This window comes from Balaenoptera acutorostrata, chromosome 1 (assembly GCF_949987535.1).
Source record: "Balaenoptera acutorostrata chromosome 1, mBalAcu1.1, whole genome shotgun sequence".
NCBI lineage: Eukaryota > Metazoa > Chordata > Mammalia > Artiodactyla > Balaenopteridae > Balaenoptera > Balaenoptera acutorostrata.
In genome coordinates, this window is record NC_080064.1 from 129,229,435 (window position 1) to 129,373,613 (window position 144,179).

Consider the following 144,179-nt stretch of genomic DNA (forward strand, 5'->3'; position numbering starts at 1 on the left):
TTTGCTAAGCTGTTTTAGGGAAGCAGTGAGCAGGGCTTCAGTGATAGTCTGAACGTGCATTAGGGCATTCCAACAAAGACCAAGGAGAAAGAGATCATCCCTGACTGAGGAGGAGGGATGCATTCTACTCACACTCCAACACCAGTATGAAATTCAAACAGGTTTTTTTTTTTTTTTTTAAACAAACACTTAAAATAGTCATGAACTGCTGCAGAACTCTCTTATATGTTGTTGGTAGGATTGCACGTAGGTATGATAGTTTCAGCAGGTATTCTGGAATAATGGATATATTCTTTGACCTAACTATTCCAGTTTTAGGGATTTATTCTAAGGAAGTAATCATGGATGTGGACAAAGATTTATTGAAGCATTATTCACAAGATTTACTGAAGCATTATTTTTGAAATAGCGAAAAATTGCAGGCAAACTAAGTGCTTAAGAATAGGGACTTGATTAAATACGTTACAGGAAGTTCCTATGAGGAAGTACACTGCAAACATCAAAACTGATGCTATAGAGCTGGAATCTACAAATTGCTGCCTATGGGCCAAATCTGGTAAGCTGTTTGATTTTTTTATGGCCCTTGAGCTGGGAATGGTTTTACATTTTAACTGGTTATATAAGCACTCATATAATAGCGTCAGTTTTGCCTCTTGGTCTGCAAAGCTTAAAATAGTATGTAAGCCCTTAAGAAAAAGTTTGCTGACCACTGCCATAGAAGAATATTTAATGAGATGCAAAATTTTCACTTTATACATAGTTATGTGAGCATATAGTGTTAGTCTAAGTTATCTATTGCTGTATAACAAGCTATTCCAGAATATAACAGCTTAAGGCCACAGTCATTTTATCTGTGGGTCAGGAATTTGGACAGAACAGAGCAAGGATGTCTGGGGCCTCCCAGGGATTGTCTAAATGATTGGGGGCTGGCTTGGAATGATTCTTCAGGGAACATATGTCTTAGTTCGCTGTTCATGTCTGTGATTGGACTCACTGATTCTTCTCCATATGGCCTCTCACTGCATGGTGGGCTGAGGGTAGTTGGGTTTCTTACATAGCAACTAATTCCCCCAGAACAAAAGCAGAAGCTGCCAGAGCTGCTAAGCCTGGTCATATTTTCACTCTGCTGCATTCCATTGATCAAAGATTGTCACAAGAGCAGCCCAGATTTAAGGAGTTGGGAGAATGTGCTCTATCTTTTGATGGGAGGAGTAACATACGTACACAGGGTGGGAGCAATTGTGTCAGCTGTCTTTAGAGACTATCACAGTGTGTGAAAAACAGTAAATATGCATAGATACATACCTACATTCATGGGCTTCTAGTGGTGACCATGAGAATAACTTTCAGGGCATACTAACATGTAAAAAGAACAGACTTACAATTTTAGACATCTGTAGTAGATGTCTGACATATTCATGCTTACCCGTCATCTTTTGAACAGCATTTTAAAATTTGGGTAAATGATCTAATGTATAAGACATAAATCAAATTTCCCACCTTGCAGTTAGGATGCAAGCATGTGAGTGTAACACAAAACAAAACAAAACAATATAAAACAAACAGATTTCCTAATCTTGAGGTCTAGGAAATCTTGAGCTCTGGAGTCAGACTATCTGAGTTCAATTCTCAACTCTGACACTTACAGTCTGTGACTTTAGACTGGTTATATAATCTTTATATGCCTCAGTTCCCTCATCTATAAAAAGGAATAATTATAGAGCCAATCTTCGAGGGTTGTCATGAGGCTTAAGAGAGTTAATTCTTATAAAGAGCTTAGAACAGTGCCCAGCACATAGTGAGTGATTAATAAGTGTTAGGATAGGGCCTGGGCTCTGCCAATCAGACATGAACATAAAACTTCAGTTCAGATGTGAACAACATGAGACAGCAGCCAGCTCTGTGTGAAGCTCAGAGTTGTTGGCACAGGTAGCTGGAAAAGTGTCTAGTTTTTCCCCTAGTCACAAGATCAAAGTGGCATTGATGTTAGTAGCAGTCATCAAGTTCCAGGGATTTATACTCAGCAGGTAGTTTCTCCATTGGATCAGTTCTGTGTGGTTTTGGGCATTATTCCTGGAAGCTTCAACTCTAATCTGTTTTTCCAGCTAGTTCAATGATTCTGTGAGCTAAAATTTCTTTTAATAAATTCTTTTGTCCCCCTTAAATTATGCCAAGTGGATTCTGTTGTTTGCAATCAAGAACTGTGCCTGATTTAACTTTGATATGGTTTCAGGGATGTCAGGGAAGATCTCCTGGGCTATTTTTCATGTCTGATATTCTGGTATCAGGGGATATTCCTTAAAAGGATTTTCTTATACATTGCATGTCAATACATGCCAATCCTGGAAGAGCGCTATCACACATAAAGTTTTCAGTTATTATCATTGTATAACGTGCCTTGTATGGAAATAGGGAGAGCTAACCTGAATTCCTGCCTAAGTATCATAAGCCTGGAATCAGATCTGGTTTGATTTACTCCTCCCTTGTTCTCCAGGACTTGGCAACATGACATGGCTTTGTCTTATCACATTTCCAGAGTAGCCTGATAATGACCAGAATTTCTTTTTATCTTAGAATGTTCTGCATTCTTTCCCTTGGGTGACACATACAATTTATATAATTTTTTGTATTTGTCTGCTCCATTTAGACTAAACAAGTGAGTAGAGCCAAGACATACCTTTGATGTTATGATTTGGAACGTACCCACACCCATCTGGAAAATTTTCAGTAGTCATTGACAGGTCTTGTCAAAAGATGCCAAGAACCCAGAAGAAGGAAACGCAAACATTTGCAAGCTAGAGGTAAAGCTTGAGTGGCAAACTGAGTCTACCATTGATTACATGTGTAATAGTTGTGGTGAGGGGAAGGGGCTGAAAGTGGGAGAAGATGGTAAAACATTTAAATGGGAGGGGAACTTTTTTCTTGGAGAGATGGGGAAATTGTATAAATTGGATGTAAAACCTTTGAGCTAAGCAGGAATGCATTACCAATGCTCATGATGCTGCAAGAATCATGACATCAGTATAATTTCTTAAGATTCCATGAGGCAAAATACTGCCATCTCTATAGCATTCCAGGAATACTCAGAGGGGCTCATGGTGTCGGTAATGATGACTAATAACTTATCTCAGAGAGATGAGTCTATCAGGCCCTCTTAAGATGTTTGCTGACTGCAAGATGGTATTGGCCCTGTGGATGGGGACAGAGAGGTATGGATGAGGCACTTAGGCAGCGAGCGTATCAGAGGGAGTATTGACTGGGATTTGAGTTAGGGACAATGAGGGGTGGGTTGAGGGAGGGCAAACACAACACTACAGGGAATGAGAAGAGCCACTAAAAATAATATAAGAGATTGTTGGAGATAAATCTCACATATTCATACATTTTATTAAGGACACCCCTGCTCAAATATTTCACAGAGGTCTGTGTGGCTTTTCTGTCTTCTTCCAATTGAGAGTATCTCTATGGAACTTTGCTTCAAAGTGAGAAGAATAGAGACCAAGAAATCAGAAGTTCAAAACCTGAGTTCTCAGATTAATTTTTTATTATCTATGTGTCCTCGAGCCTGTTGGTTCATTTTGTTATGTGAAGAAAGTTACATCTGCAAAATGAGAAAATAATACTCATCTTACACCTGGGACTATTCTGATTACGAACTAGATATGAAATGATATTGGAGAGTTATTATTAATTTTGTTATGTGTGAAAGGTTAAATCCCATGTTGCTTATAATTTGCTAAAATAATTCAGTAAGAAAAAAGATGTAGATATATACCAACATGTTCATATTGTGGAATCCAGGAGATGGATATTTGGGTTATTAACACTATTCTATCTACTTCTCTGTATGTTTTTAATTTTCATAAATTAAAAGTTAGAAAAAATATCCTTTTTACTTATCTCATAGGATTGTTGTGAGGATCAAATGAGAAAATGGATGGAAAGTGTTTTAGAAATGGTGAAGGGCTAAATAGATGTGGGTTGTAGTTCTTTTCATTGTTTTTAGGAATAATAAAAACTTAATCCAGCTTTGCCCATGTTTAGATGAGTGCTCTTGGTTTCTCTATTCTACTTTCCTCACCTGGGTAATAAGACCAAAGACTTCACCTATTCCAAGGACTCAGGGGAACGTTTTCTCTCTTTCTTTCCTTTCTTTTTTTTTTAACACCTTTATTGGAGTATAATTGCTTTACAATTGTGTGTTAGTTTCTGCTGTATAACAAAGTGAATCAGCTATATATACACATATATCCCCATATCCCCTCCCTCTTGCGTCACCCTCCCACCCTCCCTATCCCACCCCTCTAGGTGGTCACAAAGCACTGAACTGATCTCCCTGTGCTATGTGGCTGCTTCCCACTAGCTATCTATTGTGCATTTGGTAGTGTATATATGTCCATGCCACTCTCTGACTTCATCCCAGCTTACACTTCCCCTTCCCCATGTCCTCCAGCCCATTCTTTATGTCTGCGTCTTTATTCCTGTCCTGCCCCTAGGTTCTTCAGAACCTTTTTTTTTTTTTTTTAGATTCCATATATATGTGTTAGCATACAGTATTTGATTTCCTCTTTCTGACTTACTTCACTCTATGACAGTCTCTAGGTTCATCCACCTCACTACAAATAACTCAATTTCATTTCTTTTTATGGCTGAGTAATATTCCATTGTATATATGTGCCACATCTTTATCCATTCATCTGTCGATGGACACTTAGGTTGCTTCCTTGTCCTGGCTACTGTAAATAGAGCTGCAATGAACATTGTGGTACATGACTCTTTTTGAATTATGGTTTTCTCAGGGTGTATGCCCAGTAGTGGGATTGCTGGGTCCTATGGTACTTCTATTTTGAGTTTTTTAAGGAACCTCCATACTGTTCTCCATAGTGGCTGTATCAATTTACATTCGCACCAACAGTGCAAGAGGGTTCCCTTTTCTCCACACCTTCTCCAGCATTTATTGTTTGTAGATATTTTGATGATGGCCATTCTGACCGGTGTGAGGTGATACCTCATTGTAGTTTTGATTTGCATTTCTCTAATGATTAGTGATGTTGAGCATTCTTTCATGTGTTTGTTAGCAATTTGTGTGTCTTCTTTGGAGAAATGTGTATTTAGGTCTTCTGCCCATTTTTGGATTGGGTTGTTTGTTTTTTTGATATTGAGCTTCATGAGCTGCTTGTATATTTTGGAGATTAATCCTGTGTCTGTTTCTTTGTTTGCAAATATTTTCTCCCATTCTGAGGGTTGTCTTTTTGTCTTGTTTATGGTTTCCTTGCTGTGCAAAAGCTTTTAAGTTTCATTAGGTCCCATTTGTTTATTTTTGTTTTAATTTCCATTTCTCTAGACGGTTGGTCACAAAAGATGTTGCTGTGATTTATGTCAAAGAGTGTTCGGCCTATGTTTTCCTCTAAGAGTTTTAAAGTGTCTGGTCTTACATTTAGGTCTTTAATCCATTTTGAATTTATTTTTGTGTATGGTGTTAGGGAGTGTTCTAGTTTCATTATTTTACATGTAGCTGTCCAGTTTTCCCAGCACCACTTACTGAGGGGGTTGTCTTTTTTCCATTGTATATTCTTGCCTCTTTTATCAAAGATTAGGTGAACATATGTCTGTGGGTTTATCTCTGGGCTTTCTATCCTGTTCCATTGATCTATATTTCTGTTCTTGTGCCAGTACCATACTGTCTTGATTACTGTAGCTTTATAGTATAGTCTGAAGTCAGGGAGCCTGATTCCTCCAGGTCCATTTTTCTTTTTCAAGTTTGCTTTGGCTATTCGAGGTCTTTTTTGTTTCCATACAAATTGTGAAATTTTTTGTTCTAGTTCTGTGAAAAATGCCATTGGTAGTTTGACAGGGATTGCATTGAATCTGTAGATTCCTTTGGGTAGTACAGTCATTTTCACAATGTTGATTCTTCCAATCCAAGAACACGTTATATCTCTCCATCTGTTTGTGTTATCTTTAATTTCTTTCATCAGTATCTTATAGTTTTCTGCATACAGGTCTTTTGTCTCCTTAAGTAGGTTTATTCCTAGGTATTTTGTTCCTTTTGTTGTAATGGTAAATGGGAGTGTTTCCTTAACTTTTCTTTCAGATATTTCATCAATAATGTATAGGAATGCAAGAGATTTCTGTGCATTACTTTTATATCCTGCTACTTTACCACATTCATTGATTAGCTCTAGTAGTTTTCTGGTAGCATCTTTAGGATTCTCTATGTGTAGTATCATGTCATCTGCAAACAGTGACAGTTTTACTTCTTCTTTTCTGATTTGGATTCCTTTTATTTCTTTTTCTTCTCTGATTGCTGTGGCTAAAACTTCCAAAACTATGTTGAATAATAGTGGTGAGAGTGGGCAACCTTGTCTTGTTCGTGATCTTAGTGGAAACGGTTTCAGTTTTTCACCACTGAGAATGTTGTTGGCTGTGGGTTTGTCATATACAGCCTTTATTATGTTGAGGTAATTTCCCTCTATGCCCACTTTTGGAGGGTTTTTATCATAAATGGGTGTTGAATTTTGTTGAAAGCTTTTTCTGCATCTATTGAGATGATCATATGGTTTTTATTCTTCAATTTGTTAATATGGTGTATCACATTGATTGATTTGCATATATTGTAGAATCTTTGCAGTCCTGGGATAAACCCCACTTGATCATGGTTTATGGTCCTTTTAATATGCTGTTGGATTCTGTTTGCTAATATTTTGTTGAGAATTTTTGCATCTATGTTCATCAGTGATATTGGCTTGTAGTTTTCTTTCTTTGTGACATATTTTTCTGGTTTTGGTATCAGGGTGATGGTGGCCTCATGGAATGAGTTTGGGAGTGTTCCTCCCTCTGCTATATTTTGGAAGAGTTTGAGAAGGATAGGTGTTAACTCTTCTCTAAATGTTTGATAGAATTCACTTGTGAAACCATCTGGTCCTGGGCTTTGTTTGCTGGAAGATTTTTAATCACAGTCTCAATTTCAGTGCTTGTGATTGGTCTGTTTATATTTTCTATTTCTTCCTGGTTCATTCTCAGAAGGTTGTGCTTTTCTAAGAATTTGTCCATTTCTTCCAGGTTGTCCATTTTATTGGCATATAGTTGCTTGTAGTAATCTCTCATAATCCTTTTTATTTCTTCAGTGTCAGTTGTTACTTCTTTTTCATTTCTAATTCTATTGATTTGAGTCTTCTCTCTTTTTTTCTTGATGAGTCTGGCTAATGTTTTATCAGTTTTGTTTATCCTCTCAAAGAACCAGCTTTTAGTTTTATTGATCTTTGCTGTTGATTCCTTCATTTCCTTTTCATTTATTTCTGACCTGATCTTTATGATTTCTTTCCTTCTGCTACCTTTGGGTTATTTTTTTTTGTTCTTCTTTCTCTAATTGTTTTAGGTGTAAGTTTAGGTTGTTTATTTGAGGTGTTTCTTGTTTCATGAGGTAGGATTGTATTGCTATAAACTTCCCTCTTAGAACTACTTTTGCTGCATCCCATAGGTTTTGAGTCATTGTGTTTTCATTATCATTTGTTTCTAGGTATTTTTTGATTTCCTCTTTGATTTCTTCAGTGATCTCTTGGTTACTAAGTAGTGCATTGTTTAGCCTCCATGCATTTGTATTTTTTACAGATTTTTTCCTGTAATTGATATCTAGTCTCATAGCGTTGTGGTCGGAAAAGATACTTGATATGATTTCAATTTTCTTAAATTTACCACGGCTTGATTTACGACCCAAGATATGATATTCCTGGAGAATGTTCCATGAGCATTTGAGAAGAAAGTGTATTCTTTTGTTTTTGGATGGAATGTCCTATAAATATCAATTAAGTCCATCTTGTTTAATGTATCTTTTTTAAAAAAATTTATTTATTTATTTATTATTATTATTTTTTACTTTTGCCTCTGTTGGGTCTTCGTTTCTGTGAGAGGGCTTTCTCTAGTTGCAGCAAGTGGGGGACACTCTTCATCGCGGTGCATGGGCCTCTTACTATCACGGCCTCTCTTGTTGCAGAGCACAGGCTCCAGATGCGCAGGCTCAGTAGTTGTGGCTCACGGGCCTAGTTGTTCCGTGGCATGTGAGATCTTCCCAGACCAGGGCTCAAATCCGTGTCCCCTGCATTGGCAGGCAGATTCTCAACCACTGCGCCACCAGGGAAGCCCTACTGTATCTTTTAAAGCTTGTGTTTCCTTATTTACTTCCATTTTGGATGATCTGTCCATTGGTGAAAGTGGGGTGTTAAAGTCCCCTACTATTATTGTGTTACTGTTGATTTCCCCTTTTATGGCTGTTAGCATTTGCCCTATGTATTGAGGTGCTCCTCTGTTGAGTGCATAAATATGTACAATTGTTATATCTTCTTCCTGGATTGATCCTTGATCATTGTGTAGTGTCCTTCTTTGTCTCTTGTAATATTCTTTATTTTAAAGTTTATTTTGTCTGATATGAGAATTGCTACTTCAGCTTTCATTTTTTTCCCATTTGCATGGAGTATCTTTTTCCATGCCCTCACTTTAAGTCTGTATGTGTCCCTAGGTCTGAAGTGGGTCTCTTGTAGACAGCATATATACAGGTCTTGTTTTTGTATCCATTCAGCCAGTCTGTGTCTTTTGGTTGGAGCATTTAATCCATTTACATTTAAGGTAGTTATCGATATGCATGTTCCTATTACCATTTTCTTAATTGTTTTGGGTTTGTTATTATAGGTCTTTTCCTTCTCTTGTGTTTCCTGCCTAGAGAAGTTCCTTTAGCCTTGTAAAGTTGGTTTTGTGGCCCTGAATTCTCTTAGCTCTTGCTTGTCTGTAAAGGTTTTAATTTCTCCATTGAATCTGAATGAGATCCTTGCTGGGTAGAGTAATCTTGGTTGTAGGTTTTTCTCTTCAAGTCACTCCTTTCTGGCTTGCAGAGTTTCTGCTGATAGATCAGCTGTTAACCTTATGGGGATTCCCTTGTATGTTATTTGTTGCTTTTCCTTTGCTGCTTTTAATATTTTTTCTTTGTATTTAATTTTTGATAGTTTGATTAATATGTGTCTTGGCATGTTTCTCCTTGGATTTGGACTTGATCGACTATTTCATTTCCCATATTAGGGAAATTTTCAATGAAAATCTCTTCAAATATTTTCTCAGTCTCTTTCTTTTTCTTTTCTTCTTCTGGGACCCCTATAATTTGAATGTTGGTGCGTTTAATGTTGTCCCAGAGGTCTCTGAGCATATCCTCCATTCTTTTCATTCTTTTTTCTTTTTTCTGTTTTGTGGTAGTTATTTCCAATATTTTATCTTCCAGGTCACTTATCCGTTCTTCTGCCTCAGTTATTCTGTTATTGATTCCTTCTAGAGAATTTTTAATTTCATTTATTTTGTTGTTCATCATTGTTTGTTTACTCTTTAGTTCTGCCATATCCTTGTTAAATGTTTCTTGTATTTTCTCCATTCTATTTCCAAGATTTTGGATCATCTTTACTATCATTACTCTCAATTCTTTTTCAAGTAGACTGTCTATTTCATCTTCATTTGTTTGGTCTGGTGGGTTTTACCTTGCTCCTTCATCTGCTGTGTATTTCTCTGTCTTCTCATTTTGCTTAACTTACTGTGTTTGGGGGTCTCCTTTTCACAGGTGGCAGCTTTGTAGTTCCCATTGTTTTTGGTGTCTTCTCCTAGTGGGTAAGTTTGGTTCAGTGGGTTGTGTAGGCTTCCTGGTGGAGGGGACTGGTGTCTGTGTTCTGGTGGATGAGACTGGATCTTTTCTTTCTGGTGGGCAGGACCACATCTGATGGTGTGTTTTGGGGTGTCTGTGAACTTAGTATGATTTTTGGCAGCCTCTCTACTGATGGGTGGCATTGTGTTCCTGTCTTGCTAGTTGTGTGGGACAGAGTGTCCATCATTTTAGTTTGCTGGTCATTGAATGGAGCTGGGTCTTAGCATTGAGATGGAGATCTCTGGGAGCTCTTTTGCCATTTGATATTACATGGGGCCAGGAGGTCTCTGGTGGAACAATGTCCTGAACTGGGCTCTCCCACCTCCGATGCTCAGGCCTAACACCCGGCAGGAGCACCAAGACCCTGTCAGCCACACAATTTGATGGGAAGAGAGAGCTTAGGCTTCGCAGGAATTTTATTTCTTTACTTCACTTGAATGTTTTGTACAGGATAACTCAGAGTTCAGCTGCCTAAATCTGTGGCTTCAGAGATCACATGGGTAATATGTGAATGGAAATTAACCCATTCTTTTTATAGCAGTCAGGTAAGAAAGTGGGGCTTAATGTGTTCAACCTCATTCCTAAATGGCCTTCTGGTGTTGGAGAGTCTCCCAGAGAGGCTTGGGTGGACAGTTGGGGACACAGACGCTGGGAGCAGCCATATTTGGGAGCTTGTTCTACATGCATGTGGAAGCCCAAGGGAACGTTTTCTGATTTAATACTTTCTTTCCTTGTGCAGAAAGGAGGCAATGAAGTCTACAGAGAGCTTTGGGGAAAAGTAGGAGCTGGATTCTACTCCTCTCTGTATGTGGGGAATAGACTCTAGATGGTCAACTAATTATAGCATATCATAGCATCCATTTCTACTCACCAGCTCATTGGCATCTGGAGGGAAACCTACATGCATGATTCTAATAATTAATGCTTTCAATCTAAGAGAGAGGAGGAAATGATGCAGGGTGAATTACTGAAGTTTTGTAGGATCACCTTTCAGCCGCTTATCTGACATTTTCCTCAGAACTTTAAACCCTTTGGAGACTGAGTATTTGGGGAAAGAGTATTGATACAATATGCCTATGGGGACATTTATTTTCTTCTTCTTTCTTCCCAAACTCTAAGGGTTATTCCTAAACGTGGAATACAGCTACATCTTCCCCTTCATATTTTAATGAATATAAATTAATGAGCAACATACTATCCTTTGCAATTTTATTCTCCTTTCATATAGACATAAATTTTTCTGAGAAACAGGGAGCACTGTGCTTAGTAAGAAAAGATACTTTATATTCAGCTATTTGCATATTAATATTGCTGTACCATCCTTCATATGGATGATGTATTGGCGATACCTATATTAAATTGCTTGCTCTTGTACTTTGAATAAAACTAAGTACTGGGGAGAACAAACTCTCCAGGCTGGCTAGAAGCCAGGCCTCTCTTTCTTTCCAAACCACTTACATGGTGAGACCTTGGGTAACCTTGAAAAATCACTTTGGTGATTTGGTGAACATGGTGTGTTCAACCCATTTATTTCCTTGGGGGATATGATTAATGGGAAAGTTGTGTCCAAAATACTTTGGCTGCTTTAGAAGAGATGTTCCACTAAAGGCGATAATAGACAATCTTATAAATCATTAAACCTCTGGGTAGTAGTATGTTGTCTGAATATAAAATATTCATATTATTATTTTATATTTTGCAAATTAGATCTCTCTAGCACATCTAGGATTAAATTGGATGGGCATTTTTTCATCCTCAGAAACCATGCTGTTGCTTTGATTTAAGAATAGGAAAATAAACCCTCAATCAGTTATATTATAATGATAAATAAGATTGACAAAATATATGAAGTAATTCAGTGGGTTGGAGAGAAAATTTTTATTGGAAAAAAATCAGAAAAGCTATTCAGTTGATCATTCCTAGCAGAAAATCACTGTGAATAACTAAATATTAAGCACCCTTCTCAATGAGTTCCACAGCCTGTTAGGATGGAAATGTTAAATCATTATGGGAAAACCTCTAGACTTTGTTTACTGTAACAAAATGCATTTTATAGTAAAAACTGATGGCTTAACATGAAACAAAGCATAACCCTTGGTAACCCAGAATACTTTTACATGGCCTCTGAGAAGAAGAGGCAAAAGAACAAACTGATACCAGATAATTCTTTTGAGGAGATATTTCTGAGGCAAGTTCTTTAATTGTAGATGATTAATGCTAATTATCAACCTCTTCAATAGTCTCCTTGTAATTCTGTAGGATGATGCTATTCAGTGTGGTGGCCCTGAGCCACTGAGAAGTCACAGAATCAAGATTAGGGCTGCAAGAACCTTTAGAGATTACTAGACAAAACTCTCTCTTCTACAGAGGAGGAAACTGAGGCTCACGGAGGCTCTCATTAAAATATATTTAATGTACTGTACAAACTGTTTATTTGTTAGTTCAACAAATATTTATTGAACACCTACTATGTGTAAAGCAAAGATTTATTGATTACTTCCTTTTGCCAAGTACTCCAAAAGGCACTGGGGATGGGTAACAGATCTCCAACAGAGTGGGCATTAATAGGAAAGACTTTGTGGAAGCAAATAATTGAAGTGCAGTAAAACACGTTTAAAGAGCTATGGAAAATAGAGCAACTCACTATTCCTGGCACAAGAAATAGCCTAGAACTACATTTCTTAAACTTCATTCCATAAAATGTAATGGTCTATACTAGTAGAGGTCTTGAGAAAAAAAATATCCTTAGTTCCATAAGGTAGGAAATGTTGCTTCTCAAATTTATTTGAGTGTGAAAGTATCCCTCGACTCAACTTTCTTTCCATCTTTCTTTTCTTCCTCCTCCCCTCCATGTTCCACCCTTCTCTTCTTATCCTCCTCTACTCTCTCCTCCCTCCTCCTTCTCCTCTTCCTTCCTCCTTCTTTTACTGGTAGAACACTTATTACATCTCACAAAACTCTCATGTTCTTTAGGACATTCTGAAAAGTGGCAATTGCTCAGTTCATCAGAAAGATCCATTAGCTAAGAGATCATATTCTCAAAAGATTCAGTTAATGGACGTTTACTGTAGTTCCAAACCGTGGTTGGAATAAATGTCCCAAAAGTAATAAATTAACAACTTTTCCTCATCACATATGTAGAATGTTGAAGCAATAATTAATATAACTTGTGGGAATTTGGTTATTAATCAGAAATGAAGTAATTTGGAGATATGTAATGAACAATCACTTCCTGTTTTGCTCCAATTAATCTAATATGCCTGGCACAAGAAATAATCCAGAAGGTGTAAGATTTCAGAGCAAATTCACGATTGAGGAAATGCTTCTGGCTGTCAATAAATGCAGGCTGAACCTCTGAATATAAAGTCATAATTCTAGTTATTACTTTAAAATGTATATCTCAGAAATAACTAAATTTCCTTGTCAATTGCATTATTATGAACTTTCATCAAATCTTTAACCGTGGTCATTTTTAAGTCTTTTGTCATTTACAGACAGTTCTGGGTGTGCTCTGATGCTTTTGCAAAAATGTTCCTATAAAAGGGTTTCATCTGCAAGGAATTCATGGAAAAGACTCTGACAAGTACAGGTTTCTGGTAACTGACTATACTGCTGAACTGAATGAATAAGCATTTTCAGAACTCTAATGGAAAACTGATGAATTCATAAAAGTGCTAACAAAAGATCAAGATGAAAAAAAAATTAATTACATGGGACTGAGTGAACTGATGAGGATGACTATAATTTTTGTGACTTTCTGTTTGAATAAATAAAAAAAATCCCACAAGGACTCAGAGGCAAAAAATATACACATCAATTTTCACTGCAAAGTAAAGGAGCCATTACAGTGGAGGATTACTGGACTGAATGTCAATATTATGACATAGTATGAGTGTGTTTCGTGTTTGGTAATTGCAATCATTGTTGCTTTTGTTGTGGTCATCCATTTACAATGCTTGGTGTCAGTTTATTTATCTCTTGTAAAAATAAAATACAGTGTGTGTGTGTGGGAAAAAAATAGCCTGTGTTGGCAAAAATTAGAGTAATAGACAACGTTATAGCACCTTTTTCTTGATGAGATTTCATCAAAATCAAAAATATAAATCATTCCTTGGGGCAGTCAGATTACCTATCTGTCTTTTTTCTTGAAATTTCACTTAGTTCAGAATGATTGCAATGTAACACGTCTTTGCATACTATTTTATTGAGTTTATTATCTATATTACTTGTAAGGTGCTTTGTATATTCAATATATATGTGTGACATATATCATGTATCATATGATTTGTATTTTTTTTTTTTTTTTGTACAACCTTGCTTAAAGTTCTGTATTGTGGCAGTGATGTAATCTGGAAGTGGAGTTTGTGGAGCAGCTTGAGTCATATGTGTCTGTATTATTTGTCAAGTCAGTGTCTATGGGAAGAGTAGACATAAAATTAGTCGGATTTTGTTTCTTACATTCCCCCACTCCACTGCATTTTATTTTCTAGTCTCTTGTAATTCCTGGAAACAACTGTAGGTAGCCAATAAAAATCAAATAACTAATAACAGGTGCTTCAACAAAGTACTCTGGAAACTCATGTTTGTTTAGATCTCAGCTTTTCTGTCACTTCCTCCAGGAAGCTTTTGTAAAAGACTGGGCTAACTGCTCCTCTTAGATGCCCCCATAGTACCCTCCCTCTATGGCTCTCTTTCTTCTGTTTCTCCATGTTTCTTTGTTGATTACAGTCTGTCTCTCATATTTTACAATAAAAAGCTTCCATATAAATTTTTACTTGTCCTGGGTTTTCCTCTTTATGAGAGTACTTACCTTGTCACACTGAAGTTGCCTGTTTGTATCCCTCTCCAGACAGGTTATAAATTAGGTGAGGGCAGGAGCCATGTCTGTCTGGTTCATTATGGAGTTCCTGGCAGCTAACAGAGCAATCAATGAACGTGTCAAATATAATTGAGTTGGATTGACCCCTGCTCAGTTCAAACCCTGCTGCACCTCTTCATGTACCTCACTGGGCTGGTGTTGACTTCTCCATCTATCAAATGAAAGTTTTCAGTTAAGTGACTTGCCCGTGGAACCACAGATAGTGCTTCTGGTCTAGACCACTATACTCTATGTCTGCACAGAGCCTGAATCTCTTCCAAAGACCCACAGCCTGAAATGTTTGCCCTCTCTCTAATGGGGAGGCGCATGAGCATGAACTTTTTCCAAATCCAGGTCTACATTCCACTCCTCCATGCTACCTTCCTGAAACGTCCCAAGTGAACTTTATAGCTGGAATCTTCTTAAGCTGCAGGGACCCAGGTCCCCAGGGTCCCTAGGAAACAGACCCAGCTGTGTGCTAGACCACCGTTATTATCTGGATCAGAGTTAGCCTGTTTGTGGGCCAACTATAGTGTCCTCCCTGATGACAAACCCAGAATGAGTGAATGGGTATGTGTCCAACAACCCTCTAGTTTCCTTGATTTTCTCATGTACCTGCCAGTTATGAGTTCACCTTAAGCTTTCTTAATCTCTTTATATTTTTATCTTGTATCCAACTCCCTTACACCTTTTTGAGGTGATAAGTTTTGATGTAAATTTTTAAAAGTAAGTTTGTTTATTTATCTATCTATCTATCTATTTATTTATTTATTTTTGGCTGAGTTGGGTCTTTTGTTGCTGCGCGCGGGCTTTCTCTAGTTGCAGTGAGCGGGGGTTACTCTTCGTTGTGGTGTGTGGGCTTCTCATTGTGGTGGCTTCTCTTGTTGCGGAGCAGGGGCTCTAGGCGTGCGGGCTTCAGTAGTTGTGGCACACGGGCTTAGTTGCTCCGCAGCATGTGGGATCTTCCAGGACCAGGACTCGAACCTGTGCTCCCTGCATTGGCAGGCAGATTCTTAACCACTGTGCCACCGGGGAAGCCCTTGAGGTAAATTTTTATTTGTCCTCAATTTACCCTGTTAATGCTTTAAGGACATTTTCTGGCTCTATTCCTTTTCTTACTATAAAGTATCTTATGAGCTTAAAGAAATGGCTCAGCCTCTCTGGAGATTGGCTTAGGTAGTTGCTTTATGTCTCAGCACAAAAACACTATGATTATCCTGCCAGTATTTGATTAACGTTGGTGATTTCCTGTGTTCTTAGTTTGTGATGTGTATCTTAATCACCTCTTGCATTGAGAGCCATAGTAAATACAGTACTAAAAATGTTACTACCATCGCATCTATTAAAAAATAAAAATATTTATTATCACTGTGTGCCAAGAACTATGCAAAGAATTTTACATGCATTATCTCATCTAATCTCTTTTTTTTAAATTTTAATTTTAGCCTTTATTTCCTTATTTATTTATTTTTTGGCCATGCTACGGGGCTTGCAGGATCTTAGTTCGCCGACCAGGGATCGAACCTGAACCTGGACCTCCAGCAGTGGAAGCCCAAAGTCCTAACCACTGGACCACCAGGAAGGTCCCTTATCTAATCTTCATAAGGTCCCCATTTCACAGACAAGGTAACTAAGATTCAGAGAGGTTAAGAAAGTTGCATAAGGTTGCAAAGTTAGTAAGGGTCAGACCCAGGATTCATATTCAGAAATGTCAGATATTATAGTTATTATTATTATTATTTTTTAATCTCAGCAGAGGCTGGTACTGGAAACTTCATGGAACCAATCATGGGGAGAATTTTGCTAGATTTCCCATCATCCACCCACACAGACCCATCTCTAAAGGGCTATAAATCTCTTTTTGCCCAAGAGTAAGCAGCTTTCAGGGGTGGTGAAACTTGTAAGTTCCACATTATGCCTGTTACCATGCTTATCAAATGATCCTCTTTGTTAATACAGAGCTCTCTCCTTCTAGTGGCAGATCAAAAAACTTTAGGGTCACCTCTTTCTCTCACACCCCACATTCAATCCATTAAGAAATCTTGTTGGTTCCATTTTCAAGATATGTCGGAATCTGACCACTTCTCATCACTTCCATCTGCTGCTAATCTGATCCAAGCCACCATCCTCTTTAACCTGGATTATTGAGATGGCCTCTTGGTTTCTTCACTTGTTCCCATTCAACCTTTTATAAACTCAGCAGTAATCTTTAAAATCATATGCTAGAATACATTGCTCCTGTACCCTCAAATCCTTCTTTTTCTGAATAAAAGCCAACGTCTTTACAATAGCCTACAGTTCATAATCTACCCATACATCCCCTTCCCTGAATTGCTCCCACTCCCACATTACTCCTCTGAACTTCTGTTGCTCTTTCCCTGCCTCACCCCAGGTTAGGCTCCTCAAGCACAAGGAGATGCAACTGCTCCCAGGCTTTTGCACTGACTCTTTACTCTGCCTGGAATTCTTTCTCTAGATGTCTCCATGGCTATACTCTCTCATCTCCTTCAAGTGTTTGCTCAAATATCACCTTATCTATTTAAAATTGCAACTTTCCTGAACTTCCAACTCTCTTACTCAGCTCTGTTCTCCCCCCATATTTTTATAAACTTACACATGCTACACAATTTTCTTACACATCATGTTTATTTCCTACTGTCTGTATCTCCTCATTAGAATGTAAGTTCTGGGAGGGCAGGGATTTTGTGTCTTTGTTTACTAATACATGCCTCATGTACCAAGAACAGTGCCCTGCTTACTGTACATGCTCAATTAAAGGCTGTTGAATAAATGAAATAATGACTACTTAATTTTTACATTTTAATCAGTCCTCTCTGCAGCACAGCACCAACAGGATTTGCAAAACAGAATTCAGGGAAGCTTGGATAATGTTTTTGCAGACTTGAGGGTATACTGTCTTCACAATTTTAAAGATTTTTGAGATAGTTTTTCTCTAGTTTTCCATTTTCTGGTCTAAAGAGTTATGACCTTGTCAAGACTTCCTCTGGTCTCAACCCTGTGCCTATTGTCATTTAGATTACAGCTTTCTGGATCTCACTTGTTTTCCAGGGGAGTGAAATTTCCAGATGCGGCTGCCTGGTCATTTATAAAGCTCATGCATATACTGTTGACTCTTGAACAACGTGGGGGTTAGGGGCGCAGACCCTTTGTGCAGTGGAAAATCTGAGTATAATTTATAGTCGGCCCTCCATATACGTGGTTCCTCTGCATCTGCAGTTTCTCTGTATCTGAGATTCCGTATTCGCAGATTCAACCAACTGTGGATCATTTAGTACTGTACTATTTACTATTGAAAAAAAATCCAGGTATAAGTGCACCCACGTAGTTCAAACGCATGTTGTTTAAGGATCAACTGTATTAATATCTCCAACAATATTCAGGACTCTGGTGGAAATTTGGCCTCAGTTATAGTGTCCAGAATCCATTTAATCAAGCCCTAGATGCCTCTCTTAGATGTAACTGATGGTTGGACCCATTAACGTGTAAATGTAGTTTGATTTATGTTTCTGCCAGCTGCTTTTTTTGCTTCTTCACACGGCTAGAAAAGAACATTCTGCAGTTTCCACCAATTTGGCATTTTCCTATGAGACATACTTAGTTTCATTGGCAATTAGGAAATTGCAATGTGTACTCCATCTCCCATAGCATTTATAAAAATATTCAATTAGTGCTTTCCCCGGCCCTCATCCCCAAAAGATAGCACTTTACAGTTCTGCATCAACAGAGATATTTGTGTATCCTTATTGTTTGCTTCCCTTTTCTAAGCTAGTTCCATACACATGGGCTTTTACCCTGTAGCAATTCATTTAAAAATACCTTTTGAGGTGCAACTTTGAGTATTTTTGAGAGTCTAAATCAAGTGGTTCTCTAGGCTCTATCTTATTCTTATAACTATCTTTTAAAATAGCTCTAGTACAATCTAAGCATGAAATAATAATGATGGATAATTCATACATTTGCACAGCACTTTACAGGTTATAATGCTTAGTAGGAAGATCATGGATTTTGGAGCCAGAGAGATCCAAATTTGAAACTCAACTTCAGTGTTTACTGGTTTTGTAACTCTGAGCACCTTATCTCACCTTTCTGAATCTACTTTCCCTCATTTATACAAGGGTGGTAAAACCGCCTTGCAGGTTTATTACACGTTGAAGATGGAGGGATGGTGCTTGTAGAGGACTGAAGAGTGCCTGATGCAGAGCATGGGGATAAGTGTTCTTAATGTGGGGTCTTTCCTTCCCTGTTCTCATGTAGATTCTCTTGTTATGATCTCCACTGCCTCTCCACACAGGACTCTGCGTGGAAAAGAAAATTCTTACCCTCATGGAGCTTACATTTTGGAGGTGGTGACAGAAAATAAGAGCAAAGAAAGAAATACACAGGCAAGTAAACATATAGTACCAGATAATACATGAATGTAACAAAAATTATCTAGGGAGTACTAATAAATACTGTAGATGCAATAAATTAACAAAAGGGCCAAGGAATTCCAAGAGCCCAAATTCCCACCAGAGATATTCAATCATAGGTGAGCTTGTAAGCCCCATGCTAGGACTCCAAGAATAGATCAATTTCCAATTATTATACCATATTATGTATACACCAATATTACTTAAAGGCGCTGGTCTGATCCCTTGCAGTAAACATGGACCCTCCTTTTTCTGAAATCCAAAGTAGTTGGCATTTCTCATTATATTCTATCTTATTTTATAGCATTGTTTCCTCAAATTATTTGATGACACACTTGTCTGTGTGTTTTTTTTTTTTATGTTTTGCTCTTTTCCAAGTTATCATACTAAATAAGATGTTCTTTGGCATTTCGGACGTGCTTGTTTGTAGCCACTGCTGTATTCATCTAAAGACTGCTTCAAGAACACACTAAAAAAATGTGCTATGCCTTATTCATGGGTGTGTGCAGTGCTGTACCTAACACAGTGCCATGTACACAACAGATAATACTTATTTACTGAAAAGCATACATTGGAAAATTCTGCGCGGGAGACTATTTAAGAAAGAGGACCAGAGAAGGTCATGGAGTGAGTAAGGGGCAAAAGTGAGATTTGAATCCTTGTATCTTGACTCTTGTCAACTGTTCACATTTAAGCGTTCGGTAAAGCTACCCTTCCGTTTTCCCCAGCTTGCCAAGTAGGAGGGGAGACACGTGGGTCTTGAGTTTCCAGGTTCTCCTTAGAGTCTTTCTTAGTTGTGTAGGATGCCTCAGCTATCAGTTAGGTCTCAGTCACAGGGGCCATTTTTGAGGATAGCAGTTCTGGGCTTTCATGATTGAAACAGTCCTGTAGTTTTTACCTCCAAAGTCTCACTAGCACTTGTCCCTTTTTTGGTCCCTTTAGAACTTCTCTATCACCAACACTAAGGTGCCATCATCTGTCCTGTGGACCACTGTAGCCTCCTCCTACCTGGTCTGTGCATATCATTTCCTGGTCCTTCCAATGCAATTTGGGAGTTTTTTCTGCTGCACTATTCCAGTGCTCATCTTCCTCGGAGAGGTTGCTGACGTGGAAGCAGCAGCAAGACTCTGCTTCCAAGGCCTGTACTCCAGCTTTGAGGGTGTGTCCCAGATTCACCCTCCAAACACATCTTTTATTACTATCCTCATTCATCTTTCAAACTCTCAGTTATCTCTATTATGTGTTTACCAATGAAGAATTTTATGAAAATGAAGGACAAAGGGACCTTTTAGAGATTAAGTTTTATTCTCCTTAATACTTCTCCATTCCCTTGATAACCAAATTATCTTGAAAATTAACTATCTTCATGATACCCATGGAAGTGGAAAAGTCTAAAGGAACACTCAAGATGGTCATTTGGAAGAATACTCTTGGTAAGCTATGTTAAAATAGTTCTAAAATATAGGTCAAGTTGGCTACATAGATACCTGACATACGTAGGCACTAAATGCTACTCGTAAAAAATTGAGAGGAATTTAGAGTGGTTTTAAAGTTTGGTACAAATGACAAATTGAAGAAGAGCCATGTGGTGAAATAAATTTCATTTCTATATTTAGTGTTGAAAAGTCACAGAAATCCTTTGGCCACTTATTGTGGGAAATTTAGGTTTGGGCCATAAATGTTAAAATTCCAGTTATTCAAAAGGGGTCAAGCAAGTCCTTAAAAAATTATGATTAAATTATTCAAATGAGGTCAAGAATGTTCTAAAAATTGGAAAAATTATTATTAACTGTTTTTACTGCAGTACTAAAGTACATGATTTCATATATTTTATATTCTAATTATTTTCTTTCCTTGACCTAATTTAATGGGTTAGAAAGTTCTCCATTTGACCACCTGTCTTGATGGAATGAAGTCAACTAAATTGGATACTCCTGTGTTTTATTTTCTCAGTGTATATGTGAGTATCAGGAAGACAAAATTTTAAAAGGTGGTGGTTATAAATTTGAGGTTTTTTGAGCAAGAATTACATTTTTTTTTTTTACTTATTGCATAATGTAAATAAATTAGTAGAGAAAACAAGATTTGGGACAATGATGATTTTAAGAGAAAAATATATTCTCAAGCTCTTTGTATGCTAATAATGATTTGCTAATTGCAGATCATCTTTATTCATTAAAGCACTTTCTCTAAGGACTATTAGCAGATTATACTTTATCAACCTCATATATTCTTTTATATGTATGTGAAAGTAATGAAACTGTATTTCTTTAAGAAGTATTTTGTTGCTCAGACTTTTTACTAACCAGGTGGATCTTCTCCTGGTTTAGGACATTTTTGAGATTAGATTCTGGTGAATATCCTTGTTCATAAAAGCCACACTTTCAAATCATTCCATTTTTCTGTGGTTTCCAAGAAAAAACTAAACATTCACGGGAAAAAGTCAACATCCTGAAGGCGCCAATGTACTTTTAATATTTCCACTGGCTTGGGGAAGAAAAACATAATTTATCTCCCTCCCTAGCATCTGCTTAATTTTACACCAAATACATTATGTTCAGTGACAACTTTCTTCACTCACTGTGTCTTTTAACTCCAAATTCTCAACTTTAATGATTTGCTTAAAAAGGATGAAAAAGAACACACAAGTTGCCTTTAAAAGTCTACATTTATTCTTTTTTTTTTTTTTTAATTATTTATTTATTTATTTTTGGCTGTGTTGGGTCTTCGTTTCTGTGCGAGGGCTTTCTCCAGTTGCGGCGAGCGGGGGCCACTCTTCATCGCGGTGCACGGGCCTCTCACTGTCGCGGCCTCTCTTGTTGCGGAGCACAGGCTCCAGACGTGCAGGCTCAGTAGTTGTGGCTCACGGGCCTAGTTGTTCCGCGGCATGTGGGATCTTCCCAGACCAGGGCTCGAACCCGTGTCCCCTGCATTGGCAGGCAGATTCTCAACCACTGCGCCACCAAGGAAGCCCCCTACATTTATTCTTTTTAGCATGTCTTTTTCAAAAACAGAACCCGTATTTAGTGTGTGTCTGAGGCAAAGTTGTTTAATTCCAAACTTTCAGTTCTATAAGTTTCTGAGAAAGGTAGTTTCAAGGACATCAGGGAAACAGCAAATCCAGACGGGTCATTTACTTAACATTTCCAGTAGATATATTTTCAATTATAATTTTATTGGCCATGTATTGAATATAAATACTCCTCTTTCTATTAAAATCCCTATTATAAAATCATCTGATTTCACTATGTTATATGATTTTGTATTCAATTAAGAAAATTTCTTACCTTAACTTCCTAAACTTTCTGATTAGTAGGGTCAGTCCAACAGAGAAATTAGAATGCTGCTCTGGGAAAAAGTGAGTGCCTCATGCCTGTAGACACCAGTCCAGTTTTTGCTAGAGCAAGAGCACTCCACTGAGATGGGGGTTAGGCACCTAGCTACTGCTCTCTTCATTCACTAACTAGCTACACACCTGTGAGCAAACTGCTTCTTTATTATCTATCTATCATCTATCTATCTATCTATCTATCTATCTATCTATCTATCTATCTATCATCATCATCATCTATCTGTCTATAATCTATCTAATTAATTTTAGGTAAATTTTGATGGGTTAAAATAATGATTTCTGATATGGCCCCCTCCCTCCTCACATTCACTGGTTGTCCCAGAGTCTGCTTCCATGTGGTCTTCAACTAACCTTGCTTAGGTTTGCAGACAAGTACAACTGACCCTTGAACCACATGGGTTTAAACTGTGTGGGTCCACTTATGTGGATTTTTTTCAGTAGTAAATACTACAGTGCTACATGATCCATAGTTTGTTGGATCCACGGATGTGGAAGAACTCTGCATACAAGGCTTAGTATAAATTATATGTGGATTTTTGACTGCAGGAAGGCTGGGTACTCCTAACCCCCATGTTGTTCAAGAGTCAACTGTAATTAGACAAGAGCGTCTTGGTATTTCACCTTTATCATGTTTAGCTGCTCCCTTTTCAATGTTGAATATATCTGTATTATTAAGGCTTGGTGGCGTAATATTAAGGGGTTGAATTAGCTGCTATAACATGATTTTTCAAACACAAAGTATCTATTGAGTACTTACAACGTACAGGCAACTAGAAACTCAGTACTTGTGCTAGGGTCATTATTCAAAAAAGAAAAAACAGATTTGAGTCTCATTGCAAAATGTCTACTGTGTACTTGGAGATACAAGTCATATGGAGACAAATACATCTAACCATGGGAGGGTTGCTCCCATACTTCTGCTCAAATGTTACCCCTTGAGAGGCTATCAGTGACCACTCTAAATCAACTATTACCAATGCATACTCTATCCCTGTACCCTGTTTTCTCTTTTTCTACATAGAATTTACCACTACCTGATGATTTATACCTGTGTGTTGGTGTTTTGTTATTTGTTTATTGCTTTCCTCCTCCACTAGGTTTAATTTCTATGAGGCTAAAGACTTTGCCTGTTAATTGTCATATCCCTGATGTCTAAAACATTAGCTGGCACCATCAATATTTGTTGAACATAGAAAGAGTTGGTGTATGTAGTATAGGTCCAGGAAATAACAAACTTTTTATTAACGGGAAAAAAAAAAAAAAAGAAACTTCTGACAAGAAACACTCAAGAAAATGAATTATTATGGGTACTTGCCCGTCTTTTAAGGATGGATGAGAAATTCTAGGCAGTGGCCAAACAGGGGTAAAGGAATAGTCTTAATTTGCTCTCTAGGGTATTTAAAGCAGGGCTTGAGATAGGGCAACAAAAAATACCTGGTTCGGCGCACCAACCCAACCCCCCACTAAAACCTCAGCAATATACACAGGTTGGTCTTCATTCAGGTTTAGAGAGGCATCTAAGGAAGAAAACCTACAAAACAGGTAGTGGTTTCAAGGAAAAGGTGGGAGAGTTCACATCGTCTGAGAGCAAGAGTATGGAACCAATACCTTCACAGTGAGACTCCCCAGTCCCCCCAGGGTGAGGACTTACCGCACGTGTTGGCACCACTATTCTTCCTAGAACAAGGCGTGCAACTCGGTGATTGTATTCTGGGGCCACATAATTGCACTTTAAAGTGGGTTCTAGGACTGGATCCTTTCCTTTATTTTCATGCAGTTTTGGATAAACATTAAATTTACTTTTATTCTTGGAAGTAAAATCATGTAATTTGGAGAGTTAATAAAATCCAGAAACCATCATATCAGCACTTCACTGAAACCAGAGCAGTCTTTCTCCTTTTGTCTGGGATGTCTTATGTTGGTAAAGCAGGAGCTGGTGAAGCAGGAAAACTCTGGGGTCTTGATCCTCTGAATGTCCTTCACAGACGATAAACAAATCAGAGACTCTTAAGGGATTTTCCAGTGCTGTAGGACTGATGAATTTAGTTGTGTCACAGATTGAGAAAGTGTAGGAGAAAAGGCAGTACAGAGTTAGAGAATGGATATGTTCACTTGGGTTTCTCACAGCAAACTATTCAAGCTCTCCCTCTCCTTGGCCACAAAAGAATGCAGTGTTAGATTTCACCTGTCACATGGCCCAGCTGTTTCAGGAAAATATCACTTATGTTTTCCATTGAACAGTCCTGTTGCTATTTCCAGCTGATATTGTGCAGGCACTGCATCTCCTTGCAGGCATCCTTTCACTCTGCAGCTGGATGGTGTTAATGAGGCCAGTGCTGTGGACTCAGGTCTGATTAGTTGGCTTTGCATGAAGAACTTGACTTCCCCTGATGGGCAAGACCCTCAAGTCTGCTCAAGGTTTTATGCTACTGCTCCCTAAGGGAACAGTTGGAGTAAATGTCTCCAGAAGAGAAGCTAGGGATGTCCTTTTCAGTCTGAAGGGCAGACCAATAAATTATTATTGACCTGAATTTGAAATTGTTGCTTTAAGTGAGAGATAATACATTTGTGAGAAGTTCGTTAGGATAGAAGTTATCCTGACTTCTCTCTGGTTTGACCATTATTTGTTTTTGTAGACTTAGGTATATCACATAACCTCTAGATCCTTGTTTTCTCATCTCTAAAATGAGGAAGATGGTAGTGCTTATTTTATTTATTTATTTATTGGCTGCGTTGGGTCTTTGTTGCTGCATGCGAGCTTTCTCTAGTTGTGGCGAGCGGGGGCTACTCTTCGTTGCGGTGCGTGGGCTTCTCATTGCGGTGGCTTCTCTTGTTGTGGAGCACGGGCTCTAGGCATGTGGGCTTCAGTAGTTGTGGCTCGCGGGCTCTGGAATGCAGGCTCAGTAGTTGTGGTGCATGGGCTTAGTTGCTCCGCGGCATGTGGGATCTTCCCGGACCGGGGCTCGAACCCGTGTCCCCTTCATTGGCAGGCTGATTCTAAACCACTGCACCATCAGGGAAACCCCAGTGCTTCTTAATCTTTTAACCAAATCACCTTTAATAAAAAAGAGTAAATATATAAATACAGTGGCTGTATCTGATGGTACCAAATTGTTCACAAGTTCCCTTTTGCCTACAGGATATTACAAACCCTTGCCATTTCAGGCCATCTATAACCTGGTTACAATGTATCTTTCTGCCCCGCTGTGACATCACCCTCTTTCATGAATGTATCTCTCCATGCATGCCCATGGTTTTCTGCCTTGTGCCTTTGCTTCATTGTCCCCTCAGCATGGAATATCCCTTTTCTTTTCCCTACCTCTCTACATCCTAGGCATCTCTTAAGGCCTGGTTCAAATGCCACTTCCTCGCAAGCTTTCTTTGATTCCCTCAGAAAGAATCCCCCGTTTTTAGCTTAACCACACCTCTCTTGGTGCATGTACTCTTTACTTTGTTTTTGTCTTTACTTTACTTTCTTTACTTTGTTTCATTATCTTCTCTGCTGGTTTGCGTTTTTCTTGGAGATAATTATGGCTTCTTTTCCATCTTGATATTTGTCTCATTCCCCCTGCCCAGTTCCATGTCTATCACAGAATCGTGTGCATATTATATTTCCATTAAATTTTGTTGAAGTAATAAATAATTTAGCCATAAAGAGGTTGAGCAAGAGTATATTGGTGGAACAACAGAAATCCATCTGAATTTTCAAAAATAAAATAACTTAACAAAATTACCCTGTTGATCTTTCATCAATATCATACCCTTTAAAAAAACATTGCGCAACTCATGTTTACTTAACGCTTCACAATTCATAAGGTCTTTTTTTCACATTTGATTACATTTCATTTCCAAAACAGCCTTTGTGGGTACATATACTGCAATATAATTCTGACATTAGCCATCTGGAATTAGCTCAGACTTCACAAGTGAAGATCACAGTCCCCACAAGACCGCCTTCACTTCACTTCAGATGCCAGTCATAAGTTTGGGGGTCCCCAGGCCACCTACATTTCTTTTTTTTTTTTTTTAATCAGTCATCAATTTTATACACATCAGTGTATACATGTCAATCCCAATCGCCCAATTCAGCACACCACCATCCCCACCCCACCGTGGTTTTCCCCCCTTGGTGTCCATATATCTGTTCTCTACATCTGTGTCTCAACTTCTGCCCTGCAAACCGGCTCATCTGTACCATTTTCCTAGGTTCCACATACATGCATTAAGATATGATATTTGTTTTTCTCTTTCTGACTTACTTCACTCTGTATGACAGTCTCTAGATCCATCCACGTCTGAACAAATGACTCAATTTCGTTCCTTTTTATGGCTGAGTAATATTCCATTGTATATATGTACCACAACTTCTTTACCCATTCATCTGTCGATGGGCATTTAAGTTGCTTCCATGACCTGGCTATTGTAAATAGTGCTGCAATGAGCATTGGGGTGCATGTGTCTTTTTGAACTACGGTTTTCCCATCTACACTTCTGACCAAGTGGCTACAAATTAGGGGTTCTTATGACCCCCTCAGGTTTGACATTCACTAGAACAATTCACAGAATTCAGGAAATTACAATTATAGCTTTATTATAAAGGATACAAATCAGGACCAGCCAAGGAAGAGACCATTTGGGTGAGGTCTGGTAGGGCTCCAAATGCAGAGCTTCTGCTGTCCCCTTCCCCTGGAGTCAAGGCATATCTCCCTCAGCATACTGATGTGTATCACCACCCAGGAGGTTCCTCTGAGCCTCTGTTCAGAGTTTTTATTGAAGTTTCATTGGGTAGACATAATTGATTAAATCACAGGCCACATGATTACAATCTCCTGCTCCCTTCCCTCTCCAGTGGCAGGGAGGCTGGGCTGATAACACGTGGCTCAAAGCCCTAACTCTCTAGTCACATGGCTGGACTTTCTGGTCTGACCAGCCCCCAGCCTGAGACATCTCCTTGGCATAAACTCAGTGGTGGTCCAGGGGCCCCCCATGACATTCCTGTAACTTGGCTTAGAACATTCAGTCCCAGCAACTGGGGACAACAAGCAGACAGATTGGAATTAGCTATTTACTAATTATTTATTATACAACAGTGGGAAATAAAATATTACCCTCAATTTACAGGTGGTGCCGAGGAAGAAGAAATGACTTATTCAGTGTCACAATGCCGCAGAGTTCCAATCCTGGACCACTGACTTCAAGTCTTGGTCTCTTCCCATTGCACCATGATGGCTCCCCTACAGGAAGGGTAACACTGCATTGTCTTTGTCATTATATCCTTTGAACTCCTTTGAGTAGCTGGATTTGACCTAAATGTTCCCTGGGAACCATGATCTCTGTTCCCAGTGGTTATTAAGAGCTCCTTCTCCTTTGATCTACGGCCCATTGATACAAAGAGTGTGGGGTTGGCAGCCACTGACCAGGAGACCCATTGTGTGACAGGTGTACAAAACTTTGCAGACTTTGAAGATGAGGCTGCCCTCTCTATTGAGCCCTGGGGAGCAGTGGAGCAAAGGAGTTAGAAACGTTCAATTTTAGTGTATTTTTCCCATAGGGAAATCTCCACTCAATATCAGAGCATTTTTTATTGGAAAGATATCTATACAGTTGGCCCTGGAACAACAGGAGGGATGGGACACTGACCCTCCTTGGGCAGTTGAAAAATCCATGTATAACTTTGACTGCCCCCCAAATTAACTACTAATAACCTACTGTTGACTGGAAGCTTTACTGACAACATATACATTTAACATGTATTTTGTATGTTATATGTATTATATACTGCATTCTTACTATAATCTAGAGAAAAGAAAATGTTATTAAGAAGATCATAAGGAAGAGAAGATATATTTACAGTAGTGTACTGTATTTATCAATACATTAAGTTTACATCATCTGTTTACAAGAAGAATTGTCTGTTAGTACCTACATCAATATTGTCTTTAAAAAAAATTTTTTTTTTATTGGAGTATAGTTGATTTACAATGTTGTGTTAGTTTCAAGTGTACAGCAAACTGAATCAGTTATACATATGCATATATCCACTCTTTTTTTAGATCCTTTTCCCATATAGGCCATTACAAAGTATTGAGTGGAGTTCCCTGTGCTATACTGTAGGTCCTTATTAGTTATCTATTTTATGTATAGTAGTGTGTATATATCAATCCCAATCTTCCAATTTATCCCTCCTCCCATCTTACCCCCTGGTAACCATAAGTTTGTCTTCTACATCTGTGGGTCTACTTCTGTTTTGTAAATAAGTTCATTTGTACCCTTTCTTTTTTTTAGATTCCACATATAAGCGATATCATATGATATTTGTCTTTCTCTGACTTACTTCACTCACTATGACAATCTCTAAGTCCATCCATGTTGCTGCGAATGGCATTATTTTGTTCTTTTTATGGCAGAGTAATATTCCATTGTATATATGTACCACATCTTCTTTATCCATTCCTCTGTTGATGGACATTTAGGTTGTTTCCATGTCCTAGCTATTGTAAATAGTGCTGCAATGAACATTGGGGTGCATATATCTTTTCTAATTATGTTTTTCTCTGGGTATATGCCTAGGAGTGGGATTGCAGGATCAGATGGTAGCTCTATTTTTAGTTTTTTAAGGAACCTCCGTACTGTTCTCCAAAGCGGCTGTACCAATTTACATTCCCACCAACAGTGTAGGAGGGTTCCCTTTTCTCCACACCCTCTCCAGCATTTATTGTTTGTAGATTTGTTGCAAAACACTTAGATGTTATATGTATTACACTAGACATAAAAAATGAAAAAAATATGAAAAAGAAATTCACATTTATTTACAGGTATAGCAATTCATGCATTAATAATGAAGAAGCAGCAATATGATTTATTTATGATAACCTAGTGTAATGAATGATGCCATGTACAGTATGCAAGTGTTTGTGTGTGTAAGTTTTGATAAATTTTTAACTTTTTATAATAGATTTGTGTATATTTCATGGTAGTAAATGATAAAATAGACTAGCATCTACACATATATATATATTTTTTTTTATTTTTTTATTTTTTTTTAAGAGAAGATATTCTCCATGTATTTCTTCTTCAGGTCTTTTTTTAAAAAATTTATTTATTTATTTTTATATTTATTTTTGGTTGTGTTGGGTCTTCGTTTCTGTGCGAGGGCTTTCTCTAGTTGTGGCAAGCGGGGGCCACTCTTCATCACGGTGTGCGGGCCTCTCACTATCGCGGCCTCTCTTGTTGCGGAGCGCAGGCTCAGTAGCTGTGGCTCACAGGCCTAGTCGCTCCACGGCATGTGGGATCTTCCCAGACCAGGGCTCGAACCCGTGTCCCCTGCATTGGCAGGCAGATTCTCAACCACTGCGCCACCAGGGAAGCCCTCTACATACATTTTATGCATTCAGGATATATCTAACTTTTTCCTATTTTTTGGATATTTTCAGGCTACATGGTCTATCTACAAGTTTTTTTCAAAGTGTCACAAATCTCCAAAAATTTTTCCAATGTATTTATTATCCAATATATTGTGTATAAATGGACCGGTGCAGTTCAAACCCTTGTTGTTCAAGGGTCTATGCATCTAATCCCTCTCCTCTCTCTCCCCTTCTCTCTCTCTCATTCTTTCCCCAAATCATCTATCAACAAGTTTCCAGCAATCCTGCAGACTGACTGTGGCTCTGGCCTGTTTCTGATAACGAGGAAGGAAGTACAGGTAAAGTTAAGATCCCAGGCATGGTTGAAATACAAATAGATGAATTTTTGGATATTACTTCTTTCTCCTTCCCCCAGTTCCATAATTTCCCCCCAGTCATTCTGATTCCCTTCTTCTTTCCTAGTTTTCAGAGTGCCCTTTTACTTCTTTTCCTACATGAAGACATCACCCAAGTCATATAACATTCTCTATGTGTCAGGCACAATTCTATATATATTATATCTAATAACACCCATAATTCTCACTATTTTTATCCCCATTCATGACGAAACAGATGCAGAGAGCTGTTTAGTGAGCCTTCCAGTGTCTTTCAACTAGTTAGTATCAGATCTGGGCTTCAAACTTTGGCATCCAGATGCCCAAGTCTCTACTCTTAACTACCTCACTAAACTACTTTGATTAAGGAAAAAGAACTTCACTTTTGAAAGTCGTGTAAATTTGGGCTAAACTGCTGTCTTTGGGCTGTGTGACCTTGGTCAAGCTGTGTAAACCACTGGAACCTCCGTCTATCATCTTTTAAACAGGGTAAATAAGCTTTTCCTCCCTGTGACGCCACAAGGTCAGAATAAGGAAAAAGTGCCTAAAGTGTGGGTAGTATGCTCTCCGCTCATTTTCTTCTTCCAGGACAGCAAAACAAAAAGGGCTTTGAGTAGGGATTGGCGCTTCCGCTTTGAGATTCACCCTCAGCTTGGGAGTGCAGCCGGGTTGCCATCTTCCAGACCAGCAATACCCCCAAAATGACCTTCTGAAAGTTCACCCAGCGAGGACCTGGCTCTAGCTCCGTATCACACCACACAGCTGTGCCCAAGTCACTTTAGAGGAGGAGCTGGGTTGTGTCTTTGAACTATGACTTTCAAGAAAGTGAGCTGCAGTGCCTGGAAACTTGATATGTCAAGTCACAGTACAGAAGTCCGTTTTGCTCACCCCAAAGCCATTGCTCTTTCTCTCTGTTCCGTGACACTTTTGGTCTCTGCAACGGAGAGATTGTGGGCAGGAGCCTGAGACATAGGGTTTTTCATCTGGAAAGTCCAGCAGAGACCAAGGCAGGCCATAGTCATTTCCATCCTGGCTTTAACTGTACTGCTCAGTGCAACGACCAGTAGTTATAGCCTTTTTACTATAAGTTTACCTCTTTGCGTTTTACCACTTCTTAAGGAACTGCCCTGTACAGAGAAGTTTCTTAACTTCAAGGCCAAGCTCAAGTTCTAGCCTGACTCTGTGGAGTTTCCCTGTCCCACCCAATAAAAACAATTACCAGTCTCTTTAATTAACTCCCCTTTGTTCTACTTGATCTTGGTTTCACATGGCAGTCTCTGAATACTAATAGTGAGCTCCTTTGGGGCAGGGATATTACTTTATTCCTTTCCTTGTTGAGTGCCTAGATCCTTGCTTGGTACTTTCCTGATGTTTAGTAGATGACTGTTGAATTGAATGGTTGTGTATGCTTGCCTGGCTTTGTACCTTTGCATATAATAGTATTGTTCCAGAACTTGCATTGTTCCAGAACTTTCTACTGTCTATCTCAGAGGTTCCTCATTAGGCACTTACATTGAGGTCATTATTTGACTCATTTTGTTTTTCTCTGAACATTGAGTCAGGCTAGCAGAGTGGAGCAAAAGTGAGGCTGGGAGCAGACAGACCTGGTTTAGAACACTGATTCTGCCATGCTTTTGCTGTGATGCTGGGCAAAGGGTTCACGGTCTCTGAGTCTCATTTTACAGCTGTAAGATGGGGCTAGGACATCCAGAGCTGTTGAGAACCCATGTAGTATCTTTGTGTGAATTAGAAAAGGGACTCTCCTGAGGACAGTGGGCCCTTGGCTTGGCAAGCCGAGTGTGTTTGGGTTTCAGCCTCCATTTGCTCTCCTGACTAGTACACCGTGCAAACCTTTCAAGGTGGCTCTTAGAGGACCTCCCTCACAAGGCTGGCATGAGGGCTAAATGAGATTATGTATGTAAAGAGTGTACAGAAAGCAGGGAGTGAAAGTGCTTTGTTTTCAGGGACCTGAGTGAAAATAACTATGCTGTGCATTCATTTGCCCTCCCACCACCTTCAACCCTGACAACCTTGGCCTCTATTGGTCCCATACCGTGGGAAAATCCAGGGCGACCCTGAATGGTCAGCAGTTCGTCACTGGAGTTCCTTGTCTCCTCCCTAGGTATTGTCTCCCCACACCCACTGCAGGAGCCCTGTTCCCATTCTCTCTCCTTCTTCTTCTCCCTCCCCCAAAGAAATGCTGTTTCTGAAAAGAAGCTGATCTCAGTAGTCTGAGCCTTTTCTTTTTTCTAATTGTGACTGACAGCATTTCTCTGCTACTGGAGATAGCTCTGGCATTACTAAATATATACGGGACGTTGTTTGGGAAATGTGGATACATTCCCGAGTCACAAAGTAGTTGCTTCTTCTGAGACACGAGGCAGATCTGAAGATGGACCCTAGAAGGGACAGTGTTGTACTGGCTGCAACAGATTCCCACAGATACCCCTATAGACACATGACATTTGGATAATCATATTTTTACCAGACCCTGTAATAAGCCAATAAACTTTAAACCAAGCAATGTACATACCAGCGGTCCCTCATTTCCCTGACCCCATCTCATCACCCATCCTTACACAGGCTTGATTTGTCTTTCTCTCTCCTTTTTTTCTGATTCTTCCTGCTGATCCCAAGAGAACACAGCCAGGATTGCTCGCATATTTATCCTTGAAGCCCTTGTTTGCAGAACCTAGGAGAGAGCGTGGGAGGAGAGCTGATGATAATTTCACCCTTGCTCCTTGATGTGCCCTGAATCCCAAACAGGAGCCAAACTGAAGCACACCGGGACAGAGGTTTCAAGGCACTAGACTCTCCCAAACCGGAATCCTCGATGGGAGGTTCAAGGGGATTGCTAGTGGTGTACGAGACTGCAGAACTTCCTCCTACAGGGACTCTGACGTAGATAGAGGGCTGGCATTTATTTTAGATGTTAAGTGTCCCCCGGGACAAAGCAAATCATGAATAAAGACGTATCCTTTAGCTAGCTATTTTCATGCATCTCAGTAAAATTTATGCTACATTTTTTTTTTTTTTTTTTTTGTCAGCCTACTGTCAGTATAACAGAGCGACTGAGTCTTGAAGGTAAATAATCTGGATTCGAATCTTGTCTCCTCCAACTATGTAGCTGTGTGAATGTGGGCAAATTACTTTACGTTTTGATGTCTCGGGTGTCTTTTCAGCAAAAAGTGTGTGGTAATGGTACCTACTTCATCAGATTATTATGAGGGTTAAATGAAATAATGTATGTCCCCAGCACAATACCAGGCATATTGTAAAAGTGCTTATAATTTTAGCTGCCTGTTAGTACTGGAGATATTAGTGACAACAAAAAGGATTCTCTTTTAGCCTGAGGAAGGTTCATCTGAAATACAATTTTGTGTTAAATATATGATTTGGAATTTGGGAGAGGCTTTCCCTACTTTGCTGCAACACAATATCGTGGAATGACCTTCACTGGACTTGAATCCAAAGACCAATGTTTTTGAACCAATATTTTGAACAATGGATGTTCATTCTCATTCTGTCTTTATTAGACTAGAATCTTGGGGGCTACACCTAACAGGTTTTGGCCTCAGTTCCCTAATGTGCAAAACAAAAAGACTGGATAAGATTAACTATGTGGTCCTTTCCAACTACAAAGCCGTGTGATTCTTTGTTTCCACTCAGCATCTCTGGCTCAAGGAAGAGTCTGAGTCTAGATTTTGATCCAGATGGCTGCTTGACATATTCGTCAGTAGCTGGAAGGCCTGTGTTGCTACTGTTTTTGCCTTTGATGACTCACCTCTGTTTCAGCAAATTGGGCTGGTGAAATAAGGGTTCTGTCAGCTTCGATTTCTACATCCTTGCCTGTGCAGGTGGCTTTACAACAGCAACAGGCTTCCCAGGTAGATGGTTTGATGGGGACAACTTACTCCAGACAGAGAAGGCAGAGGCCTGGCTGGGTCCCTTTACTGCTTCCCACTACCTCTTGTTCCCTAGCTCTTTGGAAGTCTAAAATTTTTTTTTTTTTTTTTTTTTTTTTAGTTGGATTTTTCACTGGCATCCTTTATAACACAGTTTGAATCACTTTTTTTTTTTAAACATCTTTATTGGAGTATAATTGCTGTACAATGGTGTGTTAGTTGCTGCTGTATAACAAAGTGAATCAGCTATACAAATGCATATATCCCCATATCTCCTCCCTCTTGCGTCTCCCTCCCACCCTCCCTATCCCACCCCTCTAGGTGGTCACAAAGCACCGAGCTGATCTCCCTGTGCTATGCGGCTGCTTCCCACTAGCTATCTATTTTACATTTGGTAGTATATATAAGTCCATGCCACTGTCTCACTTCTTCCCAGCTTACCCTTCCCTTTCCCCATGTCCTCAGGTCCATTTTCTATGTCTGCATCTTTATTCCTGTCCTGCCCCTAGGTTCTTCAGAACCACTTTTTTTTTTAAGATTCCATATATATATGTGTTAGCATACGGTATTTGTTTTTCTCTTTCTGACTTACTTCACTCTGTATGAGAGACTCTAGGTCCATCCACCTCACTACAAATAACTCAATTTCGTTCTTTTTTTATGGCTGAGTAATATTCCATTGTATATGTGTGCCACATCTTCTTTATCCATTCATCTGTCGATGGACACTTAGGTTGTGGAAATCTAAAGTTTTAGAAAGTGAATTCCAGACATCTAATCTTACTCCAAAGCTGTGCTCTTGGACAATATGCTCTGTTGTGTTAGTACAATAATACCGAATCACCATTATAAATGTTCTGACAATTGTCTATGGAGATAAATTAGTCTATAGGCAATGGTCTATGTGAAAATTAGTTTATGTGCAATAACTTCCCATAAAACAGAATTAGGACATCATGTGAATGACTGGAGTGAAACAGACATATAGCCCATTGGGCATAAGAGTCATTTATGGTAGAAATTCCTTCACTCTGGGGCCAAAAGGCCCCCAAAGAAGTCATGGCCACACTTTGATGTGAGGTGAAGGGGCCAGTGGTTTTAGGTCTTGTTTTAGGGCACAGAGAAGGTTTGCTGGTGAGGAAGGCTACACGTGTGGCATTGATTTGTGTCACCCTGGATGTCCTCCCCAGGACAATTCTATGAGGCCTCATCTCAGTGTCCTCCAAGAAGCAACTGTGACAGTTAGGCCACTCTGGCACTGCCACAGGTGGGTGGCCCCAGAATGGACAGAGTGGATTGTGAGGGATATTGGGGATCATATAACTAGAATCTTTCAGGGACTCTTACAGTCTCCCCCATACAGCAGGGTCAGACTGCACTGTACACATTGGCTTTGGGGAACATGGGGCATAGGGTCTAAGCAGATGCAGTTTTCTTGTCAATCTGGCTGAGAAAACACTCCCCAGGATGATATCATAGTTCATGTTTGCTTTTTAAACCTTGAGAGATACAAAGGTGTTTTTGGGTGACTGTCCTAAAAAATACAAAATTTGGGGGCAGTGGTTACTCTCAGGATACATGGATACCTGGCTTCTCAGTGAGCTCATCACATGTGTGTAACCCGGATGTTTGCTATGATTTCAGATATGATTCAGCTCAAACCATTTTATGTATAGGTTGTCCAACGCCTTTCCTAAGACTTCTGTAATTTCACGAAGGGCTATGTTTTATAGCTATCTCTAGCTCTGAACTTCTGTCTTTACTGAGTTAATTTAGTTTTTAGATTATGGTTTGTATATAGTTGCTGTTCCACACTGGTTAGGATGGCTAAGGGAACTCAGCTCTGTCCTCTGATTTGACACACACACACACACACACACACACACACACACACACAATCTTTGTGGGTCTAGCAGACTCTCCAGAAAGACTGAAGCCTGAGAGAAAGGGCACAGAAGCGTGACGTTTACTTTGAGCAAAATAAAACGTTCAAATTCATTATGAAATGCCTTTGTTATTAGAGATCCTTTGGACAGTTTACCCTCTTACTTGGCCATCATCTCTCTCCTCTTGCTTCCTGTTTATTTTGTTGGTTTGGTTACTTTTGCTCCTCGTATATGGGCGTTGCACCTTCCTCCCCAGTGATTCCCCAGAGATGGCTCCACTTCTACAGTGATTCTGATGCCACATATTCAGATCATACCAGCATGCACTACGTGTATAACATTGAGAGGAGTCTTCTCCCAGAGCTGGTTTCGGATCTATTGTTTCTAATCTGGTTTATGAGCAGTGAAATAGCGGTGAGTATGGTTATAATGCTTCCATCTATTCATCGCCAGACCATTTTGTTATATGCTTTCAAGGAGCTGATTACTCTTGTACAGCCATGTACCTTCATGTCTGGAGTGGGTTACTTCTAGAATCTCACTAATTCTTAGTCAATGTCTGCTTAACCCTCTCTGATATGCTAACTGATAGCCATCCGGAATTCTGCCATCTACTTTTATTCTAAAGGGTGGAACTCAACACTTACTTTATATTCTTCCTCTCCTCCGCTTAGGGAAAGCCCACACTGACCCCTCCCTCCATCACCTCCCTCCCTTCCTCCCTTCCTTTGGGCTGTACACCCACAGAGGTATTTGAGGCAGGTTGTGTGTGTCCATGGTCTCAAGTGGATGGATGTATGTCTGAGGACTCTCAGGCCAGTCAACTGCAATTTTCCTGGGTCTCCCTTCCTCAGAGAAGTGCTCCTGCATGGGGTATTCTTTCAAGAAAACTTCCTTTTATCTTCAATTTATCAATTAGAAGAGCTTTTTGAGAATTCACTGAATTCTATTAACAGTGTAATAGTTGCTGTAAATTATTATGTTCTATCTTATATTGAATTCTCCATGATATTTTTATTCCTACTTTATATCTGATTGAATCAAGGACTTAAGCTGTTTTGGGTGCGTATAATTTAAATGTTCATTTCTGCTACATGATACTTATATAGAGTTTCTAGAAACTTAGCCACAAGTTCTTATTTTGGTCCTGGAGGACAATCTCATTAGTTTTTACATGGCTCACAACCCACTGAATTAGCCAATATGAACACTTAAAATAGCCCAGTGTCCTCCCCCAAGCAGTGTAAAGTGGAGTTGAGTCACTGAAGGGGAAAGTCCACATCTCAAGAGTTATTATGGTCAAGAGGGGGTGAATACCACATCTTCATCACATCAGAGCATCTCCTCAACTTCAGAAGTCTCTGCTGAGCAGAGCTTGTGAGACAGCTGGGCTCTGCAGCAGGTTGGCTGTGTGACCTCACATAGCCTGCTGTCTTGGTTCCCAGGCTTGCCCTCCATCCCACTGATGAGTAAAGAGACAGATTTCCAAAATCTGTGATGAGATAGGTTTAGGATGGGGATGCACAGGAAATACTCATCACCTCAAATAGCCCAGACCAAAAAACCACTGCAGTGAAATAATAGTTCACTTCTCTCATCAGATGTCTGCTTAGTTGAGGACTGAAGTAGAGGTAAGTGGTGGTGATACCAGGGGTGGTGGTAGCAGGGGTAGCTGAGGAGCAAGGTTCCAAACTCACTCTCAAGGCGGGGGTGATGTGTATATTGCTGGGGATAGTGGCTGAGGAAATATGGGCTGGAGGAATGGAAAAAGACATGTTCACTGGGGCGTTTGAGATGATTTTCAGAGAGGAAGATGTCTTTCCTCTATTTGCTGTGGGCTGCTAGGTGGTGGGGAAAAAGGAGAAAGCTGGGCTGTAGGATTAGTGTGAGGCTGGGCGAGGAGTACATCAGGACTCGTCATTTGCTGAAGGGATCCAATGCACATCAAGGTCACAGAGGAGCAGGCGTGTCATCCTCCAATCACACGTATGGAATTTGACTTGGGTCCCAGACTTTGGTAACAAACTGAATATATGCAACTGACCTACAAGGCCCTGCAGAGGGAGACTCAAATGCATTGATTCAGATTTAAGTTCTGATGATCACTGCTTCACTGTCACTTCTTCTAGCTCCCCGACCCTTCACATTAAATTAGGTTTCCTGGACATACCCACACCATTAACAGCTATAAGATTCCTTCTTAGCACTTATTGCTACAATCAATTCCACATTCATTTGGTTAATGTCTATCAGTCATGTGGACAGTTATGTTCCGTGAAAGCAGGAATTGTATCTGTCCTGCTCGCCACTGTCTCTCAAAGCCTAGCACAGTTTAATAATTATTTTTTAATGAATGAATACATTATATACATGTTCACCAAGCCCCGACTGCATGAGGAGATGGCAGGATAAGTTGGGCCCAGGCCCACCTCTCAAGTGGCTTGCAGGCTGGTGGTGGAGCAAAACAAGGAAGAGCACAGCACAACGGGAATGAGCCCCAGGAAAGGAATAAAGAGGGTTCAGGAGGAGATGGCAATTAGTAATACCATGTTTACAATGGTCAGTTACAAGACGATGAATAAACTAATTCATCAATATTTACAACGAGACTATAAGGGATGCATGGCAAACATTATAATTTCTTTTTTTTTACAGAGGGGAAAACCAATAATCAGAGATGGTCTGAGATTTGCCCAAAGCGGTGGTATCAAATTTCCCCCCTGTACAAGGATTTATCATTCCTTTTGAGTCAGATCTTGAGGAATGAGAGAATATTGGCAGTCAGAAATTGGTGGAAGGAATGGAAAGAGAACCATCTTTCCATTAGGAGCAGGGAACATTAGCAAAATCAAGGCTGTTAACATTCCAGGATGTGGGAATCACAGCACCAAGAATATCAGGGAACATTCTAGAAGGGAACATAGACCATCTGGCCCAGACCCTTTATTTTAAAGATAAAGAAACTGAGACCCATAGAGATGAAGTGGCCCATTCCACAGGCACAGAGCTGTTAATGTGAGAGGGATTAGCTAGAACCAGGTCTTTGGCCCTTTAGAAAATTATATCTACCCCAAATGTTGAGTCCTGTGAAGTGGGTTCCAATATTATCTTTAGTTGGGGAAACTGAACCTTGGAGGGTAAGCAACTTCTTACACTGACTGACAGAGCTGGGATTTAATCTGGGTCTCAGATGATCCAAGGTCTGTGCTCTTAAATTCTTAGGTAATACTCTTCCCAGGTCTGTTGTTGGGAAAGCATTATGGTACAAAAGCCAACAGCAGAGCTGGAGCTGGCATCTACAACTTATGACCTCGAGTTGAAAGGTGTGGCTTCTTATCTCTCTTACATTAGAGAGTTAGTGTAATTTTAAGGACTTCAAAAAGGGTCCCCTTCTTTTATTTTTTTAAAATTTTTATTGGAGTATAGTTGAGTTAACAATGTTGTGTTAGTTTCAGGTATACAGCAAAGTGAATCAGTTATACATATACATATATCCACTCTTTTTTAGATTCTTTCCCCTATAGGCCATTACAGAATATTGAATAGAGTTCCCTGTGCTATACAGTAGGTCCTTATTAGTTATCTATTTTATATATGGGACACAAGGACTGTGTCACATCTTTTAGCTGATAGCAGGAATTCTACTAACTTGAACAAAAGATTTTTATGTCATAAGAGAATGCTTAAACATTCTTCTGAACAAAGGCAACTCACTAACTTGGGAATTTATCAGCTCCAATTGTAAACTTAAGTTGAGTTTCAAGCATGTTGAGTTTGAGTTAGAGATACTGAGTGCACGTTAGGACCTATGAGCAATAGTGACATTAGCTAACATGAATTCTGTGCTGTCTTAGGGCTAGGCCCAAGGTACACATATGTTGCCTTGTGTAATTCCCTGACCCCCTTATGGAGTATGTTCTGCTTTTACTCCCATTTAAAGATGAGGCTTTCTCTGTATATATGTCCAGGACATATCCGGGATATATATATCCAGAGAAAACCATAATTTGAAAAGGTAATGCACCCCAATGTTCATTGCAACACCATTTACAATAGCCAAGACATGGAAGCAACCTAAATGTCCATCAACAGAGGAATGGATAAAGAAGATGTGGTACATATATACATAGAATATTACTCAGCCATAAAAAGAATGAAATAATGCCATTTGCAGCAACATGGATAGACCTAGAGATTGTCATACTGAATGAAGTAAGCCAGACAGAGAAAGACAAATATCATATGATATCATATAATATCATATGTGGCATCTAAAAAAATGATACAAATGAACTTATTTACAAAACAGAAATAGACCCATAGACATAGAAAACAAACTTATGGTTACCAAAGGGGAAAGGGGAGCAAGAATAAATTAGGAATTTGGGATTAACATATACACACAACTGTATATAAAATAGATAAAAAACAAGGACCTATTGTGTAGCACAGGAACTATACTCAGTATTTTGTAATAACCTATAAGGGAAAAGACTCTGAAAAAGAATATATATATATGTGTGTATAACTGAGTCACTTTGCTGTATACCTGAAACTAACACAACATTGAACTATACTTCAAAAAAAAAAAAAAAAGATGAGGCAATGGAGGCATAGAGAGCTGAGGACGTATGCCTAGAGTTACAAAGTCAGTCAATGTTGGATCTGAGATGTGAACCCGAGTAGGCTGTCCACTCTCTTAATTACGTGGTCCAGACCTCAAGATGGGCCATGGGAAGTTTTAATATGGCTGATAATCAGAGACATTTCCAGAAATGGAAACAGCCTATTAGGTCAGTACATTTTTGATATTACTCTGCTTCTACTCCTGACATGGGAAATTGCTGTGTTGTTTATTTTCAGGCGGCTTTTTGAGTCTAGTTTATGAAGTCTAGAAAAGTGTGGGAAGTCCTGATCCTTTATCTTAGACACTTTCAAAACCTCATGCCACTTACCCTCAGATTCAAACTTGAACTCTAGTTGTCGTTTTTAGTTAGAAAATGCCTGCTCTCAGATTCTCCACTGGAAGTCATGGATTTCTGGGATTCTATTTCCAAGAGTCTATCAAAGCACTTGTTTGCAGTTGGTTGATGTCACTTGATGGATTAGGGCTTTACTAAAGAGAACACAAGCCCATCAGTGTTTCAGCATCATTTAGCAGTCATTTGCTATGTCCAGAAGTTGTGAGAGATTTAATTACCTGGAAGGAAGGAAGGAAGGAAGGAAGGAAGGAAGGAAGGGAGGGAGGAAGGGAGGAAGGGAGGGAGAAAGGAAGGAAGGAATAAAAGGGAAATTTTCTTGAAAAGTTGAATGTTGAGGTAGGCACCAAAAGAGATGGCTGACCTGAGGTTAAAGCTCTTAAATAAAAGTTTGCTGCTTAGGGATTTGTAGCATCAAATAAAGTCTGTGACATTTGGATGTCAACAGTGTCCAGTTAACCTGAGGCGGTATGCTGTCTTCAACAGGGTCAATTGCTGGGGTGGGTCTCGCCTCAGTCAAGAATAAATGGGTTTTGTGATAGCTGTGATAGTTATCGTATTTTATGATTGCAAGCAGATGGCTCTGGGCTTATGTTACAAATAAAAATTCTGTCAAACACTAAGAGACTTCAAAGTCCCTCAAGAATGGAGTGTACTTGTGGGAAATGACAATTTCCTGTCATGCATTAGAGGGTTTAGAGAGGGACGGACTGCAGTGTGCACAGCGTGGAGGCCAATTTGAAGTTTATTATGCACAGGGAGTGGAGGGGCAATTGTAGAATTTGCCCCTTGATGCAAAGGAGTACTGTGGGTATGGACTTGGCCACCTCAGAATCCTGACCTTTGCCCAAGGCACTTCCTCTGCTTGTGAATTCCTTCTCTTAATACATCATTTAACAAAATCCTACTCATCTGCCAAAAAAAAAAAAAAATCAAGCAATTTACTGCTGACTTTCTTTCTCCATCTTCCTCATTAGCCTGTGGCCTCCTGTAGGCCTGGGGCTGTGACTCTCACACAGAGTTGCCAGGGTTTAGCACAGGGCACACAAGAATGTCTTGAGTAAAGAAGTCTTCCTCCAGAGCACTGCCTCCCCTCGCTCTCATGCCTAAGCAAGAATATCATTTCTGTTGTTTCTTCTCTTTCTTGCACCAAATAAATGATCCCATTCCCACAAAATTTGTCCTTGTCTGTAGACACTGCACATGCTACCTGAACACCCTCCACTGCTCCCACAAAGCCCTGACTGGAGGGGGAGTCTCTTCCTCTGGCGTGATGGGTTGCAGAACCTCATTACCAATGGTTCTGTTGGTGTTATAGGGTAATATGAACACTTGTCCTGAAGACGTCAAAGAAGACAGAGTGGAAATGAACACTTAGCTTGTCTAGTTCTCAGTCTATAATAACGAATCTGCTTTCAATGTGGCTGGGTTTTTGACTTGGTTTCCTATAGTCGAACAACCAGAAGAGGCTTCCACCTGCTTCCACCATCACGTCTCCCAATCTACCTTTCCTTCTGTGGATGAAACATCTCTACTCCTACCTAAGCCCAGCTTCCCTCCAGGGCTCTGGACCTCACCTGTTCCTGCCCCATCAAGGGCATCACTCCAGCTTTGTTTCTGCTTTCTCTTGAATCTTTCCTTCTCTTGCAGATTTTCCAATTGACACCCAGTATGCTGTGTTGTATCCTGTCTAAAAATAAATTTCTCTTGAACACATACAAGAGAAATGAACTACTGACCCAGACGTGAACTACTGACCCAATTTTCTGCTCCTCTTTATGGCTAAACTCTTCAAAAGGATTATCTCTTCTAGTTATCTCCACTTCCTTTTCTCACGTCTTCTTTTGAACACACTGCAATCAAGTTTCTTTTTCTTTCATCACTCAAAGAACTGGACAAAACAAAACAAAAACCTGCTTTTGTCAAGGTCACCTATAGCCAAGGTGATGATTTGTCTTATTTTGTTCAGGTCAGTCCTGTTTTATGCCTATTGTCCTGACATATTTTAATAATTGTGAGCGTCTTCCTTCACTCTCAAAAATGTTCTGGGGGCTTCCCTGGTGGTGCAGTGGTTGAGAATCTGCCTGCCAATGCAGGAGACACGGGTTCGAGCCCTGGTCTGGGAAGATCCCACATGCCGCGGAGCAACGGGGCCCGTGAGCCACAACTACTGAGCCTGCGCGTCTGGAGCCTGTGCTCCGCAACAAGAGAGGCCGCAATAGTGAGAGGCCCGCGCACGGTGATGAAGAGTGGCCCCCGCTTGCCGCAACTAGAGAAAGCCCTCACACAGAAATGAAGACCCAACACAGCCAAATAAATAAATAAATAAAATTTTAAAAAAATGTTCTGATTTGGGCAAAGATTATACGATCACTTTACCATCCAGTAACCTCTGTGTCCCAAATCCAAAGGTCAATTTTCACTTTTACTCCCCTTAATAAGGCATTTGACCAGCTTCTTGCACCCTCATTCCAGAAATGCTGCCTTCCCTAGCCTCAGGGCACCATTTTCTCTTCTTTCTTCTCTTACCTCACTGGAGGTTGTTTTTCAGTTTCCTTTGGGGTCCTTGAACCTCTTTTCTTTCCATTTTCAGTGTTTTGATGACCTTATCCTATTTAATGGCTTTAAATGTAATCTAAATGTTGATGATAGTCAAAATTATATTTTGTACCTGGACCTGTCCTCTGCACTCTAACTAAATCTTTACTTGGATTTCTTTTTTTTTTTTTTTTTTCAAACATCTTTATTGAAGTATAATTGCCTTACAATAGTGTGTTAGCATCTGCTTTATAACAAAGTGAATCTGTTATACATATACAATATGTTCCCATTTCTCTTCCCTCTTGCATCTCCCTCCCTCCCACCCTCCCCATCCCACCCCTCTAGGTGGTCACAAAGCACCGAGCTGATCTCCCTGTGCTATGCGGCTGCTTCCCACTAGCTATCTATTTTACATTTGGTAGTGTATATATGTCCATGACACTCTCTCACCCTGTCACATCTCACCCCACCCCCTCCCCATATCCTCAAGTCCATTCTCTAGTAGGTCTGTGTCTTTATTCCCGTCTTGCCACTAGGTTCTTCATGGCCTTTTTTTTTTTTTCCCTTAGATTCCATATATATGTGTTAGCATACTGTATTTGTTTTTCTCTTTCTGACTTACTTCACTCTGTATGACAGACTCTAACTCCATCCACCTCATTACAAATACCTCCATTTCATTTCTTTTTATGGCTGAGTAGTATTCCATTGTATATATGTGCCACATCTTCTTTATCCATTCATCTGTCGATGGACATTTAGGTTGCTTCCATGTCCTGACTATTGTAAATAGAGCTCCAATGAACATTTTGGTACATGACTCTTTTTGACCTATGGTTTTCTCAGGGTATATGCCCAGTAGTGGGATTGCTGGGTCGTATGGTAGTTCTATTTGTAGTTTTTTAAGGAACCTCCATACTGTTCTCCATAGTGGCTGTATCAATTTACATTCCCACCAACAGTGCAAGAGTGTTCCCTTTCCTCCACACACTCTCCAGCATTTATTGTTTCTAGATTTTTTGATGATGGCCATTCTGACCGGTGTGAGATGATATCTCATTGTAGTTTTGATTTGCATTTCTCTAATGATTAATGATGTTGAGCATTCTTTCATGTGTCTGTAGGCCATCTGTATATCTTCTTTGGAGAAATGTCTATTTAGATCTTCTGCCCATTTTTGGATTGGGTTGTTCGTTTTTTTGTTATTGAGCTGCATGAGCTGCTTGTAAATCTTGGAGATTAATCCTTTGTCAGTTGCTTCATTTGCAAATATTTTCTCCCATTCTGAGGGTTGTCTTTTGGTCTTGTTTATGGTTTCCTTTGCTGTGCAAAAGCTTTTCAGTTTCATTAGGTCCCATTTGTTTATTTGTGTTCTTATTTCCATTTCTCTGGGAGCTGGGTCAAAAAGAATCTTGCTGTGATGTATGTCATAGAGTGTTCTGCCTATGTTTTCCTCTAAGAGTTTGATAGTGTCTGCCCTTACACTTAGGTCTTTAATCCATTTTGAGTTTATTTTTGTGCATGGTGTCAGGGAGTGTTCTAATTTCATACTTTTACATGTTCCTGTCCAATTTTCCCAGCACCACTTATTGAAGAGGTTGTCTTTTCTCCACTGTATATGCTTGCCTCCTTTATCAAAGATAAGTTGACCATATGTGTGTGGGTTTATCTCTGGGCTTTCTATCCTGTTCCATTGATCTATATTTCTATTTTTGTGCCAATACCAAACTGTCTTGATTACTGAAGCTTTGTAATATAGTCTGAAGTCAGGGAGCCTGATTCCCCCAGCTCCATTTTTCGTTCTCAAGATTGCTTTGGCTATTCGGGGTCTTTTGTGTTTCCATACAAATTGTGAAATTTTTTGTTCTAGTTCTGTGAAAAATGCCAGTGGTAGTTTGATAGGGATTGCACTGAATCTGTAGATTGCTTTGGGTAGTAGAGACATTTTCACAATGTTGATTCTTCCAATCCAGGAACATGGTATATCTCTCCATCTATTTGTATCATCTTTAATTTCTTTCATCAGTGTCTTATAATTTTCTGCATACAGGTCTTTTGTCTCCTTAGGTAGGTTTATTCCTAGATATTTTATTCTTTTTGTTGCAATGGTAAATGGGAGTGTTTTCTTAATTTCACTTTCAGATTTTTCGTCATTAGTGTATAGAAATGCAAGAGATTTCTGTGCATTAATTTTGTATCCTGCTACTTTACCAAATTCATTGATTAGCTCTAGGAGTTTTCTGGTAGCATCTTTAGGATTCTCTATGTATAGTATCATGTCATCTGCAAATAGTGACAGCTTTACTTCTTCTTTTCCGATTTGGATTCCTTTTATTTCTTTGTCTTCTCTGATTGCTGTGGCTAGGACTTCCAGAACTATGTTGAATAATAGTGGTGAGAGTGGGCAACCTTGTCTTGTTCCTGATCTTAGTGGAAATGGTTTTAGTTTTTCACCATTGAGGACAATGTTGGCTGTGGGTTTGTCATATATGGCCTTTATTATGTTGAGGAAAGTTCCCTCTATGCCTACTTTCTGCAGGGCTTTTATCATAAATGGGTGTTGAATTTTGTCAAAAGCTTTCTCTGCATCTATTGAGATGATCATATGGTTTTTCTCCTTCAATTTGTTAATATGGTGTATCACGTTGATTGATTTGCGTATATTGAAGAATCCTTGCATTCCTGGGATAAACCCCACTTGATCATGGTGTATGATCCTTTTAATGTGCTGTTGGATCCTGTTTGCTAGTATTTTGTTGAGGATTTTTGCATCTATGTTCATCAGTGATATTGGCCTGTAGTTTTCTTTCTTTGTGACATCTTTGTCTGGTTTTGGTATCAGGGTGATGGTGGCCTCGTAGAATGAGTTTGGGAGTGTTCCTCCCTCTGCAATATTTTGGAAGAGTTTGAGAAGGATAGGTGTTAGCTCTTCTCTAAATGTTTGATAGAATTCGCCTGTGAAGCCATCTGGTCCTGGGCTTTTGTTTGTTGGAAGGTTTTTAATCACAGTTTCAATTTCAGTGCTTGTGATTGGTCTGTTCATATTTTCTATTTCTTCCTGGTTCAGTCTCGGCAGTTTGTGCATTTCTAAGAATCTGTCCATTTCTTCCAGGTTGTCCATTTTGTTGGCATATAGTTGCTTGTAGTAAGCTCTCATGATCTTTTGTATTTCTGCAGTGTCAGTGGTTACTTCTCCTTTTTCATTTCTAATTCTATTGATCTGAGTCTTCTCCCTTTTTCTCTTGATGAGTCTGGCTAATGGTTTATCAATTTTGTTTATCTTCTCAAAGAACCAGCTTTTAGTTTCATTGATTTTTGCTATTGTTTCCTTCATTTCTTTTTCATTTATTTCTGACCTGATCTTTATAATTTCTTTCCTTCTGCTGGCTTTGGGGTTTTTTTGTTCTTCTTTCTCTAATTGCTTTAGGTGCAAGGTTAGGTTGTTTATTCGAGATGTTGCCTGTTTCTTGAGGTAGGCTTGTATTGCTATAAACTTCCCTCTTAGCACTGCTTTTGCTGTGTCCCATAGGTTTTGGGTCGTCGTGTCTCCATTGTCATTTGTTTCTAGGTATTTTTTGATTTCCCCTTTGATTTCTTCAGTAATCACTTCGTTATTAAGTAATGTATTGTGTAGCCTCCATGTGTTTGTATTTTTTACAGATCTTTTCCTGTAATTGATATCTAGTCTCATAGCGTTGTGGTCGGAAAAGATACTTGATACGATTTCAATTTTCTTAAATTTACCAAGGCTTGATTTGTGACCCAAGATATGATCTATCCTGGAGAATGTTCCATGAGCGCTTGAGAAAAATGTGTATTCTGTTGTTTTTGGGTGGAATGTCCTATAAATATCAGTTAAGTCTATATTGTTTAATGTATCATTTAAAGCTTGTGTTTCCTTATTTATTTTCATTTTGGATGATCTGTCCATTGGTGAAAGTGGGGTGTTAAAGTCCCCTACTATGATTGTGTTGCTGTCAATTTCCCCTTTCATGGCTGTTAGTATTTGCCTTATGTATTGAGGTGCTCCTATGTTGGGTGCATAAATATTTACAATTGTTATACCTTCCTCTTGGATCGATCCCTTGATCATTATATAGTGTCCGTCTTTGTCTCTTGTAATAGTCTTTATTTTAAAGTCTATTTTGTCTGATATGAGAATTGCTACTCCAGCTTTCTTTTGATTTCCATTTGCATGGAATATCTTTTTCCATCCCCTCACTTTCAGTCTGTATGTGTCCCTAGGTCTGAAGTGGGTCTCTTGTAGACAGCATATGTATGGGTCTTGTTTTTGTATCCATTCAGCCAGCCTGTGTCTTTTGGTGGGAGCATTTAATCCATTTACATTCAAGGTAATTATCGATATGTATGTTCCTATTCCCATTTTCTTAAATGTATTGGGTTTGTTATTGTAGCTGTTTTCCTTCTCTTGTGTTTCTTGCCTAGAGAATTTCCTTTAGCATTTGTTGTAAAGCTGGTTTGGTGGTGCTGAACTCTCTCAGCTTTTGCTTGTCTGTAAAGGTTTTAATTTCTCCATCGAATCTGAATGAGATCCTTGCTGGGTAGAGTAATCTTGGTTGTAGGTTTTTCTCCTTCATGACTTTAAGTATATCCTGCCACTCCCTTCTGGCTTGCAGAGTTTCTGCTGAGAGATCAGATGTTAACCTTATGGGGATTCCCTTGTGTGTTATTTGTTTTTTTTCCCTTGCTGCCTTTAATATGTTTTCCTTATATTTAATTTTTGACAGTTTGATTAATATGTGTCTTGGCGTGTTCCTCCTTGGGTTTATCCTGTATGGGACTCTCTGTGCTTCCAGGACTTGATTAACTATTTCCTTTCCCATATTAGGGAAGTTTTCAACTATAATCTCTTCAAAAATTTTCTCAGTCCCTTTCTTTTTCTCTTCTTCTTCTGGTACCCCTATAATTCGAATGTTGGCGTGTTTAATGTTGTCCCAGAGGTCCCTGAGACTGTCCTCAGTTCTTTTCATTCTTTTTTCTTTATCCTGCTCTGTAGTAGTTATTTCCACCATTTTATCTTCCAGGTCACTTATCCTTTCTTCTGCCTCAGTTATTCTACTATTGATCCCATCTAGAGTATTTTTAATTTCATTTATTGTGTTTTTCATCATTGCTTGGTTCCTCTTTAGTTCTTCTACATCCTTGTTAAATGTTTCTTGCATTTTGTCTATTCTATTTCCAAGATTTTGGATCATCCTTACTATCATTATTCTGAATTCTTTTTCAGGTAGACTACCTATTTCCTCTTCATTTGTTAAGTCCAGTGTGTTTTGAGCCTGCTCCTTCATCTGCTGTGTGTTTTTCTGTCGTCTCATTTTGCCTATCTTACTGTGTTTGGGGTCTCCTTTTCACAGGCTGCAGGTTCGTAGTTCCCGTTGTTTTTGGTATCTGTCCCCAGCGGCTAAGGTTGGTTCAGTGGGTTGTGTAGGCTTCCTGGTGGAGGGAACTAGTGCCTGAGTTCTGGTGGATGAGGCTAGATCTTGTCTTTCTGGTGGGCACGTCCACGTCTGGTGGTGTATTTTGTGGTGTCTGTGGCCTTATTATGATTTTAGGCAGCCTCTCTGCCAATGGATGGGGTTGTGTTCCTGTCTAGCTAGTTGTTTGGCATAGGATGTCCAGCACTGTAGCTTGCTGGTCGTTGAGTGAAGCTGGGTCTTGATGTTGAGATGGAGATCTCTGGGAGATTTTTGCCGTTTGGTATTACGTGGAGCTGGGAGGTCTCTTGTGGACCAGTGTTCTGAAGTTGGCTCTCCCACCTCAGAGGCACGGCCCTGATGCCTGGCTGGAGCACCAAGAGCCTTTCGTCCACACGGCTCAGAGTAAAAGGGAGAAAAAATAGAAAGAAAGAAAGAAAGAGGCTATAATATAGTGAAGTAAAATAAAGCTATTGTAAAGCAAAGCTATACAGACAAAATCTCACCCAGAAGCATATACATATACACTCACAAAAAAAAGGAAAAGGGGAAAGATTAATATCTCCTGCTCCCAGAGTCCTCCTCCTGAATTTGGGATGATTCGTTGTCTATTCAGGTATTCAGCAGATGCAGGTACATCAAGTTGTTTGTGGAGTTTTAATCCGCTGCTTCTGAGGCTGCTGGGAGAGATTTCCCCTTCTCTTCCCTGTTCGCACAGCTCCCGGGGTTCATCTTTTTATTTGGACCCGCCTCTGCGTGTAGGTCGCCTGAGGGCGTCTGTTCCCCGCCCAGACAGGACGGGGTTAAAGGAGCAGCTGCTTCGGGGGCTCTGGCTCACCCAGGCCGCGGGGAGGGAGCGGTACGGAGGAGGCGGGGCGAGCCTGCGGCGGCCGAGGCCGGCGTGACGTTGCACCAGCTCGAGGCGCGCAGTGCGTTCTCCCGGGGATGTTGTCCCCGGATCCCGGGACCCTGGCAGTGGCGGGCTGCACAGGCTCCCGGGAGGGGCGGTGTGGAGAGTGACCTGTGCTCACACACAGGCTTTTTGGAGGCGGCAGCAGCAGCCCCAGCGTCTCACGCCCGTCTCTGGGGTCCGCGCTGATCGCCGCGGCTCGCGCCCTTCTCTGGAGTTCGTTTAGGCGGCGCTCTGAATCCCCTCTCCTTGCGCGCAGTGAAACTAAGAGGCAAGAAAAAGTCTCTTGCCTCTTCGGCAGCTGCAGACTTTTTCCCCGGACTCCCTCCCGGCTAGCTGTGGTGCGCTAACCCCTTCAGGCTGTGTTCACGCTGCCAGCCCCAGTCCTCTCCCTGCGATCCCACCGAAGCCCGAGCCTCAGCGCCCAGCCCCGCCCGCCCCGGCGGCTAAGCAGACAAGCCTCTCGGGCTGGTGAGTGCTGCTCGGCGCCGAGCCTCTGTGCGGGAACCTCTCCGCTTTGCCCTCCGCACCCCTGTGGCTGCGCTCTCCTCCGTGGCTCTGAAGCTTCCCCCCTCCGCCCCCCGCAGTCTCCGCCCGCGAAGGGGCTCCTAGTGCGTGGAAACCTTTCCTCCTTCACGGCTCCCTCCCACTGGTGCAGGTGCCGTCCCTATTCTTTTGTCTCTGTTATTTCTTTTTTCTTTTGCCCTACCCAAGTACGGGGGGAGTTTCTTGCCTTTTTGGAGGTCGGACGTTTTCTGCCAGCGTTCAGTGGGTGTTCTGTAGGAGCAGTTCCACGTGTAGGTGTATTTCTACTGTAACTGTGGGAAGGAATGTGATCTCCGCGTCTTACTCTTCCGCCATCTTCTCTATCCCAGCCTTTACTTGGATTTCTTATAGGCATATCAACCTTAGCACATCAAGAACCAACTCCTGATTTACTCCCCAAACTTACTGTCCTTTAGTCTTCCTCATCTCAGTAGATAACAACTTCTTTCTTTCACTTTCTTGGGCCAAAATCCTGGAACCATCCTTACTTCCTCTCTTTCTATCATACCTCCATTGAATCCATCAGCTAATCTGTCAGCTTTAAATTTAAAATTTATCCAGATGAAATCTTTTTTTTTTTGCCATCTTCATTACTATTTCTGTAGTCTAGGCCACCATCATATTTTACATTCTTTATTTTGGTTACCTGCTAACTGGTCTTCCTGCATCTACCTTCCCCTAATCTTTTTCAGAGTCTAGTGGCTACAGAAAAACAACCTGAGTGAGTCCTGTGATAGCCTATGAGACCCTCTATGATCTGGCCTGGTACCTCTCTGACCTCAGAGCTTCCCACTCTCCTCCTGGCCCTCTCGATGGCAGCCAAGTCAGCCCCCTTATTGTTCTTCAAGCATACTGAGCCTGTGCCCATTCCACCTCACTGTCTCTGTGTTGGCTGTTCCTTCTGGATGGAATTCTTTTCTCTTGGGTCCCCCATGGTCCTATTTCTTCATGTCTTTGTTCATGTGTCATGTTTCCTGACAGCCCTCGCTATATAAAATAAAACCACCACCACTACCATTACCTCCCCCAAAACACTCTGTATTCCCCCTACCCTGCTTTATTTTTCTTTGTTATACTTAAAACCACATGACATTATCTGCCTGTTTGTTTTCTGTCTCTTCTGCTATAAGCTCGTGAAGACAGGGACTTCCTCTCTTGTTCTAGGATTTACCCCCAGCACTTAAACAGTTCATAGCATGTAATAAACATATGATAAATATTTGCTGAATGAAAAAACTGATTTCTAGTCTTACAAAATGAGGTTGATGACATGTTTTCCAAAAATGTCCTGATGTCCAAGAATTGATATCCATTGGCAAGCATGAGAGATAAACATAATATAGTAAAAAAGAAAAAAAATGACTAGGCTCTTCTTGATATAAAAAGATGACAATACCACCAAAATTTTCCCAAAACAGAGAAAATTTTCTTTAAATTATATCACACCCATATGGGAAATATTATACAACTATAGAAATGATTTTCAAAGGATATTTAATGGCAAAGGAAAGTGCTCACAATATAATGCTAACAGAAAAAGAAAAAAGATAACCAACTGTATGGTCTCAAATACGTAAACACATGTATATGTCCTTGGGGGGAAAAGCACGCTGAAAGGAAATGATCCAAAACATGAATAATGGTAATTTCTAGGTGGTAGAATTATGGGCAATTTAAATTGTCTCTATGTTTTATACCTTTTCTATCTAAATAAAATACCTTTTCTAAAATACCTTTTCTATCAAGATACCTTTTCTATCTAAATTTTTATCATGAATATTTATTGTTTTACCATCAGAAAAAATAACTTCTATACTTCTAAAATGATAGCATTACAAACTCACTGAAGTTAAGACATTCTCTGATTTTTTGCAAACATGATAAAAGATTAATTTTTCTAGGTCCACAATTCTCTCTGACTCTGTTAAAGCTAACCGTATGCATTTGGAAGTCAACTGGCTGAGCTTGGAAATTCATGGCCTGAGAAATCACACTTTTAAAGTTCTTGGAAGCAATATTATCTTTGCTCATTAAAACAGGCTTGTTGGGGCTACCAGTTGTTAGCATCTGGTTTGCATTTATATAATGGGTAGGAGAAGTTAATAATATTAACATATTTAACATATTAAATAATAATATTTAATATAGAAGACCTCTGGGTAATGCCACCTGTACATTTAACTATTATGAATCTGATTCTGTAAGGCTTTATTGTTAACATATCATTAAACTGCTTCTCTTTGTCATGCTAGACCGTGGCAACGTTTTTGAAGAGCCTCTTTCAGTTACTAGAAATTATAGTTTAAGTCTGAATATTGTATGTGAGAGCATTAAAAATATATTTAAGGTTGCAATTTATTGTAGAGAAAAGGTTGACCATACTTCACATGGATCAACTATTCAAAAACCTAAAAGTCAAAACCCAAATTCGCTCTAGACCTGTGGAGTCAGAGTTAAAAATCTCTGTTCCTGTTCTCCTTTGCTGTCTTGACTCTGTGATGGCAATATTGAGCTCAAACTCATGAGGATCTCAGATAAAAGACATTGTTAATATGCAGGTGCTTATTTCCCCCTTCCTTTTGGTATTTTTCTGAGCTGTGACTCAATTTTTAAAAGATCATCTATTAAAAATTTATTTTTTGGAGTCAGAAGAATTCGACACAGTAATAGTGAGAGCAGGTAGTTTTGTGCTGTCCCCAGCTCACTTGTGAGGCAGCTTGTACATTGTATGGTCTCATCTTTGTTTTCAAATCATTAAAAAAATCCTAATTGTAATACTACAATTTAAAGAATAATAACAATAATAACATTCTTATATGCGGAATCTAAAAAAATTATGATACAAATGAACTTATCTACAAAACAGAAACAGACTCACAGACTTAGAGAATGAACTTATGCTTACCAGTGGGGAAGAGTCGAGGGGGAGGGATAGATTGGGAGTTTGAGATCAACATGTACACACCGCTATATTAAAAATAGATAACCAAAAAGGACTTCCTGTATAGCAGAGGGAACTCTGCTTAGTATCCTGTAATAACCTAAATGGGAAAAAAATTTGAAAAAGAATAGGAAAAAAACCCCAAAATAATTGTTTGAAAAAAATAAATAAAAAATAAATTCAAACAAAAAAAAATTAAGACAAATAAATAAATAAATAAATATTGATAGATTGGGTGTAAGTAAAGAATAATAAGAAAATGAACAACTGTGCATGTTGGCTATAAATAGAAGTTTATACTAAGTTAGAGGCTCTCCTGAACTTTCCCCCAGTATTACTGTCTCTGAACCCTGAAATAACCACTCTTCTGAATTTTGTGTTAATCACTGTTTTGCTTTATTTACAGTGTTATCTCTTACATATTTACTCCTACTCAATATATTGTTTAATGTATGCATATTTTTGAACTTTATATAAATGGAATTATAATGCATGTGCTTTTCTGATGTGCTTATTTCTCCCAATTTTAATTGAGATTTTTCCATGTTGATCTACATAGCTGGAGTTCATTAATTTTCACTGCTGCATATTACTCCATCGTATGATAGTACCACTATTTATTCACCCATTCTATTGCTGATGAACATTTGGGTTATTTCCAATGTTTGCTATTACAAACATGGCTGCTATGAAGATTCTTGAATATAACTCCTAGAACACACGTCCAAAAGTTTCTCTAGGTGTAAATTTGGGAGTGACTTTCTGCGTCATTGGATCTGTGCATGTTTAACTTTACTAGGTTATGCCAAATTGCTCTCCAAAGTACTTATATAAATGTATACATCAGTGAATGAGAGTTCTCCCTCCCTCTATATATTTGCCAACACTTGGTATTGTTCAACTTTTTTACTTTTACCTATCGGAAAGGAGAAACTTGGTATAGTAAGTCCAAGTTGCAAACTTTCAAAGATTCAAACCTGCATTCGCATGTCAAATCACGTGTTAGTTCACGTGTCTGGCGTACATTGTCAGGTGCATGCATTCTCTACAAGTGGTTGTGCTTTTGTGTACTTTACTGTACAGTACTGTATAGAATACAGTAGTACAGTATCTTTATTTCAATCCCAGGATGTCCGGAAGCAAGCAATTTTCTTTGAGGAGACACTTAGTTTTTGAGGCACAGGACCTGAACATAGAATGGTACGTGAAGGTTGCAGCAGCTGTTCAGAATGCAATCCAGTGTGCTACCATGCCTTCTATGATGAGAAGAAAAGAGCTACTACCCAGACATCACTGAATCATTTTTTCAAGGGGGTAGAAGAATTGAATCCAGCAAGGAATCAGAACCTGTGCCATCAACGTCAGACATGAGTAAAATTGCAGTTTGCCCTCCATCTCCTATTGCTGACGATCCTTCAGCTATACCATCTCCCACCTCCTTCCCTCCTCTAGTCAGTAATTCTTCTTCTTTTTTTTTTTTTAAAACATCTTTATTGAAGTATAATTGCCTTACAATGGTGTGTTAGCTTCTGCTTTATACCAAAGTGAATCAGTTATACATATACAATATGTTCCCATTTCTCTTCCCTCTTGCATCTCCCTCCCTCCCACCCTCCCCATCCCACCCCTCTAGGTGGTCACAAAGCACCGAGCTGATCTCCCTGTGCTATGCGGCTGCTTCCCACTAGCTATCTATTTTACATTTGGTAGTGTATATATGTCCATGACACTCTCTCACCCTGTCACATCTCACCCCTCCCCCTCCCCATATCCTCAAGTCCATTCTCTAGTAGGTCTGTGTCTTTATTCCCGTCTTGTCACTAGGTTCTTCATGGCCTTTTTTTTTTTTTCCTTAGATTCCATATATATGTGTTAGCATACTGTATTTGTTTTTCTCTTTCTGACTTACTTCACTCTGTATGACAGACTCTAACTCCATCCACCTCATTACAAATCCCTCCATTTCATTTCTTTTTATGGCTGAGTAATATTCCATTGTATATATGTGCCACATCTTCTTTATCCATTCATCTGTCGATGGACATTTAGGTTGCTTCCATGTCCTGGCTATTGTAAATAGAGCTGCAATGAACATTTTGGTACATGACTCTTTTTGACCTATGGTTTTCTCAGGGTATATGCCCAGTAGTGGAATTGCTGGGTCGTATGGTAGTTCTATTTTTAGTTTTTTAAGGAACCTCCATACTGTTCTCCATAGTGGCTGTATCAATTTACATTCCCACCAACAGTGCAAGAGTGTTCCCTTTCCTCCACACCCTCTCCTGCATTTATTGTTTCTAGATTTTTTGATGATGGCCATTCTGACCGGTGTGAGATGATATCTCCTTCTTGCCTGTTCACTCGATGTCAGCCCCTGTATGCCAGTTGTTGTACTGTACTACTGTACTTTTCAAGGTACTGTATTGTAAGATTAAAAGTGTTTTCTTTATTTTTTGTGTTTGTTTGTTTTTTATGTATTATTTATGTAGTAAGTATTATAAACCTATTACAGTACAGTACTATATAGCCGATTGTGTTAGTTGGGTACCTAGGCTAACTTTGCTGGACTTTTGAACAAATTGGACTTACGAACATGCTCTTGGAATGGAACTCCTTTGTATGTAGGGGACTTACTGTATCTCCTTTAGCTTGAATCTGCTTCCTTCTAATCACTAATGAGATTAAGGTTAAACATAATTTTCATTTAAATTATAGGTTCTTTGCATTTCTTCTTCTATGAAATACTTGTTCGTAGGTTTTGCCCATTTTCTAGTTTTTATTTTTTATTTTTTTGAGGGGAGGGGAAGTCTTCTTCTTACTAATTCTAGGAGGTGTATTTTTCAGGATACTAATTTTTCTGTGTTACTTGTGTAGCAAATATTTCTGTCATATAGTGGTTTGTGTTTTTACCTTCTTTATATATCTTTACATGAACAAAAGTTGTTAATTTTAATGTTATTAAAATTATCAATCTTTCAGGGTTTTAACTTTTGTGTTTTTAGTCATAAAGATATTCTGTATTTTCTTCTAAAAGTTTTTAAATTTTTTTTCACATTTATATCTTGAATCCATCTGGAATTTTTGTTACTGTGAGACAGGGATCTTATTTCCTTTTCCGCTATATGGCTAAGCAATAGTTTCAGAATCATTTATTAAACTGCCCATTCTTTCCTCACTGATATGTGATGCTCTGTCAGTCATAGATTAAGTGGGTCTATTTCTAGGCTCTTTATTCTGCTCCATGGGTCACTTTGTCTATTCCTTTCCCAACATACCACTGCCTTAATTACCTACCTTTAAACAAGCTTTAGTTCATCTCCACCTTCTGGGGTATGTCTCTATGCTTCTCCTCCTCCTTAGGTTTCTTCATCTAATTCAGTAGTCTTGTCTATTCTTGACATTTTGTGTCTAATTAGAAGGCTGTTGCAGTATATCTAGTTGGCCATACATCCAGAAATGAATGTGTCACTCTTCTTCCCCTTTCCAATTACCCTTTGTCTTATAGAGTTGTTTTGAAAGTCACACAATGAATAGAAAAAGTACTAGAGGAAAGAAAACTGTCTTCAGTGATTTCTAGCACTAGAGGTCCTTCCCTTTCTTTTTGATCATTCTGCTTACTCTTCAGGCTCTGTGTTTCTCATCTATTCATAATCTCAACACATGTACCATCTGAGCTGACCTATAAAATGGACTCAGAACTCTCAGACTGAAAGTGTAGGCAAAGGAACATACCTTAAAGCTGTAATTTCCTGTGGCCGCTCAGTTTCACATTCTGCTTCTTGGACAAAGCAGGTTTGGTGATTACACATGAGGCCATGAGGAATGGGAGAAATCCAAATCCTAGGGAGAGGGTGCAGGATGAGACACTGGAGATGGAGAAATCTCACTTCCATGAGACCTGCAAGTTTCTCCACTCTGCCCACCTCCACCCTTTCCTCCTGCACAGCCCCTCCCCTTCAAAGGCTTCAAATGCTTGTCTTGGGAGCAGGGGCCCCAGGTCACAGCTCCTCCTACTCTTTCCTCACTGCTGAGGTATGTCCTTCAGTGGGCTGGGGAGAGTGGTGCTGCGATGAAAGACCCTGTGGCTTCCCTGGCGGCAGCTGTGGGTGTGACTAAGTGACTGGGTACTTGATGCATGAGTATATGTCATCTGGGTGGGAAAAGAGCAATACTACTCTGTGTTCTTTGTGGTGGGTTTCCCTCTCACTCCCCCCAACCTCTTCTATTTTAATCTGTGTTGCCCCAGCCCTTGGGTCCCTTGCAAATGTCACCACATTCTCCCCTGCATCCCCCTCATTCTCTTCCATGAACTTTTAGGGCATCCTATGGGCAGGGCTTACATTTGAGGGGGTTGGATGAATGACGCATGATGCCTCCCCCCTTCTACTTTCAGGAGGACTGAAAACCATGTTGCTAAATTTCAGCATATTTGCCTAAAAGAAACACTTTTCTTCATAAAACATTCTACTTCCTAATTTCTCCCACAAAAAGATATGGAGTCTCTCTTTTTTGTTCTCTCTTTCATATTAATAACTGAAAAGGGGGAAGCAGATGGAAGTAAAAGCAAATTTGCAGCGAGATGTGTGTAACTGGTTGAGTTTGTCACCTTCCGTTGAGAACTCTTCCAATGTACATTCAGACTCCGTCAACATACCAATCCCAATGATGGGTGCAATGAGGTGAAGAAAATGTTTTATTCACCAAGGTTTCCTTTAGGGAAAGTATTATATTTGTTTGGAAGAAATACTTTGATGAATTGCTTGGGTTGAAGTGTAAGACTTCAGGGCATGCTCAGGCAATAAAACTTGTTCTCCAACTGTGAGACATGAGATAATGAGTAGAATGTATTTTGTTCTTGAGAGGGAAGGGGAGCTAACAGACAAGAAGGGAACAAGAGTGACTTGATGGTGTTCTCTCACTTCGTCCCAGCTTACCCTTCCCCCTCCCCATGTCCTCAAGTCCATTCTCTACGTCTGCATCTTTATTCCTGTCCTGCCCCTAGTTTCATCAGAACCATTTTTTTTTTTTTTTAGATTCCATATATATGCGTTAACATACGGTATTTGTCTTTCTCTTTCTGTCTTACTTCACTCTCTATGACAGACTCTAGGTCCATCCACCTCACTACAAATTACTCAACTTCGTTTCTTTTTCAGCTGAGAGAGTAGCACTGACATATATACACTACCAAATGTAAAATAGATAGCTAGTGGGAAGTAGCCGCATGCACAGGGAGATCAGCTCGGTGCTTTGTGACCACCTAGAGGGGTGGGATAGGGAGAGTGGGAGGGAGGCTCAAGAGGGAGGGGATATGGGGATATATGTATACATATAGCTGATTCACTTTGATATACAGCAGAAACTAGCACAACATTGTAAAGCAATTATACTCCAGTAAAGAAGTTAAAAAAAAAAAAAGAGTGGCTTGATGAGAGATTGTGTGGTGTGTGATGCAACACCGTCTCTTCGTCCCTCACTCCTCCCAGAAATCAGTACATTTTCTGATCTCCCAAGTGCTTGAGGTCAGTAGAATTTTTGCTGAAATCTGAGGAGCTGATTTTCTTGTCAACACTGATGTGGAGCTGACATAGAGACAGTGTATGCAGAGGCAGATGCTGGAGGCATGGTATTTTACCATGAGAAAGCAAAAGTCTCTAGGAATTTTCAGAAACTGTGGGGGGGGGGGAGTTTTGAAGTTACAAAAGTTGTGGAATTTGAGGCTGCACCTTGACCTAGATGTCAGAGGGACAGAGAGGCCCATTATGACTACAGGGTTGCATAAGGAAAGTGATTTGGTTTCTCATGAAAAACTGTAAAGCTTCTTACCTGGTAGAATACAGCTTAGCTACTTCACAACAAGTAGATTAAACCTGGGTCCCTTCTATGCTATATCATTTGCTTGCTGACTGTTGCAGCTTTTAACAGTTCGTGCTGTCAGTGCTTGTGTGCACTGTGCAAACATTGGATGTTTCATCACCTTCAGACTCCAGGACTCAAGGCTCAAGGAGTCCCTTGATCTCAGAAAACCTAACAGATACTTTTGTAGTAGTGAATCTATATACAAGATGCTGTTTTGTTTCTTAAAGCCAGAGCCAGCGGCCTTCAACAAATCATGTTACACTCTACTTGTGAGAGAAACTTATGTGCAAATTTTATTTTGAATATTACATTATTAGGGATTCATATATACACTGATTTAAGAACCAATGTGTAGATTACTTCCAATCAAAATGGCAGAGGGAACTGACATATACAGATAACCTTCACTCCAATAAGTGCTGAGTAAAATATAAGATAATATAACCTGATATACCATGAGATAAATTAATTTCTGAATTCAAAAACACGGAAGGGAAATCTGGAGGTGCTAGAACTGAGAGTGAACTTAAAGGCAAAGCAAAGAGCAGGAGCTGAAGCCGAATAGTGCACAGTGCCTACAGAAGCATGTTATAAACCTTAGTCGGGGAGAGGCTGGGATTTTCGTGGGTGGAAAAAAAGATGAAGTCTCAAGCTCCCTTGACGCAGAGAGTTGAAATTGACTCCCTTGCACAAAGCCAGGTATCACAAGTGCTCCATCCATGAGACAGATCGGAAAATTTCTCTCTGATAGTCTGGGGACAAGCATATGAGTAGGTCACATTTTCTGGGTAATGGGTTGAAAAAGGATAACATAAGAGAAATCAGGATCTCAAACCTAAGTTGAGAATACCAACCTAATTTACACTACCTGCACAGTGTTGAAACTCTAAGCAAGGAAACTAACTGATGGTGAGAATGTAAAGTGGTACCGTTTGGCAATTTCTTAAAAGTTAAACATACATCTACAATGTACTATGATCCAGCCATGCTGCCCCTAGATATTTACTCAGAGAAAAATAAATATATGTTTATATAAATACTTGTACATTAATATTCATAACAACTTTATTTATAGTAGTTCCAAACTGGAAACATCAAATGCCCATCAATAGATGAGTGGTTAAATAAATTGTCATATATTCATACAGTGGAATACTACTTAGCAATAAAGAGGAATGAACTATTGATATGCACAAAAACATGGATGAGACCTAAAGTGTTCTGCTGAGTGAAAGGAGTCAGAAATAAACGAGTATATAATGTATGATGACATTGATATTGACCTCTAGGAAATATAACCTAATTTATAGTTATAGAACACAAATCAGTGGTAGTTTGGGGATGTGGGGTCAGGGAAGGAAGAGAGGGGAAAGTTATGCATAAAGAAGCTTTCACGAGTGATGGATACGTTCATTTTCTTAATTGGCACTTCATGGGAACATACATATGTCAAAACAAAAATTGTACACTTTGAATATATGCAGTTTATTGTATGTTAATTATACCCAATTAATACATTAAATAATTTTGAAACAAAAAAATGCATTATAAAATTTAAGAATGATCACTAAAATAAAAGGAATAGAATGTATAACTTTCAAACTAGTGGAGGGAAAGGAGTTAATTCTTCTATTGAATTAAGCCAGTGGAATGGAGGATGGGGGAAAATAGAAGTAGGTGAAAGTATAGCTGGAAGAAAAAAAGTCAAGATGAGAACAGCAAACTTCTTTGTAAAGGGCTAAATAGTAAATTTTTTTGACTTTTCAAGCCATATGGTCTCTGATGCAACTACTTACCTCTGCCATTGAAGCATAAAGGCAATCACAGATAATGCATAAACAACTGAGCATGAGAGTTCCAATAAACCTTTATACACAAAAGCAGGTGCTGGGTTACATTTGACCCAAGGACCATAATTTGCCAACTCCTGGTATAAATGAATCCAAATTTGTCAGTAAGTATAATAGAAATGGAGTAAACCTATCTATTAAAAAGGCAAGCTAAAAAAAAATCAGCTATTTGTCATTTACAAATGTACTTAAAACATACTGATAAAGACGGGTTAAAAGAAAAGAAATGGAAAATATATGCCAGTAATAGAGTAAATAAAAGTCTAGGAGGCAATAGCAATATAACAAGAACCAATATTTATAGATCCAGGCACTGTTGTAAGTGTCTAGGTCATATAGTTAGGAAGTGCTGAGCTGGAATCCAACCCAATTTGTGTGTTTCTAAAGCCCATATTCGTAAACACCACTGTATTTTGACTACTAGACAAAACTGAATTGAGGAAAAAGCATTTAAAGTTACACAAAGTGGGCTTCCCTGGTGGCGCAGTGGTTGGGAATCTGCCTGCCAATGCAGGGGACACGGGTTCAAGCCCTGGTCTGGGAAGATCCCACATGCCGCGGAGCAACTGGGCCCGTGAGCCACAATTACTGAGCCTGCGCATCTGGAGCCTGTGCTCCGCAACAAGAGAGGCCGCGACGGTGAGAGGCCTGCGCACCGCGATGAAGAGTGGCCCCCCCACTTGCCACAACTAGAGAAAGCCCACGCACAGAAACGAAGCCCCAACACAGCCATAAATAAATAAATAAATAAATAATGCAACTGCAGGGAAAAAAAAAAAAACTTTAAAGTTACACAAAGTGATTTTACTTAGTTAATAAAAGGGGACGAAAGTACCTAAAAAGTAACAACTATGAACCTATATGTATCTAAGAACATTGGCACAGATACACACACATAGAAACATACACACATGTAAGACACATGGGGAGTATTATACAGAGAAATTGACAAATCCAGAATCACAGTAAGAAATCTCAACACTTCTCTTGTAGACCATGCAGATAAAACATTATGAAGAAATACATGTGAAGATATATCAGTGCAAATAACAACCTTGATCTCATATACTAAATTTTGCACCCAGCATGTAAGAAATATGCATCTTCTTCAAGTACATATAGAATATTTACAAAAATTGACCATAATTCAAGATAAATATATAATAGAAAAAAATATTAATATTCTCATATACCAACAAGAATCAGTAAAAAATATGATGAAGATAAGGATGATGATGATATTTCAATCAATTTGGCAAAAAAATAAAAATGAGGTACTTGGGAACATATCTGACATAATGTGTGGAGAGACAGCATGGCACGGTAGATAAGCATAAGGACGCTGGGACCAACTTGCCTGCATTTAAATCCTGGCTGCTATACCTGTGTGACTTTTGGAGGAGGTCATGGAGAGGAAGTGACTGCCAGTTGACCCCTAAGCTGGACCCAGACAATTGGAGGTTCCTCACCACCTCTCCTGTCCTTGGAATGTACATTCTGACAACTGTTCCCACAAGGGGAGCTGTTACAAGGACTCAGGCTTGAGAGAGTAATGTGGTTGTTGGGACCATCTGGACTGAACATGGCACTGAACTCAGTTAAATCCTCTATGTAAACTTTAAGATTCTGTTGGGCAAGTGTGGAGATCTACTCATCTTTCAGCCACCCAAGATAAGCCTTGCATGTAAGTTCCATTGCTTATTAAAATTGCCACCTACCAATCTGGAGTGGTCTGCCTCTTGCTTTGCTCTCTCCCTGCCATCTATGTACTGGGGCCAGTATTGAATTTCACTGGGGGAACTCCAACCTCAGAAATAAACCCAATCACACATGAGACTATGATGCATGATACAGATAGTGTTACAAATCAGTAGGAGAAAGGATGGACATTGATTAGTCTACTTCAAACATTTTTGGCCATAATCCACAGAAAGAAATATATTTTATTTCATAGCCCAGTGCCTACCCAATGTATACTTATGTCTGTATGTTTTATGAAACACCATTTACTCTTACTATATAAAATGTAGCCTATTTTCTATGTTATTTCATTTTCAGAAAAATGGTGGCTAGGACCCACTAAATTGTTTTCATGTATCATGAGTAGATTGGAAAGCTAGAGTCTGAAAAATGTTAGATTAGCTAATAAATGTACAGGGAAAGTGAGCTTTCTGTATTGAAAAATATAAGACTACATCCCCACCTCACGTTATATTTCAAACCAAATTCCAGACAGATTAAATGACTAAATGTGAACAACCTTTCAGATTGAAACATAATTTAATATTTTGATGGTATGATGGAAATATTTTTAAGTTTCAAAAGGACAAATGACAAAGGAAAATATGGATTAGTTTGACAAACTCAATTTAAAACTTCTCTACTACTGGGAAAATTTGCAAGATTAGTAACCAGAATATTAAAGGGATTCTTAAAAATCAATAAGAAGAATCTAACAACCAGATAGGAAAATGGGTAAAATATATCAGTGGACCATTCACATAAAAGGGAGTTTGGAAGGCTAACAAATATGAAAAATGCTCAAACTTCCTAGTAATCAGAGAAATGCAAGTTATAACAATAAGATTCTATTTTATAAGCATCAGACTGGCAAAAATATAGACTGATAATACCAAGTTTGGGGAGAATAGGTGGAAATAAGAATTCTCATACTCTGCTATTGAAAGCAAATCATAAAGCATTCATGATAAAATTATGTACATATCAACTGTAGGATAATGCTTGCCTCTGCTGGGGAAGGACAGGAAATAAGATGGAGGAGGATACTAAAGAGACGGTACTGTATTAGTTTTTTAAATATCTGGAGGAGATAATACACAATGTTATTTGTTAATTCTAAGTAGCAAGTACAGTGATATTTGTTGTTTTATTCTCTATACTTTTCTTTAAATAGAAAATATTTTCTATTTTTTAAAAGGAGAAAAGATATAGGGAGACATAATTATGAAATTTGCTTTTCCTTCAGCCAAAGGCATGAGCTAGTATATAGTCTTTAGCCACCTTAAAATGCCCCGGAGGCCTTATTCCTGTAAAAGCTGTCATCAGGCTCCTTAACTGGAGAGGTGGGAGCTAATTCTGACCAGCACCTTTGCCCTTCCAGGTTGAGAATCATGTCTCTGCACTCTGATTAGGTTTGTGGAAGGTGAGAGAGGACCTTCAGAATTGGTGTCTGGAAAATCTCAGTCCTTTAGGGGTTCTCAAGGTTGAGCAGGGACGAAGTGGGGAGATGTGTTAGAATCTCCAGGTGTTTAGTAATTGCACATGCAGGTTGAGAACTACTGTTCTAGGCTGACTTTTCCAATTCTACTTTAATGTCATTGCATTTCTTTTATGCCCATAATATATAGTCTTGGGGTATTTGAATCAAATCAACTTCAGATAATGAGTTCAGTCAGTAATTGTTCATTGAACAACTGTTTTGTGCCAGACACTGTAGTCAATTCTGGAGGTATAAAAATGAGCAAGAATTCCAGTTGTGCTGAGGAGCTTATAGTCTATTTGAAAACGAAGCTTAGAGTGTAGGGTAATCTATTTCCTAAGTAGGTTAATTAATCAGATTAATGCTTCAATAATGGACCATTTCAGATTGTGTTTTGATTGCTATGACAGAGGTGCTGTATTTATCCTTCAGAGCACAAATAGCAAAATGAACATTCCAATCATGAAATCTTTCAGTCTTCAGTGTAATCTTTGCCCAGCTCAGAGAGCCCAGAGGTTGTATGCTGCTAACTATAATCTTTCAGAATTTCCCTCAGAAAGTTTGAGTTTGGCTTGAAGCAAATGCCTTCAGATTTTCAGACTCCACCAGGGCTGCTGTGTTCAGTTGAGCGTTTTGTACACTGTACAAGAATGTGCAGCTGAGGAGGCAAGAGGAAGCTGAAATTCAGCCCAAACAGCCCTCTTTTAGTCCTGTATCTATGGAGCTGCTTCTGTGTAGAAAAGCATCCCTTTCTAATTTGTCCAGAGAAGAAAACATTTTTATAATTTGCATGAAGGTATCATATAGGCTAGCAGGTGGCCCTGCTAACCATAACATTTCTTCAGTTCAGTGCAACCCACAGAACTTATACTGTATGTTTACTTCAGAGGTACCACTTGAAATACTAGGGACCATATGTTTATCCTAAGAAAAAAATGACTCAGAAAATATATTTTTGAAACTAAAATGTTAGGACCAGAGAGGATTTTAGAAAACATGATGTTCAAACCATCTAATTTTCTATGTGTAGAAAATGACTTTGACTTTTAGAACGTAATGGAAGGCTGGAGATTATATTTATCTCCCTCATTTCATTGATGAAGAAATCAGTTTCTAGAGAGGTGAAGCAAGTAGGGATCACAGACTTACAGGACTTCTAATTCAGTATTCTTTCAATTTTACTATATTCATTGCCACATGGTTGGTTAATGCAGATGAGTCCAGAATTCAGAGCATTGATACAAGTTAAGTGGCGTCAAAACAGTTTTCTAATTCAAACACAGGAGACCTAGGGTCTGCCACCAAAACCTGATTTCTAGTCTTATCTTCTCCATATGAAGCCCACTGATATTGGACAATTTAGGGCATATTTCAATCTGTGTGCATCATCTCTCAAGAGCTCTCTTCAAGTAATCATTCTCTCTTCTCTTAGATTTCTCCATATCCTGTCCCACTTCTGAATTTGGCACAGGAACTGTGGTTGGTGTGATTGCACTTTCACATGTAATCCAAAAGCAAATATTGAGAAAAAGCACTTTCTCTTCTGATATAATCTCTACTCCTTGATCTAGGGCAAGTGGAGAGGTAAACTAAACATCTCAGTCTTACTCTGTGTCTGTCGTATTATTTTACCAGGTGGCCCATAATTGGTCATAGGCAGTGCCTACATGTGAAAGTGACACATCTCCAGGAGAGAGTGCTTCTGGAGGGAATTGCTTCTGGCCTTGCTATTATCACTTCTTCAGAATTTTAGAGAACTCCTGGGTGCTGCCCTTCTTCCCGGGGCAAATGGGGCACAGATAACCATTCCTCTTAGAGTTCCTTTTTCTGACATGGGTAGCATCATTGCCAGGGCAACCTGACGGGATATATATTTTGGGTGAGACTGCATGAGAAGAGGGTTCTGATGGACTGCAATGAGTCCTGGCTTTGCCACGTAGCAGGATGACTTAAGCCAGTCTTTTTATCCTGTTTGTATCTGTCTCTTCATGAATAAAATGGACACAATCGTACCTGCTCTATCTTTCTGTACAAGGCTCTTGGGAGGATCAAGCAAGGTAAGGAATTTGAAAATGATTGGATTGTTTGCTGAATCAACCTGAGGCCCATCTTGGGGATTCCTTGCAATGAGCACTGGGACTGGGGTAAGGGAAGCTGTTTTTCCAGCTGGAGGAACAGTATGTGCAGCCTCAGCTTCCCACAAGCTCTCTAGGTGCTATCAGTATGGGAATGCCACTCCCGAGCATCTGGTATCCATGCTCAGAATTCCCCCCACCCCTGCATTTCTAAGGCTACTTTCATGAAATCGCTCTTAAAAAACCGAGAGCAGCAAGGGATGGGGTCTCGTAGACAGAACAAAACTAGAGCAAAACTTTTGATGTGTCCAGTTGTGCACGGTCAAGCCTATTCATGGGACTCGAGAGACAGAGGGCTGCACGCATTATTCTGTGCTAAGCCTTCTGTCTATGAATTTCAACCTATACCATGAGATTTTTGCCCGTTGTTTGCTTGAGCTCCTCTCTCAATGGGGTGGGCGTGGGGGTTTAAGAATGGAGAATGAGTGTGTTTCCCTGACTATATATCTTTGTATTCCAGAGGCCCAGATAAACGCCCTACAGAATGCTTGCTTTACTGTGTAACCTTCCTTTAATTTTTGGTGTCATTCATTAAATGTTGAAGATAACAATAATTTACAATGTTCATCACTGCTCTTGGCATCATGGTACTTCAATGAATATTCCTGGTGGGATGAAAGGGAAAGGTCCTGTGAAGAGGAAGTGGTTATAAGAAGGAACAGGTCAAAGATCTGAGGATGGAAAGAAATAATTCCTTCTCACTTTTTCTCTCTCTTGTTAAGTGGCGCTCCAGATTCTTCCCAAACATCTCCAGGGATGCACCATTTATTGCATCTCAAGGCAGCCCATTCTGTTTCTGGACGACTGCAACTGGGAGAAAATAATTTATAGTGTTAAGCTGAAATATGCTTCTCTGTATTTTCAATTCTTTCATCTTAGCTTTATCCTAAAGATAGTATCTTTTCATTTAAAAAGACTTGCCCTACATAATGCATTCAGGAGATGCTGTCATAATAGTCCCACTGTTGCCTACAGGGTTTAAATCAGAGTTTCAGGCTTGGTAGAAACCATAAAGTTCCTCTAATTAGCAGTCTTGTAGATATCCTTCAGGGCTTACATTTGGGGAAAGTACAGTAGAACTTGCATGATGGTAAGGAAAGAGAGCCTTAGACAAAGAGACAGTAGTGGGATCTACAAAATATAGGAACATTTAAAAAAAAAACCCTTTAAACAGTATTCAAAGAACCCACTTATTGCGCACCTATTATAATAGGCACAGTTCTAGGTGCTGTGTCTACAGTGTAAACACAATAGGTGAAGTACCTGCTCTCATGAAGCATACCTTCAGATGAGTGTAATGGGAGTATACCTCAGGGGTAGAGCATTTGACTGCAGATGAGTGTAATGGGAGTATACCTCAGGGGTAGAGCATTTGACTGCAGATGAGTGTAAGGCCAAAAATTAAATAAGTAAGGAAGACAACTTCACAAAGTGATAAACGCCATGAAGGAAATGAATAGGTCAATCAGGTAGGCAGTGACTCTAAGTTTATCTGTAATTTCAAAATATATAAGTTTTTTTCTTTATGAGTTATTCTTTGGGAATCTGGTTATGGTATCTTTTCTCTACCTAGAAATAACATTCTCCTATATTTTCTTTTGTTAAGCTTTATGTATTTGTTTTTCAAATCTGGGTATTTAATTCATCAGGAGTCTTTTTTTGTATGTAATCTAAGTTAGGAAACATTTTATTTTTCTCTGTAAAATAAAGAAAATATTCCAACAAAACATACTGAATAATATATCTTATCCTCTTCTGATCATTTAATATATATGTATATATATAATTTCATAATATATACATAATTTGATAGTATATATATAATTTCCATTTTTCTGTTTGCTCTTTGCTAAAGGTTTTTTATTACCAGAGCTTTGTCTTATGCCTTAACATTTGATAGGGCATATTTTTCCTCTGTTTTTCTTTTCCCAACTTGCTTCAGCTATCTGTGAATATCTTTGTGGCACACAAATTTAAGAATAAGATTAGAAAATTTCTTCCCAAAATTATTTGGATATTTTTATTGGAATGACTTGGAATTGCATACTAGACATTGAATACTAGATGAATTTGGGGGGAAATTGACATCTTTACAATGTTTGCCATCTACTTCATAAATATTTACACATGTCTTTTGTGTCCTTTAATAGAGTCAAATATTCCTTTTATATCAAAGTGATATGGATATATTATGGAGCAGAATGCAAAATTATCATGAACTTTAAATATCAGTAATGAGACTTCAGGGAACTGTTGGAGTATTGTAGCTACCTTCTCATCAAGACTTTCTCATCTCTGGGAGTGGACTCTCCCCTCTATCAAGACTCGGCTAGACAAGTTTTAGGAGCCCTGACTTTACACATCTGCATCTTACACATCTGCAAAATGGCTCTCTTCTGCCTGAGTCGCTAAGTATGTGGGTACTGCGGCCAGATCACTTGTGTTCAAATCCCTGATCAATCACTTACTAGCTGTGTAACCTTGGGCAGGTGCTCTAACTACTCCAAATCTTTAGTTTTTTCTGCAATAAAATGGAGAAACAAATCAGATGATGCATGCCAAATGCTTAGCAGAGTGCCAGACCTGGAGTAAGTGCTTACCAATGGTTAGCTACCAGGATGAGCAATTTTAAGCTATACTTGCTATAATCTAATATATGAAAATGTATGTGTATACTCATAAATGACCCTTCTAAGGAAGCTTCAGCCTATAACTCTTCTTTGTTTTGTTCAAAATGCATAACTATTAACAAATCAAGTGCAGGAGGGTAGATAGTCTCAATAAATAAAGAACTGAAATAGGCTATAAAAGAATAAAACTGAGGCAGCAAGAAGCTGATACAATATTATGTATTTAATATAAAGGAGATAAAGAGTTTTGCAGTGAGAATTAAGAATCATTTTGTTATCTAAGTAATTATAATGTAAGGGGAAAGTAGAAATCAAGAGGTTGAGAATGTCAGGAGTAATTACAACAGAGTTTTCATTACTCTTAGCTTGGGACATGGGCAGAAGCAACAGGAAGGAAATATTGAAGGGTGTTGTATTAAAAGTTAAGCTGCAGTTGGGGAGGAAACCACAACTCTGAAGATGACATTCTCTTGAACGAATTTGTTAAAGTAGCAGCATGAGCAAGTGACAATGCTGAAGTCAGAGAAAGTGACTGCCCAGGCAGGGAACTACTTCTATTGAATTACCTCAGAAGTGAATGTTCCTCTCCCATTGGGAGGAGCATGGCCCACAGACACCTGAATCTTAAGTCAACTGTACTGCCACGGGAACTTTAAATATGCAGGGTTCAAATACTAATCAGTAGTAGCTGAAGTATGGGGGAGAGGACTCAGTTTATCCTGGGTATGAGTTTCCTTTTAATTTTGGTATCAATAGTTATTTTTCTTACTGCTACAACATAAAAGTAGGTAATTTATGTTTAATGTCTATTTATAAAGCTCTTTAAATGAAATCATATTTTTATTGAAAAAGCACAATTATTATAGGTTCTAGAAAATACCAGGAAATAGTTTAATCATCAATCAAATTGCTAATATGATTAGTTCCTGGTGGAAGTAATGAGGTTGAAAGATTAAAGAGTCAGAAATACATAAGTAGTTTCTAGGGGACAGGCATTTGTAAATTCAAATTGTTAGAAGGAATATATATGGTTGATACACTGGTTATTATACTAATTGTTAAACTTTCCACTGGATTATTCCCATCAGCATACAAACTTGATGTTATTTCTCCCATTTAAAATTAAAATAAACAAACAAAAACCCTTTCTTAACCCCACTTCCTTCTTAGGCTATAGTCATTTTCTCTTCAAGCCTCTATAGTGACATTTTTTTTTTTGCAGTTTAGGCAGCTTTACTTTTTATTTATTTATTTATTTATTTAACACCTTTATTGGAGTATAATTGCTTTACAATGGTGTGTTAGTTTCTGCTGTATAACAAAGTGAATCAGCTATACATATACATATATCCCCATATCTCCTCCCTCTTGTGTCTCCCTCCCACCCTCTTTATCCCACTCCTCTAGGTGGTCACAGAGCACCGAGCTGATCTCCCTGTGCTATGCGGCTGCTTCCCACTAGCTATCTATTTTACATTTGGTAGTGTATATATGTCCATGCCACTCTCTCACTTCGTCCCAGCTTACCATTCCCCCTCCCCGTGTCCTCAAGTCCATTTTTTAGGTCTGCGTCTTTATTCCTGTCCTGCCCCTAGGTTCTTCATAAGCACTTTTTTTTTTTTTTTTTTAGATTCCATATATATGTGTTAGCATACGGTATCTGTTTTTCTCTTTCTGACTTACTTCACTCTGTATGAGAGACTCTAGGTCCATCCACCTCACTACAAATAACTCAATTTCGTTTCTTTTTACGGATGAGTAATATTCCATTGTATATATGTGCCACATCTTCTTTATTCAGTAGACAGGTATATAGGTCACGAGTTGAGAGGAAACATCAGGGCTGGAAATAAATTGAGAGCCATCAGCAAATATATTGCATTTCAAGCCATGATAAAGGGTGAGTGCACATAGGTAGTGAGAGCTGATAGAAAAAAGAAGAGAGGTTCAAGGACTGAGCCTTAGGACACTCCAAGGTCTTCAGGTTGGGAAGATGAGGAAGAACCAGCAAGAGAAATTGAGAAGTAGTCAGAAAGTTATGTGGTGTCCTGGAAACCAAGATAGGAGAGTGCTTGCAGGAAAAAGGGAGTGAGCGATTTTGTCAAATGCTTGGGATAGGTGAGAAAATGAGGACTTATCCAAGATAAGTTTCTGACTACTTCTCAATTTCTCTTGTGGTTCGTGAGAGATGATGTCTCTCAATTTATTTCCAGTCCTGATGTTTCCTCTCAACTTGTGACCTATCTACCTGTCTACTTGACATTTCCATTTGGATGTCTAATAAGCATCTCAAACTTAACATGTCCAAAACTGAGCTCTCAAACCTGCAACTCTTGTGTTTTCCCCAGCTCCGTGAATAGTGGTACCATTCTTCTAGGTGCTCACATCAAATGGCTCGGGGCCATCTTTACTCTCCTCATTCTCCACTATTCCACACCCAGTTTGTCAGTAAATTGTGTCAGTCCTACCTGCAAAATAGAACCAGCATTTGAGCCTTCCTTACCAATCCCCTGCCACCACCCTGATTCAATCCACAGTCATCTCCCACTTGGATTATTGCAATAACCTACTAACTGGTCTGCCTGTCTATCTTAGCCTCCTGTGACCTATTATCAGCACAGCAGCCAGAGTGACCTGTTGAAGCCTAAGTCAGACTGTATCACACCTTCTACACATCTATCCAGTGTCTTCTTTTCTCACTCAGAGTAAAAGCCAATGTCTTAACCACAAACTATAAGACCCAGAATGGTCTTGCTCTCTGTCACCCCTATGACTTCATCTTCTACCTTCTCCCCATTAATTTCCCAAACCAGCTACTTTGGACTTCTTGGCTATTTCTTGAATGTGCCAGGCACACTCCCACCTCAGGGCCTCTGTATTTGCTGTTTCCTCTGCCTGCCTGGAGTGCTGTTCCCTATCACCTTCAGCTCTTTGCTCAAAAGTCATCTTCTTAGTGTGGCTTTTAACAGTTACCCTATTTAAAATCTCAATTACCCCTTCCTCAATATTTCATTCTCCCCTTCCAGGCTTTATTTTTCCTCCTTAGCATTTACCACTTTCTGGTGTATATTTCACTTGTTTAATCCTGTTTATTGTCTGGTTTTCCTGCCAAATGTTTGCTCCACAAAGTCAAAGATTTTGTTTTGTTTATTCTTGTAGCTCCAGTTTTTAGAAAAAATGGCTGACATGTTGTAGGCTTCAATAAATATTTGTTGCATAAATGAATAAAACTAAATAAATTGTGGACAAGATAAATATTTCTTAGAGCTCTATTTCACTACTGGTTTTTCCAAACATACATTTAAAAAGAATACTTCCATCTTTTCAAGTTGAATGATTTTGGCCATTCTTAGTCACAGAACCATTATAATCTTTAGCCACCAGAATTTTCAAATGCTGAAAAATGACATTAATTGTAGCTACATATATATTTTAATTGGTCATTTATTGAGTAACCATTTAGTGCCAGAAATGGCTATTTGCTGAATTGTTATTAGAATAGAGATATTTGGAGACAATCAGCTCAATCATTTATCAACTGTGTGACACTGGGCAGTCACTAAATCTCTCTAGATCAGAGGTTCCTCTCTGTAAATTGAGACAATGATATAGGACATTCCTCTGACTTGTTGAAGACTATATAAAAGTTTAATATATGCATAATTGCATGCTGCACAAGAAAACCAACTTCACTAGAGGTAATGGTTCTTCTAGTATTAATATGTTTTAACATGTATGCTTTTGCAAACACTACAGATATTGCTGCCCATTATTCCCTACTGTAGAGAAGAGATGGAAGTAGTACTTGTCAGGGAAGAAGGGACAAGAAGAATATCATTTTTTTTCACTTTTATTGAGATATAATGGACATATATTACTTATAAGCTTAAGGTATACAGAATAATGGTTTGACTTACATCTATTGTGAAATGATCACCACAATAAGTTTAGTTAGCATCCATCATCTCATATAAATACAATAAAAAAAAGCAAAAAAAGAAAAAACATTTTTTCCTTGTGCTAAGGAGAACATCATTTTAACATGCGGGAGAAGTCTTAACTGACTCCAGAGAGATGCACTAAAAACAACAACAACAAACTTACGTTTTGCCATATTTTACTGCATACCAAGCAGTTTCTCATATCTTAGTTCATTTTTGAAATACATTTGGTAGCCAGGATTGATATTATCGTCTTCATTTTTTCTGGAGGGAGAGCTGAGGCTTATTTAAGTGATTTGTCCAAGGTGATAGAGTGGGCTAGTCATGGAGCTAAAACTGTATTTCTGATTCCTTTACTAACTCTCTTTGGCATGTCTGATGCTCCTACACTACTAATTCTGTCAGCTGGGTGAGAGCCTCACTGCTTTTCACTTAACTGGTGTCTACTCATTGCAACGTTGGTGATCTTGGCAAGAATTTAAGCTACCTCACCCTCTAACACACCTTCTCTTATTGCTTTGGAGAGGTCCTCTGAGGCCAGCAGTGAGATGTGGAAAACCACAGAGAAGTCTTTGCATCCTTTTTCACATCCTCTTAGGCACTCAGTGAGATGATAAAATGCCCATAGTTCATGAATGGCCAAAGAAGGAACAGAACCTTGAGATAGAAAATGGCTGTCCAATCAATAAGCCTTCTTCAAGGGGCTATAGTGTGACTGACACCGAGGGGAGTACAAGCAAGATTGGATCACTACTTTTGGTTAGATGGCTGACAACCTCAACAAAATTCTCTTACTTAGTATCTGATTTCATTACCACTCTGCTTAAAGATTCCAGTGGCTCCCCCAAACACCTTGAGGTTAAAGTCCACATGCCTTGGTTTAATAGAAGTCCTTTGCTATCTAGTCTCTTCCTTCCTTTGGTTCTTATCTCTCACTCCACTCTAGCTTGCCCTATCAATATCCACATATTTTCTTTATCTACCCTCTCTATGTCATTGAACTTTTCCTTCGTCCAGAATGGTGGAACACCCTTCCTTCCTTCTTTAATTGGAACCCCCTACTCATCAATCCTCTGTGACTCCTTTCTTTTTTGCCCCACCCTTACCCACTAGAAGGGATGTCCCTTCTCTGTGCTCCCACAGAACCCTTTGCTTTTTTCAGTTACTGTTTTATTATTCTGTGTTACAGCTGTTTCCTTGATTCACCCATTGTCTCCAGTGCTATCACTGGGTTTGGAATTGCTAGATGCTTAGTAAAATGTCTATTGTATGAATGACTAATATGAGTGAATGTTTGTCAAATATGAAGTAATGATTGGCAAAATAATTTTAATTGTCTTGTGTAGCCTATGATATGAAATATGGATCTCAACATACAATAAATATTCAGAGGCATAACCTCCACTGACATGTTGGACCTCATGACCCTCATGACCACTGGGATTGACAGGATGTTTTCAGGTGTTCAAGGAGCATCCTTGCTAGCCTAACCCTGCAAAGGTGCCGAGGATCCTCCCTCATAGAATGGAGCTAATGTTTCCCCACTGATGTCAGGTAAAGGCCAGTGAAAGCAACAGGATCATGAGGGCATGTAGATATCAGAGGAAATGGTTTGCCTTTGTCACATGCACCCCCCGCCCCAGAATACAGTACACAAAAAACACATTGAATAAGAACGCTGTAACCCATAGGCACATGGTGAAGCGTCATGAGGAGAAAAATCACAATGTGACACTTACATGGTGTGGTGAGTGGAACAAAAATCAGCTTTTCCACTGATACAGGAGTCCCCCTCAGACCACTGACTTCCCTCGAACATCTCACCTTCCTCAGACAGATCTTTCCTCAGCCTGCTGGTTAGGTGGCTACACTGGTGGTCTTTTACCAGGGGAAATCTCCAGCTCAAGGGAGGGTCCAAGAACCTTAGAGTCTCCCATGGAAAGTCTAATGAGTAACATTTTAGGTTGGTGAACAGCAGAGGCTGAGAAACTTGGGGGAAGGGCAGGTCAGAGTTTTCCTCTTCTGCTTTTACTTCTCCACTCAACACTTTCAAAATAGAAACTATTTCCTCTCTGCTCCACCACCTGCCCCCAGTCTCAGCTTCAAGGTGGTCTACCACAATATTTTGTACTGACTGACAGTGGAGAAGACGCCAACCTTCCTGTCAGACACTACATCAAGCAGAGGAAGATTCAGCCCATGCCACACCAAAGAAGAATGTCTTTGATATTGGGCTGGTCAGCATGAAAAGGGAATGGAGATGATGAGAGAGCTCTGGGAAGAACGCATTGCCTCTTGAGGTCCGAATGTAAGCAGGAGAAAGAGATATTGATGATCTGGAAATTTTGCTTGGGAGATCCTCAAGTATAGGAACCATTTGTCCTCTGCACCTCTGAACCTGCAACCAGAATAACACCTGGCACCAGGTGGTGACTCAAAAATCTTGAATACATCATCAAATAAAGGAAAGAGGGAGTATGGGATTATTCCCCAGAGTGTAGCTGGGTGCTTGCCAGGTAGGGGCAACTGAGTAGAAATAACTTTCATTTTGTCTTTTTTCTAAGGGGCAAAAAAAATAAAAGCAGAAGTGCTCAATTATCTTCTTTAAATAACAATAGAGAGTTTGCAGCATGACATATTGTATAACTGCTTTGTAGACATCATTTACATGATTAAGACCTAACTGGGATAGGGGACAGATTCTTCAGGGGCTACTGGCCTGGGTATTGAGTAGTAGTATCAGTTGTTACCCACTGGCAGGGCAATTGCACTCAAAGGTGGAGTGGACGATCCTAAACATGACGTAACTTGAGAAAAACAAGTGATACTAGAAGTTCTAAGTAAAGTGAGAAAAGTAATGATGAATTCTCTTCTTAGTTTGATGGAATCATGGATTAACTTTCGAGAAGAGGTGTCTGGAAATCAGAGCTTGGGTCTAAACTTACAGCTTTTGATGCCACCTTCACCTCTGCCCCTGGACCCTTCTGATTCTCCCCCACATTTAATAAAATTTCAGAAAGGTATGGTCATCTTTGATTCTTTCTGGAATAAACAAATTTCTAGATTGGCTCAACCGTGTGAAGAGAAGGAAAGGAGGAGCTGGCTTTGTGGCTCTGTCTATTACTTGCTAAATCTACGTATCTCATTTTGAGTTCCAGAATGTTGTTTATTGGCTTTCCCTTTTTTGTTTTTGTTTTAATTTCGATTTTGATTTTGGCCTTTGATAAGTTAGTTATTTTGTCTGCTTGGATTCCTTTCCCATTTTCTGAAGACCACCTCTTCCACCGTCCCATACAAATGTTTACATGAGAGAAGCGTGTTGTTATAATAGAATCCTCATTCCCCCGGCAACAGCTGACTGATCCAAGAGTGAGCATTTGACTCAGGACTCTGTCCCCTAGGGGTCTCTAAGTGATTCCAGTTTTAGTCTGGACGGGACTTTGAACAGAGAAAATAGAAACCAGGGTAGCTGTGACATACCATGTAGAGTCTCATGAGGCACTGGAAGCTCACGTGCTGTGAAAGAGGGGAATAGAACCTGGTATAGACATGCTTTCCTGTCCTGTCTAAAATGCTCCAAGCCTGCATGCAGACTGTTCTCTAGGTCTGGGCACATCTTTGCTCATGGCTTCTATGAGTTACATTTGTATCCTTACAACAATCTTCTCATCTCTACTTAAACTAGTTCTTACAACCCCAAGTGCTAATTCTCATCTCCCCAACCCCGATTTCAAGGGTGAGGCCTCTTGCCTCCATTCTTAGCCTAATTCCTTTGTCCCAGCAAAGGGTTTTAGCTCAGTCTTCTGCTAACATTATTGAGCAATTTAAAAAGTCTCAGGCACCTTATGAATATCTACCACAATTGGAGGATCTGGGAGGATCACGGAAAGCCTTTATGCTGTAAAGTGTACAGGTGCTCAAGAAAGATATCACATTTCTTCTGTTCTAAAATAAAACCAGTGGTAAGGCACTTAATAGGAATTTTCAGAAAAAAAATGAAAATATGCTACCACATTCAAAGTAAACAATCTAAAGCTGATTCCAAATTTAGAAATGTTAAAAATGTGAAAAAAAGTAAACATCTTGGAATTGTGGCAATTTGGTAATGCTTTAGGTTTAAGCATTACATAGCATGTCACATTTTTCCACTATGTTTTCTACATAGAGCACTATTAATCAGTGTGTGATCCTTAAGTCACTAGTCCAGAGATATTCCATGAAAAGAGCTCAAAAGTTTAATGACAGCAAATCTTTTTCTTCCTCTTCATTATGGATCTTTTCTTACAAAACTTTTTGAGGATATTCTCCAGGAAAACAAAAGGAGTAAATTGAGAAAAAGGAAGTCATAGGCCTATGAAATAGTGGATTTAACCCCAGATAGCAATAATGGGAAGCCCTAAAGTAACACCTGGGCAGCAGGAGGGGAGAGGGCTCTATAGGAGGGAGACCTCTAGTAATAAGGGCAACTCAATAGACTACCTGACATATACAACAATTGGGGGAAAAAGTTAGGATTTGTGGATTGCTTATGGGATGAGAGATTCAAAACAAAAGTCAATTAGAAATTACAAGGAAAACTAAAACATGAGCAAGGAAAGAAATGTAATAATTGAATGTGGTTTGGCTCTGCATTTAGTAATGGTCCCAAATTCATAATAATATAAACTGTAATTATTGAATCAACTTACAGTCATCTATTGGAAAGACAAAGTACAGGAGGGAAAAATAATGTGTATATAAAAAAAATCCTAACCTGTTTTAATAGTAAGTCAATTGATAGCATCTAAAATTCATAAATTAAAATATACCATATAAGCAATATCTATATAGAGAGACAACTATAACTATAGAAGAAATAGCTAAAAGAGTTAAACATAGTTTAACTATGGCTGGGAGCTGTGAATAGGTGAGCAGAGATCCTTTATTTTCATGATAAATCTTCATCTTTTAGGGCTATTTGGCATTTTTAGAAAGCCATTTTCATGTGTTTCAATGAAAATCTTTAAAGTACATATAATTAGGATGATACAACATTTTTTAGTGAATCTGAGTCTACTAATCATGGTTTCTTTTTCTAAATACTAGCAAATAATTTATTTATTAATCTGTTTTAGAAACTGGGCCAAACTCAACATTGTGTCATTTGGAAATCTACCATATCTTCATATTTGAAAATAGAGACAATACGTACTTGTTTCCCATCTTCTATCTTCCTTTCATTTTCCATGATTATTTAGATTCTCACTGTTTACATGCTTTTAGTATTCCAGGCTGGCATATTTTCTTGAGGTAACACAAGGGCAGAGAGAGAGAGAGAGAGGAGAAACAAGACACAGCTCAACCATGGGTGGGCTGGGTGGACTCATATTCATGTTGTGGCACAAACTCAATTACGATTCAGCCACAGTAAGACCCAAACAGGCTGGCAAAGCAGAGTGTCATAGAATTTGTGCAGATGCACTTTTGGAAATCAGTCATTTCACATCTCTGTGGTCTGAATGTAGAGGAGGAACGGGGATCTACTCAGATCTGTTCATAGGGGGAGGTTTGGCAAGAGCTACAGAAGGTAAGAGAGCAGAAGAGCAGCTCTGTGCTGGAAATGGGGACATGTCTGGTATGGGAGGGCAATAATTTGGGGGCTCTTCTGATTAGGATTCTAGGATGCAAAAATAGAAACTAACTAAACTAACTCTAGAAACCTAAGAAAAGAAGAATATTGAGTAGCTCACTGAATTGTCCTAAATTCTGGAGAACCTGGATCAGAGAGCAAGGGATAATCAAAATGACGTCACAGGGACAGTTTCCTTAGGATGCTGGCACCATCACCACTGAGCACTTGTCAACCCAACATTGACAACACTGAGCACTTGTCAACCCAACATTGACAACACTGAGCACTTGTCAACCCAATGCTGAATGCCAGCGCCCTTCAACAATGGCTGCCTTATTGCCCGACTCTAGATCCTGTCACAGCTACCACGAATGAGCTCTGTCCCTGAACCACTTCATCATTCTCTTTCGATTCAAAATTCTAAGGAGAAGTATCCACTTGATTTAAATTTGCCTCGTGTCCAGGTTATTGAGAGAAAAATGTGTCCTCCATTTTCCATAGTGGGTGGTAGAGATTTTATTCCCATTTATCTTGGATTTTGGCCCAGCAGGACAGGTGTCTGGATGCTGGATAACCAATCTCCATGTCCAGATTTATTAGAGATCAAATGTGGGACTGTGTCTACAAAGCAGAAAATTAATGGTCTCAGCTGTGGTGAACACAGAGGGCAGAGCCCAGCCATTGAGACAGGGCTGACGTAATTCATCTTGGTCCACAGATTTGAATCTATTAAAATGTCTAGCCTCTGTCTTGCTGTTTACCACCAACCTCTAACTTCAACTCTCTTTTAACACTTTTAACTACTTGCTCTGTCTTTGCCACTTTGAAAATCATTTCCCTTACTAGAGAAGATAGAAGATAATTGAAGCTGATTTATTCTCTTTTTGTTGACTATGTTATATTGCAAAAACTAGAAAATGCTGCCATGCTTATTAGTGGGCTTTTAAAAAGTGATACACAACATAAGATTACAATTATTTATATTATGGGAAGTTACAGAAAGTAAAACAGAGTGTATTTTGGATGTGGGACAAAATCTAACAGGAAAATGACAACCCCTTAGTCACTTGCAGCTGAGAACTATGCTCAAGGGAATCACAGCTTTCATGGTCTCACAGTTGGACGTAGGGCTGCCAGATTTAGCAAATAAAAATACAGGATACCCAATTAAATTTGAATTTCAGATAAATAAATAATTTTTAGTAAATGTGTGTCTGTGCAATATTTAAAATATACTAATAATTATTTGTTGTTTATTTAAAATCCAGATGTAACTGGGAATCTTGTGTTTTATCTGGCAACCCTGGTTGAAGGAGACCTCAAAGGAATTCAGTCCAATCTTGATATAGAAATATGTTCTGCAGAGCAGCAGATCTGGTGTCTGCCCCACACCTCACTCAATATCCCTATTCAAAAAGCAACAAATCATTTAGGAACAGAATATGCTTGGTCAGTGTTTTGTGTTCAAATGCAAAATCTGAAAAAAAAAAATGAAAAGGAAGGTTTAAGTATCTAGGTAAATCAGAAAAAACTCCCATTCAGTTGTTGAGCCATTTAAGCAAAATCAAGTGTTTTCTTCTTTCATTACTGAATCAAGTAGGTAATTGTCCTCACATAACATGACTCTAAAATATTCTTTTAATAACTTTTACTCTCTTGTACATAACATTTTGCATAATAGTAGCATTATATTAATAACATCAACTAATATATATTGAATGCTTTCTCTGTGCCAGGAACAATTCTAAGTAATTTGCATGTGCTAGCTCATTTAATTCTTGCAACAGCTCCATATGGTAATCAGTATTATTACTTTCATTTTATATAGATAGGGAAATTGAAGCACAGACAGATTAAGTGTATTCAGTAACTGACTAAAGGTCACACAGTTACCAAATGATCAATCTGGCTATGAATACAGCATTCTAGTTGTCCCTTAACCACTACAGTATATTACTTCTCAGAGGTAGATATTCCATAAATAAAATCATATTACATTAAATATAGTGTAAACTGGGTATTCTGGGGTCTGAAACTACACACTTGGTTCTACAACTTCAATAGTCTTCCTCGTCTGAACTGCTTGATTAAATGGCTCCACATTATAGTACCTTCTGTAAGCATTGTCAGCTTGTACTTAACACCTCTAGGGTGAGAAACTCCTCCTAAAGTAGACATACCAGTTTTCTTGATGATTCTCCTCTGGTACTATTTTCCCACGCACTCTAGATTGATCCAGTGAAACATATGATTACAAGCAATCTCTTGCCAATAGGTAAAGATCAGTCTGTTTTCCTGAGCATCTCTCTGCTTTGGTCCAAACACTCGCAGCTTTTTCAGCCATTTCATTTTGAGCTATGAAGAAAAATTTGCTCATGCTCAAGTTCTGTGGTTGTCCATGAATATTATTTTCTTGGGCATAAACCTGTCAATAGAAATTTTCTTATCATAAACTCTAGTATATGTTCAAATACAAATTTATAATCTTTTACAGGTTGCCCACAAGGAAATTTGCTTCTGTGGAACTTTGGAATGGAAATTCTGTCTTTGTAACTTTCCATAGTGATTCTATGTGCATTGTCTTTCTGAACCAGTTTTTGGCAGTGAAGAGTATAAATTAGGAAAATATTTTTCTTTTGTGTTTTAAGTCTGCTACATTTTTCAGAAGATCTAAGTGTAGGACTTTTGTAGTGAAAAATTATTAAATCCCTACATTTACCTGCTCCCATGTCTAATGAAAGGGCATCCTCCAATTCTTTTCCCCCTTGTCATTTCAAAAAGCAAATTTTTGCACTGAACAGGTTGTTTTAACTTCTGCTTAAGTAACCTAGTGTCAGAATTCATGGAAACATATGGAGAAAGCAGATAAATTGAAAAGTAATCTGGATTGCCTGATTTTAGAGACAGCAAACAGTGACTCGAGAAAGTTTTGTGAATGTGACTAAGCTTAGCCTCTGAGGAATATCTGATGGTGGTCTGAGTCTAAGGACTAATGGTTTTGAAAGTATTCATCACCACTGGTGACGAAATTTCACTGAACTTTTGGTTACTTTCAACAAACCACATAGACCTACTGTGGATTAGACTATGTTTTAGGGGTAGTATATTCGTGCATACATACTTTGAGGGACAGAGAAAGAGAGAGAGACAGAGATAGAGAAACAGAGAGAGACAGAGACACACACACACACACACACACACACACACACAGAGAGAGAGAGAGAGAGAGAGAGAGAGAGAGAGATCTGATAAGAAAACAGCAGCTGTGGTATGATACTCTGTTAATAGCATCATTGCTATTCTCTTAGGATGAAGAAATGAATAACCAGGCTTCAGCAGCAGTGCTAGTGCTGTTAGTAGGGTCACTTCTACCATTATTTTGTGCTACGTTATCAAAAAGAACCCCAGACTTACTTTTATTCCTTTTAACTGTAGTGGATTCTGGTAGTATAATGATGCTCCTCCACAGATGTGGGTGATGCCAATACCAGTGGATACCATTTATGTAACCTGGCAGCTGTGCTTCTGGTAATTTGCCTAAAGAAATGATTGGTCAAGTACACAAAGATATATGGGAAAGGATGTTTATTGCAGTTTTGGTAATAACTGCCTCTCCCTCATTAAACTTATCTAAATATCCATCAACAGGAGACTAGTTAAATAAATTTTGTTACATGCATTTAAGAGATTCTCAATGGCCATTAAAAATGACACAGTTATGTATCTGTGGAATATGCTTATGAATGTTTTTAGGTGAAAAGAAAACAGGTTAAGGAACAGAATATATAGTATAGTCTTATTTTTGTCATCTATCTCTCTACCTAAATGCATAAGAAATATTCTGGAAAGATAGTAGACACCTAAACACTGGGAATGGTTATCCCTGGATAGTAGAATTATAGATGATATTACCTTTATTTTTGCTTTTCTGTTTTTCAAACAATTTTCTATAATTACTATTAAACTTTATACAATACAGACACAATAAAATTGTTTTTCCACAGAAATAAGTAGACCATATAACTTTATTGTTGCTTATAAAAATACCACTTCTGCAGATCCTTAACTAACTAGAACAGATAAAAGAAGTCTTCCAACAATACATAGTCTAAACATGCAACTTATATGGATCTACCTTAGTCGCAAGATATATTGATCTTTTCTTTTGTTTGAATGCTATACTAATAATTAATTATTATTTTAAAATTATAGAGCTGTTACTACTAAAAAATTCAGCTTACTCATTCTAAAAGTTTTTATGTTTCCTTAAAATATTCAATTATTTTCTCTATTGTTACCAGTGTTCCTAAGCTGGTACATCCAATCAAATAGAAAGCCTTACCTTATCTTTTAAGTACAATACTTTGGAGTAAGAAGATCATCTTGGCAGACAGTAAATGTAAAGAGCATTAATTGAAGGCTTTCTATTATCTGTCAAATGTTTTGATTAGTATCACTTACTTCTCAAAAATAACCTTATGACACAGAAATTATTCCCATTTTCAGAAAAATAAACAGAGATTTGGGAGAGTTAGGTGATTCCTAGCATCGTACAGTTAGCCATAGGCAAAACCAAAACTTAGACTCAGGTCCGTTGATTTTAAATCCCATTTCCTTTATCTATATCATATTGCCTCAAGAAGAATAATGAAGAACTAATTGTTTGGCAACTTACTATCAAGAAAATACATTTGACTGTCTTTGGAGATCATTCGTTCCATGTGAGTTCTTGGTTGCAAACAATAGAACATGCCTTTTGAAGAATAATTACCAAATTACACTGTGGGACTGCCTACAGGTGGGTTCTCACAATCATGACTCCATGACTACAGTAATCAAGACAGTGTTGTATTGGCAGAAGAATAGACAATTTTATCAATGGAAGAGAAAAAGAGCCCAGAAAGAGATCTACACAAATATAGTCAACTGATCTTTGACAAAGGAGCAAAGGCAAACCATCGGAGAAAGAATAATCTTTTCAACACATAGTTCTGGAACAACTGGGCATCCACATGAGAAAAAAAAAAAAAGATAGTAGACATAGACCTTACGCATTTCATGAAAAAATTAACTCAAAACATATCATAGGCCTAAATGTAAAATGGAAAATTATTAAACACATAGAAGATGACATAGGAGAGAATCTAGATGACCGTGGGTTTGGAGATTTTTTAAAATTTTAGGTATGACACCAAAGTCATGCTCCTTAAAAGAAAAAATTAAGTTGGAGTTCATTAAAATGATAAACTTCTGTTCTGTCAAAGACTCTGTCAAAAGAATGAGATGATAAGCCACAGGTTAGGAGAAAATATTTTCAAAAGACATATCAGATAAAGGACTGTTATCCAAAGCATACATAGAACCCTTAAAACTCAACACTAAGAAAAAACAACTTGATTAAATAATCCAGGCAACAGATCTTAACAAGCACCTCACCAAAGGAGATATACAGATGGAAAATAAACAAAGGAAAAGATGCTCAACGTCATACCTCATCAGGAAACTGTAAATTAAAATAATAATGACAAACCACTACACACCTATTAGAATGGCAAAACTTCAAAACACTAACAACACCAAATGATGGCAAGGATGTGGAGCAACAGGAATTTTCATTCATTATTGGTGGGAATGAAAAGTGGTGCAGCCACATTTGAATAGTTTGGTAATTCCTCACAAAGCTAAACATAGTTTTACCATATGATCCATCAATTGTGATCCTTGGAATGTACCCAAATGAGTTGAAAATGTGCTCACACACAACCTGCATATGGAGTTTTAATAGCTTTTTTCAAATTTGCCAAAACTTGGAAACAACCAAGATGTCCTTTGACAGGTGACTGGATAAATAAACTGTGCTACATCCATACAATAAAATATTATTCAGTAGTAAAGAGAAATGAGCGATCAAGTCACAAAAGACATGGAAGGAACTTAAAAATATATTATTAAGTGCAAGAAGTCAATATGAAAAGACTACATAATATATGATTTTAATTTTATGGCATTTTGGAAAAGGCAAACTATGGAGGCAGTAAAGAGTGGTGGTTTCCAGAAATTTAGACTGAGGGAGGGATAAATAGGTGGAGCACAGGTGAGTTTTGGGATAGTGAAACTATTCTGTATGAAGCTATAAAGGGTGGGTACATTTGTCAAAACCCATAGAATGTACAACACAGAGATTGTGTCCTAGTGGAAACTGTGGACTTTGGGTGATGATGTGTCAATGTAGGTTCATCAGTGGAACAAATGGACCCCTCTGGTGTGGGATGATGATAGTGGGGAGGCTATACATGTGTGTGGAGCAAGGGGATATATGGGAACTCTGTACTTTCTGCTCAATTTTGCTGTGAAACTAAAACTGCTCTTAAAGATAAAGTCAATAAAAAGAGTGTATATATTTGTATGTATAACTGATTCACTTTGCCATACACCTGAAACTAACACAACATTGTAAATCAATAATACTGCAATAAAAATTTTTTTAAACAGTTAGCTAAAAACAAACTCCAAGCCTTTTGTTCACTGTCATAAAACTCTCGCAAAATATGGATATGTGGAGACTTCTATCTGCACAGTGAACTCTTCTAAATCCAAACTTGTAGTGGTAGTTTGATTGGCTCAGTCTAAGCCATATGACAATGGCAGGTTGGAGATGGACTCAGGACTCTACGTTGAGGAAAAGGACTATGATAGGGGAATGTCCATAGACATAGGAAGTCATATTGCCACCATTCTGGCAAATACCCACTACAGACACCAATGTGGAAAGGGAAAAAACCCACATTAATATATTTCAATGACTATCTCCATTATAGGCATAATACCTGAATAATTAATTCACTCTCTTCTCCCCATTGAATGGAAAAGAAAAGTCTTCTTCATTTTGATATTTTCTTCCTTGAATTTCCATATGTGCACTTTTTTTTTGGTGGAAATACCAAAATACCTTCCAGAAATACCTAAAGTGCACGTGTAACTTTTTCTAATTGCTTTCAATACATTCACTTCTAGGAACTGTTTACTAAAAGGGTTAGCATTTCCTCACACTAACTCTTTAAGCACTAAACAAGCAAAGTTTACACATTTATTAAACTCCTTTCATGTCAGTTATGCAAATGTGATTGCCCCTAACAAATTTATTTTGACTATGTAAGAAAAATCCGGATGCTGAATATCTAAAGACATGTTTTTTAAATGTTAGGACTATCAACTGATTCTAACAGTGGGACGATGATTCTATCCTTGATTTTGATGGTAAACTCAGTAATTAATGGACCTTGCTATTCCATAGGAGATAAAAATACAAGGATTAAGTAAATTCCTACAGCAGGGATAATATAAACAACATGAAGAAAGAAAGAAGAAACAAGAACTAAAAAAAGGGCAGGCTCTGGGAGTGTAGATGTTAGTGCAGGTGTGGTGACTCATTTTTGTAGACTATTGATTGTGACCCAAAGGAAAATAATCACGGGCATCAAGAGAAGGAAAAGGTAAATAAACTTAGCTAAGTAGCAAAGGGGAGTATAAAACTTTTATAAGTATTATAGGGAAATTTGCAGGAACAGGTTTACATTTATGGCTTATAATGAAAGATATTAAAATACCATAAATAAGAAACTGTATAATGCAATTACGTGTACAAATCACAACTTTTAAAAAGATGCTCAACACTTTGAAAGTTTTATTTTTTTTATTTTTTATTTTTTTTAATTTATTTATTTTATTTATGGCTGTGTTGGGTCTTCGTTTCTGTGCGAGGGCTTTCTCCAGTTGTGGCAAGCGGGGGCCACTCTTCATCGCAGTGCACGGGCCTCTCGCTATCGCGGCCTCTCTTGTTGCGGAGCACAGGCTCCAGACGCGCAGGCTCAGTAGTTGTGGCTCACGGGCCCAGTTGCTCCGTGGCATGTGGGATCTTCCCAGACCAGGGCTCGAACCCGTGTCCCCTGCATTGGCAGGCAGATTCCCAACCACTGTGCCACCAGGGAAGCCCTGAAAGTTTTAAAGGTTACTTGAGTAATGTCTCTTACAGAAAGGAAGTAGATGGGTTAGAGTTGTGTGGATTTCCCAGGTCACAATGCAGTTCATAATTAATTTTACTTTAATGTCTGTCCTGGTTGGATGCAGTGAACTGCGAAGAGGATCAGCAGAAAAGGAGCCACTGCAGGTGATGGGGGGAAGACTAGTGTGCAAGCATGCATCCACCACATGAACCTATCACTGCATACTTTTTCCACGGGGGTTCTGTCTTGTGTAGTTGGAAAAGCAAAAAAACAAATGCATTAATCTTTTCCCCCATATATATTACATTTTTAAAATTGGTAATGGTCTTTCTTCTGACTTCCACTGAGATCTGTCAAGAGCTATGACAGAATAGGCATGTTTCCTGGTATTGCCCATAACTGCAATGTGCTTTTTAAGAGTATTCATAGCAGTTTTATTAATCAAAGCCCACAACTAGAAACAATCCAAATGTCCATCAGCAGGTGACTAGATAAATTGTTCTAAATCCATGCCATGAAATACTATTCAGCAATAAAATGAAATGAACTTCAGATGCATGGAACAATATAAATGAATCTTGAAAACACTATGCTGAGTAAAAGAAAACAGACTCAAAAGATAACACACTGTATGCTTCCACTTATATAAAATTTAGAACAGGCAAACTAATCTACAGTGACAGAAAGCAGATCAGTATTTGCTTGGGCCCAGGGATGGAGAAGATTGAGTGGGAAAGGACGCAAAAGGTAATAGAAATGTTCTATATCTTGTGGTACTAGTTACAGAGGTGCATTCATTTCTCAAAATGCATCGAACTGTGTGCATCCATAAGTGTAATTTGTTTTCCCATTCATAAAAAGATAGTGGATTGGCTAGATCACTTTTAAGATCTATCCTAGTCCCCATATACTTTAACTTTTCCCTCTACATATATTTCATCATACTAGGATAATATCAGTGTAAAGTATAATAGTTTGCTCCAAGTTAAATTGAACAGGGCTTCTCTTTTTAGTTCTTTGAAGAAAGAAGAAAATTAGTTTCTATTCCTTTAGTTAATAAATGTTTATTGAGTTCCTACGTTATAGGCACTGAGAATTCAAGACTGAAACAGTCTCAGCTCTTAGGATATTATATTCTAGTAGAGAGAGAAGAGCAATACACAGAATATACAAAGACGTGTCAAAGGTGATGATAAGAGCTATGAGTCCAAATAAAGCAGGTGACAAGAAATTTTAGGAGTGGGATGGTAACTGCTCTTTTATATGGAATATCCAGGCTAAGCCTCTGGTAAGACAACATTTGATCAATTTGTTTTTACAGTCAACTTTGGGGACCCACTCAGGTTCAATCTAGTATCATATGTTCTTTAAGTGAATGCATACATTGTCAGAATCCTTCTAGGTTCTGTGTATTGGTTATTGGCCCGTGGCACTAATATTAAATGTGTTGACTGAGGCTCTGACATTAAGGATTCAGGTTTTTTTCCTTCTGCTCTATCAGAAAAAAAATTGGAAAAATTTTCAGTAAAGAATAAAATTAAAAATTGTTTTGGTTAATCAGAGAGTTAGGTAATCCATAACACTCACATACAAATATTTCCACAATAAAGAGGTCTTATTGTATTTGTGACTGATCCTTTCACTGGGAAGATAGAAATGTTTTCCTGCTTGAGGTTAAAGGTGTCTAGTGACATACATCTTCCTCCTGGTATTTCAAATATGGGGAGGAGATCAGGTAAGGGAAACAGAGGGTCATAGGTTTGGCTGACTCCAAAAAATCAATCGTTAGTATTCATAAAAATAAAATCATAAACTCTGATAAAAACCACATTCCGCTCTTTGTCACCAACTTCTCTGACAGGTTTGGTTCTAGTTTCAGAGTCTTTGTGATGGTTTCAGTGTCTATCTTTTGATTGTAATCACTACCATTTATTGAGTTCCTCCTATGATCCAGACAAGTTATATGTTCCGTTTCTAATTCTGATGTCTGTGAGGTGAGGATGATCTTGATTCTCCTTCATGTAACACATCTTGTATCAACTGAACCAGAATCAGGATAAGATTGAATGATCTGCTTTTACAGCTCATGATTCCCATTCCAGTATGTGGCTTCTCAAGGAAAGGCTCCTTAGGATCACTGCTGCCCATCAGTGTTGGACCTCAGGTATATTTCTTTTCAGGCAGATTGAGTCTACCTGACATCCAGTTTAGGAAATCCATAAATGTTTGACTTCTGCACCACAAAATGCCGACTTCTGAAATAAAGGAAAACAAAACCAAAAATGACTCCTGTGCTTACTAATTTTAATTCCCGACAAAGTGATTGACTTGACATCGTAGAGACTAAGCACACTTCTTCTTCCCAACCTAACCTTCCCTGGAGAGTTGGTTACTTTGACTGGATTGCCTGTCCAGCTTCCTTTTTGATCTGTGAACAATGAACAATGTAAACAAGACTACGTTTAAGCAACTTCTGTACAGTGACCAACATGCAGCATTTCCTCTGTCACCTTGATCCTGCTTGATCCTGTGGATCCCTGGCCCTGAGTAACACATTCCCATATAGTGGAGAGCAATAGTTTTTAACCTTTTGATAACCACAAACATTTTTAGAAATTTCTTTGAGTCCTTTTTGGTGACTGTAACTTTTATCAAGGAACAAAGGTGAATACAAACCTACCTAATGACGAAGTGCCTGCCTGTTAGTGGCATATACTTTTATTAACAGAGAATAAATAATTAGGTAATAAATGACACAGGGGATTGAAATGTCAGAAGCTAGCTCTTACTGGATGTCTTCCTCACTCTGCCAGCCTGACCATGAACTTGATAACTTCCTAAGGGAATGCGCAAAAATGTTTTGGTTTACTTATTTAGTCTTTTTTTCTCTGTCTGCATGTTTTACATCATTGATAGTATATTAAACATAGCTTGGTTTCAATAATACATACAAATCAGGGGGGACCCAGGGGTCAGCAAACTCTATAACGGCAAATATTTTAACCTTTGAAGACCAACTCACCAACTCTGCTGTTGCAGTGTGCAAGCATCCATAAAAAATGTAAGCAAGTGGGCATTGATGTGTTCTGATGAAAATTTATTTACAAAACATGAGGTGGGTGTATGTGCTATGCTACTAGTATAGACTTATTAACAGTATCTAATCATTTAGAGATAATATCTGTCCAGCATAGCTCATTAGAATTCACTAATTTAAAAAAATCCAGTGACTCAATTTATTAAATAAAATTTTACAGATTTGACTATAATTACTCAAAGTTCATGCCAGTGAAATAAATAGATATTTTTCTATATAATTCTTGTTTTCAGGAGAAAAAAATTAATTCTCTTTACACAGTATCTCAACGTAAGTGTATAAAAAAAAATCCTGTAAAAGTTAAGCACTCATTGTTAGCAGTTTCTGAAAAAAAAGCATCAGTTATTGTTTTAATTGGTTACTGATTAAGACCTAATATTTTTTCTAAGCTGTGAGAAAAACAAGATGTACAATTACACATTTTATTGGAAAATAAGCAGAAACAGAGTAGTAATCATGGAGAAAACTGTCACAGAGTCAAGATTTCTCCCCAGGCTGGGTAATTCAACTGAAAAATGTATAATCCAATTGGATTTCCAAATAGCATCAAGTTCTATACCTGTGTTGAATTCACCATCAAAATATTTCCAACCTCTCTTGCTCTAGGACAGGCTCTAGTTTTGGAGAGTGACTATGTTTAGCACCCACTCCTATCACACCTAAGTTTTATTATGACCCTCCTAAGACAGATACCAGCGCTCTGCATTAGTATCTCTAAAATACGTCTCCAGTTGGTTTAAGTCTTCTATGAAAAAGTGTTCTGTAAGTTAAAAATATTTAGGAAAATCTGGGTTAGCTGAATTTTACTGCAGGTCTTCTCAGATCCCTTAACATGGTGATATACACTGTGATTTAATAAAACACAAAATTTCCCAAATTACCTGGAAATGGACCCCTGTCTTCCTTTTTCACAGAATATCTTTCAAAACTAGTGTTTGGTATCATCTCACACCGGTCAGAATGGCCATTATCAAAAAATCTACAAACAATAAATGCAGGAGAGGGTGTGGAGAAAGGGGAACCCTTTTGCACCGTTGGTGGGAATGTAAATTGATACAGCCACTGTGGAGGATAGTATGGAGGTTCCTTAAAAAACTGAAAATAGAATTACCATATGACCCAGCAATCCCACTACTGGGCATATACCCTGAGAAAACCATAATTCAAAAAGGGTCATGTACCACAATGTTCATTGCAGCTCTATTTACAATAGCCAGGACATGGAAGCAATACAAGTGTCCATCGACAGATGAATGGATAAAGAAGATGTGGCACATATATACAATGGAATATTACTCAGCCATAAAAAGAAACGAAATTGAGTTGTCTGTAGTGAGGTGGATGGACCTAGAGTCTGTCATACAGAGTGATGTAAGTCAGAAAGAGAAAAACAAATACTGTATGCTAACACATATATATGGAATCTAAAAAAAAAAAAAAGGTTATGAAGAACCTAGGGACAGGATGGGAATAAAAACACAGATGTAGAGAATGGACTTGAGGGCACAGGGAGAGGGAAGGGTAAGCTGGGATGAAGTGAGAGAATTTCATTGTTTCATTAGGTCCCATTTGTTTATTTTTATTTCCATTTCTCTAGGAGGTGGGTCAAAAAGGATCTTGCTGTGCTTTATGTCATAGAGTGTTCTGCCTATGCTTTCCTCTAAGAGTTTTATAGTGTCTGGTCTTAGGTCTTTAATCCATTTTGAGTTTATTTTTGTGTATGGTGTTAAGGAATGTTCTAATTTCATTCTTTTACATGTTCTAATTTCATTCTTTTACATGTAGCTGTCCAGTTTTTCCAGGACCACTTACTGAAGAGACTGTCTTTTCTCCATTGTATATTCATGCCTCTTTTATCAAAGATAAGGTGACCATATGTGCGGGGGTTTATCTCTGGGTTTTCTATCCTGTTCTCTTGATCTATATTTCTGTTTTTGTGCCAGTACCATACTGTCTTGATTACTGTAGCTTTATAGTATAGTCTGAAGTCAGGGAGCCTGATTCCTCCAGCTCCGTTTTTCTTTCTCAAGATTGCTTTGGCTATTCGGGGTCTTTTGTGTTTTCCTACCAATTGAGAAATTTTTTGTTCTAGTTCTGCGAAAAATGCCATTGGTAGTTTGATAGGGATAGCACTGAATCTGTAGATTGCTTTGGGTAGTATAGTCATTTTCACAATGTTGATTCTTCCAATCCAAGAACATGGTGTATCTCTCCATCTGTTTGTATCATCTTTAATTTCTTTCATTTTATAGTTTTCTGCATACAGGTTTTTTGTCTCCTTAGGTAGGTTTATTCCTAGGTATTTTATTCTTTTTGTTGCAATGGTAAATGGGAGTGTTTCCTTAATTCCTCTTTCAGATTTTTCATCATTAGTGTATAGGAATGCAAGAAATTTCTGTGCATTAATTTTGTATCCTGCTACTTTACCAAATTCATTGATTAGCTCTAGTAGTTTTCTGGTAACATCTTTAGGATTCTCTATGTATAGTATCATGTCATCTGCAAACAGTGACAGTTTTACTTCTTCTTTTTCAATTTGGATTCCTTTTATTTCTTTTTTGTCTCTGATTGCTGTGGCTAAAACTTCCAAAACTATGTTGAATAATAGTGGTGAGAGTAGGCAACCTTGTCTTTTTCCTGATCTTAGTGGAAATGGTTTCAGTTTTTCACCATTGAGAACGAGAACATGGCTGTCCTTGTTGCTGTGTGGTCTGGGGTTTAGAAAGGAAATAACCTAGAGACTATCAATAGGGAATTGTAAGTGCATCAGAGAATATCTGACAGCATAGGGCACTGTTTAAAAGCTTAGGCTTTGGAATCTGGCAGATCTGAGTTTGAATCTTCACTCTGTTATCACTAAGCTTTGGGATTGTGTGTGGATTACTTAACTTCTCCTAGCCTCAATTTTCTCATCTATAAAGTATAGATAATAATTCTACTTAATTTATAATATTGTTATTCATAAATGGGTTAACGCCCTTGAGTGCTTAGCACAAAGCCTCTCACATTGCAAATGTACAGTAAACCTACAGCCATTGAACGCTGTAAAAAGACTGTGAAGTGATATACGTGTAGGCATATTTATCTGAGAGATGTTTGGAAGAAGGTACATCAATAATGGTTAAATGGTTATCTCTGGGTAGTGGGATTTGGGTGAATTTTTCTTAAAAATTTTTTTTCTATAGTGTCTGACTTTTTTTGCAATAATCATACTGTTTTTATAAAAAAAATGACAATGCTATTTTAAATTAGGGAAAAAACTAAGTACAATATAAGAAAAATATACTGGAATTATGTTTCAAAGAAAATAGTTGTAGTAATCTTTCTTTTATTTTTGTCCTTTTAAAAATGGAACCTTAGGAGAATGAAATCTTGCAATTTCCAACCACATGGATGGACCTAGAGAGAATTATCCAAAGTGAAATAAGTCAGACAGAGAAAGACAAATAGTGTATAATTTCACTTATATGTGGAATCTAAAAAAAAAGCAAATGAACAAGCATAACTAAACAGAAACAGAGATAGATGCAGAGAAAATAACAGGTGGGTTTCAGAGGGAAGGGGGGTGAGAGGAGAAGAGAAATAAGTGTGGGAAACTAAGAGGTACAGACTTTCAGTGACAAAGTAAATGAGTCAGTTATGAAACATACAGTGTGGGGAATTTGGTCAATCATTTTGTACTGTCTTTGTATGGTGACAACTAGACTTATCATGGTGACCATTTTGAAATGTATAAAAATATTGAATCGCTATGTTGTGTACAAGGAACTAATATAGTTTTTTAGGTCAATTATACTTCAAAAACAAACAAGCCAACAAACAAACAGAAAAAACAGAGGATTGGATTTGTCGTTACCAGATGCGGTGGGAGGGGAGAGGGGAGATTGGAGGAAAGTAGTTGAAAGATACAAACTTCCAGCTGTAAGGTAAATAAGTACTAGTGGTTAATGCACAATGTGACAAATATAATGAACACTGCTGTTTGTTATATATGAAAGCTGTTAAGAGAGTAAATCCTAATGGTTCTCATAACAGGAAAAATAATTTTTTCTATTTCTTTAATGTTGCATCTATATGAGATGATGGATGTGTAATAATTATTTCAGGACGTAGGTAGATCAAATCATTATTCTGTACACCTTAGACTTATACAGTACTGCATGTTAATTATATTTTAATGAAAATGTGAGAAAAAAATAGAAAGGAAATGGTAGAAGAATAATAAACTTGTTTACTAGGGATAAAAATAACCAGAACCGTAGCTGCACAATTGGATTAATCACAGCTGTATGGCTGAGGCAGGGCATGCTAGACCTTAACTGCTCTTCTTTCCAAACACAAATCTAGATCACATTTCCCAGATGCACCCTATTCTTCCCCTCTGTCCTTGCTTCTAGGATGGGACCAGATAACTCATTCTTACCAGTGAAATGTGACCAAAGAAAAAATGTCAGTTCCAGATCAAAGTAGTTAAGAGTAGGTGTGCTTTTTCATGTTGTTTCATTTCCTTTATGAAGCTGGAAGAAAAGGACTCCCAGGCTGTAAGGGATAGTTTTGCTCAAAGGTACAAGCAGACTAGATTCCTGAGTCACATTTTGGAGAAGCACCCTTAAGAAAGACAACTTGCTAGGCACTTCTGCACTGACTTTTGTGTGAGTGAATGGTAAACTATTTTTTTTTTTTTTTTGGTGTTATGCCAGTGAGAGTTTTGTTTGCTTGTTATAGCAGTTAGTCCAATCTGAGTTATGGAATTATAGGTTACCATCATTGGTCTACATATGACCTTCTTTTATACAATTAATTAAGTTGTGTAATGTTCCACTAGTAACCTACCTCCAACTTAACATTCAAATAACTTGAGCATTTCAAATAACTCCTATCTATGTGCGCCTTCCTTTTGATATTCTCTAAGTATACATCTAGGAGTGGAATTTCTGGAGCTTCAGGGTATGCAAATGTGTAGCTTTACACAATGATGCCAAACTGCTATTCAAAGTGTTGTACCAATTTCTAATGCCATGAGTAATTCGTGTTGCTCCATATCCCTACCATCACAGTAGTACTATCAGACTTAATTTGGCCATTTGAATGGGAATAAAGTGGGGTCACACTGTGGTTTGATTTACATTTTCATGATCACCAGTGAGCTTAAGCCAAGACACTTCTGAAGAAAAAGATTAAGGAAGGGGGGTTTGCCCTACTAGAAATTAAGGTTAAATTATAAGTCTATAGTAATTAAATAGTAATAGAATTGTATGAGTCAAGGATAGGCAGATTTACCAATGGAACAGAGAATTTGAAAGAGATGCACATGTATGTGGAACTTTAATATGTGACAGGTAGTGTGGGGAAAGGAAGAACTATTCAAAACCAGAGCTAGAAAATTCAGTTATCTAAAGAGGAAAAAAATGCATTTGGATCTCTATGTCACACTACAGACAGAAATAACCACTAGAAATGTTAAAAATTTAAGTGTCAAATACACGACTTTAAAACTTTCAGTGGAGTAAGTTTTGTTGACTTTGGGGAAGAAAATAATTTATTAAAGCACAAATGTACTAACCATAGAATAAAATATAGATAAATTTGATTACACTGGTATTAATATTTTTTTGTCCGTTAGAGACATCATAAAGGAAGTGAAAAGTTAAGCTACCAACTGAGAGAAAATATTTGCAACACTTATAAAAGACAAAGAATTAGTATGGAAATACATAACAAAGTCATACACATCAATAAGAAAATGACAAATTATCCAATAGAAAAAGGGAATATTATACAAACATGCATTCTACAGAAGACATTTTTATGTGAATTACATATTACATATGATAAAATATGAATTAATTTTCTTTTCAGATGAATCAAAATATTCAAACCATACAGTAAAAAGAAAAGAGAAAATATATTGAGTTTTCTTGCTTTCACCCTTCATGTTTATACCTTCTTCTGTTAAAAAGCAATGGTTTCCTTCAAAAAAGGATTCTACAATTCCACTCTGTGGTCAATCATATATAAATGGTACTGATCTTCCAGAGTACTAGACTTTGAGGGTACAAATGTTTTATGTGTGCTTATGCCTTCTTACCCACTCATACACTTATGCATTCTTATACATTTACATTTAGTATGGATATATTAATTCAGCACTTTCTTTGTGCAAGGCATTGTCCTAGACTCTGAGGAAATGAAAAAGACAAACAAACAATTCCAGGAAAATCATGGATAATAAAAAAGTAAATTATTGTTATATTAGAAGGTGCTAGGTACTATGAACGAAAGTAGAGCAGCAAAGAGAAATCAAATGATACCAGAATTGGTATGTGTGTGCACTTTTAAATTGGGGGTCAGGGAAAGCCACAATGAGAAAACACTATTTGAGCAAAAGGTTAAAGGGAGTAAGGGACTGAGCCATGCTTATGTCTGAGGGAAGAAAATACCAGGTGAAGTAAACAGAAGGTGAAAAGACTTGAAGGCAGGAGGATGCTGACATGTCTGAGAAACAACAGGGAGGTCATTGTGACTGCAGTGGAGAAAGAAGGGGGGGAAGAGTAGCAGGAGATGATGTCAGAGAGTAAATGGGAGATGAGAACATAGGTCATGGAGGTATTTGTAAACCCTTGTAAAGACTGTATATATTTACAGTCTTTGCATTCTAGACAAATAACATTCTTTGTCACTTTGTTATGGTTTTTGACCTAAGTCTATTTTGTCTAAATATAAGTATAGCTAGCCCTGCTCCCTTTTGGTTTCCATTTTCATGGGATATCTTCTTCCATCCCTTTACTCTGAGCTGATGTGTGTCCTTAACGATGAAGTGAGTCTCTGTAGGCAGTATGTACTTGCGTCTTTTTTAAAAACCCACTTAGTCACTTTAGGCCTTTTGATTGGAGAATTTAATCCATTTACAGTTAAAGTAATTATTGATAATTAAGGACTTACTAATACCATCTCAATTGTTTTCTAGTTATTTTGTAGTCCCCTTGTTTCTTTTTTCCTCTGTTGCTGAATTTATTTGTGAATTGATGATTTTCTATAGTAATATGCTTTGATCCCTGTCTCTTTTCTTCTGTGTATATACTGTTTTTGTTTTGTGGTTATCGTGAGGCTTACATAAACATCTGACAAATATAGCAGCCTATTATAACAACATAACCTTGTGTGCATGCAAAAACTCTATCCATTTTAATCCCCACTCCATTTTATGTTTTTGATGCCTTAATTTTCCTTTTTTATATTGTGTATCATTAACAAATTATGGTAGCTATATTAAGTTTTAATACTTTTATCTTTAACCTTTACTCTAAGGTCAAGTGATTAACATAGAGCAAAGCATCTAAATATATTAAACAATACTTAGAAAAAAAAAAGACTTTGCTGTTCACTCATGAAAATGTGCTCCATTGAAGGATTTTTGAGCAGAGAAGTAACATATTACTTACATTTTGAAATGATCACCTTTGTCAGGGTGGCAAATTGACCAAAAGAAAATAAGGGAGGGATTAGGAAAATCAGTTAGGAGGCTGTTGCATGAATCTGCTAATCCAGGTAAGAAATGAGGGTGGCTTGGAGTTCGGTCTCTTGGGGTGATGAAAATGGTTTAGATTGTATTTTGAAGACAGAGAGAAAACAGTATTTTCTGACAGATTGGGTGTGGCATGTAAGAGAAAGAGAGGAGTCAAGGATGAGAAAAATTTGTTCTAATATCTTTCAACTGGTTGTCAATCAACGTCCACATTAGCAGATTATGCCCATTTTGCAATAGGTTTCTACTTTTTTGTTGGTTACTTATTTCTTCTCAATTAGAGACTGTAGTGCATGCTTTGAACAATTGAAATGAATAATTCATTCTCAGAGTTTAAGAAATTCCATTGTAATATGCTAAGTAAAAATTCAGCCATTGGTCAATTTGTCTATTTGACTATAAACATGAGAGGAAGACATAGGCACAGTCTTCTGGTTTTATGTTTTTAGATGTTCATCCTTTACTTAATGTACAATATTATAATGTTGGTCTTTTGAAAAGAATTCATTTATTCAAAAATCATTTGGTGAGCGTCCACTATATAGCAAACATTTTGCTAGTGCCAGAGACCCAGACAGCACTGAGGCAAATACCTGCTCTCAAGGACCCTGCCATCTAGTGGGAGATGCAGAAATGTAATTGAGTAGGAGAATAAAATGAGATTAGTGATAGAACAGTGGTGGCTAGAAAGTTCCAAGAGAGCATAGAAGATGGCACAAGTTAATTGTATCTAGAGAATTCAGAAAAACTTGTAGAAAGAGGAGGAGTTTACAAATAATTATGTAGGGAGCTGGGATGAGCATTCCAGAAAACGGAAGCAATATATTGGGAGTAGAAGAGAGGATGGCCCATTTGGTTGACTGCACAGACATTTATTGAGGCTAGACGTTTTGGAGCATGTGCATGAGTGGTGGAAAATGAGTCTTAAAAGAAGCAGTGTTATATCTTGAACACCTTTATATATGACAATGAATGAATCCTGTAGGCAATGGGAAGTAGCAAAGAGGTTCTCAGCAGGAAAACAACCTGATTAGATCAAGACTTTAGAATGATTACTCTGGCAATGCTGTGGAAAATAGATTGGAAACAGAGGAGACCCAAGCCTGGGGAATCAGTTGGTATACGCAGTAGTCCTAACAAGTGATAGGGTGATGGGGTCTTGCCTTGAGCAGTGTGGAGAGAGAGGAGAAGACATACAGAAGAGCTACTTTGAAGGTATACTTAGTCCAGCTTGGTTGAGAACAACATATGGGTGGCTAGCAATGAGTCTAAGATGACCCAGGTAATCTGTATTTGGAAATTGAATAGTAGATAACACATTATTCGATGTCAAAGAGTAATAGGAGGAGAAGCATTTTGAGTAGAAAGATGTGTTCAAAGTTTAAGAAATGACAGCGTAGCCAGGTGGAGATAACTAAAAAGCTATTTGAATTTCTGAGTAAAATCTGAGTGGAAAATTAAATGCCATTAATGAAAAGTATGTTAGAGGTTAACCTATAATTTTTATAGAAGCATAGGAATTAGTTTTCATATCCCTAAGAGTGATGGCAAAAACTTTTAGCTATACATATATTTAATCAGAATGTTATTTTCATATCCCTGAATGGTAATGACAAAACCTTTAATTAATAAATGCATTTTATAGATACTTATGTTAAATAAAACAAGACAAAAACCAACAACAACAAATTGAGTGCCAGATAGGTTGTATTGTAGTCAATATATTGAAACCCTGCTGGAAGCATTGCAAATGGAAATTACATTTTGGGAAGTATATATGTCAATATGTAGCAAGAGTTATAAAGATGATCATATGATTTTGCCTAGTAATCTTACATCTGGTGATTGAAAGCAAAAGATTCAGTGTAATTAATAAAAATTTACCTTACAGATGTGGTCTATATAACAATAAGTTATAAGGGAATGGTTTAAGTGCCTGTGTATGTGTTTATTTAGAGTAGAAACATGAAGACTATGAAGAAACATGGCAACATATATACATAGATGTAAAAATAGTCTTTATAATTGTCTCAACTCTGCAAACATATATATAACGATAGATACTCATTGAAAAACATTAAAAATGAAACCAGTCAGAATGGTAAGATTATAGATAATTTCCTTTTTCTTTTTCCAAAATAAAGTTTTTCTTAGGACAACTTTTCAAAATCTTTTAAAAATGTATGTATTAAATTAAAATAAGGCAAACCCATGCAGATAGACAGGCTCCAATCATCATTATTGAAATGTTTCTTGGGTGTGTGGGGAGGCTGGTGTAAAGAAAGGGGATCACTTGAATGAGGGCAGAGGAGAGAAATAAGAAGATTAAGGCAGAGGAGTGAGGAGCTCAGGGAAGCAACAGCATCCCTTCACCTCCCTAAGGCATCACTGGGCTTAGGATCCACAGTGGTGGAAGCCTCATGTCACAGCTGATGTTACATGAGGCAGGAGGGGGAGATGGACCACAGTGACCACCCACCTTGTATCCTTTACACTGTCCCTGTGCTGGGCCATGACACTGGCATGGCCTTGGGGCATGTGTGCGGTGGAAGGTTTGAATTTAGACTGGTGGCAGGAGATGAGACAACTACGTTTCTTTTGTGCACACATTTGGTTTCACGGACACATTAACCACAGGAGGAGGAGAAAAGGCCACAGGGTGTTGGGTTAGTATGAGTGGGGACAAAGGAACTTTTTTTTTCAACCAAAGAAAGCATCAGTATTGCAAAGACTTTCCGTGATTCCACACCCATCTCGAAAGCCCCCTCTCACCACAGGAAGTGCGCTGATCACCGGAGGAATAAAAGAGACTGAAAGGATCAGTTCCTCAGCCTCTCGCTGCACAGCTCAGCAGGACTTCAGCCATGAGACTTCTCATTCTGGCCTTCTTTGGGATCTGCTGTCTTGCTGCATACACTGTGGAAGGTAAGTCAAAATCTTATTTATGAGATAAGCAGCATCTACATATGCAGGAAGTGGCCACACATTTTGGTTTCGACTCAGGCTTTGACTGAAGTATACTTTCTCCAAGCTAAGCCTCAGGCTCCCCATGTGCAAAATGGGAATAATTTGACTCTAGGAGACTTTGTAGATTTTGAAGATAAAACTTGGTTACAATCTGGGCTCCTATTTTTCACAACTGGGTGATTTGGGGTAAATTTCTTCACCTCTCTGTGCTTATGCTTACTTATCTATAAGAAGAATGTTATAACCGTTACGTTTACCCGGGATTAAAATGAAATAAATCTTATGATCATTTATCAGGTTTCCACACAAGTCCTAATTTCTTGATTAATGTTAGCAGTGGAATGGTGATGACGACTTTGAAGCTTTTGCCTATTTAGTATTGTTCTTGAAAATTCTCCAAATTTTGACAGTTCACAATGCAGGAATGAGCTAGAGGGTGTATGTTCTGAAGGAAATCAATGTTTTCTATTAAAACAAAAATGACTGGTAGCTCATACCTTCATACCCAGGAAATCAATATTACCTTTAAGTGTGTAGGAGAGTCTATTATTACTGCTATGAATGTTGTTCCCACTGATGATCAATTTCTTGAGTTTATAAGAGACCATAAGTGCTAACAAATATCAATGTCTTATATACAATCAAATAAACCTACAAGACATACCCAGATGAGACTTAACTACACTGAGACTTACTTGAGCATTCTACACATATTTCTTAAAGGTTCACTTTTTTCCCAACTGGTTGGAGTGTATTTCTCCTTGTGGCTCTGGCAACAAAAGAGAATATCCTTTGGGTATAATTAATGTTTCAGTTAACTCTCCTTTCAACCTCCTAATCCGTAAACTTATTACTTAGACTAGAATATCTGAACCTGATCATGGATGCCAAGGGTGTCCGTAAATAGAGATGGCAATGTCTGGAACTCCCTGAAATTGTGCCCCAAATAAAAAAATATTGCTGAAACAAAAAGTTTAAGACAAATGTTGTCTTAACCATGGCTTGCTGGCATTTTTCTGAGACAATATTCTGCCATTTGGTGGAAACCCATGTATGGGTAGGGGAAAGAAGACTGAGGAAGACTGTAGACACTTGGGTATTTCCCTCTTTCACTGGGTTCAGAGATAGCTCAGCATTAAAAATAAATTGGCAAAAAATTAAAAATAAATAAATAAATAAATAGGCAAATGTAGAGGGTTAAGAATGTACAGGCTGGATATTGTGTGATGGAGAGAAGGAGAGATGAAGAGCAATGTTAGTGAATACCTTCTGCTCAGTTTCATGTTTATAGAAAGACTTCTGATATCAGCAACACTGTAGCTCAAACTTCGTCATCATCAGCTGTTATTTTAGATGCTGTTTTGCTGAATATTTCTCTGAGAAATAATCTCTGAGAATATTTGCTTCCTTGAGAAGCAAATACCAGTCTCTTCAACTTAGGAGGAAATCAGCACTTAGAAACCCTTTTTAGATTTTAGAAAACCCTTACTATTATTAATTCTTCCAAGTTATTTTCCTTTCCCGAATGTAAGATGTTCTCTACACTTAAAAAGTTTATTCCCCTGGACCATTTCTATTGAGGATGAGTACTTTATGAACTACTTCTTTTACATATTTTACATTTTACCATTTAAAATGAGAATGCCTTTATGTATTCAGTCAAAAATGAGCTACCTCTCCCATATTTAGTGTTCCTTTCCCAAATTATTCTTTATCATGTCACTCTTTGTTGTTTTATTTATAGCATTCTAACATTTATAGTATTAGAAATTATATTTTATTTTTATTTGCATGGTTTTCTTTGCTAGGTGTGGGGAGTGAAGTTCTAGAAAAGACCATCTGTGTAAGTCTGACTACCCAGCGACTGCCAATTAAAAACATCAAGACCTACACCATCAAGGAGGGCTCCATGAAAGCAGTGATGTGAGTTTCTCTCTCCCAAATATGATCTTGATGGAACACAGTATATAGAAATGCTGCCCTCCTCAGGAAAAATGTCAACAAGGAGGAAAACCTCAATGTAGCCAATAGTCCTTTTGTTTTTCCATATTAACCATGCTTTTATGTAGTCCCAAACAATGTTTATGACAAAAAATTGGCAACCAAGTGAAGAATATCACCCTCCTTTCTGCTTTATCTTAGCAGAAGAATCTAACTGGGAACTAGATGAATAATATGCTCAGTCCTGGGGGTTAGGTTTAGAGCGGGATGGTTCAGATCAGGATTTGACCATAGAGACACACTGGTGTGGGATGCCTCCATTCCCATCCTCCCCCTTCCCTGCCTTTCCCTGCCCTTATTGTGTGCTGGAGTAGAGTGCCATATTTTATCAGTTGCCATATCTCAAGGAATAGTGTCAACAACTGGCCTACATGGTACCATTCTCTTTCTAGGATCTCATCTTCAGAATAGCAACTCTTCCCAACACACAATTGCAACTTTACCTCCCAAAATATGATAAAGAAATCACCTTTTGTCCAGAAAATAAGATGAGTGTGTTTAAATTTGAAAAAGAAGATGATATGTAATAATTGGACTAGATGACCTCAAATGTCCAGTTTAATTACACCACCTAGTAACAATGATGAGAAAAGGAGCCTGCAGTTTATGCTGAACCAGGGATCTGGGTATTACCTGGAGCTATTTCTCCTTTATGGGAAAATAGATTGCAGAGGAAAGATTTTCATTTATATCCTCCTGAATCTGAAAGACTGTTTTGTCCAGTCATTTCTGCACAAGACCTCTTATATATGATCTGATCTTAACTTCTGGTTCCAAGGCTTTGAGGATGTGACTAACTTTGTCTATCTTTTCTTTGCATTGCAGATTTATTACCAGACGTGGCCTTAAAGTCTGTGCTGATCCACAAGTTGAATGGGTGAAAAAAGCAGTCCGAACAATAGACAAGTCCAGCAGGAGAAATGTGAGCCAGACCAAGCCTACAGGAGCCCAACAATCCAACAATACAGCTGTGACCCTGACTGCGTAGTGACCCTCTGGCATCTTGTCCCCTCACTAGCCAGCCAGCTCATTTCCCTTTAAAGCTCATGGACTAATTACATTATATTCACCTTTTATAAAAGTGCTGCATGAATCAAATTATTTTTTTAATATTTTTAATGTCTTTCATATTCATTTAGATGCTCTAATTAATAAATATTTATTATTAAGAACGGTCCCAAAGTTTATTCATTACATATTGGGAAAAGTAATACATCATTTGTGTTCCATTTCTGTCTTAACTGTACCTCCTTTTGATGATAGCCATGATGGGAGAGATTTTGGTCAGTGTTCATTAGAGATGAAAGCTATATTCATCATTTTTAGGTTCTAGCACAAAATGGTTCTCTACACATGAGTTATAGGTGACAACTGTGACAATGACAATTTAAAATCTATTTCAACCTGTCTTCATAATGGAGTTCTATTTTTATGGAATAAAGGAGAAAATGATCCAACCGCTATTGGGGTCCTATTCTGAGGGTTCACTACTCAAAAAGTGGCTTCATTCAAGTTTGATCTGGAGCAAATTCTCATACCTCTGTGTCCCATTTGATCTCCTGTAAAAGAAAGAGAAAAAAAATATATAACGTGCGAGTTCTTTCATTTGCCAAAGTAGCAAAGAATAGACTTTTTTTTTTTTTTTTTTTTTTTTTTTAAACGAGCCACAGCAAGCTGAGCGGCAAGGAGATCCCGCGGACCCACCGGCCTGGATTTTTTTTTTTTAATTAATTAATTAATTAATTTTTATTTTTGGCTGTGTTGGGTCTTCGTCTCTGTGCGAGGGCTTTCTCCAGCTGCGGCACTCTTCATCGCGGTGCGCGGGCCTCTCACTATCGCGGCCTCTCTTGTTGAGGAGCACAGGCTCCAGACGCGCAGGCTCAGTAGTTGTGGCTCACGGGCCCAGTTGCTCCGCGGCACGTGGGATCCTCCCAGACCAGGGCTCGAACCCGTGTCCCCTGAATTAGCAGGCAGATTCTCAACCACTGCGCCACCAGGGAAGCCCCAAAGATTAGACTTTTGATGAAAAGATACTTTATTCAAACAAAAATCAATTCTCCTCAAACTGGGCAATGATCTCACTGCGTTTCTGTGATTTCCATAATTGTCACTACTCTAGTTATCATACAAGTCATGCTTTTTTGTTTTGCCAGTAAGGTTTTAACATTCCAAACACTGTCACCGGGAACATTCTTTGAATGTGTTCATGATTTGCAGTAACGTTTTAATTAACGTTACTTCACCTGGTCACTTAGCACCCCAGACTCATGCCCTCCTGTTCTTATTAAGTTGCTAATTTGATTCATGTTTATGACTCTACTATCCAAGTAGCTGATGATGTATACATCCACTCTATCTGACTTTAAATAGTTAAGAGCTGATCAGACCTAGATAGTTTCAAGGGAAGAGAAAGGACTGTTTTACTAGTCATAAGGGGACAATCAGCAATGTCAAGTATTTTCAGAGGGTAACTGAGGGCAGCTTGTTGGAATCAGCTTACTTCTAGTCATCCAACTAGTGAACCAGAGAGGAAATGATTAACACAGTGCCTCCTAGCAAAGGGTGGTGTCATCTGCCCTTTCTCATTGATATTTGCCTACAATAATGTTCAAAGCTGGTCTTAAACGAAACACTAAGAAGAAAACACTTGTTTTATGAGGGGTGAAACCTAGCAAAGTCACAGAAGATGAAAGGCAAATTTCCTGACTGAACATGTACTTGCGTTTCCCAAATGTCTTCCAAACTCTAGACGTTTTCAAAAGATAATAATAATATATGTGGAAGAATGTAGGTATACACATCTTGTTATCACATTATCTAAGGGAGCTAGGTAAGGCTAAGAGGTTTCAACCAAATAGTGCACATAACTTTTAACTAACTGATTGGATGTTTTGAATCACTTAGGTAAGACCTGAGTCTACTAACAATAACCCTGTGGTTTTTTGGACTTCAATTCAATTCAATGAAATAATTTAAGAAGGAGAGATCTTACAATATTAATTTGTATTTTACAAATTTTGCCTGCAACCCCTCTTTTGTGCTTCTGTGGCATCTTATACTTAACTTTAACCTAAATCTTACCAATTTATATTGAAATTACTCCTTTGCCTGTCTGTGCTTCCCTCACCCCAATCCTGTATTTAGACTGGAAGCTGCTTGTGTGAATTATGACACCAGGTCCCCTTGCCTAGCATAGAACGGTGGGAGGGGGTCAATTAATATTTTTGGGATGAATAACAAATTACATTATATCCTTCATTCTATACTTTCATATTTCTAAAATTACGTATAACACAAAATAAACTTTATTAACAGGAGGTTCAATTCAGCAAATAGTTTTGAGTACTTGCTATAAGACAGGCAGCTTGTTAAGCTTGGTATATGTCAAGATAATTAAAACACCACTTCTGTTCTCCAGGAACTCACAACCCAGCAGATGACACTATGATGTAAGAAAACCAATTGCAGTACAGGATTTGAAATAGGTAATAATATGGACATGATCAAGAAATAGAAATAACAGAGAGAAGGGAAGAATTATACTAAGAACGTTCTCTAAAATTTTTCTGAATTTATATATAAGTATGCGTTACCATTATTAAATAGGAAATGAAAGATGCATCCTTAGCTAGTTTGAAGAAAGATGTTGTCACATATTTCTCTCTTCACTAGGAAATTCTTCCACTGTGATTGTAATACTTGTAGAGTATTATATTTGTTCATAGATATTAGATGTAACAATACAGCGAGTCTAAAACTGTCACTGAAATTTAAATTGTAAGAAAACTGAGCCGCAGAGAGATTGATTGTCTTGGCTAAGAGCACACAGTTATTAAGAAACTGAACCTGATCTCAGATAGTGACTTTCTGTGATATCGCAGCCTCAGGAAAGAGAGTGGTAATGTACAACTCTTCTTAGAGTGGGTATGATGGGAGAAGGGATAATCTTTTCAACAAATAGTTCTGGAACAACTGGGTATCCACAAGCAAAAAAAAAAAAAAAATCTAGACACAGACCTTACACGTTTCAAGAAAAATTAACTCAAAATGTATCATAGGCCAAGTGTAAAACACAAAATTATTAAACATCTAGAACATGACATAGGAGAAAATCTAGATGCCCTTGTGTTTGGAGATGATTTTTGCTTTAGGTATGAAACCAAAGGTCTGCCCCTTAAGAGAAAAAATTAAGTTGGAGCTCATTAAAATTATAGACTTCTGTTCTGTGAAAGACTGTCAAGAGAAGGAGAAGATAAGCCACAGGTTAGGAGAAAATATTTTCAAAAGACTTATCTGATAAAGGACTGTTATCCAAAGCACAAATAGAACTCTTAAAACCCAACAATAAGAAAACAAACAACTTGACTAAATAACCCAGGCAAAAGATTTTAACAAATACCTCACTAAAGGAGATATACAGATGGAAAATTAACATTGGAAAAGATGCTCAACCTCATACCTCATCAGGAAATTGCAAATTAAAATAATAATGACATACCACTACACACCTATTACAATGGTAAAAATTGAAAACACTAACAACACCATATGAAGGCAAGGATGTGGAGCAACAGGAATTCTCATTCGTTATTGGTGGGAATGCAAAGTGGCACAGCCACTTATGAATAGTTTGACAGTTCCTTACAAAGCTAAACATAGTCTTGCCATATGATCCATCAGTTGCTATCCTTGGAATGTGCCCAAATGAGTTGAAAACGTATGCTCACACACAACCTGCACATGGATGTTTTAATAGCTTTTTTTCAAAATTGCCAAAACTTGGAAGCAACCAAGATGTCCTTCGACAGGTGACTGGATAAATAAACTGTGCTGCACGCATACACTAAAATATTATTCAGTAGTAAAGAGAAATGAGCGATCAAGTCACAAAAGACATGGAAGGGACTTAAAAATATACTATTAAGTGCAAGAAGTCAATGTGAAAAGACTACATAATATATGATTTTAATTATATGGCATTTTGGAAAAGGCAAACTATGGAGACAGTAAAGAGTGGTGGTTTCCAGAAATTTAGACTGAGGGAGGGATGAATAGGTGGAGCACAAGTGAGTTTTGGGATAGTGAAACTATTCTGTATGAAGCTATAAAGGGTGGGTACCTTTGTCAAAACGCATAGAATGTACAACACAGAGATTGTGTCCTAATGGAAACTGCGGACTTTGGGTGATGATGTGTCAATGTAGGTTCATCAGTGGAACAAATGGACCCCTCTGGTGTGGGATGATGATAGTGGAGAGGCTATATATGTGTGTGGAGCAAGGGGATATATGGGGACTCCGTACTTTCTGCTCAATTTTGCTATGAAACTAAATCTGACCTTAAAAATAAAGTCAGTTAACTAAAAACAAACAAACTCCATGGCTTTTATCCACAATCATAAAATTCTCCCAGAACATGGATTCCATGTGGAGCTTTCTATCTGCATATTAATCTCTTCCAAATCCAAACTTGTAATGGTAGTTTGATTGGTTCAGTCTAAGCCATATGACAATGACAGGTTGGAGATGGACTCAGGACTCTACGTTGGGAGAAAGGACTATGATATGGGAATGTCCATAGACATAGGAAGTCATATTGCCACCATTCTGGCAAATATCCACTACAGACACCAATGTGGAAAGGGAAAAACCTGACATTAATATATTTCAACAACTATCTCCATTATAGGCATAACACCTGAATAATTAATTCACTCTCTTCTCCCCATTGAATAGAAAAAAAGTCTTCTTCATTTTGATATTTGCTTCCTTGAATTTCTATATGTGCACCATTTTTTTCTTTTCTTTTCTTTTTTTTTTTTTTTGGTGGAGATATCCCTGCCAGAAATACTTAAAGTGCACGTGTAATTTTTCTACCTTCTTTCAATACATTCATACATTCACTTCTAGGAACTGTTTAATAAAAGTGTTAGCATTTCCTCACACTAACAGTTTAGGCACGAAATATGCAAAGTTTACACATTTATTAAACTCTTTTCATGTCAGTTATGCAAATGTAATTGCCCCTAACAAATTTATTTTGACTATGTAAGAAAAATCCAGATGCTGAATACGTAAAGATTTATTTTTTAAATGTTAGGACTATCAACTGATTCTAACAGTGGGAGGATGATTCCATCTTTGGTTTTGATGGTAAACTCAGAAATTAATGGGCTTTATTCCAATAGGAGATAATAATACAAGGATTAAGTAAATTCCTACAGTAGGGATAATATAAGTGACATGAAGAAAGAAAGAAGAAACAAGAACTAAAAAAAAAGGGAGGCTCTGGGAGTGTAGAGATTGGTGCAAATATGGTGATTCATTTTTGTAGACTATTGATTGTGACCCAAAGAAAAATAATCATGGTCATAAAGAGAAGGAAAAGGTAAGTTGTAAACTCAGCTAAGTAGCAAAGGGGAGTATAAAACTTTTATAGGTACTTGAGGGAAATTTTCGGGAACAGCTTTACATTTATGGCTTATTATGGAACATATTAAAATACCATAAGTAAGAAAATGTATAATGAAATTAGGGGTACTAATCACAACTTTTAAAAAGAATATGATGATCAACACTTTGAATTTTTTAAAAGTGACTTGAGTAATGTCATTTACAGAAAGAAGGGAAGTAGATGAGTTAGAATTGTGTGTATTCCCCAGGTCACAATGCAGTTCATACTTAATTTTACTTTAATATCTGTCCGGGTTGGAGGCAGTGAACTGCGAAGAGGATCAGCAGAAAAGGAGCCACTGCAGGTGATGGGGTGAAGACTAGTGTGCAAGCATGCATCCACCACATGAACCTATCACTGCACACTTTTTCCATGGGGGCTCTGTCTTGTGTAGTTGGAAAAGCAAACAAAGAAATGCATTAATCATTCTCCCCCATATAGATCACATTTTTGAAAAAATGATTCATGTTTGTCAATCTCATCTCTTTATTCTTTTATTTTTTAAAATTTATTTATTTTATTTATTTATTTTTGGCTGCATTGGGTCTTCATTGCTACACATGGGCTTTTCTCTAGTTGTGGAAAGCAGGGTCTACTCTTGGTTGCAGTGTGCAGGCTTCTCATTGCGGTGGCTTCTCTTGTTGCAGAGCATGGTCTCTGGGCATGCGGGCTTCAGTAGTTGTGGTTCATGGGCTTCAGTAGTTGTGGCTCATGGGCTCTAGAATGCAAGCTCAGTAGTTGTGGTGCATGGGCTTAGTTGTTCCGCGGCATGTGGGATCATCCTGGACCAGGGCTCGAACCCGTGTCCCCTGCATTGGCAGGTGAATTCTTAATCACTGCGCTACCAGGAAAGCCCTATATCACATTTTTTGTTGGTGGGGTCACTCTTCTGACTTCCACTGAGCCCTGCCTGAGGGATGTGACAGAATAGGCATTAGTTTCCTGGTGTTGCCCATAACTGTAATATTGCTTTTTAAGAGTATTCATAGCAACTTTATTAATAAAAGCCCACGACTAGAAACAACCCAAATGTCCATCAGCAGGTGACTAGATAAACAAGTTGTTCTAAATCCATGCCATGAAATACTATTCAGCAATAAAATTAAACGAACTTCAGATGCATGGAACAATATAGATGGATCTTGAAAACACTATGCTGTGTAAAAGAAAGCAGACTCAAAAGATTACACACTGTATGCTTCCATTTATATAAAATTCTAGAACAGGCAAACTAATCTACAGTGGCAGAAAGCAGATCAGTTGTTGCCTGGGCCCAGGGATGGAGAGGATTGGGTGGGAAAGGACACAAAGGGTAACAGAAATGTTCTATGTCTTGTGGTACTAGTTACAGAGGGGTATTCATTTCTCAAAATGCATTGAACTGTGTGCATCCATAAGTGTAATTTGTTTTCCCATTCATAAAAAGATAGTGGATTGGCTAGATCACTTTTAAGATCTGTTCTAGTCCCCATATACTTTAACCTTTTCCCGCTACATATATTTCATCATACTAGGATAATATCAGTGTAAAGTATAATAGTTTGCTCCAAGTTAAATTGAACAGGGCTTCTCTTTTTAGTTCTTTGAAGAAAGAAGAAAATTAGTTTCTATTCCTTTAGTTAATCAATAAATGTTTATTGAGTTCCTACGTTATAGGCACTGAGAATTCAAGACTGAAACAGTCTCAGCTCTTAGGACATTATATTCTAGTAGAGAGAGAAGAACAATACACAGAATATACAAAGACGTGTCAAAGGTGATGATAAGAGCTATGAGTCCAAATAAAGCAGGTGACAAGAAATTTTAGGAGTGGGATGGTAACTGCTCTTTTATATGGAATATCCAGGCTAAGCCTCTGGTAAGACAACATTTGATCAATTTGTTTTTAACAATCAACTTTGGGGACCCACTCAGGTTCAATCTAGTATCATAGGCTCTTTAAGGTAATGCATACACGGTCAGAATCCTTCTAGGTTTTGTGTATCGGTTATTGGTCTGTGGCACTAATATGAAATGTGTTGACTGAGGCTCAGTCATTAAGGATTCAGTTTTTTTCCTCTGCTCTATCAGAAAAAAAATTGGAAAAATTTTCAATAAAGAATAAAATTAAAAATTGTTTTGGTTAATCAGAGAGTTAGGTCATCCATAACACTCACACACTGGTTATTCCACAGTAAAGACATCTTATTGTATTTGTGACTGATCCTTCATTGGGAAGATGGAAATATCTTCCAGCCTGAGGTCAAAGTTGTCTAGTGACATACATCTTCCTCCTGGTATTTCAAATATGGGGAGGAGATCAGGTAAGGGAAACAGAGGATCATAGGTTTGGCTGACTCCAAAAAATCAATAGTTAGTATTCATAAAAATAAAATCATAACCTCTAATAAAAACCACATTCCGCCCTTTGTCACCAACTTTTCTGGCTGTCTTGGTTCTAGTTTCAGAGTCTTTGTGTTGGTTTCAGTGACTATCTTTTGACTGTAATCACTGCCATTTATTGAGTCCCTCCTATGATCCAGACAAGTTATATGTTCTGTTTCTAATTCTGATGTTTGCGAGGTGGGGCGGATTTTGATTCTCCTTCGTGTAACACATCTTGTATCAACTGAACCAGGATCAAGATAAGATTGAACGATGTGATTTTACAGCTCATGGTTTCCATTACAGTATGTGGCTTATCAAGGAAATGCTCCTTAGGATGGCTGCTGGCCATGGATGTCAGACCTCAGTTATATTTCTTTTCAGGCAGATTGAGGCTACCTGACATCCAGTTTAGGAAATCCATAAGTGTTTGAATTCTGCATGACAGAGGATTTTAAGATTATGGTAGACTTTGTGGCCAAAATGTCAGCCTTCTTGAAAAAAGGAAAACAAAACCTAAAATGACTCCTGTGCTTACTAGTTTAGACAGTGCTATGTTTAGCACCCACCCCTATCACACCTAACTTTTAGTATGGCCCTCGCTAGACAGAATACCAATGCACTGGATTAGTATTTCTAAAATACATCTCCAGTTTGTTTAAGTCTTCTATGAAAAAGGGTTCTGTAAGTTAAAAATATTTAGGAAAAGCTGGGTTAGCTAAATTTTACTGCAGGTCTTCTCAGAACTTTTAATATGGTGATGTATACTGTGATTTAATAATACACAAAAATTTCCCAAGCTTATTAGAAGTGGACTCCATCTTCCTTTTTCATAGAATAACTTTCAAAACTAGTGTTTGGTATAAAACACTTGGGGAAATGCCAATAGAGCCAATCTTCCTACGTTCTTTCTTCAGAATTATCTTCTCTGTGAGCTCCCTTAGGGACCTTCTTGCTTCATAGAGTGACATTCTATTATGTAATGTATTAACCATAATTCAGTGTTAATATCTGAGAGTGAGGCTCTATGCTCTATGCACCCCAGGATTGTCTGTGGCTCCTGGAGACTCAATGTTCCTTTTCAAGTAATTAATCAAGCTATGATAGTACAGGTCATGTTGCAATGGATTATGATATATATCTATATGTCTGTAGATATAGATATATATCACTCACCAGAACATGAGTCATACCTTATTCTTTTCTTTTCCCCTATTTCTAAGATGGTATCTTACACATAATAAAAACTGGTTTTCTTGAATGAAAGAATAACTTTATGAGTAAATGACTTTAATGGAGGGATTTCTGATATTATGTCAGAATCATGGGAGTATTGCTTTGGGTCAGGAGAGATTTTGGTGGCAACTTGAAAATCAAAATATGAAGGCCACTTGTTTTCACAGCACCCATTGGCAGTACCTGCAAAACTCTGCTTAGAAACCCTTGGGAGTGCAAACAGGCTACTCACTCAATTCATATTAAGTACTATTTTCTCTCTCTCTCTCCCTCTCCTCTTTGCCTTTTCATTATCCTGAACTTGAACATAAAAATGTACCCTTGAGCTACCTAATTTCCTTAATTTCCCTTCTTTACCTGCATTATCGTCTGACATACTATGATCTACATGGCAAAAGAGAAAGAGCATGGTTACAAATTACAGTTGTACTTTGTATATTATCTGAGTATTTTGTAGACATAATACTACCAGCTTCCATCATATTTCCAAGAGGTTAATGAAAGTAAAGATAGAAGCACTGAGTCACTGAAAGTCACTGGTTGGCTGATTCCTCAAAACTAGTTTGTGGTAGAGCCTCTACTGGTATCCGTGGCATAGTTTCTTGTACTCCATTTTAAGTGGTGTTTCTTTATAAGTCACCTAATTAATAAGTAAGGAACACATAGTAGAAGAGCTCTGAGTAATAAGCAGTGTTCTATTCATTATGGATTTAATGAGAGTCCCCAAACAAAATGTCAGAGCAACAAGATACTTTCCCCTCATGGAGAAACCCCTGGTCTAGATCTTGCACAAGAAATATGCAAACTAAAATATTTTATCTGTATTTTTAAGCTGAGGTTTTCTGTTAGAAAAAGCACTCTTGAGGTTTGCAGGAAGTATGTGTAGTTCCTGTGAAAGTGAATAAACCAGTATATACCTAGTACCCTCACTTTTTATGTATTACTAACATTGCAATAGTCAGGAAATTTAGTAGAAAAATAGTTGTAATAAATATGACAGCGCACTCTCACAAATAAAAAGAAAGGTACAAACATTCCAAAGGAAATGGGCGAAAATTACTGAAAGGCAATTTGTAAAATATTATCAACTTTACTAGTAGTTAAAGCAATTGAAACTGAGGAAGATATAAACATTAACCTTTCACCTATATGTTTGCAATGGCTAAAATGATTGATAAAACCCAGTATTGGTTAATCTGGGAAAACTTGTGTTTTCATACCTTATTAGTGGGAGGGTAATTTAGGCCCTATTTTGACCTTACTATAAGCCACAGTTTCATATGTTATAAATAAATATCCACATATTTTTTTTTTAAGAAGGAAGGAAACAAATTTATTGATTACTTATTTTACGTTCATCTATTTCATAATTATGTATTCTCAATAGTGTTTGAAGAATGCTAAAGCATCTTTCAAAATAAGGTAACTGAAGTTCAGGAATGCAAAGTGCCTCACTCACATTTACACAATTATTAAAAATGCGGACTTGGTATTTGTGGCCACTTCTATCTGATGTCCAAGACCATGCCTTTCCAATACACAACAATGAACACTTACTAAAAGTTAATCAAAACAACACACTCCAAACCATGTGAGAGTTTAGTGAAGGAACAAGTTAATGAACCATTAATCCACCTACATGCAACATGGAGTATCTGACCAACAAACTACATGGATCTAGGTGTTCTGATTTAGAAAGATGTTTTCTAACTGAGGGGTACAAAACATGATATCTGAGAACCATTGAGCTGGTATAAAATAAATTAAAAATTGCATGTCAATACATACCATAAATGGAAGCACTTCCAAAGTCTGAGTGGTATAAATTGACTTTCACGTAACAAATTTGGCTCTGCAGACCAGTGGAAAAGCAACGACCATTGAGAGGTATCTTATGTGGCACTTATCTGCCAGCAAGCTTCATTTTTACATATTCAACCTTTGCACAGCTTTTTAAGAAAGCAGTATGTATGAAAGTAAGAGATTGTTTTGTGAAAACTTTCTGTAGGGAACTGATGACAAAGAGATACACAGAAAAGTAGAAAAAGTTCAAAGACATGTCTATTCTTCTTGCTGTGTGGTCTGTGGTTTAGAAAGGAAATTACCTAGAGACTCTATCAATAGGGAGTAGTAAGTGTATCAGAGAATATCTGACAGCATAGGGCACTGCTTAAAAGCTTAGGCTTTGGAATCTCGCAGATTTGAGTTTGAATCTTCACTCTGTTATCACTAAGTTTTGGGATTGTGAGTGGATTACTTAACTTCTCCTAGCCTCAATTTTCTCATCTATAAAATATAGATAATAATTCTACTTAATTTATAATACTGTTATTCTTAAATAGGTTAATGCCCTTGAGTGCTTAGCACAAAGCCTCACACGTTGCAAATGTACAATAAATCTACAGCCATTGAATGCTGCAAAAAGACTGTGAAGTGATATACGTGTAGGCATATTTATCTGAGAGATACTTGGAAGAAGGTCCATCAGTAGTGGTTAAATGGTTATCTTGGGTAGTGGGATTTAGGTGAATTTTCTTAAAAAAATATTTTTTCTATAGCGTCTGACTTTTTTTTTTACAATAACCATACTGTTTTTGTCAGAAAAAATATGACAAAGCTATTTTAAATTAGGGAAAAAAACCTAAGTACAATATAAGAAAAAGTATACTGGAAGTATGTTTCAAAGAAAACAATAATAGTAATCTTGTTTTTAATTATTTATTTTTAAATGAATGGTTAATTTTTTAAAAAATAAATTTATTTATTTATTTATTTTTGGCTGCTTTGGGTCTTCGTTGCTGCGTGCTGGCTTTCTCTAGTTGCTGTGAGCAGGGACTACTCTTCGTTGCCATGCACGGGCTTCTCATTGTGGTGGCTTCTCTTGTTGCGGAGCACGGCCTCTAGGCACGTGACCTTCAGTAGTTGTGGCATGTGGGCTCAGTAGTTGTGGCTCACTGGCTCTAGAGTGCAGGCTCAGTAGTTGTGGCACACGGGCTTATTTGCTGTACAGCATGTGGGATCTTCCTGTGTCAAGGCTCGAACTCATGTCCCCTGCATTGACAGGTGGATTCTTAACCACTGCGCCACCAGGGAAGTCCTTGCTTTTATTTTTGTCTTTGAAAAAATAGAACCTTAGGATAATGAAATCTTGCCATTTGCAACAACATGGATGGACCTAGAGGGAATTATGTAAAGTGAAATAAGTCAGACAGAGAAACACAAATAGTGCATTATTTCACTTATATGTGGAATCTTAAAAAAAAGAACAAATAAAAAAATTAAAAAAACATAACCAAATAGAAACAGAGTTATAGATACAGAGAAAAAACAGGTGGTTGCCAGAGGGAAGGGGGTGAGTGGAGGAGAGAAATAGGTGAGGGAACCTAAGAGGTACAAACTTTCAGTGACAAAATAAATGAGTCAGTTATGAAATATACAGTGTGGGGAATATAGTCAATAATTTTGTAATATCTTTGTATGGTGACAACTAGACTTATCATGGTGACCATTTTGAAATGTATAAAAATATTGAATCACTATGTTGGTACCAGGAACTAACATAGTTTTGTAGGTTACTTATACATCAAAAACAAACAAATCAACAAACAAACAGAAAAAAAGGGGATTGGATTTGTGGTTACCAAAGGCGGGGAGTGGGGAGAGGGGAGACTGGATGAAAGTATTTGAAAGGTACAAACTTCCAGTTATAAGATAAATAAGTACTAATGATGAATGTACAATGTGATAAAAATAATTAACACTGCTGTATGTTATATATGAAAGCTGTTAAGAAAGTAAATCCTAAGGGTTCTCATCACAAGGAAAAATATTTTTTCTATTTCTTTAATGTTGCATCTATATAAAATAATGGATGTCCATTAAACATTGTGATAATTATTTCATGATGTAGGTAGGTCAAATCATTATGCTGTACACCTTAAACTTATACAGTGCTGCATGTTAATTATATCTCAATGAAACTGAGAAAAAAATGGAAATGAAATGGCAGAAGAATAGTAAAGTTGTTTAGAGTGTATAAAAAAAACAGAACTGTAGCTGCACAATTGGATTAATCACTGTTGCATGGTTGCAGCAGGGCATGCTAGACCTGAATTGCTCTTTTTTCCAAACACAGATCTAGATCACATTTCCCACATGCAACCCCATTCTTCCCCTCTGTCCTTGCTTCTAGATGGGACCAGATAACTGGTTCTTACCAGTGAAATGTGACCAAAGGAAAAAAGTCACTTCCAGATCAAAGTAGTTAAGAATAGGTGTGCTTTTCCATGTTCTTTTTTTTTTTTTTCTAAGTTCTTTTGTTCCCTTCCTGCAGCTGGAAGAAAAGGACTCCCAGGATGTAAGGGATGGTTTTGCTCAGAGGTGGAAGCAGACTAGATTCCTGAATCACATTTTGCAGAAGAGCTCTGAAGAAAGACAACTTGCTAGGAACTTCTGCATTGACTTTTGTGTGAGTGAATGGTAAATTTTTTTTTTTTTTTGGTGTTATGCCAGTGAGAGTTTAGTTTGCTCCTTATAGCAGTTAGTCTAATCTGAGTTATGGAATTATAGGTTACCATCATTGGTCTGCATATGACCTTCTTTTATACAATTAATTAAGTTGTATAATGTTCCACTAGTAACATACTTCCAAACTAACATTTTAGATAACTTGAGCATTTCAAATAACTCCTATCTATGTGCTCCTTCCTTTTGATATTCTCTAAGTATATATCTAGGAGTAAAATTTCTGGAGCTTCAGGATATGCAAATGTGTAGCTTTACACAATCATGCCAAACTGCTATTCAAAGTGTTGTGCCAATTTCTAATGCCATGAGTAATTCATGTTGCTCAATATCACTGCCATCACAGTAATTAGCAGACTTAATTTGGCCATTTGAATGGGAATAAATTGGGGTCACACTGTGGTTTTGATTTACATTTTCATGATCACTAGTGAGCTTAAGCCAAGTCACTTCTGAAGAAAATGATTAATGAAAGGTGATTTGCCCTACTAGAAGTTAAGGTTAAATTATAAGCCTATAGTAATAAAATAGTAATAGAATGGTATGAGTATAGGATAGACAGATTTACCAATGGAACAGAGTAGAGAATTTGAAGGGGATGCACATGTATGTGGAAATTTAATATGTGACAGGTAGCGTGGGAAGAGGAAGAACTATTCAAAACCAGAGCCAGAAAATTCAGGATCTAAAGAGGAAAAAAATGTATTTGGATCTCTATCTCACAATACATACAGAAATAACTGCTAGAAATGTTAAAAATTTGTGTCAAATACAAGAATTTAAAATTTTTATTGGAGTAAATGTTGCTGACTTTGGGGAAGAAAAGAATTTATTAAAGTACAGAAAGTACTAACTATAGAATAAAATATTGACAAATTTGATTACATTGGTATTAATATTTTTTTCCATCAGAGACATCATAAAGGAAGTGAAAAGGTAAGCTACCAACTGAGAGAAAATATTTGCAACTCTTATAAAAGACAAAGAATTAGTATGGAAATACATAATGAAATCATACACATCAATAAGAAAATGACAAATTATCCAATAGAAAAAGGGAATATTATACAAACATACATTCTACAGAAGAAATTTTTATGTGAATTACATATTACATATGATAAAATATGAATTAATTTTCTTTTCAGATGAATCAAAATATTCAAACCATACAGTAAAAAGAAAAGAGAAAATATATTGAGTTTTCTTGCTTTCACCCTTCATGTTTATACCTTCTTCTGTTAAAAAGCAATGGTTTCCTTCAAAAAAGGATTCTACAATTCCACTCTGTGGTCAATCATATATAAATGGTACTGATCTTACAGAGTACTAGACTTTGAGGGTACAAATGTTTTATGTGTGCTTATGCCTTCTTACCCACTCATACACTTATGCATTCTTATACATTTACATTTAGTATGGATATATTAATTCAGCACTTTCTTTGTGCAAGGCATTGTCCTAGACTCTGAGGAAATGAAAAAGACAAACAAACAATTCCAGGAAAATCATGGATAATAAAAAAGTAAATTATTGTTATATTAGAAGGTGCTAGGTACTATGAACGAAAGTAGAGCAGCAAAGAGAAATCAAGTGATACCAGAATTGGTATGTGTGTGCACTTTTAAATTGGGGGGTCAGGGAAAGCCACAATGAGAAAACACTATTTGAGCAAAAGGTTAAAGGGAGTAAGGGACTGAGCCACGTTTATGTCTGAGGGAAGAAAATACCAGGTGAAGTAAACAGAAGGTGAAAAGACTTGAAGGCAGGAGGATGCTGACATGTCTGAGAAACAACAGGGAGGTCATTGTGACTGCAGTGGAGAAAGAAGGGGGGAAGAGTAGCAGGAGATGATGTCAGAGAGTAAATGGGAGATGAGAGCATAGCTCATGGAGGTGCTTGTAAACCCTTTACAATATAACAATTGTAAAGACTGTAAATATATACAGTCTTTACAATTGCTATATCCTTTTGATGAATTGACCCCTTTATCATTATATAATAACATTCTTTGTCACTTTGTTATGGTTTTTGACATAAAGTCTATTTTGTCCAATATAAGTATAGCTAGGCCTGCTTCCTTATGGTTTCCACTTTCATGAGGTATTTTCTTCCATCCCTTTACTCTGAGATGATGTGTGTCCTTAAAGATGAAGTGAGTCTCTTGTAGGCAGTATGTATTTGGGTCATTTTTAAAAATCCATTTAGTCACTTCATGCCTTTTGATTGGAGAATTTAATCAATTTACATTTAAAGTAATTATTGATAAGTAAGGACTAACTAATGGCATCTTAATTGTTTTCTAGTTGTTTTGTAGTCCCCTTGTTTCTTTCTTCCTCTGCTGAATTTATTTGTGAATTGATTTTCTATAGTGATATGCATTGATTCCTGTCTCTTTTCTTCAATGTATATACTGTAAGTGAGGCTTATATAAATATCTTACAAATATAGCAGTCTACTGTAAGCTGATTAACAACATAACTTTTTGCATGAAAAACACTATCCCTTTAATCCCTGCTCCATTTTATGTTTTTTATGCCTTAATATTCCTGTTTTTTATATTGTGTATCATTAACAAATTGTGGTAGCTATATTTACTTATTTATTTATTTTTATTTCAGTCAGTCAATTTATTAGTAATTAAAGAAATACAATATTTCTTTTAACATCTTTATTGGAGTATAATTGCTTTACGATGGCGTGTTAGTTTCTGCTGAACAACAAAGTGAATCACCTATGCATATACATATATACCCATATCTCTTCCCTCTTGCGTCTCCCTCCCATCCTCCCTATCCCACCCCACTAGATGGTCACAAAGCACTGAGCTGATCTCCCTGTGCTATATGGGTGCTTCCCACTAGCTATCTGTTTTACATTTGGTAGTGTATATATGTCCATGCCACTCTCTCAATTTGTCCCAGCTTACCCTTCCCCCTCCCCGTGTCCTCAAGTCCATTCTCTATGTCTGCGTCTTTATTCCTGTCCTGGCCTTAGGTTCTTCTTAACCACTTTTTTTTTTTTTTTTTTTAGATTCCGTATATATGTGTTAACATATGGTATTTGTTTTTCTTTTTCTGACTTGCTTCACTCTGTATGACAGTCTCTATGTCCATTCACCTCACTACAAATAACTGAATTTTGTTTCTTTTTACTGCTGAGAAATATCATTGGATATATGTGCCACATCTTCTTTAACCATTCATCTGTCGATGGACACTTAGTTTGCTTCCACGTCCTCGTTATTGTAAATAGAGCTGCAATGAACATTGTGGTACATGACTCTTTTTTTTTTTCACACACACACATTGTATTTTATTTTTACAAGAGATAAATAGACTGACACCAAGCATTGTACATGGATGACCACAACAAAAGCAACAATGATTGCAATTACCAAACACGAAACACACTCATACTATGTCATAATATTGACATTCAGTCTGGTAATCCTCCACTGTAACAGCTCCTTTACTTTGCAGTGAAAATTGATTTGTATATTCTTTGCCTCTGAGTCCTTGTGGGATTTCTTTTTTTAATTCAAACAGAAAGTCACAAAAATTATACTCATCCTCATCAGTTCACTCAGTCCCATGTAATTAATTTTTTTTTCATCTTGATCTTTTGTTAGCACTTTTATGAGTTCATCAGTTTTTCATTAGAGTTCTGAAAATGCTTATTCATTCAGTTCAGCAGTACAGTCAGTTACCAGAAACCTGTACTTGACATGACTCTTTTTGAATTATGGTTTTCTCAGGGCATATGCCCAGTAGTGGGATTGCTGGGTCGTATGATAGTTCTATTTTTAGTTTTTTAAAGAACCTCCATACTGTTCTCCATAGTGGCTGTATCAATTTACATTCCCACCAACAGTGCAAGAGGGTTCCCTTTTCTCCACACCCTCTCCAGCACTTATTGTTTGTTGATGTTTTGATGATGGCCATTCTGACTGGTGTGTGGTGATACCTCATTGTAGTTTTGATTTGCATTTCTCTAATGATTAGTGATGTTGAGCATCTTTTCATGAGTTTGTTGGCAATCTGTATATGTTCTTTGGAAATGTCTATTTAGCTCTTCAGCCCATTTTTGGATTGGGTCGTTTGTTTTTTGATATTGAGCTGCATGAGCTGCTTGTATATTTGGAGATTAATCCTTTGTCAGTTGCTTCGTTTGCAAATATTTTCTCCCATTCTGAGGGTTGTCTTTTGGTCTTGTTTATGGTTTCCTTTGCTGTGCAAAAGCTTTTAAGTTTCATTAGGTCCCATTTGTTTGTTTTTTGTTTTTATTTCCATTTCTCTAGGAGGTGGGTCAAAAAGGATCTTGCTGTGATATATGTCATAGAGTGTTCTGCCTATGTTTTCCTCTAAGAGTTTTATACTGTCTGGTCTTACATTTAGGTCTTTAATCCATTTTGAGTTTATTTTTGTGTATGGTGTTAGGGAGTGTTCTAATTTCATTCTTTTACATGTAGCTGTCCTGTTTTCCTAGCACCATGTATTGAAGAGGCTGTCTTTTCTCCATTGTATATTTTGCCTCCTATATCAAAAATAAGGTGACCATATGTGCGTGGGTTTATCTCTGGGCTTTCTATCCTGTTCCATTGATCTATATTTCTGTTTTTGTGCCAGTACCATACTGTCTTGATTACTGTAGCTTTGTAGTATAGTGTGAAGTCAGGGAGCCTGATTCCTCCAGCTTCGTTTTTCTTTCTCAAGATTACTTTGACTATTTGGGGTCTTTTGTGTTTCCATACAAATTGTGAAATTTTTTGTTCTAGTTCTGTGAAAAATGCTACTGGTAGTTTGATAGGGATTGCATTGAATCTGTAGATTGCTTTGGGTAGTATAGTCATTTTCACAATGTTGATTCTTCCAATCAAAGAACATGGTATATCTCTCCATCTGTTTGTATCATTTTAAATTTCTTTCATCAGTGTCCTATAGTTTTCTGCATACAGGTCTTTTGTCTCCTTAGGTAGGTTTATTCCTAAGTATTTTATTCTTTTTGTTGCAATGGTAAATGGGAGTGTTTCCTTAATTCCTCTTTTAGATTTTTCATCATTAGTGTATAGAAATGCAAGAGATTTCTGTGCATTACTTTTGTTTCCTGCTACTTTACCAAATTCATTGATTAGCTCTAGTAGTTTTCTGGTAGCATCTTTAGGATTCTCTATGTATAGTATCATGTCATCTGCAAACAGTGACAGTTTTACTTCTTCTTTTTCAATTTAGATTCCTTTCATTTCTCTTTCTTCTCTGACTGCTGTGGCTAAAACTTCCAAAACTATGTTGAATAATAGTGGTGAGAGTGCACAACCTTGTCTTGATCCTGATCTTAGAGGTAATGGTTTCAGTTTTCCACCATTGAGAATGATGTTGGCTGTGGGTTTGTCAAATATGGCCTTTATTATGTTGAGGTAAGTTCCCTCAATGCCTACTTTCTGGAGGGTTTTTATCATAAATGGGTGTTGAATTTTGTTGAAAGCTTTTCTGCTTCTATTGAGATGATCATATGGTTTTTCTCCTTCAATTTGTTAGTAGGTTGTATAACATTGATTGATTTGCGTATATGGAAGAATCCTTGCATTCCTGGGATAAACCCCACTTGATCATGGTGTATGATCCTTTTAATATGCTGTTGGATTCTGTTTCCTAGTATTTTGTTGAGGATTTTTGCATTTATGTTCATCAGTGATATTGGCCTGTAGTTTTCTTTCTTTGTGACATCTTTGTCTGGTTTTGGTATCAGGGTGATGGTGGCCTTGTAGAATGAGTTTGGGAGTGTTCCTCCCTCTGCTATATTTTGGAAGAGTTTGAGAAGGATAGGCATTAGCTCTTCTCTAAACGTTTGATAGAATTTGCCTGTGAAGCCTTCTGGTCCTGGGCTTTTGATTGTTGGAAGATTTTTAATCACAGTTTCAATTTCAGTGCTTGTGATTTGTCCATTTATATTTTTTATTTCTCCCTGGTTCAGTCTCGGAAGGTTGTGCTTTTCTAGCAGTTTGTCCATTTCTTCCAGGTTGTCCATTTTATTGGCATATAGTTTCTTGTAATAATCTCTCATGATCCTTTGTATTTCTGCAGTGTCAGTTTTTACTTCTCCTTTTTCATTTCTAATTCTATTGACTTGAGTCTTCTCCCTTTTTTTCTTGATGAGTCTGGCTAATGGTTTATCAATTTTGTTTATCCTCTCAAAGAACCAGCTTTTAGTTTTATTGATCTTTGGTATTGATTTCTTCATTTCCTTTTCATTTATTTCTGATCTGATCTTTATGATTTCTTTCCTTCTGCTAACTTGGGTTTTTTTGTTCTTCTTTCTCTAATTGCTTTAGGTGTAACTTTAGGTTGTTTTTTTTAGATGTGTCTTGTTTCTTGAGGTAGGATTGTATTGCTATCAACTTCCCTCTTAAAACTGTTATTGCTCCATCCCAGAGGCTTTGGATCGTCGAGTTTTCATTGTGATTTGTTTCTAGGTATTTTTTGATTTCCTCTTTGATTTCTTCAATGAACTCTTGGTTATTAAGTAGCATATTGTTTAGCCACCATGTTTTTGTATTTTTTAGAGATTTTTTCCTGTAATTGATATCTAGTCTCATAGCGTTGTGGTTGGAAAAGATACTTGATATGATTTCAATTTTCTTAAATTTACCAAGGCTTGATTTGCTACCCAGGATATGATCTATCCTGGAGAATGTTCCATGAGCGCTTCAGAATAAATTGTATTCTGTTGTTTTTGGATGGAATGTCCTTTAAATATCAATTAAGTCCATCTTATTTAATTTATCATCTAAAGCTTGTGTTTCCTTATTTATTTTCATTTTGAATGATCTGTCCATTGGTGAAAGTGGGGTGTTAAAGTCCCCTACTACGATTGTGTTACTGTCGATTTCCCCTTTTATGGCTGTTAGCATTTGCCTTATGTATTGAGATGCTCTTAAGTTGGGTGCATAAATATTTACAATTGTTATATCTTCTTCTTGGAGTGATCCCTTGATCATTACGTAGTGTCCTTCTTTGTCTCTTGTAATAGTCTTTATTTTAAATTCTGTTTTGTCTGATATGAGAATAGCTACTCCAGCTTTCTTTTGATATACATTTGCATGGAATTTTTTCCATGCCCTCACTTTCAGTCTGTATGTGTCCCTAGGTCTGAAGTGGGTCTCTTGTAGACAGCATATATACAGGTCTTGTTTTTGTATCCATTCAGCCAGTGCACTTCTTTTGGTTAGAGAATTTAATCCTTTTACATTTTAGGTAGCTATTGATGTGTATGTTCCTATTCCCATTTTCTTAATTGTTTTGGGTTTGTTATTGTAGGTCTTTTCCTTCTCTTGTGTTTCCTGCCTAGAGAAGTTCCTTTAGCATTTGTTGTAAAGCTGGTTTGGTGGTGCTGAATTCTCTTAACTTTTGCTTGCCTGTAAAGTTTTTAATTTCTCCATCGAATCTGCATGAGATCCTTGCTGGGTAGAGTAATCTTGGTTGTAGGTTTTCCCCTTTCATAACTTTAAATATGTCCTGCCACTCCTGAAAGATCTGGCTTGCAGTGTTTCTGCTGAGAGATCAGATGTTAACCATATGGGGATTCCCTTGTATGTTATTTATTGTTTTTCCCTTGTTGCTTTTAATATTTTTTTCTTTGTATTTAATTTTTGATAGTTTGATTAATATGTGCCTTGGTGTGTTTCTCCTTAGATTTCTCCTGTATGGGATTCTCTGCACTTCCTGGGCTTGATTGACTATTTCCTTCCCCACATTAGGGAAGTTTTCAACTATAATCTCTTCAAATATTTTCTCAGTCTCTTTCTTTTTCTCTTCTTCTTCTGGGTCCTGTATAATTCGAGTTTTGGTTCATTTAATGTTGTCCCAGAAGTCTCTGAGACTGTCCCATTCTTTTCATTCTTTTTTCTTTATTCTGCTCTGTGGTAGTTATTTCCAATATTTTATCTTCCAGGTCACTTACCCATTTTCTGCCTCAGTTATTCTGCTATTGATTCCTTCTTGAGAATTTTTAATTTCATTTATTGTGTTGTTCCTCATTGTTTGCTCTTTAATTCTTGTAGGTCCTTGTTTAACATTTCTTGTATTTTCTCCATTCTATTTCCAAGATTTTTGATCATCTTTACTATCATTACCCTGAATTCTTTTTCAGGTAGACTGCCTATTTCATCTTCATTTGTTTGGTCTATTGGGTTTTTACCTTGCTCCTTCATCTGCTGTGTGTTTCTGTGTCTTCTCATTTTGCTTGACTTATTGTGTTTGGGGTCTCCTTTTCTCAGGCTGCAGTTTCGTAGTTCCCTTTGTTTTTGGTGTCTGCCCCTACTGGGCAAGGTTGGTTCAGTGGGTTGTATAGGCTTACTGGTGGAGAGGACTGGTGCCTGTCTTCTGGTGGATAAGGATGGATCTTGTCTTTCTGGTGTGCAGGACCACATCCAGTCGTGTGTTTTGGGGTGTCTGTGAACTTATTATGATTTTAGGCAGCCTCTCTGCTAATGGCTGTGGTTGTGTTCCTGTCTTGCTAATTGTTTGGCATGGGTTGTCCAGCACTGTAGCTTGCTAGTCATTGAGTGGAACTGAGTCTTAGTGTTGAGATGGAGATCTGTGGGAGAGCTTTTCCCATTTGAGATTATGTGGAGCCGGGAGGTCTCTGGTGGACCAATGTCCTGAACTCAGCTCTCCCACCTCAGAGGCACAGGCCTGACATCCAGCTGGAGCACCAAGACCCTGTCAGTCACATGGCTCAGAAGAAAAGGGAGAAAAAAAGAAAGAAATAAGATAATATAAAGTTATTAAAGTAAAAAATAAAAAAAAATTATGAAAAATAAAAAATTAAAAACTAATTAAAAAAAAGAAAGAAAGAATGAAGAGCGCAACCAAACTAAAAAACAAATCCGCCATTGATAATAGGAGCTAAAAACTATAAAAAAAAATGACCCAAAAGCAGAAAAGAAAAAACAGACACACAGAACCCTAGGACAAATGGTATAAGTAAAGCTATATAGACAAAGTCACACAAAGATATATACACATACACACTCACAACAAGAGTAACAGAAAAAAAATATAACTATATTTTAAAAAAAGGAAGATAGCAACCAAATCAATAAACAAATCTACCAATGATAATAAACTCTAAATACTAAACTAAGATAAACATAAAACCAGAAACAAATTACATGCAGAAAGAAAACCCCAAGTCTACAGCTGCTCCCAAAATCTGCCACCTCAATTTTGGCATGATTCGTTGTCTATTCAGGTATTAAAGAGATGTTGGGTGCATCAAGTTGATGGTGGAGATTTAATTCGCTGCTCCTGAGGCTGCTGGGAGAAATTTCCCTTTCTTTTTTTTTGTTCGCACAGCTCCTGGGGGTCAGCTTTGGATTTGGACTGACCTCTGTGTGTAGGGCACCTGAGGGCATCTGTTCCCTGCTCAGACAGGACGGGGTTAAAGTAGCAGCTGATTAGGGGGCTCTCACTCATTCAGGCGGGGGGGAGGGTGGGGTATGGAATGCGGGGCAAGCCTGCAGCAGCAGAGGCTGGCATGACGTTGCAACAGCCTGAGGTGCACCGTGTGTTCTCCCAGGGAAGTTGTCCCTGGATCACGGGACCCTGGCAGTGGCAGGCTGCACAGGCTCCCAGGAGCAAAGGTGTGGATAGTGACCTGTGCTTGCACACAGGGTTCTTAGTGGCTGCAGCAGCAGCCTTAGCATCTCATGCTTGTGTCTGGGGTCTGCGCTGATAGCCATGGCTCATGCCCATCTCTGGAGCTCGTTTAGGCGGTGCTCTGAATCTACTCTCCTTGTGCACCCTGAAACAATGGTCTCTTTCCTCTTAGGCGGTTCCAGACTTTTTCCTGAACTCCTTCCCAGCTAGCTGTGGAGCACTAGCCCCCTTCAGGCTGTGTTCATGCAGCCAACCCCAGTCCTCTCCCTGGGATCTCACCTCCAAAGCCCAAACCTCAGCTCCCAGCCCCCACCTGCTCCAGCAGGTGAGCAGACAAGCCTCTCAGGCTGGTGAGTGCTGGTCAGCACCAATCATCTGAGTGCGGGAATCTCTTCTCTTTGCCCTCTGCACTCCTATTGCTGTGCTCTCCTCCGTGGCTCCGAAGCTTTCTCCCTGCCACCCATCTCCGCCAGTGAAGGGGCTTCCTAGTGTGTGGAAACCTTTCCTCCTTCACAGCTCCCTCCAAGAGGTGCAGGTCCTGTCCCTATTCTTTTGTCTCTGTGTTTTCTTTTTCTTTTGCCCTACCCAGGTACGTGGGTAGTTTCTTGACTTTTGGGAGGTCTGAGGTCTTCTGCCAGTGTTCAGTAGGAGTTGTTCTACATGTAGATGTATTTCTGGTGTATTTGTGGGGAGGAAGGTGATTTCCATGTCTTACTCCTCCGCTGTCTTGGAGGTCTCTCTGCTATATTTATTATTAGTACTTTTGTCCTTTAACCTTTACACTAGAGTTAAGTGGTTAACGTACAGCAGAGCATGTAAATACATTAAACAATACATGGGGAAAAAAAAGTCTCTGGTTTTCACTTATGAAAATGTGCTACACCAAAGGATTTTTGAGCAGAGAAGTAACATATTACTAACATTTTGACGTGATCAACTTTGTCAGGTTGGAAAACTGACCAAAAGAAAGTAAGGATGCAATTAGGAAAATCAGTTAGGAGGCTGTTGGACGAATCCAGGTAAGAAGTGATTGTGGCTTGAAGTTGTGTCTCTTGGGGTGGTGGGAAGGGTTTAGATTCTATTTTGAAGACAGAGAGACAACAGTATTTTCTGACAGATTGGGTGTGGCATGTAAGAGAAAGAGAGGGGTCAAGGATGAGAAATATTTGTTCTAATATCTTTCAACTTGTTGTCAATCAACGTCCACACATTAGCAGATTATGCCCATTTTGTACTAGGTTTCTATATTTTTGTTGGTTGCTTAATTCTTCTCCATCAGAGACTTTAGTGCATGCTTGGAAAAACTGAAATGAATAATTCATTCTCAGAGTTTAAGAAATTCTCTTTCAAAATGCTAAGTAAAAATTCAGCCATTGGTCAATTTGCCGATTTGACTATAAACATGAGAGGAAGACGTAGGCACAATATTCTGGCTTTATGTTTTTAGATGTTCATCCTTTACTTAATGTACAATCATTATAATGTTGGTCTTTTGAAAAGAATTCATTTATTCAAAAACCCTTTGATGAGTGACCACTATGTAGCAAACATTTTGCTAGTGCCAGAGACCCAGACAGCACTGAGGCAAATTCCCTACTCTCAAGGAGCCTGCCATCTAGTGGAAGATGCAGAAATGTAATTGAGTAGGAGAATAAAATGAGATTAGTGATAGAACAGTGGTGGCTAGAAAGTTCCAAGAGGTCATTGAAGATGGCACAAATTAATTGTATCTAGAGAATTCAGAAAAACTTGTAAAAAGAGGAGGAGTTTACAAATAATTATGTAGGGAGCTGAGATGGGCATTCCAGATAAAGGAAGCAATATGTTGGGAGTAGAAAAGAGAATGGGCCATTTGGATGATCACACAGATGTTTGTTAAGGCTAGAGGTTTTGGAGCATGTGCATGAATGGTGAAAGATGAGTCTTGAAAGAAAAGCGTGTTATATCTTGAACACCTTTATTTATGACAGTGAGGTTTGAAATGAATCCTGTAGGCAATGGGAAGTAGCAAAGAGGTTCTCAGCAGGAAAACAAGTTGATTAGATTAAGGCTTTAGAATGATTATTCTGGCAAGGCTGTGGAGGATACATTGGAAAGGGAGGAGACCCAGGCCGGGGGAATCAATTGGTCTACTGCAGTAGTCCTAACAAGGAGTGATGAGGTCCTGCCTTGAGCAGTGTGAAGAGAGAGGAGAAGACATATAGAAGAGCTACTTTGAAGGTATACTTAGTCCAGCTTGGTTGAGAACAACATATGGGTGACTAGCAATGAGTCTAAGATGATGCAAGTAATCTGTATTTGGAAACTGAATAGATGATAACACATTATTCCATGTCAAGGAGTAATAGGAAGAGAAGCATTTTGAGTGGAATTGTGTGTTCAGAGTTTAAGAACTGATGGTGTAGCTAGGTGGAGACAACTAAAAACTATTTGAATTTCTGAGTAAAATCTGGGTGGAAAATTAAATGCCATTAATGAAAAGTATCTTAGAGCTTAACCTATAATTTTCATAGAAATATAGGAATTTGTTTTCATATCCTTAATAGCAATGTCAAAAACTTTTAGCTATATGTATATTTAATCAGAATGTTATTTTCATATCCCTGAATAGTAATGACAAAACCTTTTAGCTACACACATAATTAATAAATGCATTTTACACATACCTATATTAAACAAAACAAGACAAAACCCAAAAGAGCAAATTGAGTGACAGACAGGTTGTCTTGTAACCATTACAGTGAAACACTAATGGAAGCATTGCAAATGGAAATTACATTTTGGGAAGTATATATGTCAATATATCGCAAGAGTTATAAAGATGATCATATGATTTTGCCTCGTAATCCTACTCCTGGTGATTAGAAGCAAAAGTTTCAGTGTATTTAATGAAAATTTACTTATAGATGTGGTTTACATAACAATAAGTTAAAAGGGAATGGTTTAATGTGCCTGTGTATGTGTTTAGTCAGAGTAGAAAGATGAAGATTATGAAGAAACATGGCAGCATACTTACATAGATGTAAAAACAGTATTTATAATTGTCACGACTCTGCAAAACATGTATACCCATAGAGACTCATTGAAAAACATTAAAAATGAAAACAGTCAGAATGCTAAGATTACAGATAATTTCCTTTTTCTTTTTTCCAAAATATTATGTCAGGACAACTTTTCAAAATCTTTTAAAAATGTATGTATTAAGTTAAAATAAGGCAAACCCATGCAGATAGACAGGCTCCAATCATCATTATTAAAATGTTTCTTGGGTATGTGGGGAGGCTGGTGTAGAGAAAGGGGATCACCTGAATGAGGGCAGACGAGAGAAATAAGAAGATTAAGGCAGAGGAGTGAGGAGCTCAGGGAAGCCACAGCATCCCTTTACCTCCCTAAGGCGTCACTGGGCTTAGGATCCACAGTGGTGGAAGCCTCATGTCACAGCTGATGTTACATGAGGCAGGAGGGGGAGATGGACCACAATGACCACCCACCTTGTTTCCTTTACACTGTCCCTGTGCTGGGCCATGACACTCCCATGGCCCTGGGGTGTGTGTGCAGTGGGAGGTTTGAATTTAGACGTGGCAAGAGATGAGACAACTACGTTTCTTTTGTGCACATATTTGGTTTCACGGACACATTAACCACAGGAGGAGGAGAAAAGGCCACAAGGTGTTGGGTTAGTATGAGTGGGGACAAAGGAACTTTTTTTTTTCAACCAAAGAAAGCATCAGCATTGCAAAGACTTTCCGTGATTCCACACCCATCTCGAAAGCCCCCTCTCACCACAGGAAGTGCGCTGATCACCGGAGGAATAAAAGAGACTGAAAGGATCAGTTCCTCAGCCTCTCGCTGCACAGCTCAGCAGGACTTCAGCCATGAGACTTCTCATTCTGGCCTTCTTTGGGATCTGCTGTCTTGCTGCATACACTGTGGAAGGTAAGTCAAAATCTTATTTATGAGATAAGCAGCATCTACGTATGCAGGCAGTGGCCACACGTTTTGGTTTTGACTCAGGCTTTGACTGAAGTATACTTTCTCCAAGCTAAGCCTCAGGCTCCCCATGTGCAAAATGGGAATAATTTGACTCTAGGAGACTTTGTAGATTTTGAAGATAAAACTTGGTTACGATCTGGGCTCCTATTTTTCACAACTGGGTGATTTGGGGTAAATTTCTTCACCTCTCTGTGCTTATGCTTACTTATCTATAAGAAGAATGTTATAACTGATATGCTTACCCGTGATTAAAATGAAATAAATCTTATGATCACTTATTAGGTTTCCACACAAGTCCTAACTTCTTGATTAATGTTAATTGTGGAATGCTGATGACGATTGTATATACCTTTGAAGCTTTTGCCTATTTAATATCGATCTTGATAAATTCTCGAAAATTTTGAGAGTTCACAAAGTGGGAATGAGCTAGAGGGTGTATGTTCTGAAGCAAAACAATGTTTTCTATGAAAACAAAAATGACTGGTAGCTCATACCTTTACACCCAGGAAATCAATTTTACATTAAGTGTGTAGGAGAGTCTGTTATTACTGCTATGAATGTTGTTCCTGCTGATGATCAATTTCTTGAGTTTATAAAAGACCATACGTGCTAACAAATATCAACGTCTTACATACAATCAAATAAACCTATAAGACATACCCAGATGAGACTTAGTTATACTGAGACTTACATGAGCATTCTACACATATTTCTTAAAAGATCACTTTTTCCCAGCTGGTTGGAGTATATTTCTCCTTGTGTCTCTGGCAACAAGAGGGAATATCCTTTGGGTATAATTAATGTTTCAGTTAACTCTCCTTTCAACCTCCTAATCAGTAGACTTATTACTTAGACTAGAATATCTGAACCTGATCATGGATCCCAAAGTTGTCCATAAATAGAGATGGCAATGTCTGCAACTCCCTGAAATTGTACCCCAAATTAAAAAAAAATATTGATGAAGCCAAAACTTTAGGCCAAATGTTGTCTTAACCATGGCTGGCTGGCATTTGTCTGAGAAAACAGGCTGCCATTTGGTAGAAACCCATGTACGGGTAGGGGAAATAAGACTGAGGAAGACTGTAGACACTTGGATATTTCCCTCTTTCACTGCATTCAGAGACAGTTCAGCATTAAAAGTAAGTTGGCAAATGTAGAGGGTTAAGAATGTGCAGGCTGGATATTGTGTGATGGAGAGAAGGAGAGCTGAAGAGCAATGGTAGTGAACACCTGGCCAGTTTCATGTTTATAAAAAGCCTTCTGACCCCAGCAACACTATAGCTCAAACTTCATCATCATTGGATATTATTTAAGATGCTTTTTTGCTGAATATTTCTCTGAGAAATATTCTCTGAGAATACTTGCTTCCCTGAGTAGCAAATGCCAGTCTCCGGCTTAGGAGTAAATCAGCACTTAGAAACCCTTTTTAGACTTCAGAAAACCCTTACTATTATTAACTCTCCCAAGTTATTTTCCCTTCTCCAATGTAAGATGTTCTCTAAACTTAGAAAGTTTAATCCTTCTGGGACATTTCTATTGAGGATGAGTATTTAATGAACTCCTTCCCTTACATATTTCACATTTTACCATTTAAAATGAGGACACCTTTATTTATTCAGTCAAAAATGAGCTACCTCTCCCACATTTAGTGTTGCCTTCCCCAAATTATTCTTTATCAGATCACTCTTTATTTTATTTACAACACTCTAACATTGATAGTATTAACAATTATATTTTATTTTTGTTTGCTTGGTTTTCTTTACCAGGTGTGGGGACTGAAGTCCCAGACAAGACCATCTGTGTGAGTCTGACTACCCAGCGGCTGCCAATTAAAAAACTCAAGACCTACACCATCACGGAGGGCTTCATGAAAGCAGTGATGTGAGTTGCTCTCCCCCAAATCTGGGCTTGATGGAACACAGTATATAGAAATGCTGCCCTCCTCAGGAAAAATGTCAACAAGGAGGAAATCCTCAACGTAGCCAATAGTCTTTCTGTTTTTCCATATGAACCATGTCTTTATGTAGCCCCAAACAATGTTTATGACAAAAAATTGGCAACCAAGTGAAGAATATCACCCTCCTTTCTGCTTTATATTAGCAGAAGAATCTAACTGGGAACCAGATGAATAATATGCTCAGTCCTGAGGGTTAGGTTTAGAGCGGGATGGTTCAGATCAGGATTTGACCATAGAGACACACTGGTGTGGGATGCCTCCATTCCCATCCCTCCCCTTCCCTGCCTTTCCCTGCCCTTATTGTGTGCTGGAGTAGAGTGCCATATTTTATCAGTTGCCATATCTCAAGGAATAGTGTCAACAACTGGCCTACATGGTACCATTCTCTTTCTAGGATCTCATTTTCAGAATAGCAACTCTTCCCAACACACAATTGCAACTTTACCCCCAAAACTATGATAAAGAAATCACCCTTTACCCAGAAAATAAGATGAGTGTGCTTAAATTTGAAAAAGAAGATGATATGTAATAATTGGACTAGATGACCTCAAATGTCCAGTTTAATTACATCACCTGGTAGCAATGATGAGAAAAGGAGCCTGCAGTTTATGCTGAACCAGGGATCTGGGTATTACCTGGAGCTATTTCTCCTTTATGGGAAAATAGATTGCAGAGGAAAGATTTTCATTTATATCCTCCTGAATCTGAAAGACTGTTTTGTCCAGTCATTTCTGCACAAGACCTCTTATATATGATCTGATCTTAACTTCTGGTTCCAAGGCTTTGAGGATGTGACTAACTTTGTCTATCTTTTCTTTGCATTGCAGATTTATTACCAGACGTGGCCTTAAAGTCTGTGCTGATCCACAAGTTGAATGGGTGAAAAAAGCAGTCCGAACAATAGACAAGTTCAGCAGGAGAAATGTGAGCCAGACCAAGCCTACAGGAGCCCAACAATCCAACAATACAGCTGTGACGCTGACTGCGTAGTGACCCTCTGGCATCTTGTCCCCTCACTAACCAGCCAGCTCATTTCCCTTTAAAGCTCATGGACTAATTACATTATATTCACCTTTTATAAAAGTGCTGCATGAGTCAAATTATTTTTTATATTTTTATTTTTTATGTCTTTCATATTAATTTAGATGGTCTTATTAATAAATATTTATTATTAAGAATAGTCCCAAAGTTTATTCATTACATATTGGGAAAGATAATACATCATTTGTGTTCTATTTCTGTCCTAACTGTACTTCATTGATGGTATCCATGATGGGAGAGATTTTGGTCAGTGTTTATCAGAGATGAAAGCTATATTCATCATTCTTAGGTTCTAGAGTAAAATGGTTCTCTACACATGAGTCATAGTTGACACCTGTGATAATGACAATTTAATATCTATTTCAACCTGTCTTCATAATGGAGTTCTTTTTTTATGGAATAAGCAAGAAAATCATCCAACAATTATTGGGTCCCCATACTGAGGGTTCGCTACTCAAAAAGTGGCTTCATTCAAGTTTGATCTGGAGCAAATTCTCATACCTCTCTGCTTCATTTGATCTCCTGTAAAAGAAAGAAAAAAAATATCTTGCCAGTTCTTTCATTTGTCAAAGTAGCAAGGATTAGACTTTTGATGAAAAGATACTTTATTCTAACAAAAATCAGTTCTCCTCAAATTGGGCAATGATCTCACTGTCTTTCTGTGATTTCCATAATTGTCACTACTCTAGTTATCATACAAGTCATGTTTTTTTTTTTTTTTTTTTTTTTTTGCCAGTAAGGTTTTTAACATCCCAAACTGTCACCTGGAACATTTTTTGAATGTGATCACAATTTGCAGTAAAGTTTTAATTAAAGTTACTTCATCTGGTCACTAGACACCCCAGACTTATGCCCTCCTGTTCTTATTAAATTGCTAATTTGATTCATGTTTAAGACTCTACTATCCAAGTAGTTGATGATGTACACGTTCACTTCTATCTGACTTTAAATAGTTAAGAGCTGATCAGACCTTGATAACTTCAAGGGAAGAGAAAGGACTAACTGTTTTCTAGTCCTAAGGGGACACTCAACAATGTCAAGTATTTTTAGAGTGTTACCTGAGGGCAGTTTGTTGGAATCAGCTTACTTCTAATCATCCAACTAGTGAACCACAGAGGAAACCATTAAAACACTGCCTCATAGTGAAAGGTGGGGTCATCTACCCTTCCTCATTGCTATTTGCCCACAATAATTTTCAAAGCTGGTTTTTAAGAAAACACTGAAAAGAAAACACCTGTTTTATGAGGGGAGAAACATAGCAAAGTCAAGTCACAGAAGATGAAAGTTTCCTGAATGAACATGTACTTGCATTTCCCAAATGTCTCCCAAACCCTAGAGGTTTTCATGAGATAATAATAATATGACATGTGGAAGGTTATGGGTAAACACATTTTACTAACTTGGCACATTATCTAAGGTGGCTATGTGATGCTAAGTGGTTTCAACCAAATAGTGCACATAAATTTTAACTAATTGACTGGATGTGTTGAATCATTTAGGTGGGACCTGTGTCTACTAACTATAATGCTGTGGTTTAATGGATTTCAATTCAATTCAAAGAAATAATCTAAGAAGAAGAGATCTCAAAATATTATTTTTTTTTAGTGGCTGGCGACCCCCCTTTTGTGCTCTTGTGGTGTCTTATACTTAACTTTAACCTAAAACTTACCAATTTATATTGAAATTGCTTATTTGCCTGTCTGTGCTTCCCCCACCCCAATCCTGCAATTAGACTGGAAGCTGCTTGTGTGTATTATTACACCAGGTCCCCAGTGCCTAGCACAGAACTGTGTGTGGGGAGTCAATTGATATTTGTTGGATGAATGGGAGGAATAACACATATTACATTATTTCCTTCATTCTACTCTTTCATATTTCTAAAATTATATATAACACAAAATAAACTTAATTAACAGAAAGTTCAATTCAGTAAACATTTTTGGGTACTTGCTATAAGACAGGCACTGTGTTAAGCTTAGCATACATCAAGATAAGTAAAACACCACTTCTGCTCTCCAGGAACTCCCAGTCAAGCGGATGACACTATGATGTAAGAAAACCAATTGTAGTCGAGTGTTTGAAACAGGTATTAATATGGGCATGCTCAAGAGAGAAGGGAATAATTATCCTGAGAATGTTCTCTAAATTTTTTTCTGAATTTATATATAATTATGAATGACTATTATTAATAAGAAATGGAGGATGCATCCTAAGTTGGTTTGAAGAAAAATGTTGTCACATATTTCTCTCTTCTCTAAGAAATTCTTCCACTGTGATTGTAATATTTTAGAGTATTCTATTCTTTCCTAGATATTTGATGTAACAATACAGTGAGTATAAAACTGTTACTGCAATTTAATTAGTGAGAAAACTGAGCCACAGAGAGCTTGATTTTCTTGGCTAAGAGCATACAGTTATTGAGAAACTGAGCCTGATCTCAGAGAGCAACTTTCTGTGATATCTCAGCCTCAGGAAAGAGAGTGATAATGTACAAGTCTTCTTAGAGTGGGCATGATGTAGGCAATCTCTGAGCAGGGCCACATTATCTCACCAGTCTCAGATTTTTAAAAATAAATTAGAAGTATTTGAAGACTATAACAAGTACTTCCCATTTGACTTTTTCTATGCAATTATTTTAAAATATTTTAATTTTATCAAAGTAATACATGAACATGGTCAAAAGTTTAAGTAGTACAAAAGGAGTACTAATGAAAATGGATAATTCCCTGCCCTATTCTTCCTGTTTTCTAACCTTCCTCCTCACAGACAACTGCTTTAACTCTTTTAAGCTGATGGTTCTTCTGATAGTCACCTTCAAATCACCAATGTTTGGTCACCATTAATTCCTGGGCTATCAATTTTGCGCATTGTTTGTGGCTGCCTTTATGACACATGAAGATTTAGTTCACTTCTTCCATTCTCTGCATATAATTATGTCGATATTTTAATTATATATGTTTATAGATTTAGGTAATGTACCTATCATTTATTTCTTATTTTGTCAACTGTGGACCATACTTCTTGACTTTCCATTTTGTAATATTGTTCTGTTGTCTATAGCAAATACTTAAATAGTTTTTACTATGTAACCAGCACTATTTCATTGATTTGCAAATGTTAAGACATTTAATCACATTATAGACCTCAGTTAAAGACAAAACACCTAAGACATAAACTATTGGCTTGTGTTGGATAGAGTTCAAATTTGAACCCATGGAAGCCTGGCTCCAAGTTCATGCTCTTGACCACTATGTCATGCTGCCTTCCTCGCTTTAGGATCCAGTTTCCTGAAGACCAAACCATATGTAATATACCCATGAAAAGTCTACTAAGACCTACATAATATCTTCATTTAACCAACCTAATTAATTAATTAGCTCATTCATTCAGTAAATATTTGTTGAGGGTCTATTATATGCCAGAGGCTGCAACTGTAAGCAGAACAAAGCCCCTGCTTTCACAGAGCTTACATTCTGATAAGATGTGCCTTCTCTTCCTTACTCCAGGGTATTTATTTGTTTATTTATTTATATTTATTTTTTATATTGAAGTATAATTGATTTACAATGTTGTGTTAATTACTGCTGTACAGCAAAGTGATTCAGTTGTTTACATATATGTATATTATATATGTATATATATATTCTTTTCCATTATGGTTCATCACAGGAGATTGAATATAGTTCTCTGTGCTATACAGTAGGACTTTGTTGTTTATCCATTCTATATATAATAGTTTGCATCTGCTAACCCCAACCTTCCACTCCACCCCAGGGTTCTTTTATCTACTCACTCAACCAACAGATTCTTATTGAGTGCCTAACATAGTTCAGACACTTTGCTGAGCACTGGAATGCAGTGGTGAAACCAGACACAATCCTCACCTTCAGGGAGCTTACACAACTAAGCAGACAATTTCAACAATACTGTAACCTGTGATGATAGGGGAAACAGGGAGTGTGAAGTTTGGGCAGACAGGAGCAAACCTGTCCAGGTCTTAGCAGGTGGAGAGGGTCAGGACAGGCTTCCCCTTGAAAATAGCTTTTAACCTGAGACCTAAAGAATGAGTCAGTTATCGAGGAGAGTTCAGTGCAATCCAGGCAAAGGAACAAGCAACACATAAAAAGACCAGCAGGCGAGAGAAATCCAGATGCATTAAGGAAATGAAAGTAGTTTAATATGACTGAGAGACAAAGTTAAGATTTGACAACAAAGAGAGTGTGAGCAAAAGGTGAGGTTAGAGAGATGGAGGAGATCACCAATGGCTTTGTCTGCCAGATGGAGGAGTTTTACTCCATCCTAAAGGTAGTGAGAAATGACGCTGGCTGCCAGGTGGTAAACGGAGTGCAGCGAGGAAGACAGGAGCTGGGAAGACAGTTGGGAAGTGGCTCTGGGCCTGATAAATTTTGAACTTGGCCTGGCATGCTGTGATACATTTTTCCTTTTCCTCATGGTTTTTTTCTGCTTAGCCCGGGAGCACGTTAACGACGCACAATTGCCTAACTCTGGCTGTGTAGCCCCGCTGTACATGCCAAATGCCTCAGACCAGCAAAACCAATCACTGCTTCTTTGGATGTGGGGAGCCAGGTTTGGGATGGGAAAATATTGCAATTATGGGACTTGCTTTATTATTTACACTTTTTTTATTGGCTGAGCTAAGATTGGATCTGTGGAGCCAAGATTGAAGCCAACCACCAAGAGGAAGGAGAAGGCAGGATTGAGAGGCAGTAAACTTGATATCAGTTGGGTTTTCGACTTCCACAGACCAATCGTTTTGGGATTTATTCAATTTTCTGAATATTTGTGGAGCAACTGCAGAGTACAAGGAACACAGGATCTAGTCTGGTATCATAAAGCCCATGATCTCATGGGGAGAAAGTGCAGTCACCAAAGCCATTCCCACTTGAATGTTCCAAACAACTTAGCTCCGGGCTCACCTCCTCTTAGAGACCTTTCTGATGTCCCCAGCCTAGGTGACACCCCTCTCATGGGCCCACTCAGCCCCTGGGCTTACCTCTACTATCATTCATATCACCCTGAAATACAAATTTCTTTTTCTTTACTTTCTATCTTACTTAGTAGTCAGGGTAGGGACTACGAATTTGATCTCTGTGTACCTAGTACCTGGTATAGTGCCTGGCACATCATAGGCTTCCAATAAATTTTTGTGGAATATACGCTACATTATACGTATCTGTACATTAGCAGTTATCATAAAGAGCTATAGGAATGCAGAAGAGAGAAAGTTTAAATCTGTGCTGGGCAAGTTAGGAAAAGCTCTGCAGAAAAGGTGATATAAAAACTGTACCTTTAAACCTGAGAAGAAAAATGCCAGGATGAAACAGTAGGGGTGGACACTCCTGCCAGAGGGAAGTGTGCGAATGAGAAAGCACAGAGGCAGGTAAATCAAGGGCTGTTCAGGGAAACTGCTCACTTCTGGTGGGGTGGCTGGGGTATAGAGCTCAGAAATCACAGAGGAAAGGAAGCCAAGGCTAGATTGAGATCACCCAGAGTGCCATGCCAAATGGTGTGGTTTTAAATAGCGGGTCCCAGGGAGCAGCATAATAAGATTTGACTTGGAGGAGGGCAGAAAATGGTTGAGGGTGGAGGGGAATAGCGAAGTGAACACTGAGTCAGGTTGGAAAAGATGGGTCCAGCCTGGAGGATATGGTGGCCTGAATTACGTTGTAGCAGTGAGGGGCTTGAGACAGAATTAGAATGGCTTGGTTATCAACTGGATGTGGAGAATAAGTTAGTTTGAGGAGTTGAAACTGCACTGAGGTTTCCAGCTTGGGTGGCTGGTTAAGAAACAGCACAACTGATTGGTAAGATTTTAGTCTAATTTCTGGTGTGGTTACTAATAGACTCTGAAGAAAATAAATAGTACCAAGGAAGAGATGCAGAGAAGGAGGAGGTCTGAAAGACTAAAAAACTGATTATCAGCCTTAATACTCAAGTAATTCAGACTTAAAGCCCAAACTACATTTCTATCCCTGTTTGACAGACTATCTTTTTACAAGGATGAGGTAAAAATAAGACTGAAAATCTGTGAAACTCTTTATGCCCCTTGGGGAAAAAAGGTACATATAAAGGGAATACAGTATCCACTGGGTGAGTCACCAGCGTTATTTTAAGAGGGGTTTGTCACATGGCAGTGAGAGGCAGAGAGGAGCAAAGATATGAATCCATAATGAGAAAAAAAAAGAAATGAGGTGAAAGAAAAGGTTTTGAGTGGGAGTTAGGAGTGCCCAAGCATGACAGCAAGGTGGAGTCTGATGAGAGAGGTCGAGGGAGAAGGTCAAAGGGATTTTTTTCTTTCTTTGGGAGGAAGTAGTAAAAATTGGGACAGACTGCTGAGAGTGGAAGGCCAGAGCAGTGACCTGGAATTATTATTTTGGAAGCTAGGAAGGAAATTTAGAGGAATCTCTGCTGAGAGAAACTTGCCCCCCACCCCTGCCTCCCCCCTCAATCCTTCCAAAATAAATTTCAATCAAATACAAGTGATATATGTTGATTTCCTTTCACACTGTGTTGCCTAGAGTAATTGCTAAGGCTGTATAATTTGCTTCCTCCTGAAACTTGTGATTTCTCTCATCAAGGTGGAATTGCTGAATGAGATATTTAGGAAGAAGTTTCACATTATAGAGTAAGGAGACAAAAGGCCACATGGCTAGACTGAGATGATCTTAACCAGAAGCACCAGATGCTCTATGAGGGAAGAGTGGATTCCCATTTTTCTGAAGCCTGGGTAAGGGAGATGGGTGGGTGGAGAGATGGATGGGTGAGAGGAGTATTGGCAAATTAACCTGTCATAAGCAGCGGGTGAAAGAGGAGAGAAGAATAGTCATGTGCTCTCTCTATCTTTCTCTCCCCTTCTTGCTCTCTGGGGTAGACACTGGTGTGGTAGTTAGAAGTGTAGCTCTGCTTGGTATACATTTGTATACTGGCTTTACCACTTACTATATAGGTGACCATGGGGAAATTCTTCAATTTCTCTGTGCTTTAGGTTGCCTCATTTATAAAATTAGAATAATAATAGTGCTGACTTCATAGGATTATTGCGAGGGTCAAAGTACTTAAAACAGAGCCTGCACATAGTGAAGACTCAATAAATGATAGATTTTATTATCCCTAGTGGATAGGTTGTGATGGGAGGTGGTAAAATTGAGGGTAGATATAAAAGGGAATAGATCAAGCATCTATAAGATTTCCTGTATGCTCACATTTACTGGTTGATACTTCTGTCTTCACCATTTAGGCAAAACTAGGTTTAATTTTCTATATTTTCTAAATAATTGCATTTAACTCATCAAGTCATAAAGTGTTCTATGGAATATTTGTACCATGAGAGAATCCATTTAAAAAAAGATACTATAGTCAAATGTATTTAGGAAATGATCATACCATCCTCCTCCTGTTGGAGAATCACGGTGACATAGCTTGTCAAAGTCTCTGAAAAGTACTATGAAAAAGACAGCCATTAAACCTCACTTAGATCTGTGTGCCAGCTAAGAATTGTCACTTGCCATGTGCCTCTACAAGAATTAAGTCACTAGCCACTGCAGTTGCTGACCTTCAACACACCCTGAAAGGAGTTCAGTGTGGAGTTCAGTGTGGAGATCAGGAATGAGGCACTCTACTCTGAGAAAAACTAGCAGAACAGGCCTTCAGATAGATATTTTCAGGAGATTTTATGAGCCCAAATTCTTGCATCTTCTCATATCCAGAAAAACACTAAAATCATTAACGGAGACATCTGCTCCTTGTGACTAGCAGCAAGCCTCTGCCAAAATGTGTGCCTGATTGCATGTATCCCCCTTCACCAAAATCACATATATACTAACCTCCCAACCCCACCTCTTCAGAGCAGTTTCTCAGAGCTATCTGAGAGGCTGTCTCCCAGGCTATAGTCCTTATTTTGCCCCAAATAAAACTTAACTCACAATTCTCATGTTGTGCATTTTTTTTCTCAGTTGACAGGTGTTTCCTCAAGTTAACCTGAGTACAAAGCTTCTTTCCATATACCATTGATAAACATCCCAAGAATATCTATTGAACATAAATTCCTCAAAAGATTGGAGACCAAAAATGTCTCAGATCCATAATCCCAAAATAATAAAACCGTAATCCATCAATAGCATCAACACAATCAGAAAAAGGAATCTACTCCGTGTTCCCTCACTTGTATCTCTGTAACCTGCTGGAGCCTGGAGTCCCATTTTTGGAAATGTCTGATGTTCTGGAGTGTGTTGTGTGTGTGTGCGTGTGTTCATGTAAGGTGCTCACAGACTCTTCGGTTCCTTTATATTGTTAATTAACCAGGTACTGCATAAAGTATCTACCTACTAGCGCTCACTGAATACCTACTATGAATGAGAGGTCATGCTAAGTATCAATACTTTGGGGCCAAAGTAGATATGTGAAGGGTTCTAAACTTTCCTCTTTTGGTGGCTTTGCTTATGCTCTTCATTGTGCCTGGAGAGTGACATTCTTTCTCCTCTTTCTCTTTCTCCAATCATCAGTGTTCATCTCAGGTACCACTTTCTCTAAGAAACCTTCCCCTCTCCTTCCAACTGGATCTGATCTGTGGCTTCTCTGAACCTTCAGGACTTTCTTATGACGTTCATTTTACTCTGCTATGAGTTGTAGATATTTATGAACTACTTATCCCTCAAAAAATCGGAACCTTTGGCAGGAGGGACTGTGTCTTATTCGTCCCTGTATTCTCTGTAGCACCAACAACAGGGCTTTCCCATCATCTGAGCTCAACATATAGCTGCTGAATTAGAACTATTAAAAGAAACATAAGACATAGTCGCCATCACTTAAGGTATTTAGTATGTAGTTGTGGAGATAATACCTACACATGAGGATGTAATGATAACAGAAGATAGAGGTGAATGATAACTGCCTAGTTAATGGAATGGATGGAGGATGACAGTATGTTTCTTTCAAAGAATAAACTCCACTTGACTGGCAGTAGCTGCCTGACATTCTGTATTGGGTGCAATCTTGAGGCTACTTCCTGGCTCAGTGGAAAGAGTGCTGTGATCAGTCACTGATATCTGCCATGTGTTATAAACTCACTAGTGGTGGCATGCATTTAGATGATTTGATGATGCTGGTAAGGTCAATGGTGTATGGGTTTCAGAGAGAGTGCATGTTACTGTGGGTTGACTGGAGTAAGTCAAGGAAAGCTTGTAAAAAGACTTCAACCTGGCCATGGAAGATGAGTAGCATTAAAAAGCCAAAGGAGAGGAGTACGATGGGTGGCTGAGACCATCTGGATGGTCTGTATACGTGACTGAATCCCGTTAAAGCCTTTATATACATTTTAAGGTTCTGGCGGCCAGTGTGGAGGTCTGCTCATCTTGCGGTGCCCAAGACAAGCCTGCTGTGTGGCTGACAGGGTCTTGGTGCTCGGGCTGGGTGTCAGGCCTGAGCCTCTGAGATGGGAGAGCAGAGTTCAGGACATTGGTCCACCTGAGGCCTCCCAGTTCCATGTAATATCAAACAGAGAAAGCTCTCTCAAAGATCTCCATTTCAACGTGAAGATATCCATCTCCAGCTCCACTCAACGACCAGCAAGCTACAGTGCTGGACACCCTATGGCAAACAATTAACAAGACAGGAACACAACATCACCCATTAGCAGAGAGGTGGTCTAATATCATAATAAGTTCACAGACACACCAAAACACACTACGGGACATGGTGCTCCCCACCAGACAGACAAGATCTAGCCTTATCCACCAGAAAAAAGGCACCAGTCCCCTCCACCAGGAAGCCTACACAACCCACTGAACCAACCTTAGCCACTGGGGGCAGACACCAAAAACAACAGGAACTATGAACCTGCAGCCAGCAAAAAGGAGACCCCAAACACAGTAAATTAAGCAAAATGAGAAGACAGAGAAATACACAGCAGATGAAGGAACAAGGTAAAAACCCACCAGACCAAACAAATGAAGAGGAAATAGGCAGCCTACCTGAAAAAGAATTCAGAATAATAATAGTAAAGATGATCCAAAATCTTGGAAATAGAATGGAGAAAACAGAAGAAACATTTAACAAGGACCTGGCAGAACTAAAGAGCAAACAAACAATGATGAACAACACAATAAATGAAATTAAAAATTCTCTAGAAGGAATCAATAGCAGAATAACTGAGGCAGAAAAAAGGATAAGTGACCTGGAAGATAAAATATTGGAAATAACTACCACAGAGCAGAATAAAGAAAAAAGAATGAAAAGAATTGAGGACAGTCTCAGAGACATCTGGGACAACATTAAACACACCAACATCCGAATAGTAGGGTTTCCAGAAGAAGAAGATAAAAAGAAAGGGACTGAGAAAATATTTGAAGAGTTTATAGTTGAAAACATCCCTAATATGGGAAAGGACATAGTCATTCAAGTCCAGGAAGCACAGAGAGTCCCATACAAGATAAATCCAAGGAGAAACACACCAAGACACATATTAATCAAACTATCAAAAATTAAATACAAAGAAAAAATACTAAAAGCAACAAGGGAAAAACAACAAATAACACACAAGGGAATCCCCATATGGTTAACATCTGATAATTCAGCAGAAACTCTGCAAACTAGAAGGGAGTGGCAGGATATATTTAAAGTGATGAAAGGGAAAAACCTACAATCAAGATTATTCTATCCAGCATGGATGTCATTCAGATTCAATGGAGAAATTAGAACATTTACAGACAAGCAAAAGTTAAGAGAATTCAGCACCACCAAACCAACTCTACAACAAAGGCTAAAGGAATTTCTCTAGGCAGGAAACACAAGAGAAGGAAAACACTTACAATAACAAACCCAAAACAATTAAGAAAATGGTTGTAGGAACACACATATCAATAACTATCTTAAGTGTAAATGGATCAAATGCTCCAACC

The 144,179-nt window shown here is 38.2% G+C and overlaps 2 protein-coding genes across 2 annotated transcripts; both read left to right on the plus strand.

Moving 5' to 3' along the window:
* Positions 1-2,746: 2,746 nt before the first annotated feature.
* Positions 2,747-103,117, plus strand: LOC103007128 (lymphotactin-like). The gene is made up of 4 exons (XM_007172476.3): positions 2,747-2,801; positions 99,846-99,993; positions 101,844-101,958; positions 102,862-103,117. Exons 2-4 carry the CDS (start codon positions 99,933-99,935, stop codon positions 103,022-103,024), a joined length of 339 nt encoding a protein of 112 aa, XP_007172538.1. The 5' UTR covers positions 2,747-2,801; positions 99,846-99,932; the 3' UTR covers positions 103,025-103,117.
* A 26,983-nt stretch (positions 103,118-130,100) lies between these two features.
* LOC103007438 (lymphotactin-like) lies at positions 130,101-133,300 on the plus strand. Its single transcript, XM_007172477.2, has 3 exons — positions 130,101-130,208; positions 132,032-132,146; positions 133,050-133,300. Exons 1-3 carry the CDS (start codon positions 130,148-130,150, stop codon positions 133,210-133,212), a joined length of 339 nt encoding a protein of 112 aa, XP_007172539.2. The 5' UTR covers positions 130,101-130,147; the 3' UTR covers positions 133,213-133,300.
* The last annotated feature ends 10,879 nt before the right edge of the window (positions 133,301-144,179 follow it).

Excerpts from the sequence above, each read along its gene's own strand:
- LOC103007438 (XM_007172477.2), top strand. The coding sequence starts at position 130,148 with ATGAGACTTCTCATTCTGGCCTTCTTTGGGATCTGCTGTCTTGCTGCA. Across the intron at positions 130,209-132,031 it reads TGCTGCATACACTGTGGAAG|GTGTGGGGACTGAAGTCCCA; the intron begins GTAAGTCAAAAT and ends TTTCTTTACCAG. Across the intron at positions 132,147-133,049 it reads GGCTTCATGAAAGCAGTGAT|ATTTATTACCAGACGTGGCC; the intron begins GTGAGTTGCTCT and ends TTTGCATTGCAG.
- LOC103007128 (XM_007172476.3), top strand. The coding sequence starts at position 99,933 with ATGAGACTTCTCATTCTGGCCTTCTTTGGGATCTGCTGTCTTGCTGCA. Across the intron at positions 99,994-101,843 it reads TGCTGCATACACTGTGGAAG|GTGTGGGGAGTGAAGTTCTA; the intron begins GTAAGTCAAAAT and ends TTTCTTTGCTAG. Across the intron at positions 101,959-102,861 it reads GGCTCCATGAAAGCAGTGAT|ATTTATTACCAGACGTGGCC; the intron begins GTGAGTTTCTCT and ends TTTGCATTGCAG.